This window comes from Sesamum indicum, linkage group LG11 (genome assembly GCF_026168435.1).
Source record: "Sesamum indicum cultivar Baizhima isolate 11 linkage group LG11, ASM2616843v1, whole genome shotgun sequence".
Classification (NCBI taxonomy): Eukaryota; Viridiplantae; Streptophyta; class Magnoliopsida; order Lamiales; family Pedaliaceae; genus Sesamum; species Sesamum indicum.
The window spans coordinates 10,409,083-10,549,185 of NC_142667.1; the positions used below are offsets into that span (position 1 = coordinate 10,409,083).

The 140,103-nt window shown below is 33.8% G+C and overlaps 18 protein-coding genes across 29 annotated transcripts in view; 12 read left to right on the plus strand and 6 right to left on the minus strand.

Annotated features, from left to right (window-relative positions):
- Positions 1-228: 228 nt before the first annotated feature.
- LOC105173585 (Insulinase (Peptidase family M16) protein) lies at positions 229-12,417 on the minus strand. 5 transcript variants are annotated; one of them, XM_011095375.3, is made up of 22 exons: positions 12,109-12,417; positions 9,305-9,551; positions 9,106-9,231; positions 8,822-8,959; positions 8,589-8,723; positions 8,228-8,485; positions 8,027-8,164; positions 7,878-7,947; positions 7,579-7,792; positions 6,568-6,673; positions 5,139-5,372; positions 4,228-4,392; positions 3,998-4,147; positions 3,821-3,912; positions 3,425-3,506; positions 3,244-3,327; positions 3,042-3,158; positions 2,863-2,973; positions 2,582-2,662; positions 1,090-1,284; positions 690-863; positions 229-608 (listed from the first exon to the last, which is right to left on the minus strand). In XM_011095375.3, exons 1-21 carry the CDS (start codon positions 12,321-12,323, stop codon positions 786-788), a joined length of 3,036 nt encoding a protein of 1,011 aa, XP_011093677.1. In that variant the 5' UTR covers positions 12,324-12,417; the 3' UTR covers positions 229-608; positions 690-785. The 5 variants fall into 5 exon arrangements, with proteins under 5 accessions (XP_011093677.1, XP_088731870.1, XP_088731869.1 ...); XM_088875744.1 differs by having other exon boundaries at positions 9,305-9,546; positions 12,114-12,254; XM_088875743.1 differs by having other exon boundaries at positions 12,114-12,253.
- A 1,827-nt stretch (positions 12,418-14,244) lies between these two features.
- Positions 14,245-18,489, plus strand: DHS (deoxyhypusine synthase). The gene is made up of 7 exons (XM_020697807.2): positions 14,245-14,549; positions 14,882-15,049; positions 15,451-15,669; positions 16,475-16,561; positions 17,639-17,747; positions 17,823-18,058; positions 18,223-18,489. The coding sequence occupies exons 1-7, from the start codon at positions 14,256-14,258 to the stop codon at positions 18,310-18,312; spliced, it is 1,203 nt and encodes a 400-aa protein (XP_020553466.1). The 5' UTR covers positions 14,245-14,255; the 3' UTR covers positions 18,313-18,489.
- Positions 18,490-21,112: 2,623 nt separating this feature from the next.
- Positions 21,113-24,137, minus strand: LOC105173587 (uncharacterized). The gene is made up of 3 exons (XM_011095379.3): positions 23,977-24,137; positions 22,256-22,454; positions 21,113-21,589 (listed from the first exon to the last, which is right to left on the minus strand). Exons 2-3 carry the CDS (start codon positions 22,435-22,437, stop codon positions 21,403-21,405), a joined length of 369 nt encoding a protein of 122 aa, XP_011093681.1. The 5' UTR covers positions 22,438-22,454; positions 23,977-24,137; the 3' UTR covers positions 21,113-21,402.
- Positions 24,138-26,654: 2,517 nt separating this feature from the next.
- LOC105173588 (putative phospholipase A2 homolog 1) lies at positions 26,655-29,091 on the minus strand. Its single transcript, XM_011095380.3, has 4 exons — positions 28,885-29,091; positions 28,759-28,798; positions 28,531-28,650; positions 26,655-27,424 (listed from the first exon to the last, which is right to left on the minus strand). Exons 1-4 carry the CDS (start codon positions 28,984-28,986, stop codon positions 27,246-27,248), a joined length of 441 nt encoding a protein of 146 aa, XP_011093682.1. The 5' UTR covers positions 28,987-29,091; the 3' UTR covers positions 26,655-27,245.
- A 1,460-nt stretch (positions 29,092-30,551) lies between these two features.
- On the minus strand, positions 30,552-33,046 carry LOC105173589 (uncharacterized). The gene is made up of 3 exons (XM_011095381.3): positions 32,899-33,046; positions 31,597-31,795; positions 30,552-30,902 (listed from the first exon to the last, which is right to left on the minus strand). The coding sequence occupies exons 2-3, from the start codon at positions 31,776-31,778 to the stop codon at positions 30,716-30,718; spliced, it is 369 nt and encodes a 122-aa protein (XP_011093683.1). The 5' UTR covers positions 31,779-31,795; positions 32,899-33,046; the 3' UTR covers positions 30,552-30,715.
- A 7,505-nt stretch (positions 33,047-40,551) lies between these two features.
- LOC105173819 (1-aminocyclopropane-1-carboxylate synthase 7) lies at positions 40,552-42,566 on the minus strand. The gene is made up of 4 exons (XM_011095699.3): positions 42,206-42,566; positions 41,937-42,071; positions 41,661-41,821; positions 40,552-41,554 (listed from the first exon to the last, which is right to left on the minus strand). The coding sequence occupies exons 1-4, from the start codon at positions 42,383-42,385 to the stop codon at positions 40,699-40,701; spliced, it is 1,332 nt and encodes a 443-aa protein (XP_011094001.1). The 5' UTR covers positions 42,386-42,566; the 3' UTR covers positions 40,552-40,698.
- Positions 42,567-56,934: 14,368 nt separating this feature from the next.
- On the plus strand, positions 56,935-69,897 carry LOC105173590 (Metallopeptidase M24 family protein). Of its 2 annotated transcripts, none has more exons than XM_088875523.1 (16): positions 56,935-57,109; positions 57,206-57,255; positions 60,166-60,226; positions 60,836-60,931; positions 61,024-61,173; positions 61,732-61,863; positions 63,137-63,264; positions 63,482-63,524; positions 65,612-65,695; positions 66,361-66,402; positions 66,963-67,033; positions 68,009-68,062; positions 68,157-68,262; positions 68,340-68,408; positions 68,855-68,998; positions 69,132-69,515. In XM_088875523.1, exons 1-16 carry the CDS (start codon positions 56,972-56,974, stop codon positions 69,207-69,209), a joined length of 1,446 nt encoding a protein of 481 aa, XP_088731649.1. In that variant the 5' UTR covers positions 56,935-56,971; the 3' UTR covers positions 69,210-69,515. The 2 variants fall into 2 exon arrangements, with proteins under 2 accessions (XP_088731649.1, XP_011093685.1); XM_011095383.3 differs by lacking the exon at positions 69,132-69,515 and adding an exon at positions 69,543-69,897 and having other exon boundaries at positions 56,938-57,109.
- Positions 69,898-73,317: 3,420 nt separating this feature from the next.
- On the plus strand, positions 73,318-77,272 carry PRMT11 (arginine methyltransferase 11). The gene is made up of 9 exons (XM_011095384.3): positions 73,318-73,666; positions 74,450-74,460; positions 74,603-74,758; positions 75,433-75,496; positions 75,597-75,739; positions 75,887-75,974; positions 76,081-76,196; positions 76,315-76,465; positions 76,782-77,272. Exons 1-9 carry the CDS (start codon positions 73,453-73,455, stop codon positions 76,985-76,987), a joined length of 1,149 nt encoding a protein of 382 aa, XP_011093686.1. The 5' UTR covers positions 73,318-73,452; the 3' UTR covers positions 76,988-77,272.
- Positions 77,273-79,864: 2,592 nt separating this feature from the next.
- On the plus strand, positions 79,865-81,111 carry LOC105173593 (acidic endochitinase-like). Its single transcript, XM_011095386.3, has one exon. The coding sequence runs from the start codon at positions 80,105-80,107 to the stop codon at positions 80,996-80,998; it is 894 nt and encodes a 297-aa protein (XP_011093688.1). The 5' UTR covers positions 79,865-80,104; the 3' UTR covers positions 80,999-81,111.
- Positions 81,112-86,492: 5,381 nt separating this feature from the next.
- LOC105173594 (uncharacterized) lies at positions 86,493-87,765 on the plus strand. Its single transcript, XM_011095387.3, has one exon. It carries the CDS (start codon positions 86,562-86,564, stop codon positions 87,609-87,611), a length of 1,050 nt encoding a protein of 349 aa, XP_011093689.1. The 5' UTR covers positions 86,493-86,561; the 3' UTR covers positions 87,612-87,765.
- A 5,308-nt stretch (positions 87,766-93,073) lies between these two features.
- Positions 93,074-97,253, plus strand: CUTA (Nitrogen regulatory PII-like, alpha/beta). Its single transcript, XM_011095388.3, has 7 exons — positions 93,074-93,211; positions 93,966-94,175; positions 94,284-94,405; positions 95,069-95,131; positions 96,009-96,040; positions 96,175-96,269; positions 96,881-97,253. Exons 2-7 carry the CDS (start codon positions 94,009-94,011, stop codon positions 96,960-96,962), a joined length of 561 nt encoding a protein of 186 aa, XP_011093690.1. The 5' UTR covers positions 93,074-93,211; positions 93,966-94,008; the 3' UTR covers positions 96,963-97,253.
- A 4,022-nt stretch (positions 97,254-101,275) lies between these two features.
- LOC105173596 (protein NDL1) lies at positions 101,276-105,646 on the plus strand. The gene is made up of 11 exons (XM_011095390.3): positions 101,276-101,641; positions 103,020-103,119; positions 103,298-103,395; positions 103,549-103,637; positions 103,780-103,840; positions 103,923-104,009; positions 104,094-104,171; positions 104,273-104,329; positions 104,457-104,512; positions 104,609-104,744; positions 105,112-105,646. Exons 1-11 carry the CDS (start codon positions 101,579-101,581, stop codon positions 105,331-105,333), a joined length of 1,047 nt encoding a protein of 348 aa, XP_011093692.1. The 5' UTR covers positions 101,276-101,578; the 3' UTR covers positions 105,334-105,646.
- Positions 105,647-109,387: 3,741 nt separating this feature from the next.
- Positions 109,388-113,143, plus strand: LOC105173597 (Pyridoxal phosphate phosphatase-related protein). Of its 2 annotated transcripts, none has more exons than XM_011095391.3 (4): positions 109,388-109,689; positions 110,208-110,329; positions 110,433-110,628; positions 112,554-113,143. In XM_011095391.3, exons 1-4 carry the CDS (start codon positions 109,549-109,551, stop codon positions 112,818-112,820), a joined length of 726 nt encoding a protein of 241 aa, XP_011093693.1. In that variant the 5' UTR covers positions 109,388-109,548; the 3' UTR covers positions 112,821-113,143. The 2 variants fall into 2 exon arrangements, with proteins under 2 accessions (XP_011093693.1, XP_088731292.1); XM_088875166.1 differs by having other exon boundaries at positions 109,395-109,633; positions 110,213-110,329.
- A 1,808-nt stretch (positions 113,144-114,951) lies between these two features.
- LOC105173598 (Mitochondrial substrate carrier family protein) lies at positions 114,952-118,391 on the plus strand. Of its 3 annotated transcripts, none has more exons than XM_011095393.3 (7): positions 114,952-115,327; positions 116,768-116,853; positions 116,956-117,163; positions 117,351-117,477; positions 117,682-117,737; positions 117,837-117,959; positions 118,049-118,391. In XM_011095393.3, the coding sequence occupies exons 1-7, from the start codon at positions 115,166-115,168 to the stop codon at positions 118,211-118,213; spliced, it is 927 nt and encodes a 308-aa protein (XP_011093695.1). In that variant the 5' UTR covers positions 114,952-115,165; the 3' UTR covers positions 118,214-118,391. The 3 variants fall into 3 exon arrangements, with proteins under 3 accessions (XP_011093695.1, XP_011093694.1, XP_011093696.1); XM_011095392.3 differs by having other exon boundaries at positions 114,953-115,327; positions 117,553-117,737; XM_011095394.3 differs by having other exon boundaries at positions 114,953-115,327; positions 117,553-117,737; positions 117,812-117,959; positions 118,049-118,188.
- Positions 118,392-119,659: 1,268 nt separating this feature from the next.
- Positions 119,660-122,490, plus strand: LOC105173599 (protein EFFECTOR OF TRANSCRIPTION 2). Of its 3 annotated transcripts, none has more exons than XR_848756.3 (4): positions 119,660-119,837; positions 120,452-120,823; positions 120,985-122,064; positions 122,286-122,490. XR_848756.3 is itself a non-coding variant. In XM_011095396.3 (3 exons), the coding sequence occupies exons 1-3, from the start codon at positions 119,736-119,738 to the stop codon at positions 121,705-121,707; spliced, it is 1,197 nt and encodes a 398-aa protein (XP_011093698.1). In that variant the 5' UTR covers positions 119,660-119,735; the 3' UTR covers positions 121,708-122,257. The 3 variants fall into 3 exon arrangements, 1 of the variants encoding a protein (XP_011093698.1); XR_848758.3 differs by having other exon boundaries at positions 122,306-122,490; XM_011095396.3 differs by lacking the exon at positions 122,286-122,490 and having other exon boundaries at positions 120,985-122,257.
- Positions 122,491-125,052: 2,562 nt separating this feature from the next.
- Positions 125,053-128,892, plus strand: LOC105173601 (serine acetyltransferase 5). Its single transcript, XM_011095397.2, has 2 exons — positions 125,053-125,527; positions 128,007-128,892. The coding sequence occupies exons 1-2, from the start codon at positions 125,153-125,155 to the stop codon at positions 128,496-128,498; spliced, it is 867 nt and encodes a 288-aa protein (XP_011093699.1). The 5' UTR covers positions 125,053-125,152; the 3' UTR covers positions 128,499-128,892.
- Positions 128,893-129,767: 875 nt separating this feature from the next.
- Positions 129,768-132,603, plus strand: LOC105173602 (plectin-like protein). The gene is made up of 5 exons (XM_011095398.3): positions 129,768-130,206; positions 131,067-131,208; positions 131,291-131,392; positions 132,109-132,182; positions 132,319-132,603. The coding sequence occupies exons 1-5, from the start codon at positions 130,029-130,031 to the stop codon at positions 132,423-132,425; spliced, it is 603 nt and encodes a 200-aa protein (XP_011093700.1). The 5' UTR covers positions 129,768-130,028; the 3' UTR covers positions 132,426-132,603.
- A 1,096-nt stretch (positions 132,604-133,699) lies between these two features.
- Positions 133,700-140,103, minus strand: part of LOC105173603 (pentatricopeptide repeat-containing protein At3g53170) — an 8,875-nt gene continuing 2,471 nt past the window's right edge. The window contains exons 3-7 of one of the 2 annotated variants that reach the window (XM_011095399.3): positions 139,989-140,103; positions 139,498-139,599; positions 139,374-139,399; positions 134,217-134,461; positions 133,700-134,118 (exon numbers count right to left, since the gene is read on the minus strand). The exon at positions 139,989-140,103 is cut by the window's right edge and continues 211 nt beyond it. The gene's annotated coding sequence lies outside the window, so the exon portion shown is untranslated. The remainder of the gene's footprint in view (positions 134,119-134,216; positions 134,462-139,373; positions 139,400-139,497; positions 139,600-139,988) is intronic. The other variant, XM_020698108.2, reaches the window with a different exon arrangement.

A 140,103-nucleotide genomic window follows, 5' to 3' on the forward strand; every position in this document is an offset into this window, starting at 1 on the left:
GGGTTTGGATAGAGTGATTTGAAAGAGAAGAATTTGAACAAGAAGAAGAATCTTCTGATGCTAAACAAAAAAACATAAATAAAAAAAAAAATACATGGCTGTGTAATAATCAGACACCGTACACCTATATTTCATGGTCAGACCAAAAGTGAGAAATTGTAATCTTTAGGGACCAAAATTATGGGAGATGAACATTAGGGACCCAAAACGAAAAAGTGACTACATATAGGAACCAAAAATGTAATTTACCAGGAATGTATACTGTATCTCATTTCAAGAAGTAAAGCCCCAACCCATTAATATGATTTTACCAACAAACAGTGCTATTAACACTTAATCTCGTGCAGTAATTAGCAACACCAAAGAAGAACTCTCCGCCCACCCCCAAATAATTAAGGAAACAATGGGGTTTACCGTTCTTCCTTAGCCAAAATAAACTTTGAAAGAAATTAGCTCCCAGGAAATGTATCACTGAGAAATGTTTAAACTCATCAAATCACATAAAGCAGTTCAGAGTATCCAGGAAAGAATTGTGAATCTATCATGTTGGGCTGCAATGACGCATCGCAGGCTGGGAAAGTGTTTAGGGTGACGTTCGGGTTGTGTACCTGCAACCAGTCACAGAAACTTGAATCAAGAAATGTTTCATAGGAGTTTTGAGGCCACAAGAACGTTGGCAACTCTTTTACCTTTCATGAAAAAGACTAAAAGCAGTACAACCCCAACCAAAACCTTCATCATTTTGGATAATGTAAACCAGCAAACCCATCTGCATATATATGCAACTATGATTTTGCTGCTCTTTGTGAGTATCTCCATAGACTGAACACCAGAACTGTTATGGCACCAATGCCTGCCAAAATCTGCAGCAGGAGAGAAAAAATATGTGCACTTTGGGTATGTGCAATAATATGATATACAGGTAAAGGAAAAGGACATGTATGTGCTTTAAGATCCAGTGTTTGTGAGAATGGAAATGCAGGCAACTGCTACAGCTGAAGTTGGAAAATGAGGATGTCTGCTTGTGCATTTTCTTTGAGTAAGTCTGCTGGAAGAAAACAGCGAAAATATCATTCATATAGCACTGACCTTAGCATCTCTGGAATAAGGAACTGGAATAGAGCTGATGAATGATTTTAGCATCTTGAAACGGGAGGACTGAGGCATTAGAATTACTACAGTGTACTGGTTTTTGCAAGGAAAAGGTATAATCCTCTGTAATGCTGACTGAGCCGTTAATGGTGTCAAGGTACTTCTTACTCTACTGCGTCCCTCATCTTGAATCTGCAAGTCCAACAAGGAATGTGTTACTCAAGGGAAAAAACATCAATTTTTTCTATCAAAATGTCAGCATGTGCTTTCCATGATAGGAAAAGCAAGAGCAGTTAGCATTAACTGTGCAAACTATAGGTTAGTTGCTACCCACTCTGCATGGACGCGTTTTTCTTAGAGGAAGTGATACTGAAAACTCGAGCAATGATTCATTCCCCAATTATGCTTAGAGGGGTGGAAAGCCAGACTCCTGCAAATTTAACAGAATTTGCAGGGGATGGTGTTCACATGCAGCATTGCAGTTATTCATCTTTAATGCTTGTCTTTGGTCATTTAATTGTACTTGTGTTTAAATCTTCTATATTGTTAACAAGCATACTCAATTAATCAACATAAGAAAATAGAAAATAGCTGTAATTATGGGGAGTCATGACACTTATTTTGCTTATGCTAAATCATGATTCCAAGATAAAACCCCATGACTCATACTCATAGCTGCTCTCTCCTCAATTCCCATTAATATTTCCAAATGAAGCTCGGGAACCAATCAACAATCATGTTATCAATATACTAAACTTTAAGGGTGAGTATATAGCCAAAAACAGTATATCAAAAGGACGCATTCAGGGCTCTTATATTGATGCTAAACCATGATTGTTAGACTAAATAACAGCTCCAAATAAAGATACAGTAACATTATGCTAAAATAATTCATGAATCATATCATACCCAATAAAAAAGAGGGATGATAAATTCAGGACACACATCATATTATTCTTTACCAAAACCACAATAACAATGAGATTATAGGTTCAAATATAAATGTCGGAAACAATTAACGGATAACTTCTCAAAAAAAAAATAAAAAATAAAAAATTAATGGATAAAGTGAAATAGTTTAAAACCTTGTTTCAACAATTTTAGCACTACAAGAGCAGCAGCCTATGAAGAGCATTCAAAGCTCAAATTTTTTACAGAAGTTCAAAGGCATATGTTTGTGTACTTCACAGGCCAGTTATAAAAGGAATGAGAAAAGGTCTTGTGCACACCACTGGTAATACTTTCACATCTAAAGAAGTAATTATCAGAATAGCATTGACCTATTAACAACACAGTGAAACAAAGGAAATACTAGTAAGCAACTGTAGAAGCTTCATTCGTAATAACTTATTTAACCTACAAATATCTTTTAAATATCCAAACATGAAAAACGCAATAACCCGGAGAACAACTTACAATGTCTATTAAAATAAATCAGCTTGAAGTAGCAGCATTGAATTAGCGGTAAAAAGTGGAAAATATATTAAACCTGGAAAGAAGCGCCAACATCGTCAGAATAAATCCTCGACTGATAGCTGCGCAGAATCCTCTCCAACCAATAATAGTTCTCCTGAAAGTGCAACAAGAATCAGCACAAGAGCAGCATTTTGTCAACCAGCAAATTCATACTGAGTTATTAAATATGTAGGTCAAATCTCCGAATTATTTTTGGGTGATACAAAAGGGCCCACGTGCTTCTTTGTCATTTTGTATAAAGCAACCAGATGGAATATCATTATTCTCCATTCAGCATATTTGACGAAAGCACACCTGCAATCCATTTTCATGGGCTCTTTGTTCAATTTCAAGGATGGTAGAAACATCATCATCTGAAGGTCCCTCCTCTTGAAGACGCAGGATCTCATCCAAGGCAAGATTGACCTGCAGAATGATTTACAATAAAGATATAAATTCAATTGGAACAAATGAAAGAAACAAAAGAAGCTCACCAGTGTTGATGAAATTTCAGGATCACAAGAAAAGTTAACGCTTATATCTCCACGAATGTTGCCAACTCTTGAGGGTCTGTTACCACCAAGGAACACAGAAACTCCAGCAGAGTAAATCTGGGAAATTATGTAGTTTTCAGAAAACATTAGCTTGGATCTGTAGTGCAAATCAAATAAAGCATAAAGACTTAAGAGTTCGTACCTGCCCATGCTTAAAACGGAGGACTTGTAGGATCTTAGTTTCCAGAAGCTTGCTGATTAATCCAGTCAAGTGAACATCTTCCATCTATAATATAAGTAAAAACATTGTTTTCCATAAGCGAAGCAATGAACTTGTGTTTCCTACTATGTCCAAGAGCACCTATTAGAAGATGTTGTACTACCATATTTTCATTCTTAAGCTCAACGGGAAAGCAAAGCTGGACCGAACACTGGGCTTCTACCATGGGGCTCCGAACAATTTCCCTGCAACCACATTTATTATGTTTTACCATTGATATAAATTTCTCAGAATTTGTCAATGCTCAATTAGAGAACTGTTAAACACACAAAAATAAATATTAATTTAAAGGTTATACATGGATAATATTTAAATATTGTCCCGGCCAAGAGTTCGAACCCTTAATATCAAGCAAAAACAATAATTCCCTACAGTAGGAAACTACTATAGTAGACTACCAAACTACGCTTATTTGTCTTTTGGTTATAGGATTAGTAACACACTTATCAGCATCATTTCTAGCTGCAGGAGCATCCAAAGGAATTGAGAATAGACAAACCTAATCACAGTGGAAGGAAAAGTAAATGGTAATCCTTTGAGTTCATCACGCTTGAAACTCAAAATTGGCTTGGGAGGTCTTGGGATCCCTCCCTGCATAAGAGATTGAAACACATGTAAACAGACAAGTAAGATATATGCATCACCAAAAAGATTTTAGAGGAAAGTGCCCACTTACCAAATATTGCAGTATCAGAGGGCATGCAATTGCAGGGTCAATATTTCCAACAATGACAACAGTAAAAGTTGATGGATCCTTGAAACAATTGTTAAAATATTCACAAGCTCTAAAAGGGTCAACTTTCCGTAGGTCACCAATTTTAATTGGCTGCATGGAAAATTTAACTGTGTTATTTTCTTAAGGTATACACAAAAACAATTTCTAGCCTAAGAAGGTATATTGTTTACCCTGAAAAAGTAGGAATTCCCATAGTTGATCTCTCTCACACGGTTAGCAAATGCAGTATAAGGATCTCTCTCTTGAGCACGAACAGATTCTTCTGCCATTTGCATCACTATTTTCACATCTTCTTCTCCCGGTTCTAGGTTTGTCACAAAAAGTTGATAGACCAACTGGGATGGACAAAGAAGAACCAATACAGAGAGGAAACATCAGCTAGAGAGTACATGCAATGAGTAGTTAATATGCAAGAACCCACCAAAGGAGGGTTGGAAGCACCTACCAGTAATCCTTCCCCTAACATTAAAAAACATAATCTATAAAAGATGCCATTTTATCTTCCTCTCATTGGGCTTAATATCCAACACTGATCATCTTTCAGTGAAGCTTTGACTTACAAGGTTAACCATGGGTAGATAAAGAACTACAACAGACTTGTTTTAGAATAGCTTTATTAATAAAGTTCAAAATAAACAGCATTTACGTAAAATTGGACCCTGCATGATCTTAGTTTGGCTCAGTTATTTATTGAACAGGTTAAAACCTACACCTTTGGCCTTGAAAAAAGAAACTTTTATTGCTATTGAACTGAAAAACAGAAATCCACATTAAATTATCAAGACAGAACCAAATGACTTAATCAAATATATGTTTTAAGTTAATTAAATATGACTAACAGAGATTCAGAAATCAAGCAATCAAGTGAAGTAAGGAGATGAAGCAGACATAATCATCTTATCTCAAAAATTCGGACGGTATGAAACCAGTGGTTGGGCAATAGCCCTTCAGAGAAGTGGGGGGAGCCAAATTAGACTAGTCCTCCCTCGTTGGAAATTTGGATTTAAGGATTACCAATCACTACCATTACTCCTAGAATATGGCAAAGAAAGTTACAAGTATTTCACCAAACCAAACAAACCTGCAAAGCGGTTTCCAAGTCTGACGGCGAGCAATCGCCAGAAAAGCTTCGCATATATGCTCCAAGGCTGGTGCCTACTTCAGCTCTTTTACCAGCAAGCATATCGGAAAGCACTGAAGGTCTATGACCAAATACACCAATTTCACCGGCGATTGTTGGACCCATTGAGCATGAGAAATATTCACATTCTTGGAGTTCAGATAAACCCCCATAGGAGAAACCTGTGAACAGAACCTATTTAAACAAAGTGTTAATATTAAGCCAGATAATATCAACTAATGTCGAATATTTAGCTTTATAACATTAGATGCCCCAGAACAAATTTTCTTTGACAAGTCACATGTAATATCTATGGATAAACCTTGCTTGATTTGAAAAGCGCAATCTATGTTCTTTTTTTCTTCCCAATCAATGCATAACAATTATTCTAAGAGAAGACGAATTTGTGCAGCTTCTTTGCAACGTACTAAAGTATCCTGCCTCACAGTTAGTCATACCTTTCCCAATTCAAGACCAAAAAAATTAATAATATTATTTTATTATTAATAATAATAATATAATAATACCAATAATAATAATAATAATTATAACAACAACAACAATAATAATATTCAACACACTGATCTCTAACGGAGACCTTTATCTTCTTATTCTATGAAGTTGCAAGGTGCCAAACACAAAATACATTTCTTGACTTAACCTCCAATCAGTTCAGGATTAAACCATTCTTTCCACAATAACGAAAAAGAAGAGATGAAGGATCATGGAGGTAGCATACTTTGCATGAATGCACTGTTCTAGACCCTTGACACTTCTACATAGAGATAACTAGAAGTGTCTTTTGCATACTGTTGAATAGGAAAAAGCAGCAAGGTTTAGTACACTTTTCCTCAACCAATAACTATACAAGGTGTTTAGAGCTAGTTATTCGAAGTAATTAGCAGATGATCATAAATTTAAGACCAATCATTTGTGAATATCAACAGAAGAGTGATGCCTTCAAATAAAACATCCAAAACAAACAATGTGGACATAAAATCGCTTCAACACCAAAAAGACGAGTACAGAGAAACTGAGGCATCTCAGTCATCGACTACATAGAAAAAGAGATCATCATAACAGAGATTTTTGGGCTTGGACTGATCAAACTTCAGTTTCTTAAATTGCTGAACCACCAACACAATTTTATAAGGATTCCGTAATTTTTCGTCTTTTATCTCTTGTCTTGGGAGTGAATCACATATCTCAGCAGCAACGTTCAGAGGACATCCATTTCACACCCTAATCAAATCCTTAATGCACCAGCCTGTTGTCTGAGCTTTAAATTAATAGCCAAAACGTCAAAGGTTGAATTGGATCTCCACTACATCCATCAAGTTTCTAAACCATAACCTTTAACTCACAATAATTTTATTTACATTATTATTACCTGGTCATCAAAGAAATCTGTGCATTTATAGCAAACTCGCATGCCATTTGAAAGAATCAACTCTGTTGCACCAATACTGGAGTATTCAAACTGTTGCACCACATGGCTGAAACAAAATAAAATAAATCAAATCTGCAGCATAATTGGTAATATAACTGCCTGATTTGTAGTGGCTAGTATTTATAGGGAACAAAGGAATAAGCCAAATGACACAACTAGTAAAATAAGAAAATAGCTGTAAACTTTTCAATCTAATAAATCATAAATGCAACAAGATTATGAAATTCTCCATTAATTTTGGAATAATATAAGAAAAGTAACCACCTGGAAATCAGCCAGTCTATGTTGAATCACTAGAAGATACAGTACCAGACTGGATCAATAGTACGTTAATATTGCTGTATTAAATTAGACAAGGCTTAAATCCATTATTAAGCAGATGAACCATTGAATGAAAATTTTTTGAAATAAAAAAAATCCTAGGAAATAATATGGATATTGAAGGAGAAAATTCATAATGAACATAAACAACAAAGCTCTTGCACCCCAGCGAAATAAGATTTCAGTGTTCTATATGTGCATAATAGCATATATGTCAGCAAGAATCTACAAGACCAATCTATGCCAGATCCATGTTCTTCAATCTCACTTTATGACAAAACCTCCTTGATACATTAGCACCTTGCTCTTATATACTATTTGAGCCACGAAAAATTCTGTGTATGCTTACTGTGGAGGTGCATGTCTCAAACCTCCCTCAGAAGAGAAAATGGGAAAAGAATATCATATTCACTCGTAATATGCGTCACTTTATCATTGGTTTCGATATCTACTAGTTCTTGGTGCACAAACAATGATTTACTGGCACATAGTCGATTCTACTAATAAATTAAAAGTACAATGCCAAGGGTTTTTCCCTAAACACCAGAAATCACAGAAAGGGGCAGTATCTTCTGGCTAGAAGTACTTCTTGTACTTCAAATGTGCAGGATAAAGGTGATGTAAGCTTACCCTGGATTTGGCTCTACACTAACAATTTCTTCTGGAATGCTTTCATCATCCCAGGGAGAAATGCTTCCTTCTTCTTCAAAAGAATTAACCCTTGAAACAACAGTTCTCAAATCATCCACTGTTGCAGCTGCCTGAGGCTCAATTGTTTTTATAACGCAATTACATGATGTCCGAAAATTTTCTGAATATTTGGATACCTCAGAGGCTGATATATCTACCATTAGTAAGAACAAAGCAATAAGAATTAGGAGTATTTTACTATAATGGAGCCCTAAAGGACAGAATTAGGATATACTCACAGGGTAGAAGAGTTTTATGAAGTTGTGCCTCATATTCAATCCCAACAACAGGTTCATTTCGAAGAAAATGCTGCCAATGAGAAGGATATGCGTGAGATGAAGTTGAACCACTTACTTCAGAAAAGAAAAAAAGATATAGAGAAAGTTACCTGTATATATTCATCTCGTAAATTGGTAGATTGCATTTGGTCTCGCTCTAGATAGGCAGATTCAATCTCTGACATCAAAAGAGCTCGGGAAATGGATATTTCACGTTCCGAAAAGCCATGCATACGAACTCTAGCAACCTGAAAGCATGCATAAGTAAAATGAAGAAATAACAAGAAGGTTAATCTGGATAGAAGACGCACCTCAATCAGCATCGATTCCAGTGCAATGGTAGTCCCTTTTTGCTTACAGGCTGAAGTCATTATATAGGCCTTTGTTGGACGAACAAGAACATCAGCAGCAGCTGAGCATGAAAAGTAAGGAGGGTCCTTCTTTCGAGACAATTTAAAGAACCTTTGGTTTAAAGCATGAAAAAACATGGATTCAGCGAGTAAATGCCTGTAATCCTTCACGGTTTTCAGTTCATCCACTGGAACCTTGCAACTGATCATCACTGCTGACTGTTACAAATAAATTTTGGAAGTAAGTCGTGTATAAATATATGAGCTGATGTAATAAAAATATGTGACTGGAGAAAAGGAAAATGAAGAATTCAGTATCAACCCCAGCTGCTTCAGATTCCACCAAGCTTGAAAAACGTGACTCCGCATGTGATGGGACTGTGAACCGTGGTATGAATGGAGGATCAAGTACTGGAATTTTATCTTCAAAGTGGGTCTTTATCAACTCAACGACACTCTACCATGAAAGAAGAATGGAACAAGGAGAGAGAAAAACCAATTAATCCTGATGCTAGGTGTTTTTCTGTTGAAGGAAAAAAATACACAAGATTTAACCTGTGTATCAGGAAAATCTCCGACAGCAATCAAAGCCATATTCTGCAAATGGTACCACTTCTTATAGAACTGCTTCACAATATTGGGGGAAACAGTACGGATCACCTTTTCGAGTCCAATGGGTAATCGATCTGCATACTGCAACAAGGGAATGAAATTACTTCCTCAACAAAAATTAGTGTGGTGATTCAAATATTATTGGCCTTTATATTTAAAATCCTCAACTCAGCTAAACCAAAAGCAAGGAAAGGTGGGGTGATAACTCGAGTAAAAAGAACCCTTACTTTTGAACCTTCCATCATAAGAACCCAGTGCGCATCCTGCATCCTTCCATTTGCATTTCTGCTTCCTCTATACTCTTCTAATACAGCTCCCCTTTCTTTCTCCAAGTCATCTGCTGATACACGAACCTGTACTACATAGGGTATAAGATTGTTTGAGAGAAGAATACACTTTGAGAGTTGAAAAATAAGCAACGTATACCTCAGAACTGAACTCTGCTAAGACCGAAATGGCTTGAGATAATAGTTCAGGCTTGTCAACAGGAACAAATAATTCGTAAACAGTTTCATCAGCTGACGTAACAGCATTTTGGCAGGCACCAAATTCAGCCCCAATACTTTCAAGAAATTTGACAATATCATGGTTTGTATATTTCTTGGTGGCACTGAAAGCTAGATGCTCGACTATGTGAGCAACTCCACGCTCTTCTTCCTCTTCTAAAACTGAACTGCCATGAATCAAAGGCTAAGATCAGTAAATGCATCGACTATCTAAAGGACTCGGCTTTCAGGAACGTAGATTTAATTTATGTTTTCAGATTGGTAATATAGGTCTAATATAAAGAAAATACACTTACTCAGAAAGCTTTACACATATCAGAATAAATATTTTTCCCGGGCAAGGGCATTAGACTAGCAGTAGCACACTACAGTAAAAGATATTTCCCAGAAAGTTAATCATGATAAAGATCCATCCCTCTACTCTCTTTCTCTTTAACTAAAATGCAGACAGAAACACATTCTCCTACCAATTCGTATTTTCCTTGGTCAAGTATCATAATTATTTCATTCCTACTTCTCAAAAATGTATTTGTATCCATGCCAGGACCCTGGCATTTACACAAGAGTTGAATGTTCAATTGTTGGACTGTTCTGAAAATGATTAATTAAGAATTCCAACCAAGCATGTCTCCAATGACAATCACAAGCAAGTTGAATGAGATTACAGTGAGAATCATGCATATAATACCATGAGACTCAAAAAGTTTGTGTGTAATTCAACGCTAGCCACTAAGTAGTAAGTACATTTCCTTTGGCCTTACGCTTCCACGATCATAGCCATAGAGTTACTCATGACTAGTATACTAGTTAAGGATGACAGGGTAGAGGATGGAACGGAATGGAGTCAATGGACCTTCAAGACCTTGCTTCATTCACAACATTTCAGACTCATTTCAAAATTCTTGTATCATTGTTATAGATTAATGGGTACATACTGAAGTTGTGAGAACTTTCAATCAAATCTTCCAGCAAAATTTCAGACTAAATTTGTCAATCAATGACGAAATGCCTTGGATATATATGTAGTCATAATTGAATATAAATATCATCAAACTAGGAAGAGCATTTTCTGGTACATCACAGAATTGTCAATAAGTTTATTTGTTTTAAACGAGAATTGCTGTATGCATCAGTTAGGCTCAGAGGTCCTTTGATGACCAGAACAGGCATCTTATCTCTGTTTTTTCTGATTATGTTGACACTTATATTACCATCTCAGTAGAGTTGCCAACTTTTCATAGTCTAGAGTACAGCATGGTATGAAAATTGTCGCAGTATGGATTCAAGTGGAAGTAAAAGTTATCAGTTGCCCAGGATAATTGTTCTATAGTGGAAGCTCTTCCAGCTGATGATCAGAGCACTCATGACAGTATTTAAGGCCTCTATTTAACACATACTTCATAATGGAAATGGTGCAGTGAATCTCCTCCCTTATGCTGCTAAACCAAGCAAAGCAAGATCTTAAGAAGTGCAGAATTATTAGGGGGGATCAAAGTATTCTACAAACTGGACAAACATGGAAATCCATATATTGATGTTAGGCTACAGCCCATACTTTATAAGGGTGATTGTCCTTAATCTACTTTATGTTAACATTTTCATCCTCATCTAAGCTGGAGGTCAGAGTATGTCATCTCCAACGTAAATCTTTTGAATTTGGGATCCTTGTGAAACTCCATGCCTATCCACAAGATTTTAACAGTTAAAATAAATAACCTGTATGTATATTACTAGTATATTTTTATTGACTCATAGAATTACTGAATACTGCCCAACTACTTCAGAGAAAAGAGCAAGAATTACCACACATAAGCATTATGGAATTAGGGAGAAGACACAGTAATAACTTAATGTACCGTAATTCCAAGTGTAGCACTAAAGATCAACGAAAAGAATAATGTACCCCATGCACTTGCCCGCTTTAGTATAGAATGTTTAAGTAATTGGGGTCTTAGCTTAAAGGGGATAATGCAACTCAGGAGAATGTAACTGGATGCTGTAATTAGGAATCAATATCCTAAACTTAAGAGCTTTCTTCACAAGGGCAAAGAATACTTATTTCACTGGCATTTCACGATCATACTGGAGCTAAACTCTTGCTGTAACAGGAGTTTATGTTTCTTCTTCTTGGAATTTCCACCTCTTAAACAGACTACCGGAAACTTGTTTGAGCTCAAGTAAGACTTATATAATCTAATAGCTGGCCAAAATTGGGAAGAGCGAGCTTCTTAGCAGTTGGCTGGCATAGAGTTACTAGCTCATTTATATTGAAGGGATTGAAGGCATCATCAGGTCCAGAATCGGAACAGTATATACTAGAGGACAGAGAGATTGGTTATAAACTTTTACACTTAATTACCAATCTTTATGGGCAAATTAACGTAAATTGTATAAAACGGGGCTGTCACATAATATGCTAAAATTCCTTAAGAAAATGAGAACCACCACACGGAACAGAGCAAATGGGTAAAATGCAATCACTGAAAATTGAAAAACTAAAAACCGAACTACTAGAATTCACATCATTGCCCCGAACTCATCCGAACCGCTAATCACCTCCAAATTCCAGTGCAATGCAAAAAGACTAGGATAAACATAAAAAAAAAAAAAACACTCAGCACACCACGATATACAGGAAGGGCGCAACCAAAAAGAAGAAAAGAGAAAATTACCGCAAAATTTACTCCCAAAAGAAAACGCAGAAATTGAGTTGAGGGCACGTACCCAACCTTAACAGCGAGAGCCAGAGCAGCTCTCATTTTGGGCTTGGAATTGGAGCGCACATAGTAAGTGAGACCGTTGGTGAGACGGCCGTAGTCGACGCCGTACGGCGTCTCCGGCAAAACATCGTCGTCATTGACGTTAACGAGCTTGAGCGAGCGGAAGCGCTGCTTGCTCTTGCTCAAGATCTGCGGCGACTCTCCCGGCAACAAATCCATGCCCGATTTTCCAAATTTGTTAGTGTTTCTGTCGAGAGTGAAATTTTGGTGTTCAGTATCAATAAAAGCTTATTTTGGGTAATGCTACCAGCTTTGGTATCTACCGTAATATACCCTCCCATCCATTTTTACATAAATTAAATAATACTTATCAATATATTTATATATATAATTCATATATAAAATAAACCATATTTATGTTATTTTGTATTAATGCATATTTCATGTTATTTTGTTTTATTATTTTTTATCAATTTATTTATTTTATATTCATTTTTTATTCAATCAGACAAAAAATGTAATAAAATTTTAAACTATACATACATATTGAATGTATTTTGATCATTAATATAAATTTTAAATTTTGAGTTTATTATGATAAAAATTATTGTGCTTAATTTTTACCCTCACAAATATATAAATATTATTATTTTTATTTTATTTTGCACACTTGTCGAGTGTGCCCAACTCTCAATCAACTCAACCCAGTTAGCCATTTATAATTATTTGGATCAACACGTCATTTATGGAACTAGCCCAATGCAAAATCTGATAATAGATTAACTGTAATCATCTAAAAAGTGTCTAATTGCTATACGTATCTCTACGTCAAAAAAATCAGACCTAGTTTCACTACTCTCTACAAACTATGACTTGGCAAGAGCATCTTGCACCTATGACTTTAGTCGTGGGTTCGAGTCTTTTGGAGGATAGTTGAAAAACCAGCACTGATCCTCCTTAAAAAAAAAAAGAAAAGAAACTCTACGACTATGTTGCAATTTACTACTATGGTCAAGTATAATAGTCTCGAATCATTTGATGCCTGAAAATAGAAATATAATCATATTTTATATATGTTATTGAACCTAAAAATGCAAAAGCAAAACAACAGTCAATAAAGATTTGGTATAAATGAAAAAAGAAATACAATGATGCTAAATTCAACCATTCAGACAATAAAACAGCAAAAAAAACACACACAAAAGGGACCACATGTTTAACAATTTTAAACCACTAACCATAATATAAAAGCACAAAAGGTTAAAAAGTCTTGCCATATTTCTCGTATTTGGAGTTTGGAGAAGTCCATAAGCTACGGATTTCTCAAAATCATCTTCACTTCACTGCTTCCTTCAACTCTGTCGTAGTTCAATTTATGTGGTGGAAACTCAGAAATGTCGGACGAAAATTTGATTTAGTTAAATTCGGATTTTGATTTGTGGGAGGATTTGAGAGAGAAGAGTTAAGTGTTTTTTTTTTAAAATTCTTTTTGTAACTGCAAATGAACTAATGGGCTGTTAAAAAATATTAAAAAAAATTCAAGGTAGAGATCAGTTGTTCGTGCGCCACAAAATTATAGGATTTAATTTGAAATTATTGACGCTAAGTCCTCGAATTAGCGTTATAAGCATAATCTATATATATTCTCAAGAAAATTTAAGTGGCAAATTCACTTCCAAATTCTTAAATCAAAGTCAATATTGTAGCGGTTTTTTGAGATTATTGGCCTAAATCCTCGAATTAATATTATAGAAATTCAAATAAAGTAAAATGGATATTTACAAGAAGGTTTTATTTATGAATTTGTCAAATACATTTTTGAAGAGAAGAATCAGATAATCAGCTAGAAATTGTATTTATTTTTACATTCAAATATATATTTCTAATTGTGATGAGTCATTCGTGTTTTGATTTTCAAACACAACAAAATTCGCACTCACGACATTTTTGATACTTGAATGATCATTACTCTGCAAAGCTTGGAATATTGCATAGAGTGGCTTCAAAAAAATAATTTTGTGTCTGATAAATTAATAAATATAGTGAATTAGATGAAATCTTTGTTATTATTGAAAAGGTTTCATAATTCTCCCAAATTTTATCACACCATAATTCTGAAGAATTAAATAAGCAAAATAATTGTGAAAAAATATGAAATGCGGAACCGAAAGTATAAGTGCGTTGCGCCAACGCCGCAATTCTAACTCTCACACGCTCTCGACACCGTCTGCCGCTGCCATGGGAGAAGCGATGAAGGACACTCTGCCGGAAAGCGTACGATCGGTGGTGTTCAAGGAATCCGAGAAGTTGGATGGCTCTTGCCCCAAAATCGAGGGATACGATTTTAATAAAGGCGTGAACTATCACGAGCTTTTCAAGTCCATGGCCTTCACTGGATTCCAGGCCTCCAATCTTGGCGATGCCATTCAGCTAGTTAACGAAATGGTTTGTTTTTTTTCTTGTTAGCTGATTTTACGGGGAAGACTTGGGTGTTATCACTTATGAAGTTGAATGTTTCTTAAAAACTTCCAATGTTCGTGGAGGACTTTGATTACTTAAATATTTAATGTGTTTATGGGAGTATGTAACTTATCGAGGTTTTTAAGGTATCTTACATGGTATTGTCATAATACAGAGTAAATTGTCGTTGTTGAGTATTTTTTTGGTTTTTTTTGGTTGTGCATACCAGGGTTCTAGAGTTAATTAGATGAAGATTATCTAGTGTAGGCGCTGGAATATGTTTCACTAGCTTACTACTGTTTTACCTGTGGTTGAAGCTAGATTGGAGGCTCGCAGATGAGACTCCAGCGGAAGATTGCAGTGAAGAAGAGAGAAACCTGGCTTACCGGGAGTCTGTGAGGTGTAAAGTGTTTCTTGGTTTTACTTCTAATCTGATCTCCTCTGGCATTCGAGATATAATCCGTTATCTACTTCAGCATCGCATGGTGAGTGGTGTTTAGAAACCAACTTGTATTTGATTATTGCTGATTTTCAGTAAAATGATTAATTCATGGGATGGCTGTTATTTGAAACTGTATGTGTTACTTCACTGTTTTATACCGACTCTGATGGATTTGAATTGGAGGGTCAGAAGCTGGAATCATGATTATGAAAATAAAAGATAGAACAGCCTTGATGTCTGTGTTATTGGTTGTTGTACTGGGACTTCTATAGATTTTAGTTCCACAAACATTTTAAACTTAATAAAGAAATTATCTAACTTTTTTGGTCTAATGGGTTCATATCATGCAATATTACTTGAATTGGAGACATGGTTCCAACAGTCTGGCTTAAGTGATTTCTCTCACCCAAAACGTTGGAGTCAAATTGTTTGATTTGTCTGCAGGTTGAGGTGGTGGTAACAACTGCTGGTGGTGTGGAGGAGGACCTTGTGAAGTGTCTTGCACCCACTTACAGGGGTGACTTTTCTCTTCCTGGAGCTGATCTTCGTTCGAAAGGTCTGAATCGCATTGGTAACCTGTTGGTCCCCAATGAAAATTACTGTAAGTTTGAGGATTGGATCATCCCAATTTTTGATCAGATGTTGGATGAACAAAATTCACAGGTATTATTTTTTCCACTGTGTATGAAATTTAACTTTGATCTTCTTACACACGAAATGTGGGACTTACGGTGTCCCTCGGTTGTCATAACTTGGATTGTATTATATCTTCATAGATTACAATGAAGAAGATAGTTAAAACTTGATGCAAATAACTGACTGGGCATCTTAAACCTCTACTCTACCATCTTAAGAATTGATTTTTGTTGGCTGACTAAGCTAGCATGCTATAGAATGCAGTTTGTATATGTGCAATTGACCGAGAGAAATCAAGTCCTATGTTTTGGTTATTTCGCTCCTATACATGTATTGTAGACTAGAGAAAGGTGAAAGAATTATTTAGCTTGAATTTGGATGTTATTGCTATTATATGGTAAAGCAGTCTTCCTCTAATGCAAAAGGAGAAACTGAATAAAAAGTACCATGATTTAAGACAGATTACTTTGATTTTTTTATCTCAACAAGCTGAAATAGGGCAATACGAGTAGTGACAAAACCCCACTCTGAAAAATTTTAGGCATTGTAGGAAAAGTAAATCAAAATTGCAAATGATGGTTATATTCCATTTAATTTTGCTTCCAGTTTTTGGGTTTGAGTGTGTGTGTGTGTCCATTGCTACATTTTTCCTCGTATTTCATGTTCTCGTCATGCTGACAAAAATTCCACCATGATTGAAAGTTTAGCTATTTCATTCTAACTCCTTTTGGGCATTGGCTAGGCTTCACTTTGTATTTCACTTCCATGGAAGAAAACCATCTGATGGTGGAGAGCAGTCTAGTTCCATAATTTCCTAGGTTTTATTTTGCAGAATGTACTGTGGACACCATCTAAAGTAATTGCTCGCCTGGGGAAAGAAATCAACAATGAGACTTCGTACTTGTACTGGGCATACAAGGTATGTGTTCTAGCAAGTGTTCTGTCTGGCCAATGTTCCCTGATGTTTTCTAGTTAAGCTTCTTTCAAGCATGTTATACTTATAACCATATGTGCATATGCCTTGCTGAAACCAAAGGGACTGTTTAAGATATTTTTCATTCAACATATTTTGTCAACTAGTTTCATTTATGTTGTTCTTGACTTTTGGTTTTATCTGATTTCCTATGATTAAAGGATTTTCCTTTTTTATGCCATTTCCTTAGGAAACTCTATGTCGGCCTATCTACGAAATTCATTTTCACTTGGAGTGCTTTTCTGTTGCACCTTCGCAATGTATCAGATTTTCAATTTACTTAGTTTGATATAGATTCTTTTGTTGCTTTTTGGTTGATCACATCAACATTTGTCACATATATTAATGGAGGGGTGACAATGGATCTTATTGCAACGAAACTTTTCGTTAGCCCAAGATAAATACTGAAGTTTCGATTATTTACAGAATGGTGGAAGAGAATCAGAAAAATTAGGCTTTAAGAAGTCTTACTCTGAAGAGAGAGATTTTATTGTGTTATTGTATTTATAATTTGGAACATAAATTTTGTTAAAGTTGAACAATGGCAACTTTAGTGCCTTAATACAGAATGTCTTCAATCCATATAAGCCCACTTGAAGCTTCATAAAGCAGCTGATTTGCTCGGTCTCCTATTGTGATATATGTCTTTTTTAATGTTCCTAAATGCTAAAGAGAAGTAAATTCTCAAAGTAGAATATTACTTTCTCAACTTGGTTTCATTTTAAAATGCTTTAAGCCTAAACTAACCAATCTGCATTAACCACACGAAAATAATGCTAAAGAAATGAAATAATAATCTTGTGCCACGAATTTCACCCATAGAAGAGCATTTAGCAAATTAACTCATACGCCTGTAGGTATTATAGGATCTAACTTCGATAAAAGCTTTCTGATTTTGGTTTCTTGGGATATTGAGAATTTTGTTGAATTTTTTAATATAATTAATTCGCAGTGAGTTTGTTGTAGTCTTCACATGCGATGTGTATATGACATCTGAATTGTTGGCCCCCTGCCCCCCTGCAGAACAATATTCCTGTTTTCTGCCCTGGTTTAACGGATGGTTCACTGGGTGACATGTTGTACTTTCACTCGTATAAGAAGGAACCTGGTCTAGTGATTGACATTGTGCAAGGTAGTGTACTTTCTATAACGTCTCATGCCAGCTTATGGTCTCTAGGATGAATGAGATTGCTACCTGTATGAACAGATATTAGAGCGATGAATGGTGAGGCTGTCCATGCTGGTCCTAGGAAGACTGGGATGATAATACTTGGAGGAGGGCTGCCCAAGCATCATATCTGCAATGCGAATATGATGCGTAATGGTGCTGATTTTGCTGTGTTTATTAACACTGCACAAGAGTTTGACGGAAGTGATTCAGGTGCTCGTCCTGATGAGGCTGTGTCCTGGGGCAAAATTCGAGGTTCTGCAAAGACTGTGAAGGTTTGACATCTCAGTTTTATGGTGTCTGGGTTGAAATGATTCATTGGTTCCTTAATTCTTAATTTGCTTCAAACTTCAAAGCATTGTCTTTCACTTAAAAATTTCCAGTTGGGCTGTGTGCTTAGGCTCTAATTCTTGTCGGCTATTTTGTTTTATCGAAACAGGTGCATTGTGATGCAACCATTGCCTTCCCTTTCTTGGTAGCAGAAACATTTGCTGCAAAAAGAAAGCGGTCTGCTGAGACAAGTTCTTGATTAAGAAGATTTTGTCCGCTGCATTTTTGTAGCCTCGTGCCAGCAAGATATATTAAGAGGAATTATTTGTCAGATACGAACTTTCCTTCATTTATACAGGATTTACAGGATATGTACTCTAAAAATATTTGGGCTTGATCGGCCGCGGTAATTCTGAAAATTAACTAGTTCAGTTGACTTGTTGGGTTTGTCCTGCATATGTTTTACGTCTGAAGTGGCTCTTTGTTACTCAATAGAAATAGGATCCAGAATAAATGAAAGAACAAGAAAACTGTAAAGGCCTAAAAGTTCATAACTCTTGGAATACCAGGAGTCCAGTACATTTTCTGGCTAAGGCTTTTGGATTTTTTTCATTCAACGTGATCTTGAAAGGCATGGACCATGTGGGGTGAGAGGTAGTCTCTGCTGCAGTGCATTCAGATCTCTAGGCCTTTGTGGTGTTGTCATCCCTGGAGAAAGATGACGAGTATGCTGGATGGTGACTGATTGTGTTTATAACGTCATTATGTTCCATTAGTTTGCCCACCGTGCAATAGAACTTCTGAGATGAAAAATCATGTTAGAGATTTACGTGGTTGTAAATAGATATAGCTCTGCAATGTGCTAATCGATCCATGAGATTAAAGCAAGAAAGTGTGATCTTATTTGCAGTAGAACACTGTGGTATCTGCAACACATTGGAATCTTTCTTATGAGAGTTACATAAGGTGTAGGAAAGATTTAAAGTTATCATTGCAGAATTGAAAATACATGTTGGTAACTTGAACTTTATAGGAGCTCAATTGAAAAAAAAATCACAAGGTTTGTCTGACAATAGAGAACGAGCACCATTGCAGAAACACATCTGTAATAGTCGCTTTAAAAAATAGCCAAGTAAAAACATAGAGGAATAGCATGTACACTATGTTATGAATTTCAGGAATGATTCATAATCAGGAAGCTTGGATGAACATGACTGTCTCTTTTGTTAAGGTCATCCTTGTTTGAAGAAGTCTTGTATCAGAATCTTGTTCTTCAGACCTAAGTCCTACTTTGGACTCTCATGCATGATACACAGAAGTTGCTTGTGCAGAGCCGAGGTTCCCAGAAATTTGATTTACCAGGCACAGAAGCCACTATTCCTGTGGGCAACTTAAAGTCTTCCCATTTACCTAAGTTCCACTGTTGCGTTTTGTGTTTTTGTTGAGTTTCAGGATTGTAGGAGTCTCTGCGTTTTCCATACATGTCAGCATGAGAATCAAGTACTTCAGACCTAAATTGCATTTCGCAATTAATACGAGCTTGTTCCTGAACTGTAAGGAGAAGCTTTTGGTTTTTTAGGAAATCATTGTTACTTCCAAGCTCATACTTTGTTTTTACTTCATGTACAGAGCAAAAAGTATAAATTTCATGCTTCATTGCCAATCTCATTGGGCTGCATCTTTTTAGGTCCCAAAGCCGGCTGCTCAGCTAAGGCTTCCCGAGACGGAACTTTTTGGAAAATCTCCATCAAACTTCTCATCTTTGTTTGTTTCGCAATCCATTTCTTCATACTTCAATTTGTCATCAGGGAAAGTGACAATTGCTTTCTGTGATTAAATGGAAAAATCTGCAGCAGTTTTAGAGGCGATAATTGCTTGTTCTGCATACTCAGCAGCTGTCTGTTGGCATGTGTGTTGACACAAGAAGTTTGAGATTCTAGGATCCTGCTGTGGAAAGTCAATGACATCAATCCCACCAATGCCTGGGCGAGATTGAACATCTGAAGCTCCAAAGAGGTTCATCATATAGTTTGCTCTTCTTTCAGGAGTTACTTTAGTCCACTCTGATAAAATTCGGCAAATGAATACATCTTTTCGAAGTGTTTCAGGTTGCATTTGGATTTCAAATTCTTAACAATAAGTTCTTTTTGTTTGTTTGGGTAATTTTAAATTCAAAGAATTTCAAATCCTTCGCCTCTTAATTCGAATTGTTCTTTGTAATGGATTTCAAATTATTCTGATATATAGTCATTTGAAATCTTTCCTTCAAATACTTCCCTGATATCCAAATGCATCAATCTGGATGTAGCATGAGAGAATATTATTCCTTCTGTGGCATATAATAGTGCAACACAAAACTGGATATCTCAGGTGCCTAAGGAACTAAACCATACCAGCAAGTCAATTGGACGCACTGAATCTTTCTGTTCAAATGACTCGACTCATTTTGATTTTCAGTTTTCAGGTGCCACTGCATATAACTTCTGAACCCACTGCCATGAGATTGCACAACAGGAGAGAGTTGAGATTTATGCTGCCAAACTTTCTTTGTCAGAACATGGCACCTTCATCCATACCTACTCTTTGTTATAATTGGCAAACACTTTCTTTTGTTAATTTGCATTTGTGCAGTAAGGATTTTATTTCTCATTAACATATGCCTGTTCATACATCATGCATGGGCTGTCAAGATCCCGACTTCATTTCTGGGCATTTAAATAAGAAATACGAAAGAAAGAGGTTCTCTCTGCAGCCAGTGTACAGTATATCCAATAAACAGGAGATATAAACTAAATTAAATGGATAACAGTTACTTGCAACACCAACAAGAATAAGTAATAGACGGCTCAAAGAAATGTATCATATATCATGAAATGCGAACATCAATAACTTTGGAGATTCAATTTTGTAGTGGAATGAAGAAACAATTAGAAAGGTAAGCTGTGTAAAGTGATAGAACTAGTAACGATCACAAATAAGCTATAGTAGAGTAATGGCATCAGGGGTATGATCCATATTCACACAAATCTGTGGAGAACATTATTAGGAGAATAAAGATCTACTGGGTAATCAGGGAGCCAGCATCAAGTCTTTTCTTTGAGCAACATTCCTTGCTGTATCAGTATCATCTTAGAAGAATGAAAATACAATAATGTTTCAAACCACTCAGTCGTAGCGGGAATCCAGATATCGAATATTATAATTTATTGCAGCGTTAAGATTTTAATACTGATTTCTCAGCTTCGAAAACTCTGCAGGAAAACAAAATCTTGCATGAAGGACGCTGATGAGATTCTCCCTGATCATGACTATGTGAATCAATTGGTCCACAACTACTATCCACTTTGTTTCAGGGGTAGTAACCAGTAAATGTGAACCCCCTTCCAACAATCTCACCAGCACAAAACCATGCAAAGCATTCAAGACCAAACAGAGCAGCAATTCCAGCATCCTCAACCTTCAATTCCTGCCTGTGCTTCCACATATTCTTGACATAATCAAGTTCCTTCCAGAACGACTCGGTACGACCAGGAATGCTGCAATGGCATAGTAATGGAAATAATGAAGACTAACGGGACCTTACTGATAAAACAATGCATCTGTTTAATTCAATCTAACAAGTTATGGATAGAAGAACTTATTGATTTGTCAGTAAAGGCAAATCTAGAGACAGAAATCAAATAAACCATCAAAGAAAATTCAGAATTGATTCGGTTACCAGATAACCAGAGACATGAGAAGATCCAACACACACATGTTAAGGTAGCGGGCAATAAAGATATAGCTGATTCAATACTTAGAGCATTAGTCATAAATCCTTCAAACTTCTTCAATAGTGACATGTTCCCAGATGAACAGGAAGCCTAAAAAAATTAGCACACTTCCTTTCCAATTATGCAAACTTTATCAATATGTAACACTTCATGTGAGTTATGTCTCGATTTCCAGGTAGGCACTGATGGCAGCATTTTCTCATTTATGTTGGTACACTTGATGCAGATACCACAGATAAGCATGAGCAGTCATCACATAAGGAGTGATGAACCAGCAAAAAGAATTATTGAATATAACATCTAGCATAATAAAAAAATAAAATTCCCCAATTATGAAAAAAGTCAAGAGAAATTCTTGAAAAAAATAAAATGAAGTTACACAAAATACTCAAGAAAGAAAGGGTTTAAGGAGGTAATTGAAAAAGCAACCTGGCAAGACGAGTGTAAAACAGCTGCTTGGCTAACTCATTACATGTCTCCACAGTTGCTGGCTCTTTAACATATTGCTTATTCTGGTCCAATAACTGCTTGTAGTAGGCAGTTCCATGCTTGGACACAAATTGGGTGGCCTGGCAAGCCTTGGCTTGCAATTGCTGGAGCTTGGATGCCATTAACTCTCAAAGTAATTCTACACATCCAACAAAAAGTAAATGGTAAGAAAAAGATGGCAACCGTGTGTTTCTAACATGAAACAAAAATATACCATTCACCAATTGGCCACAATGCACAAGTATTTGCAACCCGAGGACGTGGAGGGCAAGACAAAGTCCACATTTAGACATTAGTAATAGTACAATGTAGGCCTCGGTTTTATTGTATTAGGCTCTGAAATTATTTCTAAAAACAAGGCCATTTTCATCCTTCCATAGTTACTTCCCATGGATGCCACTTATCAACAATTATTTAAGTCTAATAGTTACTCTGCGATGTTTGCAAAGCACTCTGATCAATATGTTGATTTTTGTGTGGCATGCAAAAAGTTATTCTATAGAGAAACAAATTAGCTAAAAGAAAAAAAATTCTCTTGTTTGGCCATTCAGTATCTGAAGTTTCTAGCTTATCATTCCACACACACTAATTTCCAATTAGAGTTCTTTTACCTAATTTATCAAAATCCTGGAGGAATAACGATTTTATCCAACTTCAAAAACTACAACATCCTTCAAGTATGTTATGATTCAGGGCATAAAAAATACAAGGAAAACCAATACTACTAAATAGAACTCCCAACAAAAGAATAACTGGCTATCCACCATCAGCTTGACAGAAATGCCATCTTAGCACAATAATCAAACTATTCATTCCAACTTAATACAAGTCGATTGAGATACTACATCAACTTAGCTTCATTTAGAAGCCCTAGCACCAAAAACGCAAAATACAAAGCAAGCACCACTACAGCAAGCAGCGCGACTGAATACTTCTAACTCCCCAAGACTTCTTACTTGAGTACATTCGCTATGACCAACTTCTTCCTAAACCATGCAAATGACTCCTAATTAGGTCCAACGTGATAATTCATCCTTCACACAAACAGTTCTCCACGCGCTTATATGCTATTCCCCATAATGATGGTGATTATCTCTTAGTTCAACCCATAACTGATGCGCTGCACTTATTTCGCATGAAACATGAATTTGAAAATTGATTATTAAACAGAATTAAATGCCCTCTTCATATAATACAGCAAATGAAATAAAATGATAAAAAAAATATTGTAAAGCTAATTAGCTTTAGACCATTTTCACCATGAGAACAAGCAGCATTTTTCCCTCACCCAAAAAGAACAAGCTAAAATATTTCCTATCTCACGCTGCCATATCAGGTGGACTTACGAAATAAAGCCGAATACTTTCTTCCTAGATACACATTTCACATTGTTTCTTCCCCCAGTAAGTCCGAGGTCAAAACAGAAAGAAATAACAAGAAGAAATATATCATTAAACACCTAGTTTATAGATCACAATTAAGCATAATTAATTCAGCATCCAGATCAAACTAAAACCTAAAATCAACCAATCAAACAACAGATCTGAGGGAAAACACCAACGCCCATAATCCCAGGAGAAAAGAGTATGAAAAACAAAGAGTCACAGTTGATAAATCGATGCATAATCAAGAAAAGACTGCCTTTGAATCATGAATTTTACCTTTCGCTCGCCAGTCAATAGGAGAGCTCCGGCTCCGATGAAGGGTTTTTCACTTCTTCAGCCGCAAGACTCTTGTTTTCAGAAAGAGAAGAGAAGCGTTGGTTTGGGAAAGTGAGATACAAACTCTATCAGCAATATTTTTTTGCTGTAAATACTGTCAGTAGTATAATATCTATATAAGGCTCAATATTAAAGAAAAATTAAAATAAATATTTTTAATAGATAAAATCGATTAAAATATTTTAAATTTAACATATTTATTTTATAAATATTTTTAATTAATTAGTTATAGTAGTTATTTTTTATTTATATAAAATGAAATTTTAATTTAATTTATTAATCTGATTGATTAATTATTTTATTTTATTTAATTAAAAAAATATAATAAAAAATTTAAATTAAGTACACACTTGATTGGCTACTGTAATTTAAGTTTTTTTATTTACTATACCGCCAAAAGGAAAAAAAGAAAAAGGGTCACTCCTCAAATTTGATTTTAGTGGAAATTACAGTTACCTCTCCTGATATTTGGTGTAACTACAAATATCTATTAATTATTTAAAAAATTATAAGTATTTTTCAAACGAAATAATTATATAATACTTAGATGGTGAGATAAAAATTATTATTTTTTAAACAATAAAATATTTAAAAAAAATATAAAAAGAATCTGAAGATGGGTTAAGCAAATAATTCATTGAGAATTTTAGTCTATAAAAATAAAAAGTATATAAAATTATAATTTATAATTTAAAAGAATACTTTAGATAGTTCACCATAAAAATTAAATTTTAAATGAAAATTAAAGGGAATGAACTCGTGTGTAATTAAACAAAATTTTAGGAAAAGTGGCTTTAATCTACTCTTGATTTTATCCTTTTTTTTATCAATATATTTAGGAAGCATTTACTTTTATAATTGGGATAAGTGGTACTAATAAGTTAAAATAGTGGTCATGATATAATCTAACAAGTTTTATTCATTATTTATCATATTGATTTATTTGTGCGATTGCAAGATTTATAGACCTTATTTACTTATAAGGATTGGGTCAGAATTAATTTATTTTTGGACTCAATCCTTAATAATAGCTCATTTACTCTTCTTTTGGGCTTAGAATTGAGGCTTGAAGCATGTAATTGTTGCTGATAAAACTCATATTACATCGCCGTAAGATAATCATTTCATGGCTATTGAGATGAATTAAATCAGATGGTTCTTCTGAAATTATTTCAATATTGAACCTCTCAATGCTCTCAAACCTTTCTTAAAGGAAAAGTATCACAACTTCACCATCTACGTCTTCTCTTAAAAGTATCACAACTTCACCGCTAAAGGGACGTAATATAAGGTTAATATAGTGCCTTAAGTCGCAAGGACTAGCCTTGCTCTATCGTCTCAGAAAATTTGAAGACGTTGTCATTCCAAAAAAAAATTTCCTATGGAGTCATTCAATTAACTCCTTCTAAACAAGCACACCCCACATGCATTAACGTCTCCACACCAACGTCCATGAAGTAAGACGTTCAATTCAAAAGGACAAGTGTCTTGTGAGTAAGTCTCCACAAGATCAATGATACCTCCATCTTATTGATTATTGATTTGGAAATTTTAAGACCGAGACCTTGGATACAGATTTCATATTTACCATCAAGTGTGTAACCATGTGATGTAGTCATAGATGGTCCAGGAACTTTATTATTTGCAGCAGTAGAGACCCACAGTGGTTTATTTTTGTACAACAGATTCTCAAGAGATTGCTTGGAGATTCTTAAGCTGGAGATTTGGCTTCATTGGCCTTATGCACATTCTTGGCAGCTCGGGTTAATTAACTTGGGTTGTGAGGAGATGGCATAGTCCCTATCCATCGGAGGCCACTTATCGTGCTATGTCGGGTTGATGGTTTATCATATTTGGCAAGAGTGGAAGGAAAGGCGGTTCCAAGGCTGTAGTAGATCACCTAAACGGGTAGCTAGATTGACCATTGGAAAAGTTGATGTAGGATTGTGGGGAAGCCATTACAGGCTTCTCCCTAACCATCTATTACATATAGAAATTTAGTTGATTGTGAGGAATTAATGTTTTATTTCACTATAACTCCCTGAATTGTACGCCATTTTATATTTGATTAAATTTACCTTCTCTCTCCCCCAAAAAAAGAAAAAAAATCATACTCTCATGTAAGTATGAAAACCTTCATTTATAGGCCAATTTACATGTAAAGGCTCCATTTAAAGTCAGGACTCTGAATGAACATAGTTGCATAAATCAAAAATACTCTTATTTAAAAAAAAAATTCAAGCTTTTCTTTAAAGTATTTATTATTTAATACAACTACTTATGATACTCAGAATGAAATATTTTAAAAATTATTATTTTATATAGTAGACTGAGGGCAAATTCAACTATATTGTTCTTTAGTTGATTTAGTTCAAATTACTTCTATATATAACATGTAAATAAGATTTTTAGGTTATCAACGTTATCATATTATCTTTTTCTCAAAATATACTGTAAAGCTACATATTTCTTAGTGGGAGATAGCAAAATATGCACATGTATATCTGCATTGAGAAAAGCTCGGGGTTGAGCTGATAATTATTCCAAAGTGAAGCTAAGTTGAATAATATCTCAAAGAATATAGAAACCACACAGCTGAAGATAATACCACCAGCCAAGAATTTGAATTCATGTTTCATTTCTATTAATTGGCAAAACCCATCAAGGAAAGAAGCTACATTCTTCGCAATTCAATATTCATAATTGCAACTACCCAATCTAGCAACAAAAACCAAAAAATACAATTACCTAAGCAGGCTTGCAGAAGTTCCATGTTGATAGAGTAGAGGTTCACCAATCTGCAACTTCTCGAAGTTGGAAAGCTTATATAAGAAATATTCCTCGTCTACATCTTACAAGAACTTCTACAAGCAACCAACCGCACATGAATTCTCATAAACGACATTCAAATGTCATAGAAAATCACCATTTTTTTGGGATATCAACAGCAAACAACAAAAATCACTTCTGCAACTAACTTCAGCAGCAAATGAAGTGTTAGGTAACAAGTTACCAAGATTCAATTTAAAAGTTTCTTTTTTCATCACCTGAAGAGTTAAACAGGAAACGGAAGCGACAGGACTGGAGCAAATTGACATCTCTCTAAGGCAATCTCCAAATTCCAGAATAGTAACTTCATGTGGGAAAAAGTTTTCAACCAATTCACCAGCTCTTTTTACTTAATGATGCTCCAAAGAATTGAACACCGATTATAATTCACCCCTTGGGCTACCCAATTGACTAAACATAATTGCCATATCCATCCCCTGTACCATTGTAGGCACTGCAGTATCATATGGACAGCTCTTAGAAAACCCTTGCTTCCCTGATTTATGTACTTTCTTTATGCACCTTTTGAACTTCTCATGGCATTTAATGTTGGTCATACCTGAAAATATTCAGATCAAGTCACTAAATACTTAAGCAAAGACATGAGTATATGTCAATAAATAAACCAAGTTATTTCTCTAGGAAGAGGTTTGCTTGGGTGTGATCCAAACAGAAAAGATTGATCCAACATTGGAGAAGATCAATATATAGTACACACAAAAGTATGTTGAACAACTCAAGTTATATTAAAGCTGCAAAGAAATATAAGTAACAATCTCTGGGATTTTTTGCTCCCGTGATCAGTGAAAGACCAATGAAGTAATTGATGGGAAAAAATAAGGTAGAATTTGTCCAAGGATTATATGTGGATGATATAAAAAAGTCTCTTTGGTGTGGTCAAACTTCCTCTAAGGTTCAAAGGAGAAATTTCTGCAGGATATCCAGATTTACATGGCATCAAATGTTTGGATACTGAGAAACATCAGTACTTTGATGGAGAGTGCTATGAGAGAATATTAGGATGGATTGTTAATGGCACAAGTAGGTGTAATAAAAGGAATGACATATATGCGATTCGGCTAAAGTAGTACCCATCAAATTGTGGTCTAAGGCTTGAAAAGTTTTGAAGGAGTCTCGGATGATGTGCAAGTGAGAAATTGCATGTCCACCATGCTTGTAGACTTGTAGTCTTCTCCAATCAACAATAAAAGTATTATTGATTATGTTCATGTTATCCACTCTTCCAAACCTCCTAAACCTCCTCAGGAAATACTATAGATCATTGCTACTTCTTTGGAGCACAGAGAACTGTTACGATGCCCAAGTAATTCTGAGACATTAATCTGTACCACAAACAACATTCATTGCAGAAAATACCAGGAAGCAAGAAACAAATAATTATTTTGCAAACTAGACAACAAAGCTAATTAAAATCTCAAGCAAACAAGAATCTATTCATCCCTAAAGACGAGAACAAAGAAGAGATCAATTAAACAAATTAACACAAAAAAGATTTTTACTTTTAATAGAAGTAATTGCTGTCGGCTTCCTTCAATTGCATCATCATAAGCAAACTCCTACCTTCTAATCACATACTTGACTTTCATTTCAATGGTCCTCAACAAGGGAAAAAATATCGACTAGGTAAAATTAGAGATGAAGTACCATTTTTCTCGACACATTCATCGTGGATCTTGCAACAAGCGTCCAGATCATCACAAGGTTTCTCGCCCGGGCAACCACTCCATCCGACTCCACAGTACTTCCCATACCTAATCCCAATTGCTGAAGCAAACATTTCAGACAAAATCCACAAAAGTAAGAAAGATATTTAATATAATTAAGCACCAAAGTAATCCACCAACGTCAAGCATTCATTCAACAAAAACTTACTATCACAGTTCTCTGCCACACAGGTTTTGCTGCATCGCACCTGTGATCCACAACCAACACAAGATTAATAACAAAAATAAATATTTAAATTTGGAGGAGAGAACGAGAAATCAAAATGAAGAAGACCTGTGAATCATTGGCGGAGTCAGCAATCACAACGAAGAAGAATAAGAATGCGGCGGCGACGCCTCCTGTCCGGTGCCGAACCACGGCGGAACGCTGCAGCATTCTCTCTCTAAGATGATGTACCCTATTTCTACTTGTTTGTATTTCTTCCTCTATTTTGTATGGGGGTTGTCTGTCTCTTGGCTCTGAGTTTCTATTTGCACTCTCTCTGAATCTGGATATAACTGCAGTCTGCAGACATGGGGGGGGGGGGGGGGGGAGGTGAATTACCATAATAACCCTCCTGAAGGTTAGGAATTCTGCAATCCTATTGGTCGGCTGACTTTTCCCCAATCCCTCCCTTGATGCTAACGGTTTGATTTGAATCTAGAAAAGGAATAAAAAATAAAATCCTATAGAGGACAAAATGGGAAATTATTTCTTATTTACAAAATAAGATATTTTAAATATTATAAACTCTTTAGAAAAATTTAATTTTCTAAACTTTTTTATAAGATCTTGTAAATTATAAAAAATTAATATATCATAACAAAAAATATTCTCATTCACACACTCTATCTCTCTCACACATACACACACCCACGCACACTGTCCTCCCTCTTTCTCTCTCTCACACGTACACGCTCTCTCTCTAGAATTTAATTTTTTCTAATATTAAAAAAAGAGAAAATAATTTATTATTTAATAATAAATTATTATAATTAATAAAAATAAGATTTGTATTGATATTCTATTTAATAAAACATATAAATTCGTTATTTTCTTATTATTGTAAAAAAAAATTTATTTGAAATTAAACTTACGTGTACTATTTATAAAAATATTTTAAATAAAATATGTTAAGAAATAACAACTTATTTAATTATAATGGTACCAAGCCAATTTAGGTATTTTACCAATTAAATATCTTATTATGCCAAACACATTAATATCTTATAAGATGTTACAGTCTCACAAACTTTAACATCTTATTTTATCTAAATACTTTAAGAATTTATCTTTAAAATAAGACTCAATATCTTATAAAATGTTTTAAAATAATTTAGGCAAACACCCTCTTAAGTGTTTTGAACTGAATTTTGTGGAGTATCAATGAATTTTAATTTTCTTCATATGTAGTTAACTTGAAATCCTTTTCCTTAACTATTGTTCAAATCCAAATCCTAACATCCAGATGCGGCGTTCAATGTTTTCGATAAATGAAGTGCATCATAATATTGATTCTATTTACCAAATTTTGCAACTTAAATGCAAACATAATGTATTTCAATTTAATATATTGTTTGAAAATAAAAATAAAAGCAGAACATGTCATTTAATGATGCATGTTGATATCTGCATTACATTGTTATATCTTTAATCTAAATAAGTTGTGAGACAATATTAGCTCCTCCCTTGAACCCTACACACAGTAATGGTAATAATCTTGGTGCTAAAAATCAAGAAAACCAGTACGCTAAAACAATAAGCTCTCCTAAGATTAAAAGAGATCGATTAGGGTATGATCGATATTCACAACAACGTGAGAGTCGGACATTATTAGAGGGAGAAACGTCTAACCCGTAATCAGGAAGCCACCAACAAGACTCTTCTTAGAGATACACAGGATGCAGTATCAGTATCATCCATGGAAAATTACTGTACTATGAAGTTTGAAACCACCCCAGTTTAGAGGGAATCCAGATGTAGAAAATGCTAATTATTGTGGCGTTAAAAATGTTAACACTGATTTCTCAGCTTCAAAAACTTTGTAAGAAAACAAAATCTTGCATGTAGGCCGTGATCGTGACTACGTGAATCAATTGGTCCACAATTACTACCCAGTTTGTTTTCAGGGGTAGTAACCAGTAAATGTGAACCCCCTTCCAACAATCTCACCAGCACAAAACCATGCAAAGCATTCAAGACCAAACAGAGCTGCAATTCCAGCATCCTCAACCTTCAATTCCTGCCTGTGCCTCCACATATTCTTGACATAATCAAGTTCCCTCCAGAATGACTCGGTGCGGCCAGGAATGCTACAATGGCAGTAATAGAAATAATGAAGACAAACGGGACCTTACTGATAAAACAATGCATCTGTGTTATTCAATCTAACAAGCTATGGCAAGAAGAACTTATTGATTTGTCAGTTAAGGCAAATATAGATACAGAAATCAAATAAACCATCAAAGAAAATTCATAATTGATTCTGTTACCATGGTAACCAGAGACATGAGAAGATTCAACACACATGTTAAGGTAGCAGGCAATAAAGATATAGCCGATTCAATACTTAGGGCCATTAGTCATAAATGCTTCAATCTTCTTCAATAATCAACAGTGAAATGTTCCAAGATGAACAGGAAACCTCAAAAAATTATCCCACTTCCTTTCCAATTATGCAAAGTTTATCAATATGTAACACTTCACGGTGCACATATGTCTCAATTTCCAGCTATGTGCTGATGGCAACATTTTCTCATTTATATCGGACCTATCGGTGCACAAGCAGATACTGCAGATAAATGAGCAGTCATCACATAAGGAGTAATGAACCAACAAAAAAAATTATTGAATTATGTTCCTGTAATATAAAATCTAACATAAATAAAAATTAAAATTTCCCAATGATGAAAAGAGTCAAAGAGAAATTCTTTTGAAAAAAATAAAATAAAGTTACACAAAATACTCAGGAAAGAAAGGGTTTAACGAGGTAAGTGAAAAAGCAACCTGGCAAGACGAGTGTAAAACAGCTGCTTGGCTAACTCATTACATGTCTCCACGGTTGCTGGCTCTTTAACATATTGCTTATTCTGGTCCAATAACTGCTTGTAGTAGGCAGTTCCATGCTTGGACACAAATTGGGTGGCCTGGCAAGCCTTGGCTTGCAATTGCTGAAGCTTGGATGCCATTAACTATCAAAGTAATTCTACACACCAAAGAAAAAGAAAATGGTAAAAAAAAGGTTGCAACAATGTGTTTCTAACCTGAAACAATAATATACAATTCACAAATAGGCCACAATGTCCAAGTATTTGCAACTCGTGAATGTGGAGGGGAAGACAAAGTCCACATTTATACACTAGTAACACTACAATGTAGGTCTTGGTTTTATTGTGTTAGGCTCTGAAATTATGGTGAACCAATATCCTACCGTTTTATAATAAAGCCATTTTACTCCTATAGTTACTTCCCATGGATGTCAGTTTGGAAATCTGACCACCCATGTAAATTTAAGACTGATCAACAATTATAAAAGTCTAATGGCTCCTGCAATTTGATCAATATGTTGATATTTGTGCGGCCTGCAAAAGTTATTCTATAAAGAATCAAATTAGCTAAAATAAAGATCATTCTCTTGTTTGGCCATTCAATATCTTAAGTTTCCAGCTTATCTTTCCAGAGGCACCAATTCCAAAGTAGAGGTCTTTTACCTAATTTCTCAAAATCCTGGAGGAATAGAGATTGTCCAACTTCAAAAACTACAACATCCATTAAATAAGTTAAGATTCAGAGTACCAAAATACAAAGAAAACTGACACTACTGAATGGAAATCCCAACAAAAGAAGAACTGGCCATCCAGCATCAGCTTTAGACCATTTTCACCATAAGAACAAGCAGCATGTTTTCCTCACCCAAAAAACAAAGCTAAAATATTTCCTATCTCACGCTCCCATTTCAGCTGGACAGCATAAAGCCATCTATTTTCTTCCAACATGCACACTTTACATTATTTCTTCCCCCAGTAAGTCCGAGGTCGAAACAGAAAGAAATAACAAGAAAAAAATACATCACTAAACACCTAGTCTATAGATCAGAATTAAGCATTAGTAATTCAAAAAAAAAAAATTAAGCATTAGTAATTCAGCATTCAGATCAAACCAAAACCTAAAACAACCAATCAAACAACAGATCTGAGCGAAAACGCCCACACCCATAATCCCAGGAAAAAGAGTATAAAAAACAAAGAGTCACAGTTGATAAATCGATGCATAATCAAGAAAAGACTGCGTTTGGATCATGAATTTTACCTTTCGCTCGCCACTCAATAGGGGAGCTCCGGTCCCGATGAAGGGTTTTTCACTTCTCCAGCCGCAAAGCTCTTGTTTTTAGAAAGAGAAGAAGCGTTGGTAGGGAAAGTGAGATAAAAACTCTATCTCAATGCCTTTTTGCTGTAAATTATTTTTAATTAATTGATAAAATGTGAATCGACTATCTTTATTTTAATTATTATTTTACAAATATTTTTTTTTAAAATTAAGTAGCTATATTAATTATTTTTTATTGATGTAAAATTTAAATTAATCAATTTTATTAATATGATCAATTATTTATCTTATGTTTTCTATTTTATTTAATTATATAATAAATAAAAAATTAAATTATGTATTCCTATTGAGTGTGCTTCGTTAAACCGTGTAAATTTAGTATTTTTATTTATTATAGCACAAAAAAAAAAAGAAAGAAAAAGGGTCACTACTCAAATATGCTATTATCCATCTATTCCAAAAAAATCGACTAATGATATCTTAGTCTAGTGATTAAAATTGACAGTCGATGAACTAATTCGAGGTCATAGTATACAATTCTGCCGAACGTGCATGTATTTGTCGCACTTTATCGTAATTAATTTCATAGTTCTTAATTATATTAATGTACTGATCGAATTTATATATTACTCAATTTAATAAAATATTAATATAATAATGTAATTATTACTAACGTAACAAAAAATATATTTAGAAAAATAAAGGTTAAAATATTAAAATTTTATAATTTTTTTCGTATTTATCGTCTAATAAGTTTGACTATGTAGATGTGAAATGGAGGGAAAACATCCAACTCTGCATTCAAAACAACCCGATTGAGTAAACTCTAAAACACGTCTATATTTCAGAGAACATGGCCTTGTTCTCTGACGTGGCCAAGCCGTATTCTTCATGATCCAATCGTGCAAAACCTATCAACAGGACAATTGTGTTCTCCGGGTGAATTGCAATTTATCCCCTTACGATATTGAAAATGAGCACATTACCTCCTTATGAAAAAAATATAGCAATTTACCCCCTATACTTTTTAAAATGAAGCACTTTACGAGGTAAAGTGCTTCATTTTAAAAATCATAGGGGGGTAAATTGTTGTATTTTAAAAAATATAAAGAGGTAAATTGCTATTTGTTTTTTCATAAGGGGGTAATTTGCTCATTTGTGATATCACAAGGAGGTTGCTTGCATTTTTCTCTATTTTCTCCAACATGATTGTGGTTGTGATTTTCATTAATTTTAACCCTAGTTTTAATGATTTGATGAAAATTGCAGCAATTTGCAAAATTCAAGGACTAAAATCATGCCCAAAAAAGTTTAAGAACCAAAATTGTTATAGGGACTAAAAATATAATTTACCCACGTTAAATAAATTTGTTCAATTTTGACAAGGCTTTGGGGATTGTGAATCTTTGGGCTTGGGCTTTTGGCAAGCCCAAGAGTTGGTGAGCATGAGGACAGTAGGATACCAACAAATTGGAAGTCCTCTGATATAATTATAAATATATCTCATTATTTAAAAATTATAAATATCTTTTGATATTTTATAAAATCATGTGATTCTTGAATAGGGATTTTGAATTGTCAATTTTGCTCTTATCATATATTTTTTATAAAAAAAAAATGAACTAGGTGGATGAAAAATTATAAAAAATTTATCCACTTATAAAAAATTATAAATTTTTTAAAATAAATAAAATTATAATTCATAATTCACAAGAATATTTTGATCAAATTCACCAAAAAATGAATGGAAACGTAATGGAGACTAACGAATTAGGTAAACTGTTAGATGACAGTTAAAATCAGAAGGATATTAATAAATTTTTAAGTTAAGATAGAGTATTTATAATTATGTTAAATTCAGAAGAGTGCTTGTGATTTATTTAAAAATTAAGCATAGTTTATTTAGTTATTTGAATGGTCGCTTCGGTCCCTTTTAGTTGGGGTCCAAGCGTTCGCCCAATTTGATTTTAGTAATTGCATAATTAATTATAAAAAAATAAAAAAAATAATACTTGATTTTAGGAAAAAGTGATTATAGCATTTGATTCGTAATTTTATCATAGATTATTCAATCGTAGTCAAATTTCAAAATTAACCTCATATTTAAGACTAATCAAGAATTTAAAAAGTATTTAATGGGTATAATTGATAATCAAATAAAGACTAATAGCAACGGGACAAATTAAAACTAAATTATAACTTCTATCCCGGACGTGATTTTAATGAAATTTATTTTCAGAAGCGATCATTAAAGAAAAATCCAAACAACACACACACAAAAAAAAAAAGAAAATTCGAATTCAAAATGCAGGCTTAATTTGCTCAATCATAGCACCAAAAGGGGCACATAGCCACGGAGCTATATGAATAGCAAGATTTCAGTTTTTCTTTTAAATGGTAATTACATCAATTCAATTAATATATCAATATTACTAAAATAATAAACAAATTACAATAACTCACATAAAGTGCGCATCCGATTTTCTGTTCCGAAACCTATTGTATCTTCAATTTTATTCAATATACACACGTGCGTCATGTCTAAAAGAAAGGACATCATATATTTTGCTCGAAAAAATTTTTATACACGTAATATATATATATATATTAAATAGAATAAAAAAAATACAAAAATAAGACAAACACTCACATAAATTGAAATGGACTCAAAATACATCATCCAAGTCAAAGCCAAAACTTGCAAGCCCCCCATCATCCAGATTAAGTCAAAGGCCAAAACTTGCAAGCCACAATCAAATTTCAGAGTCATAAACATGGTGAGCAAAGGAGAAGTTGTGCATGATTACCTCAATTGCATGAGTGGATCAAAACCTAAGCTGAAAAGGACTGCTAAAAATTAACAAAAATCTGTACACCATCTCTACAAGCCACTAATCAATTTTTATTTGGACAGGGGCAACCTTTGCACCCATGAGAATTTCATACTGCTTCACAAAGTCAGAATCTATTGATTATTATTCTAATCATTGTACACTTATTGATCCAGATCACTTGTAAGGAAACATGAGAGGGAGAAAGATTGTCAGACTCATTGGGTTTCCTTACAAAAATACTTCGATACTAAAGTTAGTTAATTGCGGTGGGGTGAAAAGAGTAAATGCTGGTAAGAAAAGAATGAATGACGTGCCTTCTTCAAAATAGTTGGGAGATATTTATAGCGCCAAATTTCTGTACTTATATAAGTGTACGTGATGTAATCTTGAGTTAAACATGCTCTGGTTTTGGGTTCAGGTTGTCGAAAATGAGTTAAAATTTTATGGATCTTGTTGAAATATTTGAGACCCGACTTCGAACCCACATTTAATATTATTTATAAATATATTTATTTTATTTAAAGTTTAGATTTTTTATGTAATGCATCCAAATATTTTTAGTTTATAATATTCACGAAAAAAAAAAAATTTCTTCCTACTTTGCTTTAAAACTAAACAGAACATCAATTCAAAGCTAATCATAAAGGAGATCACACTGTAGGGAAGTTTTAAAAAAGCAATTATACTCTAACAGTGATATATATATATATATATATATAAGTAAGTTATAATAAAATTTGATTAAATACTTATGTCTTGCTTACATAAAATTTAGATAAGCATACCTGCAACACTTTTCTATATATATAGTTCGAATTATTTAAGCATATCGACCCAAATATATTTTTATTCAGACGACTATCTTGTAATTACGAGGACCATGCTAATAGATAGATGGATTGAATTTTTATTTTAAATCTTGTAACATCTTTTATTTCAATTAATATATACATGTCAAGTTCATAAAATTTATTTTTAAATAAAATAAATGATATATAGTATTTTCTTACATATGATATATATATATATATATATAAAACAAAAGATATAAAAAAATTTAAAATAAAAATCCAATCCATAACAAAAACATGTTTTATATATTAGAATTATGACTAGGCAATGACATGACCATGTCATATATATATATGGAGAAACATTGTCAAAGGGTTTCATGAGCTTTGACTTTGAATTGTTTAAATTAGTGAGGTACGTAGAAGATAGAGACTTTGGTCATAAGATATTATTTGACCCTTGTAGTTGTATTAATTCAAACCAAAATGTCATCCTCAAAATTTGTAACTGTTTAGCTCCTTACAATACCCTGTCTTAGCAGCCTTGCTTTCTAGAGTTTCTGGTCCGAGGTTGCATTGAATTATAGTAGCTTTTTATACCTCTTAAAACCCCTAAAAGGCTTATTATAGAGGGGAAAAAGAGGATATTTGACATACAATAAGTCAATAATAAGTTAATTAGGGATAAATATGAATTTTCATTCATACTTTTTTATTGAACATGCTGGTGTTACACCGATGTGTGTGTAGTATGCAATGTTCTTTTAAATTGCAGTACTTTTTAAAATTTCAAAAGTGATACATCTCAATCATATACACCAGTGTGTAATAATATGAACGTGCAACATCAAAATTTAATAGAAGATCCCCTCAGCATAGACACTGTGCAGTTTTGGCGGGATTGAATATGTATTGTCTTCATGCATGTTGATACCTAAATATGCGCGTTCATTTGACTTGATCTTTTATACTTTTGAAAATAAAAATATGTTTAGAGGGATTGATTTTAGTTTTCATGCACGAAAAGACATGATAAAACAATAATATGGTCGAAAGTATTATTTCTAAAAGCATTTTTGTTTCCTAGTTTAAATTTTATAATGTAGAGAATGCTACTGACGGCTCCACATGCATTTTTATATTTGATGTATAGATCAGTTATATAAATTCATTTATACCAGAATAAAAGTAATTCTTACATACAAGTCACACAATAAATACATATATCCTACCACACTATAGAACTCTGAATACCACTGTAAGAATCTCGTATAATATTTTTTAAACCAACTTCATTATTTATAATTTGACAACTCAATACCATACTTTCACGGACATTTGACTCAAAATTTTCAGTGTGTGCGGAGAATAATTCTCTCGTTGAACCTCTCTTTCAATATACAACCACATCATCAGGCCAAATAAAAAACCAGATGATTGGGTACTATTTGAAATATATAGAAAGTATTATAGGGCAAAGTACAAATTATATATATATATGCATGTGAAAGGGCATTTACATTGAAAATGAGCAAAATCAAATTACGTCTTCAACTTTTCAAAATAGTATAAAATTTCGAAAACACATCCAAACAAGAACTCATTTAAAAATTGCATATGTCAAACTCAATGGAGATATAAAAATAAGATGAGGAAGTTTGACTTTTGCACAACGACAAATGTTGAATCCTACTTAGGTGTAATCTTTTTCAAGAGGATCACAAACATATGAATACTACTAATTTATTGGGTAAAATTATATTTTTAGTTCTATAATAAATTAGGGGATTCAAGATTTTTAGACCTCTATTTTACAGGATTTTTGAAATAGTTCAAAAATAAAAAAAAATTCGACATATTTAATTTTTCTGTTTTATGGGACTTTTAAAACGACCTCAAAGTTGAGAAAACAAATACGTTGAAACTACTCGTTTGTTTAGTTCTCAGTTTTATGGGATTTATAGGACTAAATTTATTGAGTTTTTCTAATTTTGGGGTCATTTTGAAAATCCTGTAAATCATAGAACTAACGAAATGTATCAAGTTTTTAGGACTATATGAAAATTTCATAAAGTAGGGGATAAAAAGTGTTGAACCCCTTAATCTATGGGATAATTTTGTCTATTTTTTTGTAGAAAAAATAATATATTTTAGTCCCACAAATTAGCCCCATTTCACTTTTCGTCCAATTCATTAGAAGATTAGCACTTTTAGTCTTGTAACTTACAAAAATTAGCACTTTTTTTATCCTCATTCATTTTTTTGTCTACAATTTAACAATGCAGCGCATTTGCCTAGCATGTGATCGTTAAGTATTTTTAATTGGAGAGAAATTGGTTTGCTTCACAACTTGGGACCATTTTTGGGAGAAAAAATAAATATTGAAGGAAATCAGGGTAAAAAACATAGCGATTTTTTTTTTTCTCTCACAAAAATTAGATCATCTTTCCCATATTTCTATAAGTTGAAGCCAAGAAGCAACACAAAGAATCATGTCTTGCACAAGTCAATCAAGCAGGCCAAATAAAGCACTCATAATTTATATGATTAAAAATACTATTTCTCCTTTCTTTTATATAATAAATATATATTATAATTAATAAGTGAAAGACTTAATTAGGAAATTAGAGGTGAATTGACCCACATACGCCTCAAATCCACGCCATATTGACATTTACAAATTGTCCAAGGATGTGTTTGGTGGAACAAAACACGGCATTGACGTGCCTCTTATATTATATGTTGCACGCCGCCTGCAATGCTCATCAAACTTCACCCACAAACTATTCACACTACCCCTTTCTTCTAATTTGCACCACGTCAACGGACTGTTGGTCCAGTTGTAAGCGAATTGAATTTTAAAACGTATTCTTGTTAAAAATTTATAATTAAAAATTTTAAAATCGTACTTGTCGGGAAGGGTTTAACTCTTTCGGTACCATCCTGAACATGATTAGTTTCATCTCCAACGTGGGATGAGGACACATGATTAATTTTATCTCAAATTGGGATGGGAACATTTGTGGCGAAAGCTAAAAAACAAAAAATAAAAATTAACTGAATCTTTTTAAAGGTTTAAAATTTTTTACCACAATTTAACTGACCAAATTTTATTCAGAAGGAGAATTAACTGTCCGTAATTCGTTAATTATAACTTACTTGACAGCTTGATTCCAACTTCAGCGTGGGAAAATGGGAGATCCAAAAACTGTGACGAAAACTAATGTGAAATTGGTGTGAAAACACGCTTTTAGAATGTGGTTGACTACCAAGTAGATGCCAACAAATTAATACTTTTATTCACACCCCCCATATCCCCACCCTGTTTCTGTTCATTACAACAACCGAAAACGTTATTCGTAGACAGTCTAATCATGTGTATTTATATATATGTTTGTGTGCGTGTGTGTGAGTTTCAGTGAACCTACGTATTAATATATATATATAGAGAGAGAGAGATATAATTGTATAAATTAATCATGGAGTCAAAAGTTGTATGATGAAGTTTTTAATCAAATTCCATAATGGTTAAGATTGCGGTCCCATAAATAAGTTTAATATCATAAATTTGAATCTCATTTAATATATGAGTATTTGTTTCCTTTTATCTGAGTTTATGGATCACATGTATTGTTGGTCTCACATATATATATATATATACATAACTTAGATCGTTTGGTATTTTTGTCTTTTAATTTTTTAAACTAATATTTTCATCCTAAATTTTTATTCTTTTATGTTTGAGATTTTCATTTCTTTTTTTTTGTTGCCAGAGTTCACTCCAATAACAAGAATGATGAACTTTGGTGGAAAAAAAAGAATTAAAAATCGAGCCTATGTATGGTTTCGATGTTCTCGATTGCATTTGAAATATTGATCAAACTTATATATTATATAATTTATTAAAATATTAATGTAATATGTAATTATATTTTTATTAGAAAAATTTGTTAACTAACTGATCAACTCGGCATTTTCAAGAAAAAGCTTAAATTAACCATCCAATTTATAATAATCTTCAACATCAAAATCATTAATTCTTTGAGAACTGATCAAGACCTACCAAAAATATAAATAAAAAAGAAAAGAGATAAGAAGGGACTAATCAAGAATCATTAACACTAATGTGGATTAATTTAAGCAGTAATTGTAATTAATTAATGGACTCTTCTTCTTTCCATGAAGTGATGTATTCTTGCGAGAGCTACTTCCAGCGTCTGCTCACTCATGTTGGCGAAGCAAACTCTGAACCATCCAGGCTCCGAGCAATGACAAGACGACCCTGGCGATATGTTGAGCTTCACCTCATGCAAAATCAGCTCCCACAAACCCAATTCTTGTTCCCTGTTTGGCTCCTCCAGAAGTGGGCTCAGGTTCATCCAACAGAACAATCCAGCGTTCCCTTCCAAACACTGGATTCCCGCCTTTTTCAGTCCATCCACGATCATTTGATACCGTTGTCTCAGCCGTTGGCGGTTCGTTCTTATGTACATTTCCGTGAACTTCCTGTCGGACAGCATGGAGGCCAAGAGCTGTTGTGTTTGGGACGAGATCAACGTGAAACTAGACATCCTCCTTGCTGTCGTGACGACTTTGTCGTTGTATGAATATATCGTCCCAACCCTAAATCCAGGGAGGCCTAAGTCCTTGGACAGGCTGTAGACAATGTGAACCCGTTCTGAGTCTTTGTAGTTCCGGGCCTCAAGAATCTCGGCAATGCTGACAAATTCCCCGGAGGAGAAAGCTGACCCGGAATAGATTTCGTCGGAGACGAGATGGATGTTCTTGCTTGTCGCGAATTCAAGAACCTGTTCAAGAACGGCCCGTTTGATCGTTGCGCCTAGAGGATTGGATGGATTCGTTATCAGGACTCCTCTAACTCTCATGTTCTTGGATTCGGCTTCTTTATAAGCTGAATCAAGAGCCTGAGGGGTGATCTCGAAATTGTTTGAGCTGTCGCAGTGGACCGGCACGATGTTTACGCCTGTTCTCCATCTCAAGTCTCTATCAAACCTGTGAGATTGTAATCGATCAGGTCCCATTATTGATTGGCAAGAATTGAAAAAAGTGTCGATTCTTGTGGGGTAAAAAGATTTGAAATTTGTTGTCATATACGTACCCTGGATAGTAAGGAGTTGGGATAAGCAAGGCATCGCCTGGATCAGCTAATATGAAAGTCAGGAGTTCATTTGCAGCTGTGGCGCCTGCTGTGATGACAATCCTGTCAGGGCTGAATTTTGCTCTTCCCCCTCTTATTTGCTCCATAAAGCTTGCCATTGCCTGAAATATTTTACGATCATAAGATTAATTAGATATTGTACGTACACCTCGAACACAAGTTTCAAGCAATTGTACCAATATTCACGATGTTCACAAGCTTTTGTAAATTTATTACCTTTCTGAAAGATTGCAGTCCATGATAATCTTGAAACAGTGCGTTCTCTCTAAATCCAGAAGCTGTAGTACTGCTCCCATTGTTGGTCGCCTCCGGATGTTCTTCCAGGTACTTTTCCAGCAAATCGAACGAAACCTGTGCACGAAAATCGTCAACGGTTTACTCTCAAAAGGGTCGATCACCCTGAATTTGGGTTCGCAGAACAATTACAATTATCCATGTAATAAAGCTGATTTATCCACACACATACATGGATGAGTGCAACTTACTTGATTTTCTGCAAGTCCCATTTGAATGACACCAGTGGGATTGGAGAGCTCATCATAAGGGTCTTGATCATAAGCCTTCCAGCCAGCAAAATAGGGTGAGTCTTCACCATGAGTGTCTGAAACTGCAACTCTTGATAAACCAACAGAGGGCTGCTGCTGCTCTATGATCTTGATTGCCATGTATACAACTATATATACAGGAACGAGTACTGCTTTTAGCAAGTATATAAATGTGGTTGGATGTCTTTGTTGTGGGAAAGGGAGAAAAAATTTGGAGAAAAAGGGAAGTAGAATTTGAAATTTTTGAGTGAATGAAGCAAAATGTTGTCAAAGTCACAGCCATTTTATACAGAAAAGGTGGACAGGAAAAGGGGCCCTCAGCTTACATAGATACGATAATAATAAATGTTGAAAGAATCAATGATTGATTGTGCAGAGAAAAGTTGAGATTGAAAAGCTCACAACCTTTTACAAATATATATATGTCCATATTTTAATTTTAGGTGATGACTGGCGACAACTGTTGGCTTTTGTCATCTTTTTTCAAAGCTTTCCTATATATATATATATATGTATATCTCAATCTCCCACGAGATCCACAGCAAATATGGTGGTTGAATGGGGGTGGGGGTGGGGGTTTTACCTTAAAAATTATATCATTTTCTATCTTTTATAATATAATATAAAACTAATAAAATATGACTTTTCGATATGGTTATTTACCATGGTTAAAAGTTAAAAATTGTGAAAAATACTAATTAATTACTGATGTGCAGTGGTTATGTATTAGCTGTTGTTTCAGCAAGCGAGATCAAAACATTAACTACAACTGAAAAATATGATAAATATTGTGGTCATAGGTCAACTTATGTGGAATGTTGATTACTGTGTTCAAAATTTAAGTTTTCATATTGATTTTATTTGACCATGTTAGATAGTATTAATTTGTTATGGTATTTAAGTTGGAGTAATTTATAATATAGAGAATGATTCAAAAAAAGAAAACTATGTTGTTTAATGTTTTGAATATTTCTTTTTTTATTCTTTTGGGGTTACGCATGTTATAGTACAACCTAATGTATATATGTTAAAAGGAATAGAAGACGCTACAACGAGAAAAGAGAATATTAACGGCAAAAATTTAAGAATTGTCACTAATTATATGTATTATTAAGTTAAATGATTTAGAATAATTTTTATAGTTTTGGTAGTAATTTGGTATAATTAGTGACAAACAAAATTGTCCATAGGGGCTATAAATATGTGTAGTGTCAACAAAGTAAAAATTATATTTTTGATCTCAAAAGTTAGGCCCTATTTATTTATAGTTCAAATGATTACATGATTCTTACTTAAGGACAATATCTTATGTATTGTCTCACTTTTAATCCCATCGTTAAATAGTTGACTGAAATTGTCAGGCGAGAATCACGTGGCTGTACGTTAAGCGTGAGTTTTGGAGGAGAAAGTGGCATGTGTTTCTCACAGATTTTGGTTCGACTTACCCTTGACTTTTGGTCCAAATGATTACTAGAATTCTCGCTTTAAAGACAATAACTTCGATTTTTTCTCAATTTTTATCATGTCGTTAAATATTTGATGAAAACGGCCATATGAGTTGGGGTTTGTTGGAGCACTAATTAAAATTACTATTGGTTAAAATATTAATGACTATGGCTAAAAATCATGGTAAATAATTATTATTAATTATGATTAAGTAAAATTGATGAAAAACTAGTTTTTTCACTATAAAAATTATTTGTTACAGCTAAAAGTCATGGTAAAAGTATTTGTCATGGCAAATGTTTTAATCATCTTCACAAAAACCATAGGCAACAACCGTTGTGCGCCCATTTTCAATAACTATTTGTTACAACTATGTATTATTAACCATACAATTAGTTATAGTTAAATATTATATTTCTTGTAATTGAGAGAATTCTGCCATGTGAGGGTACATGAATCCTTTTTGGAGGGATTAGAACTGTAACATTCGAAAATAGATGGAAAATAGCAAAATTATGGCTGGCACCATTTGGGTCCTTCCAAACTCTCGAGAATTGAGTTTCCCAGGTTCAAAATGTGGCTTCAACAAGTGAATCAACTGCTGTAAAATCAAGTATCATCAGTTACCATGGTAAGAAAGAGAATTTGAGAACCTTGTGGCGAGTTCGAGTCCAAAAAGAAGGTTATATGGTTGTGACAATATTGCAAGTGTGTGCGAATTTTTTGTTTGAGAAGACACACCATTTTGCATAAGGGCGAACAAAGTAATACCTAGACTCCTTTGCAGGTTGGACAATATGTAATGATAGTTATCCATCATGAGGACGAAGACTAGAATTTTCCTCCAAAACACCCACTTAATAGCCATATGAATATCACATGTTTGTCTATGTCATTTATGTAATAGCAACACGAAAAGCGATAAAAAAAAGAACTTGACCTATTGTCCTTCAATTGAAAATATTATATCATTAGAACCAAACACGAATAAGAGCAAAGATACGAAATCAGAAGTGAGATTTTCAGTGACAAACACATACCTCTTCTCTCCAAAATGTCCACTTAATGGCCACCTGAGTCCCACATGACCATTTCCATCAATAATTTAACGATCAGACTGAAAGTGGGACAAAATATAAGGTATTATTTTTAAAGTGAGATTCTCGTAATAATTAGCATTAAAAGTGAACAAAACCTAAATTATGAGACCAACAATAAAAATATTCCTAACAACAAATATAATTGTCAAAACATTTTTGCTAAAATTCATTTTCGTGCCTAACACTTAAATCCAACTTCAACATTATTCTTGTGTTCGTAATTAACTTCATATTATATATATATATATATATATCCCCAAACTGATGTAAATTACATGGGCACGTGTTGGTAGCTAATTGGTCCCCATGGACGAGGACATATAATTATATATGACTATAAAAATGATCCTAAGCTAGGACATATATTAATGCATCACAACATCAACATATGCAATAATTGTTCGAGTTATTTGGTCCTAAAAATCTGAAAATGAGTGATCTCCAAATCACCACATATTTGTTATGATTAAAAGAATTGGTATGAATAAACAGTTGAGGAGGAGGAGATCTATGAGTAGTTAAGTTCAAATCATTCAGATTCTCATCTTCCAAACTAAAACAACACAAACTACATGCCCCCACATCAATCACCTTCCTACCCTTTTATTCAAATACTTTACTAACTTTTCAAGAAACATCTTATAAGACGTATATATGTACTTACGATGATCTTATAAAACGGGACAGCCAAACATCATTTAGTTCTAACTTAAGGCTTCATTTCGATGATAAATTTGAATTTGAACAAAAAATTTAAAAAAATAATCTTAAATGATTTCATGTTAAGTTGATCTGAAATTCATCATTTTGCTATGTCAAGTAATATTTAAAGGATTTTAAATAATTTGTAATATAAAATTATACAAAAGAATATAATAAATTACTATTGCCAATGTCAAATCCATAATTGAAATACAACATAAAACATTTCTAAGTATTGTAATTATAATCACACCATCATGAACTTTAATCAATCATTGCTAATCCTAAATACTAATTAGGTTTATATATATATATATATACATACATACATTTGAATGAATCCAAGAATTAATTCTTAAATGATAAGGGATAATTAAGGTATCAAGAACATATATCCATGTGTGAGTAATATGAGATTTTGCCATTAAGAGAATATTGTGCTTTTAATTTTAGGTCAAGTTAAAGTATGTCAATAGTCGGCCAAACAAATTAAATTAAATGAATATTAAGATTACTTTAATAATTTTTGCACACCTTCAAACTTTTAATGCTAAATTTGTCTTAACATGTACTTCAGTGGGAAAAATAGTATTTTTCGTTCTATAATTTAGGATTTATGTATATTTTTAAATCATATAAAGGGTAAAAACTAAAAAGTGTCTATGTAATTAGATTGTGGGTGTTGATGTAATTTATCCAAAAATTTGTAACAAGTTGAGATATGGATAAATCCAAATTACCTATTGAAATATTGGAAAACGGTAAAAGAACCCTGAAAAAAAGAGGGCAAAAAGCCTCCCCAACCTTTTAATAAAGATGCATATTACCCCCTTTTGTTTGGCAGTGTAGTTCACTCGTCCATTTTCGACTGGTTTAGCTATTTTGATTTGTAACTATTCACTTTTACCCTTGATTATTAACTACACATATTTTCATAGAAACTACATAGAATTCATAGAAGAAAACCTCCAGAAAAAGAGAGAAGCGTTGTGCAATATAAAGAAAGAGAAAATGATAATATTTTTCAACTTTTATATTTAGTAATTAAGGTAAAAGTGACTATTTATAAATCAAAATAGCTAAGCCAGTCGCAAAAATAGACGAGTGAACTACACTGCCCAACAAATGAAGTAATATGCTTTTTTATTAAAAGGTTGAGGAGGCTATTCGTCCTTATTCTTTTTTCAGTGGGTTTTTTTGCCCTTGCGCAATATTTTTCGGGTAATTTGAATTTATTCCAATTGAGATATATAGATTTAGACAAGTGGTAATATTAATTAGTACATAATTAAGTAGATGTGGTAAAGTTTAATAATGTTTAGAGGAATCCAAATATTAGACAGTTTCACTTCTAAACAGCTCATGATGTTCCTTATATTCTTTGTAATGAAAGGACAGGATGAGTTCTAATTTTGTTTCTTGTTGTCCTTTTGGGGTGCACTTGAAATCTTTACTTTGTCTGTGTTTATTGCTTGTTGGTCGTAGAGATTCCTGTTGTTAATAATCTAGTACTACTTCATCTTAACTAGGTGTAATTAAACACATCAATAAAAATTAATTAGGTCTAATTTAATTAGAGAAATTAAGCCCATCATCGAGATGTTATGGGTATAATCTTTGATGTAGTTGGTATATATTGATTTTCATATCGAATTTTAAATACCTGAATTTACCCATTAATTCATTTCTTTCCTTCAAAAATAAAAAATAAAAAATTCTGTCAGAATAGTAATTTTAATATTTTTTAATAATATCATAATTATAGTTTTTAATTTTTTTCTCTCTCACTTTGCCGCACGTTTCTTTCTTCTAACAGATTTCTTTCTTTCTCATGCCCTCATGCCACAATTATTAGTATTATTTTACAAATTTCTCTTTGCTTCTCAGCTTATGCCACAATTCTTGTTTGTATACTCGCGAGAATTGCGTGCAATGACAACTGGTAATAATAAAAGGAGAGAGTTTTGACAAATTAAAACGTTGGGCAGTTAATATTCTATTTTGTAGGATTGTCGTCAAATACATAAATAACTATATTTTTATTTAAATTTTAACTTTTTTTAGTCCAACAAATATGAAGTAATTACATCATTCATAATGATGTAGACACGCGTTTCAGATTGATGGTAGACGAGTAGCTTGAGTGGCTTATAAGTCAAAAGGTTACACTTCTTAATAATGTATCTTTTTAAGATAAAATCATGAGACTCATGCAAACCCTAATTGTAAGCTTACCTGAAGTGTAATTAGGTGATACGCTAATGACAATCTAATCACTACACACTTAATTAACACAACTTTAATTGCGTTATCAACGAATCATTATCCTAATTATTTAATTTTTAATTATAATTATCTTGCATAATTAATTCTCGACACTTAATGATTGTTCTTATAATCTACAATTAATTAATGATCATACGTGAAACCTAATTGTAAGCTTATTGACAAAGCGTAATTAGGTGAAATACTAATGAAAAAGTGTTATTGCATGGCTTAATGATGACTCTTAACATGTTGTCGTACGTACGAAGAATCATTAATAAGCATCTTGTGTAATAATTTACACTTAAAAAGTTGTTGGTAGAATCTACGACGATCAAAATCTGAATTTATTTATGTTTGTATGAAGATCAGCTTACATAATCAACAATCGTTGACGATCATGCACTGCGTATCGGTGTCGAATATATATTACATGATCACATTGAAATTAATCAAATTAAACGTGCAAGAAAGGAATATTGTTAATAAAAAAAGAATTTTGAGATATATAATCACACCGTCCTCTCCTGAATTTTGATGCAATTGCACGTAAATTCGTTGTGGTTTAAGAAATATATCTGCCTAGCAAATAGGTTCCTCCATCAGTCAAAATTTATCGAATTTGTTTATATTAGTCTACGGACTCACTACCTATTTATTGCAGGTCAAGATAATCTTTTTTCTGACCAAACTAAGCTATATTCATCTTCATACACTAATGCAGGTGAGAAGGGATCTCGTTACCCTTTGGTCAGAAAAAATTTGTTTAACGTGCAATGAATCAGTAATAAGTCAATCGGGATTAGATACAGTTTTTCATTCAATTTTTTTGTAATATTAGCAAATTTTGGTGAATTTTGACCACTGGATGGATCTATTCGTTATACGAAAACAAATGTCAGGAAAACTAGATATAATTTTGCAGATCATAAAGAGTTTTCATATAATAACACTAAACCTTATAGGGGAGCAGTGTAATTATCCCAAAAAATTAATAAAACTTCCTTATAGTGTGAATAATTGAATTTTCTTGAAATTAATTAATAAAGTTAAGGGAAATTAATTATTTTTTATTCTGATTGGGTGGGACGAATTTTCTGGGAAGATGCAAAGCCAGTGAGCAGTTGCCACGTAGGAGGAAGATTTAAATTGAAATATTACAAGATAAGATCATTCAAAGATATGTAGAGAAAAGTGGTGAATATTTGGTAGATATGGTTAATGATTTTTTGATTTGGTTCTAATATTATTATAATATAAGATTTTAAATAATATTTGATGTTATAAACAAAGTTTTAAGTGAACTACTCATGACGGGTAAAATCATTGTAAAAAAAAATTAAATTATTCTCTGCACAATATATCACCAGTATGGTTAAAAATTTCATGTGAAAACGATTATAGACTTATCATAATCAAATAATATGCAAATTTAAATTTTGAACACGGGTAATCAACATTCGTCAAGGTTTTACCTCTCTTCAAAATATTTATCATAATTTTTAACTGTAGCTTAATCTTTTGGCTACATTTGCAGAAATAACGGCTAATAATTATGTAGAGTCCTGATTAATTAGCATTTATCATAATTATTATCGATAATTTTTCACATTTAATTAACAGACGTAATTATAATGTTTTTTTCTTATAAGTTGGTATTTTGTTATTTCTTACTATTTTTATTTCTCAATTTCTCATAACAAAAGATTTAGTTTTCGGGGATAAAAAAGAGAAAAATAAATTAAAGAATTTTTATTTTAAAGTAATATATAATTACATTGATATTTTTATAAAACAGAGTGATGAATAATTATTATTAACCATGGTTAAACAAAGGCTGATATAAAAGCTTAGTTTATCCACCATAAAACTAGGGTAAAAGACACTTTGGCCCCCGAGCTATTCATGATGTAACAGTTACCCCCCCTAAATTAACAAATGTAATACGTATCCCTTTGGTTGGACAAAATAACCCTCATGCTTTGAATCGTTATATTATTATCAATATATTTTAGTATTTTGCTTATTAAATCATCATCAAATTAGTTATTAATTACTTTTTTCTAATAAAGAATGAATTTAAATTAAAAATAGAGTATAAATTATTTTATATATAGTAGATACACAATAAATATAATATAATCAACAATTCATATATGTTTTTAGAAAGAAATAAAACAAATTGACAAATATACATGCTTAACCAAAAGTTAAATATTTTTTAAAAAAAGAATAAGTATAAATATTTTATCATATTTTTTTCAAAAAATATATTCAAAAAATTAATTACTCAAGAATAATTGAGGGGGTAAAGTGTATTTTACCTTACTTAACAACTTAATTTTATTATCAAATTAATAAAATCTTTTCATGAAAATTTTTTGTGTATTTTTTGTATGCATTCATTACTTAACTTTGAGTCTGTAAAATATAATAAAATTCAAACTATTTCATTCACTAATTATATATTACTTTATTATAATTAAAAGATATTTTTTCTAATTAAAAAAATATTAATTAAACTTAAAATACAAAATTATTAGAAAAATAAATTCTTTGAACTATATATATATAATATAAGGGCGATATTACAAAAAAAATTGAATTATAGGGGGGTAAATGTTACATTTGTTAGTTTAGTAAGGTAAATATTACATAAAAAATAATTCAGGACGATAAAGTGTATTTATCCTGAAAACTATTTTTGCCATAGCAATATTTATACCATAATTTTTTAGCCATGACAAATTAATATTTTAACCACACTAATTAAAACCATGACCAATAACCGTGACGTGACCATAATTAATGACTATTTACTATAATTATTTATTTTTATTTATGATAATTAACCATAATTGAATGTAATATTTGTTCTAGTGTCGAGTCCACGTTTTCTGAGCCCCATTAGTCTTAAAAATACCAACTTTTCAAGACTTGTTTTCTTGTAAACCCGAAAATAAGCATATATATATATATATAGGGAAAAGTATAATTTTAGTTCGTTAAGTATGCCTAATTTTAATTTTAGTTCGATAATTATGTCCATTAACTTATGAAATCGCTTACTTTTAGTCCTCTGGCAGATTTTCGGACAATTTTACCTCTATGATTACATATGGACTAAAATTGCCTTTCAAAAGTTGCATAGGGGTAAAATTATCTGAAAATCCGCCAGAGGACTAAAAGTAAGCGATTTCGTAAGTTACTGGACCTAAATAAAAATGAACTTAATTATCAGATTAAAATTAAAATTAGGTATATTTAGCGGACTAATATAATACTTTTATCATATATATATATATATATGTATATATATAAATATAAAACCTCGAAAATTGAGTTATTTTCATGTCAGAAGCTTCCTGGTTCCTACTACACACGTCGGGAATAAAGAGTTACGCTGGTGACAGTGCATGCAAATTAATTAAATTGCTATTTTCAATATTTATTACTTATAATTAAATAACAAATATAAACCAATAAATTAAAATGCGATTCTAGTGCCTCCACATAAATCGCTTTCTCTATCCACCTTTCCAGGATCTTACGTTCAAACTAAAAAATCACACTCTCTCTCACACACACGGGGAGAGATAACGTTTTCAATGATTGTGTTTCTCCACTTGATCCAATTTGTAAAAAACGGGTTTGCATTATATTATATACACGATTTCTGCGCACAGAAAGTGATGATTCATATATATAAAAATCCAAGAATTGCCTTTCCATCGGTCGATGCTTCAAAATTCAAATCGTACCACTTGATCATTCGATTAAATTGATTAAATATCCATATATATATATATTCAAATTGTGAATTATTGAATAATAATATAAGAGTACTTTTTAATATTATTCATATTTAATTAGCATATTTACTAATTATTTAGTGTTATTTTAGGTATAATCATATGATCATAGTCGCGATCGATGATGTCCCGTATGCTGAATTACTGATTTTTGGCTGTTATTAGTTCTTATATTTATGCAACATGATTCTATGATTAATTAATTGTTTTCAAGTACCAAGAATTAATTAAGAAACATTAATACAGCCATGCTGCACAAATACTCGGTTTTCATATTTATATAAATAAAATGACTTATTTATCCCTATATATAGGGGTAGAGACAGATGGATTTGGAGTAAAATATGCAATAGTACAGGTAGTATGCAAGATCATGCAGCTCTAGCAAATTTATGAAGCCAAAGCTTGCTTTGGAACTCATCAAAACTCATCATTTTTAAATCTAGTTTGGCCTTCCATGCACCAGATGGGAAAAGGGCTACTCCAAAAAATAAATAAAATAATAATAATATTTTTTAAGATTGAGATTTACTCAATGCACGGACGATCTCTCTTCATGTTGTTTACTTTGTTGGATATTGTTTGAGATTAATCAACTTATTGAGATTATATTTTGTGATAAGGAAGTTTATGAGCTAACATATTATGTGATGATCTTATTTTATGTCTTATTGCAAAATAAATAAAGAAAGAGAGAAAAACATGGCAATAGAAAAGAAAAAATGCCATTGGAAAGAGAGAGAGAGAGAAGAAAGACCAAATGCATTCAGAAAAAGAAAACAAAGGAAAATAATCGAGGAAAGCAAGAAAAAAAAGAAAAAGAATATTCTCTTTCTAAAAGAAAGTCATAGCTCAAGTCGTGAGAAATAGGACATGGAATTAGAATATGAGATAAATATTTTGAGAAGTTTGAATTCTTACATCCATTACTTGGTGCTCTAATTTAGTTCCTTGGTCTTTTACCTCATTTGTCCTAATTATTCCTACCCTCAGACTAAAGTCCCATTACAATCAAAATATAAGACCTCTTTATTCAAGTGTGTGCATATTTATAAGTGGTGGAGATTTTGGTGTATAATCAAGCCTATGGTGAAGTATTTTCATAGCAAGCATTTGAGCAAAACACTTAGCCAAAATCACTTCAGAGATTGGGAGATATGAGAGCATAGTCTATTTGTTTTCCGTGCTGTTCTTGATGAAAATGATCTTGTTTGAAACTTATTGAGTTGTCTTTTATCATGTGGTGTATCATTTTTTGAATACTTAACTAAATTTTTCCTTGGGTACTTTCGTCTGCGATCCATGAAGTTTGGAATGAAATTCTTGAACCTTTTTTAATCTTTATTTCTTTGCATCGAGGATGAGCAAAGGTTTAAGTGGGGGGATATTTGATAGGATCGCATTTTGTGCGTATTTCATGTGATATTTTGACCTCTTTTATGACCAAAATATTCCTAATTAAATATTATTTTGCAGCATTGACCTAATTAGGAAAAGATGGAATTAAAAATGATGAAAAGAACCAAGATGGAAATTTGGACAGATTTGAAGAAATAGTTAGGCATGCTCTCACCTAACTTGCATATTTTCGTCTGGAAAAGGAAAGACTCAAACTCGATTTTTCTATAATACTTACTCTTCTTCTTTTATTTGTTCTCTCTTTAGCATGCTAGGCTAGATCTTCTAATTTCGGTTAAGACTTGGTAAATGCTTAATTCCAATGAGTTGTTAAATCTAATTTATGCTTTCTACTTTCATTCATATTGGTATTTATGTTGTTTTTCGTGCTTTTATTACAAATAATCTGATTTAATAATGATATGTACCATTATTCATTGTCAATAATATTTGCCTAGCCAATTGAACTTGCAAATCCATAATTATTTTTTTAGTTCAATAAACTAGTGGTAACATAGCATAATTGATTATGAACACGTTTTCGATTATATTGTGGGGGAATACACAATCTAACTTAAATAAATTCTCATAGGAATTTATTGGTTAAAATTGGGCCTTTGTAGTTCTTAACACTGTTTGTAAATTAAATGTTGAGAACATTCCCAAGGTTGTTTACTGATTAGGGGTTTAGTCAACGGACGTTCCTTGACTATCGACAAGGTAAGAAAAGACGAGGTTGTTGGGTCATGACCATAATCAATTTATCTATCATGAATGATTATTATCCTTGCATATATGATCGATCGTAGAATTAAGTATGACCATGTCGTTAACTGGAATGTCTTTCCCATATTTTCTCTCTAAGTATTTTCTTCTATTTAGTTTTAGATTTAGATATTAAAACAAAATCCCTCCATCTTTTATTTTTATTTTTATTTGAAGGAATTAATTCGACCAAACTCACCGCTTTCACGAGTTTCGATAGAAAAATATTTTTGGTGGATTTGACACCCATCAACAATATGTTATCTCCCAATTTAAAAATAAACAAATAACTAATTATCCCCTATGGTTATCAAACCTAACACAAAAGCATGGAATTTAAATAAAGTTCAATGACAACAACAACAACAAAAAAAAGAATAAAAAAATAGATAAATAAGCCAGTTGTTCAATTAATTCTTCTCCTCAATTCTCGAATTTGTTTCTCTTGTGAATTTAATCGACGTAACAACACAAAAATTGTCATGATTGATCAAACATAAAACCTCCTATCTGATTGTCATGTAGCCATGACATCTTTAGATAGGTCGATTTCCTACCGTTGGACTCGAATTTTTGGCCATTTTGAGATGTTTACATCCTCACTCTCTTCTTGTTGAACATTTATTGCCCAAATATTTCCTCTTTTGTTTGGCAACACTTTCTACTAAAAATATATATTTTTGGCCTTAAAGTAAGGAAAAACCGTGATTTGACACACAAGTCAAACTGTTTTATCGGCTCTAAAAAGCTTAACTAACCGTCATATGTCAATCATGTACATTTTCTATCATATTTTATTGTTTGAGTTACCGTAGGATCAAAAGCTTTAAAATTTTTTGAATTTGATATTTGAGTGGTCATCCCCGTAAAGTTTAGGACCAATTGTGCATACTCCTTATCATACAGGACCAAAAGTGTAATTTTACCTAATAATTGTTACATAAACCTTTCTCTTGGTGGTATAACTATAAATCCATCCTCTAAGTTTCAAAGTTACATATACTTTTCTTAATACTCACTATCATCCTTTAATCCTTTAAACTTGCTATTTTACTCCTAAACATGATCGGTGATTTACGCATCGACCGAAAAAAGGTGTGTATACTTCATTGTGCAAATAAGATTAGTGAGATGCGAATAAAATAGTTAATTCAAGACCATAATTCTAATATTCGACATTCTCTTCTTTCTCTCAAACCCTAATTTTCCTCCCAAGTTTATTAGAAAGACCTAACTTGTCTCGCTGATTCATGAATTGAGACATGATTTGTCTAATTCTTTTCAACCTGATCATTATTCCTTCTTCAAGCTTTCGATTTTCTCAAAAAATTAAGTTGTGCCAGTTATCCCGATAAACTCACTTCCCAATGCTTGAGAAATCTCCAAGTACCCTCTTCAATTGCACTGCGGCAGACCTATTCGACTGAGGACCTTCTGAACAAATAATAATCTAAGATGGCAGTTTCACTCATTTGAAAGTTATGGGTTAACTAATGATTTTGTTTCTAAAATCTATGTTGGTATTGATCTCATTACGTTGATGTTTAAATTACAATCTAAAATTCTTTTTATTTTAATATACAAAAATAATAGTGGTTGTGACTTCTTCTTGTCGTAGAACCTAATGTGTGAGAGGTCTAAGGCGATAATTCCCAAATTGTTGTTAAAGAGTAATGCGAAAGATGTTGAAATTGCAAAATGAAAAGGATGAATGTGCTCAAATCGTTGAATTGTATAGGAAAATCAAAGTTAAAGATGTTATTGTTTCTCTGGCTATCGTGATTGGAATTTACCACCCGATTGGCGCTGCATTCCCAAACAACCCGACTCTCCGACAGCGCCTCATGGTACAATAGGGTTCGGACACAACAGGGCTCTCACCCTCTCTGACGCCCCTTTATAGGGGACTTGGGCCCGAAGAAAGAAAATAGTGATAAAGATGGCCCAATTACTAAATTGGGCAGAAGAGCAATCTACTCTAAACGATCTTAACAATACATCGGTTATTCTGATAGAGATTATAATGGGATGAGAATAAGATTATGATTGCATATTTATTTTCTGTTTAGAATCGAAAACGTTGCATTCGCATTTTAATAAGAGTTGTTTGACAGATTACATGTTTAAATCTTGAGTTTTTATCTCTGCTTCGGAATATTTTTTAATATAAATAATTTTCTTTCGATTTTGGATAATAATGGTTTAACTAACCTTAATGCACTGATTACCGCTAGGGTTAATCCTCTTTTTAGGATTAAATAAAAAATCGTGAAAAATACATACTTTCCCTGGCCACAATTTTTCAATTACCAACAAATTCAGGACTAGAAGTATAAAATTTTTAAAAATAAAAAGTTAACTGTTTTTCACATAAATAATTGTAGGCAAAATTTATTCACTAGGTAATTATAGAAGAAAATATATCAAAATTAAAACAATTATAAGATTAAATATATTTTTCCCACAAAAAAAGGTCAATGTATTATGACTAAAAAGTGTTTAATGTAATTTTGAGATAATTATACTCCTCTCTCCTGAGTTTTGGTGTAATTATACATAACCTCCTATGGTTTGGAAAATTACGTCTAACACCCCTAAAGTTTGTTTCTATCTAACAATTCCGCTAGAAAAAATTCACTGAATTTGTTGATATTACCAAGTTACCCTTGTACGTCTTCACCCCTTAATGCATGTGAAGAGTTATATTTCACCGTTATAAGAGTAGTTTAGTTCGAAAAAATTATTTGATCTACAATAAATCAGTAATAAGTCAATTGAGGGTAAATATTAATTTTCATTCAGTTTTTATGTTAATATCAACAAATATAGTAAATTTTAACTAACAGAGTGATTTATTTATTAGACCGGAGCAAGAGTGGTAAATGTAATTCCCCAAAAAATAGAGGGTCTATGTGTAATTACCCAAAACTTTAGGGATGTGGAGCGAAATCATCCTTTATTTTTCTGTGATATTGCCGACGAATAAATTACACTCTTATGCGAAAAAATAACAATTTAGTCTTTCTATATTTTTTATAATAAAATAATTTACCTTCGTATCGAAAATAAATTATTTTATTTTAAAAATTACAATGAATAAATTATTGTATTTCTAAAAATGTGTTGCTTGCAATTTTTGCTCTTTGGCAAGTAACCACTGCGTGTATATAGAACGCTGTCACTTCACATTTCACTCTGTGTAAAGCCAAAAAACTGAAATGGCTTCTCCATCTTCTCTCTCTCCGCCGCAGGTCCCCATGGAACTACACATGGTGAATAGAAAGAAGCTCTTACATTCATTTCGCGATAATCTATCTCTATCCTCTCGCCCTCTCCATGGCTTTGTCTTCCTCCAGGTACCAGATTTTTTATCTCTCAATTATTGTTTGTCAATCTCCGTTTCTTGATTATTTATGCTGAAATTCATTGAGTTTTGATATTCGATTTTGTAGGGTGGCGAAGAGCAGAATCGGTACTGCACTGATCATACTGAATTGTTTAGGTAGGAACCTCATAAGGTTTTTGTTGGTACTGTATGTTTTACGTTCTCATGAATTAATTGATTTGTTTGTCCATGTCTTTGTATAACCTGAAGTTGCATTTGAAATCTTAATCCATGGATGTTTCTGAAAGTCGTAATTTGTTGTTATTTCAGTATCATCTGGGTTTCATTCGTTAATTGTACTCGAGTAAAAATCATTTTAGTATCTGAATTTTGGCATAAATATCAAATTGGTAGATGATTCTTAAAAATCTCTTATTGATTGTCGAGAAGTGTACCGTTACTGTTAAACTGGTTCTACATCTCAGTTACGTTTAGGTTATATATATATACTTTTTCATAATTAGTTACATTTAAGTTATAGTGATTTGATCTTACTGTTAATTGTGCTGTAAATTACTGACTTATTTTGAGTTTGGTAATGAACTTTCATGGCCCTTTTCATCATGAAAGGGAAAAAAAAAAAAAAAAGTGTTCTGATTGATTCTTGAGTTTGCTATAAATGTCTAACAATTCTCTATCCATAACTTTAATTATGACAAATCCTTTCAAACTCTGAATTAATTTCAAGTATCTATTTTTTTTTATATGATAAAGACTAAGTAAGTTCTACCATTTTAACAATATAAACATAGAATTGAATAATTATAAATAATCCTACAAGAGATCTCATACCAGAATGAAAAATAAAAGTACACCAAGATTAAAAGAATTCTGAGTATAAATATTAACAAGATGAATTTTTAATTCTAGAAGTCAAAATTAAAAAAAATGTATATATAAAGAATGTGATAATCAAAATGCAAAGAAAATTATTCTCTTTGCTCTTTTCTTCGATCTCAATTTTAGAAATTACATTCAATATCTTATATCATCAATTCTTATTCTCAAAACTTCACTGTCTCGAATTTTCTTATTAAACTATGAACATTTTTTGTACTACATATATGATTGTTGATTGTCACCCTATATATGTTATATATGATAACTGTAGGATTTATTTAGTTATGAGTATATAATGAAAAATAAATGTATACTTCGAGTTAATTTAGCTTTAAAAAAGTATATGCATCCTTATAAAAAGAATTCTAGATGGAGAATTGGATTGAGTTGATTTAATATTAAATGTCAAAAACTCACATAAAAATTTGGAGCATTTATAAAAATTCATGTATCAGTTTATGGATCCAAAACTCGGGTATCGAAATGAGTTTTACTCTCTTTTAATCGGGTTCAATAAACTAAAGCTGATTTTTTCTGACATAGGCTTGATGCATAGTTTGAGGCATAAGCCACAAAGGATTTGGTCAACAAACATATGGAAAGTGAATGTGATACCTGTTGTAAGGAGTACTCTATATGTTCTCATTGTTGAATATTTAATTGTATTCTCAAACTTTTCGGGGGACCTTGTTGGAAATTATGAATGACAACATTTGCAACTTTTGATTACAAGAACTAATTCTATGAATGAGCAATGCTTACAATAATGGGCCAAATGCTCCGCTCAATCACTCTAAACACTATCCAGTCATCTTTCACTCCAACCAGGCTCCAAAATCAACCTCATATCCTTCCAAGTGTCTGAAGTAAGAAGGTGCAGAAGTGAATCTCGTGAATAGAATTCCATGAAAGTTACATAATAGTAGAAATTGTACCCTGGAAACTCTGTGCATTATGGTGGAGCAGTAAGTCAATCTGAGATCTTTCGGAGTAACCATCTTAAAATTCATTTTGTAGGGAAGAACCACTTGCATTCACATGTTGTGCATTAGGAATCTTCTCAAGAATAACGTGTTCTGTTTTGGGGCATGAGGATGAGACTTGAGAGCGAATTACCAACTACATCAAGTTGACATTTCAACCGTTTATGTTGTAGTAAAGTGATCAAAACAAGTGGTCATCATATTAAATGACCTTCTAAGGTTGAAAAAACATTAGGTTTGAATCTCACACCTAGCTTAGCACTTAAATAGGTCCATATGAGAATTTCAGCCCATAATTGACATTTTCTCCGCATTGCCAACTTCCTAGAAGCTTATCCGCCTGATGAATATTCGATTAATTGAGAATGATTGAGCGGGGTCGAGTTCTTAAATTCCCAAATTGAGAATTTTCAGGAGAAGTAGGACTTAGAGGTGACAACTGCAGAGATATACTTATTTGGGTTCCTACCTGGAGTCTCAGAACAGTCTCATTCTTTCTGCCTGCTGTTTGGGTTTACAGTTCTTGGTAGTGGAGGCTTAAGTCAGCCATTCGCCATCTCTGTAGAGGATTCCTTTAACCAGCCTTGATCTAGTCAATTGCCCACTTGACCTTTTGGATTAGCTTCAGAAAATGTTTATGTTGGCCTGGTCTGGGGATTATTTAAACCCTAATTTTGAACCACAAACTAAATTCATTTTAACATCTTTGCTCCCCTTTATCAAAACCACAACAAACCATTGAATTCACTTGGTACATAACAATATAAAATGAACCCATCAGTAGAGTTTCAGTTTCTCATTCTTTCAGTCGCTTTACAGCATTCACTATCCAGCCATATTGCCTCTGCTAATTATCATGAATTGACAGTGTTGATTGTTGTAAGAGAAGCTCTTGGAAGGTATCAATTTGCAAATTGTCGGGGCATTGCAAATGTTATCCCTTGACCACACAGATAGTTTTAATGAGATTATTTCTCAGTTACTCCTGTAGATCTCCAAACACATTTATCTCTATTCACATCAACAAAATGAAATGGTAGATGGTCAAGCTAGTAGCATTAATGCAGGAACATGATTTTATCCACAGGTCTCTTTTCTTTTCCTTTTTCTGGATCATCCGTTCTTTTCAATTGAAAAGGTAGTAGGCAATTACTTGCTGAGGTTTTATGACTGAGTTCTAATTGGTAGCTTCATTGATCTCTAGACAGGAGAGTTATTTTGCTTACTTGTTTGGAGTGCGAGAGCCTGGGTTTTATGGCGCAATTGTAAGTATGCTGCATCTTATCTTTTAATTTCTATAATCTATGGAAGAGTGGATGTGAACAAGATTAGTTAAAAGTGTATGGAATTTAGTAATACTCCATAGAAACTAAGTTCAAGATGTCTATTTTGCTGCCCATTCTCTTTCCTCTTTCTCTCTTTGCTTAACTTTAGGATGAGATAAGGCATTTCTTCTAGCTTATTAGTGTTGAGAGTTGCAGATGTTGCTCATCTCATCCAATTCTGAAGTTTTTGCAATCAGCCTAGGAGAGTAGGTATAGTATAATTGAAATCTTTTTTTATTTCTTTCTTCAAAATTCTTTGAAGATGCTGCTTGCGTTATTACGATGCACATGCAATCAATGAAGTTGTCTGCAGTCTGGTTCCTTTTAGTAGTTATGCCAATTAAATACTAAGCGACTTTAGGCTTTTTGGTATATCTAGAGTATGAAATGGTCCTGATGAATGGGGTTTAGTTTTTGCTTATACTAACTTTTAGATTGGAAGATCACTGTATCTCGTAATATGCATTTTATGTAATGACGATACTGATCTATCTATCACATGAAGAAACTTAAATGAAAATCAGCTTGTTGCTGTATTTCTAACTGAAGGATCTAGCAAGTGGGGAATCAATACTTTTTGCTCCGAGGTTACCTGCTGATTATGCAGTTTGGTTGGGAAAAATTAAGTCATTGTCCTACTTTGAGGTGATTACACTCTCTGATCAAATTATTAAAGTTCAAAGGTTGAAGTAATTGGGAATAGTTTAGTCTAAATTGCTTTTGTTATCCTTCTGCAGGAAAGATACATGGTTGACTCTGTACACTATACTGATGAGATTGCAAAAGTTTTGCATCAGCGATACCGAGGACCAGGAAAACCATTGCTTTATCTCCTGCATGGCCTCAATACTGATAGTAACAACTTTTCCAAACCAGCAGACTTTGAGGTTCTAACATCTTTCTCATTTTAGTCATTTTCTGAAGAAGAGTTGACACTGCTACACTATGTACAGAAACACTTGAGTTCAGACATGGATGAGAATCTCGAAGATGTATTGCTTCATGAGATTGTATATGTCATTCCCGACCTATTTCTATTTCTCGCATGCATGTATATGTGTAATGCAGATCAATTTAAATAGAATTAAGTTGACATTAATACACATGCATTGAAAGACATTAAAAAACATACATACAAATTCATGTTCATAAACCTACCCTCATATTCGCACATATATACTGAAAAGGCTTGTATGGTTTGACTGTACACCTTTGCTCTTATGTGCACTAGCATAGACATGGATGTATGTATCAAAGTAACTGATTTCCTAGAAATGTGGAAACTCTTTCCTCATAATGATCGAGTTGTCAGCAATAACTAATAAGCAGAACCAAAATTGGCACTGCATAGGTTGAACGAGGTGAAAGAAATTTTTATAGGATTTTGATGCATGAATACTGCCATCTGGATGGAGATAGCCAACTTTGTGCTTATACCTTCTCAGGGCATTGACAAGTTTACAACAGATCTAAATGCTTTGCATCCCATTTTGACGGAATGCCGCGTCGTAAAGTCAGGGCTAGAGCTTGCTCTCATACAGTATGCCAATGATATAAGCTCTGAAGCTCATGTTGAGGTAACATTCTTGAACTTGTTCCTTATATCCGTTTAAATTTCCGGTCTCAGATATGCATCATATGTTTTCTTATTGTGAGGGTATGGTTGTTATTTCTCTCTTTCTGTCTGTTTTGGACAATTGACCGCATTTGAATCACTCGAATCTGATGTTCTTATTTTAAAAGTTTCTTATTGCTTTCCTTTCCTATATGATAGATGGAGAAAGGTACTCCACCTACTGTAGATGATAATATCAAAAGCTGATCCTTATACATGATATCCCTATAACCTTTTCTGGGTAATCATTTCATCTGTTTCTTGTGCTTACAATAATAAACAGAGCAATAACTTTTTAAAAGATTATCCTGTGTACTGATTCTTTTATGCTGGGAATTCATTTACCTTCTTCGGGCATGATCCTCAAATCTAAAGCTTGACTTTACTGAAATTTGTGAAACTAAATTTGTAGTACGTGATTAAGGCTGAAGCGACAGTCTCATTGTCAATCTGTTATGTATTTTTGGACGTCCGTATTGAACATATCACTACTATTCTGTATTATATATCAGAAACAATAAAGGAAAATGTTTGACATTATATATAAGCTGATACATTATCTTGCATGCTATTTATGTGACTTTTCACTTTATAGGCACTGATCCTACTAACTGATACAAAGGATTTTGGTGTTCCTGCCTGATTTTTTAAACCTTGTACGCATTTTTGCTTGCATATTTACTGGTGTGCTCAAATGATTTTTTTGAAGTTTCAGCATCTGAATATACTGGGACATGACACCTGCTCTCGTCATTTAAAGTTGCAATAGTTATTTCCATCATGTAATTGTTTTGTTCAAAAAATGTCCAATTCTTGTTGGCAAAGTTTCTGACTGAGAGGTTGTTTTTAACACCTATCCTTGACATTAAAATCTTGATTATCCTGAACTGGAAAGAAAAAAAGAACACTTAATCATTATCTCATTATCCACCTGTCTCTAGACTAAAGATATTCACTTGAGGAAAATCTGTTTCTTGAATCCAATTTGATTGGATTTGAATAAATTGGATTTGCTAGACGGTTTCAAGATGGTTTTAAGGTCATGAACGCCTCCATCAGTGTATAAGATCATTTGAGCTTAAATTTAAGGTTTCTCTATCTTGTCATGAATATAGTTTGAGTAATTTGTTGCTTAAATCAATTGGTTTCATGAGAATTGTTCATGTCCTTGTATGCCTGAATGCTTGTATGATGGATGAAGTTGTTTGACTTGCAATTAATGTTCTCTTGAGTAGGTTATGAGGAACACAAAAGTAGGTATGAAAGAGTATCAACTAGAAAGCTTGTTTCTCCATCACACATACATGTATGGTGGTTGTAGACACTGTTCATACACATGTATATGTGCAACTGGTGACAACGGGTATGGTATTTTCCTCTAATTTTCTCTATGATGCTTCTACATTTGTTGCTTAAAACAAGGACACCATGTACACTATTATGGATTTATTGGAATGTCTATAAGGCCTTATACAATGGGCTGCTGGACTACAAACTTGAGTTTGTTGCCTGCATTATTAGCTAATAGTTCAATTTTAGTGCTTGCACTAGTATCTAATTTGTTAAATTTCTTAAAACAGTGCAGTGCTCCACTATGGTCATGCAGCAGCTCCGAATGACAGGGTATGTTAAACCGGCATATCTTTGCCTCTGAAGCATTATGCAAAAGACAACTATTGTGTTTATGTAATGCTGGTGTCATCTTATAAATTCAGTAATTTTGATTCCTCGTGTTAACTTCTTGGCTGGATTTGAAAATGATAAATAATCACCTTAGCATAATGGCTAAATTGACAAATTTAAAAGAAATAGTTGTATGAGGAACGAGGTGTTCTCTGGTTAGGTAACTAATACACGCTTGAAGACATTATCAAGTGAATAACAAAATGGGCGTCCTACAATCATATCATGACAATGACTTTCAGTATACATGTTCGGTAACACTTTCATGTAATACCCTCTGCAACTATACGTCTCTGTTGGCGTAAAGCACAAACCATGTAAATAAATACCCTGCAAGAATTCTTTTTTTACTTTATGCATCTGTGGCTTTTGTTTCACATTCATATTCAGATGTGAATCCAAGAGCAGATTACTTGTGTTTAATCTAATGCTGTCTCCTTAACCTTATTATAACTGGTAATTTCTACTTTTGGCAAAAAAGAAGGTGTGCCTGAATTGTTCAGGTGATTATTATCCTGCTAAATTGATCACTTTCTCATTTCTCCACTTGCTGTCAGTGTATTCTATGTAGAGATGGCAGGCGTTGCCTAGCTCAGATTTCATTCTAGTGCATGATGTGCAATTTGATTTACTACCTTACTGGTCAAGGTGTTCTTTTTATTTATTTATTTTATATATATAATAAAAATATAAAAAGAAGACAATTTTTTCAGTATCAGATGTTACTGGAAAGTTCATTCTACTTAACATAAAATTCCAATAAAATGAAAATTATGTGTTCTTGGGGATCTATGGACATTAATTCTAGTCATTGTCAAAATCTATATGATAGCCCATTTTTTATTCATGTTGAATGGATAGATCTATATTCTACATTAACCTGAAGGCATATTGATAGGTGATTTGCAATCTGTTCGTTTTTATCTCCAGCCAAGCCCTAGGAACAAGTGTATCATGGTTCAAGGGACTGATAGTTGATAGACAATAGCATGAAAAGTTTCTATTGAGATTTTTAGATATATATGTTGAATCAAAAAGGAAGCTGGAACATGAGAGGACCTAATATTCACTGGTGAGTACAGCGCTGTTGTGCATTTCAATATAGAAGCTAATTCTGAAACTTAGGGTTGAACAAATTGATCAAAGATATTTCATGGTAGGGGGTGTGGAAGTTGGAACAATAGCTCTTAGGTCACTGAATCCCTACAAACAGTAAGGTAACAGTGCTCAATTGAAGTGTTGGACATATATAAAAAAGTAAGGAGAGCTTTTTAAAGCAAGCCAATCGCCCTCTCCTTTCTTACTCTGGGTTCTCTTTAACTCATTTAATTGTTATATCATTATTGTGAGGGTTTCAGGAAGGAATACGATACATAAGTTTTTGAAACCGTGAAATAATGGCAATGATAAAGGAAAAAACCTACAGTTGCAGAGGATCCAAAATGAGTTGAAGATGGTAAATAGAAAGCTCTGAATGATCAAGGATTAATAGTAGGGAAAAGCCAAGTTACCACAAGTCCATTGTTCTGTGTTCAGTTGTTTTTCCTTATTTTTCCAGAAGCACAAATAGTAGTCTCTTTTCTAAGGCCACCACTGGTATTGTACTAGAAACGCTGCACCGTGAAGAACAATGCAGAATTGAGATATAACAATTAATAGTCACTTTCATTTTGTCGAGTAAAAATTATGTATCCGTGTTTTTTTCATGAGGTTTTTGCAATGTAAATTCTTTTTTGCTAGTAAGTTTCTCTCTCTATCTCCCTGTTAAATATTGCTGTCCTCATGTACAGGCCAAATTGGAAGTATTCCACTTTATATACTGCTGACAACTTGTTTTCCTTGTCATGCATTACGGTTCTTAATTTACGGAAGTATGACTGAAATTTTTCATTTGGAAACTATAGTCTATTTGAAGGGATTTTCTTTGTAGTTTTGTTTGTTATCGGAGGAAATTCCATAATCTTTAGAATATGAGGATGATGTGTATTTCTAACATCATACTTCGTTGTAATTTGCTTTTCTTTAAGACTTTAGAAGATGGAGATATGGCATTGCTTGACATGGGAGCTGAATACCATTTTTATGGTTCTGATATCACATGTTCCTTCCCGGTAAGCATGTGTGTTTATATAATATCATGGGCATATTTATGTGCTATATTCTTCTTCTTCTTCTTCTTCTTCTTCCAATTTGTGTTCTTGTTTCTCAGGTTTCTGCAAATATGCATAACTCACTCTTGAAAATTTACATACTTTTTTCTCGAAGTAAGATATTAGAAAAGCCACCATAGAGCGAATGTGCATATTATCTCAAATGATAGGAGATTGAAAGATGTATGAGACACATGCCTTAAGATATTAATTTTTTTGTCTCCAGTATAAAATTACCCACAGGATAGTAAGTCATGACTCATAGAAAAGACGAGAACGATGAAGGTATCTGCACAGCAGTCACCAATGAAGAATAGGTGACCTATTTTTCATTGCTGATAAAATTGTATTAAAGGTATCTGCAAAGCAGTCCCCAGCAAAGTGGTGTTAGGAAGAACTCTTGGCTATAGTTTTGCAGCACTATGCATTTAGGATGAAATTTGTGACACATGCTCTTCTTCTAAATGTGAAGGACCCTAGTCATCTTCTGTTCTACAATTATGAATAGTTTCACTTCCTCTGTTCCAAAATAAAAGATCCTGAGAATCTCTAGTTCTCTCATTGTTTATAAGAGTAAGTTTTGTCACTTTTGTGTAATAGTGCTGGCAAATATGATGTGCTTGCAGGTAAATGGAAAGTTTACACATGACCAATCCCTTGTATATAATGTAAGTATTTTTTTATTTTGGACAAAATTTTATATTAATACTACATAGGAAGTTCTTCCATGCAATATGATTGAAGAAGTTTCCTGCTGTCTCCAAAATTTATCATTCAAGCATTTCATCAAGATTGAACAGGCTTTTCGACTATTTATTGCATAGGTGTGGGTACTAATACTATAGCAGTGCAGACCATTTCTGAACTTCACATCATAATTGAATCTAAATCTTTGGAGCAACAAGACGCAGTTTGACATCCACTATTTATATTACATTGAGATGGTGTAGCTTTTGCTGCTTAATGAGGAAGAACAGTATTGCATATCTATGCAGACTTGATCAGGGAATTCATCAATTATATGATTAAATTATAAAATTCTAGGCTTAGAGCGGTGACTAGTGGAGAAGCTCGCAGCATCTATGTTGAAGATGTCTTGTAGGAGAGGACAGGGTGGAAAAAGAAAAATGTCCATTTTCTTCAGGAAAATGAATGGATTGATGCATGCTAATCTGTTTCTTTCTTTCTTTCTTTCCTTTTTTTTTTTTTTTTGTTTTTGCATTTGCAGGCTGTCCTTCGTGCACATAATGCTGTCATATCGACTATGCGACCTGGTGTAAGCTGGGTAAATATGCACAAGTAAGACTCTTAAGTTTACGCTCTGGAATTTAATGGCGATTATCCTAGTGTTAAATGTCTGGTCTTTGGATTTTAGTGAGGAGAAATAGTAAGGAAAATGGTTCATTGCTTCAATGATAGTACTTTATGCTTTATTGTTATTTCATTTCATTTTCAGTTCCGCACCAAAGTCCAAGGTCAAAAGACTCAAAATATAGCATGGGGAAAAATTGCTATTGCTTCTAGTCATACTACTTGGAGGACTATTAGTAAATTCAGACCATTGAATCTGTCAGGTGCCTATAAGTGAACAATTTTACTGATTGAGGTGCAATGGAAATACAATCCCAGCATGGGGCAAAGCCTTTCTTGTTCTGTGGCTCCTCAACCACAGAACAAGAAAGAGGGGAAACACGGTCAAATGCTTGCTTCTTTCTTGATGGTTGCTTGGCCCTGAGTGCTGTTGTTGATTTAACTGTATAGACCATGACTCTAGAGAACTAAGAATATCTCGCAGTGCTCATTTTAGAGAACCCTATAATGCCCAGTTACTTTAACATTCCCTTCCATTCACATTGATCATCAGCCATAAGAACTAGTTCAGCATCCTTTCTACAACCTCAACAACCATTTGCCCTATCCTTAGACGTCACCATGCTGGCCCCTTTTCCCAATATCACCCTCTCTATTTCCCATTTAAAATACCCACTGCTGGCTGCTGCTTTCCACACTCTAGAAAGACATGTACCCCTCTCCATTTCCTTGGGGGGAAACATATGGGAAATGATGTGCACAGCAACTTTTGAAATGATTTTTTTTTCATTTTTCCTGTATTTGGCATGCAAGGATCATTGGATAATTATTCGAGATTATAATCTTTTCTCCAGATTCATTCCATGCACTAACCAAATGAGTCTCATTATTAAATATGAAGTAATACTTCTGGGAAATTTGTTTCTGAGTCTGCTTCAATACCATTTTCCCTGATTTTTCCAGATTGGCTGAAAGAACTATTCTGGAATCACTGAAGGAAGGAAATCTCCTTTTTGGGTATGATGTATCTTTATGCTTTCTTCACTTGCTGTAATGTGTAAGTGGTGTAAAACTAGATTCTGATTCTGTTACGGCACTCTAATTCTTGAAGTGATGTTGATGCTATGGTTCATGAGCGACTAGGTGCCGTTTTTATGCCCCACGGCCTGGGACACCTTCTGGGAATTGATACTCATGATCCTGGGGGTTACCTAAAGGTGGTTGCAATAATCCTAGCACATGTTTGTTTTACTTGCAATTATGATTTTACTTTCAACGTAATGAACTATTCTAGGGAGCGGAAAGACCCAAAGAAGCTGGACTCAAGTCTCTGCGCACGAGTAGAGAACTCTTGGAGGGAATGGTATGTAATAGAAAACTTAAACTCTGTTTGGAGATGAATATGGTGAGCAGATTTACTCTGAAGAAATGATGGTCATTTATCTTATTGACCTGTCAATCCAGCATTCTCTATCCAGTTTTGCCTTTATGTAGCTTAGATGTTTTACTTTCTGTCAGAGCCCTGCTGAATGCATCAATGTATTACAAAAAACCGATACGATCATTTGTTCCTACTATTTTCATTTTTATCTTTCTTTCCTGAATATTATCGAGGAAGAAACTTCAATTAGTCCGGTTCATTTGATTGTGTTATTAATTGTCTCCTGTTAGCATAGGCTGGTGCGACGAATATCATCTCATCTCAAGATTTACATGCAGTGCAACCTTCACCACTGCCTTATTTTCTATGATTATTGTAATAGATTATTTTATAGTATTACAAAGTGCACTAAGATGAATTAACTGCAGGTGATAACGGTGGAACCTGGATGTTACTTCATTGATGCCTTGTTACTTCCTGCATTGGAAACTGCACAAACATCAAAATATTTCAACCATGAGCAGATCCATAGATTTAGAGGTTTTGGTGGGGTTCGAATTGAAAGCGACGTGGTAAAATTGCATTTAGCTCATTTAGTATTTAAATTAGCACTTGCTTCTGAAATTTACTTCATTTGCATGATATTGCGTAATGTATTGAATCACAATGTGAATGCTAATCTACTGTGAACATGCTCATTTTCAGTGTCTTGCTGTCTTTTGGTCGAGGACTATTACACGAAAGAGGCATCCCTTGTGGTTCTTTGGTGTAATGGCATCCTAATCCTAATTCGGATTGAGCCTTAATGAAAAAACGGGGTTTATTGAACATAAATATCATTTACTTGTTTCCTTTGGAAGTCTCTATTGTTAGCTACAGTATGTAATTATATCGTAAATATGACATGGCAATGGTGTCTTGCATTGTTTTAAAACAAATGTTAATTTTAGATTACTTTCCATTGTATCTCGATTCGTAATTGGCAAGTAACACACATTAAGGATGCAGTCCTCAGCCCCACTCCCCCAATATCAAATATGCTCGCTAAACAGATGAATTCTCAGAACTGGCCATATATTATCTTAACTTGTTATTTGTTTCCATGTGTGTTTCCAGTATGTTACTTCGGATGGTTGTGTGAACATGACCAAGTGTCCACGAGAGATCCAAGATATCGAGGCTGTGATGGCCGGTGCTCCTTGGCCAATTAAGAAGACAAGTATTCCTTCTGTGAATGGGAAAGTTTAACCTGTCGGTTGTCCGCATGCAACTCTCTGTCGTCTCTGCCATTATGCAGGAACAAATATCTCTGTGTCTTTCATTTTCTTTCTGCGTTAACAGAGTGACTTGAGTTATAGATGTTTGTTTGTGATCTTAATTTCAGTAAAGCCTTCAATCAGTGAAGCATTCCTGAAGCAGATGGTCTGTAATTCTGTTATATTGGAAAGTAAACCCACGTCTTGCACTGTAACTTTGGGTTGGATACTGTTAGCATACCTTCTGTATACAAGGAAATTAGAATCCTCTCCTGATGAGGGTCGAAGCAGTTGATGAGGGGTGACTAGGAACCTAAATAAAGAGGCCGGAGGTCGATTCAAACCCACATCTCAAAGTATGTATGTTAAATAATAGGGTAAATTACATTGACTACTTCTAAGGTTAGGTTAAATTACACAATTGCACCTTGAGTTTTGCATAATTATAGTTGCACCCCCTGAGGGGCTGTTAGTGACTTAGTGTAATGTTTTTCAAAGGTGTTTGTGCAAGTTATGGCTTTGAATATGGAGTTTAGTTGTAATTATAATTATACAATTAGGAGGTGTAGTGCAAACGGGGTTTTTGTGTACTTTGGCCTAATTTCATAGCCCTTAATAATAAGATAAATCACTAATTTTTATGATTACAAATAATACTAGAAATTACCCTTTTTCTATAATGTCATAATATTTCATACAACGATCAAAACTATTTGATTTTTCTAGAGAATACAGTTCGGATTTTGTACGACAAATTGTAAACTCAGGCCTCGAGGATCCAATTTCCAAATATCAAATATAGAGGTGAGAATCCAATGTCCAGATATTAAATATGGAGGTGGGGAAAAAAATAATTTAAATAATGTAAAAAAAATATCAAAATACCGTTGTTTTAAAAAGTACGTAGAACTTCCATGTAAATATCCCCTATTTAATTTGCTTTGATATAAAAACTTAAATCCAATCCAGAAACCTAAATACTCAAATTTTCTGTCTTATTTAAGCCAGAGCAGAAATCAAATTGTTCAATGAGTTTAGACTTACCAAGAAAAGATCCAAAAACCAGTTTGGGTTTATACATTGTTGTTCTATATGCTCGTTTGCCTTTGTCCACTAGCATATCGCTAAAAGCAATATTTTGAAAATTCAACCGAATAAATTATTGATCACGGGTAGATCGGATTAAAAAAATTGATTGACTTGAATTATATGATTCGATTTACATATATATACACATATGTAGGATATTAATACAATATATATTAATTATTAAGCTAAAAGACAAAATGTATTCAAATAACAAATGTTTAAAAAAATTGATGGGAAAAAATGAAGTTTGACATCTAAATACGTCATACTCTTGCACAAGCTAAAAATTAATTTTTTTCTCTTCAATTCCTTCTCTCTCCAAAAGTCCCCTTTTACAATGAAATTAGAGGATATTTATACTATGCAAGCAATAAATGTTAGAGGGTATAAAATTAATTTTATCCCCTCACATACCACTAATTTGTGGGTACAATTTAATGCAAGGATTTATCTAGTAATAACAAAATAATTTAAGTTGTATGCCCTTGATCTCTAGTTGCAGCTTATGGAAATGATTAGATTTCCTTTTGCACCATCATTATTTAGCTTCTTGTCTCCATCAATATCCCCCACTCCAAAGTACGAGAGGTGATATTTGGAAGTTTAATAACCAAGTTTACTTCAACGTAGACTCTTTTCATTTATTTTCTTATTAGGATTCCTACTGGCATGTTAGTAAATTTTGAATGGCACTGTGATCGTCTTCTGATGGTTGTTCTTTTGAGTCAGTGCTTCTGACTAAAATACTTCGATATGTCTCATAGAGGTAAATCTAATATATAGTGTTCTACCCTTCCTCATCTCCTCTTTTCAATTGTGAATCTTATATCTAAGAACATGATTACTAAAAAACTTGGGGAACAATTAGGTGTCCAACTGGTAGAATGTCTAGTAATCGAGTCGGGGAAGAAAATTCACGGGAGGTTGCCAGGGGAGAGGGGGCCATGGCGCCAAAATACTGGAGCTAGTGGCGCCATGGCAGCCTTGGGTCAAGGCGCATTGCCTCGACCTGGATTGGGTCGAGGCTCTCTTCCTCGATCTGATCCTAGGTGAGGCGCGCCTCAATTAGATTTTGGCGAGGCGCTTCACCTTCTATTATTGTTGTCGTGTCTCCTCTCTCTTTTTTACTTATCTTGTCACGAAAAAATTTTCATGATTCCTCTAATAAGGGGATTATCAATTTGAGGTGATTGAAGCGAGTAGAAATTTGCCATGTCATTCCAATTCGCTAGGTACTTTTGCAGATGCGGGATACCCCCCGCCCCTAGCATATGGGGAAACGTTGCTTAGATAAAGAAAGAGGGGCTATAGTAGTTTTTTTTAATTAACTTAATTATATTAATTAAATATATATATTTTTTAATTAGTTAAGAATAATTTTAGATAATTATTGTATTGAAATTAGTTTAAATATATATTTTAGTTAGTTAAAAATAATTTTAGATAGTGATAATAATTATTATATTTAAATTAATTTATAACTATAATTTTTATAATTGTTGAATACTTATATTCATCTGGATATCTAAATTTGAAAAATAAAATTTAGTATATTAGTTTTTACAATGTAATTCTTTTATATTTTGATACTTAATAGAAATATATTTAAGAATAAAAGAATTTTTATTTTTGAAAGAGAGAAAATGCAAAACAAAAAATAAAAAAAAGTCAATTTGATCGTAGTAATTTTAGATACAATATAGGGGCATTTTAGTTAAAAACAAAAAATATCAAAATACGAAAAAAATCAAGCCCAAACACACTTCAGGCGCGAGCACCCCACCTTCCGTCAATTTTTGACCTAAGGATTTTTCTTTGCTAAATGTATTAAAACACAAGGGTTTTTTTACTCTGTTTCTAAAATATAGGGAGTCTTTTAGCTATTTTAAGAAAATACAGGGGTAAAATGGAGTTTAGCCTTGATTTACCATAATTTTTAAACTGTCATCATTTATAATATAGCAAAAAATTTGACTTTATTGTAATCACATCAAATCAACTAAATTATTACTTTTATTTCACACTCAATCAAACGTTAAAAGAACAAAATATAGATGAAATGTAATAAAATTACAAGCAATTGCAACCATACAACAAATTTAATTTACTTTTCAGTGCATATCTTTTTTTTTCCTAAGAAAAACATTGATAACCTTTCAGTTGTTCCCCTTTTCTTCCCCCTCTTTGGTAAAGAATGATCAGAACTGACTTCAAACTCCCTTTTAACTATTCGAATTCATGACTTTCAACTGTTTATTTCGCTCCGTATTTTATCGTGTTAATTGATCATTTTTTATTTATAAAATATAAAATCGAAAAATTTTTCACACTCAAATGATAAATAATGACACCATCATATTAATTTTTTATAAAATAAAAAATAATATTAATTAATAAAATAATTAATTTATTCAACTTTTTAAATGGTACATTTATTAAAAAAATAGACAGTGAGAAGCCATTCCATATAAGTAGAGAAAATAAAAGGAAAAATAATAAATAATTGGGGAAATGAAGAGGCAGTGACAGTAAGGTAGCAGATATTTACAGGTCAAAAGACAAGGCTGAAGCAGTCAGAATCAGCAATAAGCCCTAGTTCTAGTTCCAGCCGCCTGATTCTCCCTCCCTAAAACCCTAACCCCGAAACATTCTTGATTTTTTGATAATCTTGAGCGAAAACCATGGATACTCAAAACAATGTTGATGTCAAAAACCAGCCTACCAAAATCAGGTTCGAGTATGACGACGATGAGGAAGCGGGGACCCTCGAAGAAGTGGCCACCGAGAGCTCTAATCTCGAGGAAGACACCGCCATGTGCGAGCCGGAGGATTCGTTTGCTGCTGGGGATGATAAGACCAGCGCCGATTATTACTTCGATTCTTACTCACATTTCGGTAATTCATTCCTCTTGCATTCGTTTTTCACCTAAAAAACTGGTACCTTTTGTGATGTTTGGTTGTACTGTGAGGAAAGATATTATGGGGAGTTGTGAGTAGCGTAATATGGGGTTCTGATGATGGATGCGCGCATGTAAATTAGAATGCATATATTATCAGCTGCAGAAAGTTTTTTTCATTTATTTTTCTTTTGTTTTCCTTTTATTTGGTTTGCGGTTTATTTGGGTTGGTGTCGAGGTTGGTTTCAGATGGACACAAGCCTGGTTTTTTGTTTGCTTTATTGGTATTGGTGTTTGCTTCTAGTGATTTGTGTAGAGTCGATTTGCAATAGGGAAGAACAGGTTTTATTTATTTATGCTTTTGTCAGTTTGGTGTATTTTTGTGGAATGAGAAAAAAGGAAAAGAGTCTTTCTTGGACTTCCATTTTGCCTTGGTAAATGAACTTTAAGTTACCCTCTCTGTTTATTTTCATAATGTTTTTCAGTTATCTAATTCTGGCATGCTTCTTTGATTTCTCCATTTCTCTTAATTGTATGTCAACTTGTCCAAGTGATGTTTTCAATGCTTGAATTCTGTTTCGAGTGTGTTTCTTTGTGGTGTTCTTACCCCCTCTCTCTCCAGCACAAGAAACATAAGTTATATGTGATTTGAATTATGGATAAAATTGAGTGAAATGTTTAAAATCAAAAGGTTATCTACTTCTTCCAACTTGGCCTACCCTCGCATTACTTTTTGCTACTCGAAGTAACTCATTATGCTTTCTTTTTCCAATGTTTGCAGGTATCCATGAAGTAAGTGTCAGAATTTGGAAGTAAAGCTGTTAGACTTCTGGTTTTGTTACATTTCCTAGCCTGGAGATTTGGGAAGCATCCTCTTCCCTTTTGAGATGTATATACAAAGCTGCCAATCTGATTATGCGACTTTCTGATGCAGGAAATGTTGAAGGATGTAGTTAGAACTAAGACATACCAAAATGTCATTTATAAGAATTCCTTCCTTTTCAAGGACAAAATAGTCCTTGACGTGGGCGCTGGGACTGGAATCCTCTCACTATTTTGTGCCAAAGTTGGGGCTAAACATGTTTATGCGGTAAAGATTCCCGCTTGCAGTTCCTGATTTTTCTTGTGTGTTATGTCATTATTGTTCCTTTCTTATGCATTCTATGCATATGTGGCTTCAGTCCCATTGTGATAGCTGGTTTATTAATTTATTATCTCAAATCGATGTGAATCTCTGGAGCCTCCTAGCAGGGCAACAAGCGTTTCTGGCTTAGGCTTCCTTGAGTTGATTTGACAAAGAGAGGACATATACTAATATTTACATGAACTTCATTGTAATCTATGCAATTTACGATGATGATGTTTCATATTAACTGCGGATATTATCTTGTCATGTGCAAGTTATTTATGCTTGTGCCGTTCATTGTGTCAATAGCATGTATGTATGGATTCTCTGGCATCTAACTATAGTCTGCCTTGGAGATGAGCTATAATCTCATTGCTTCAACAAACCAAATCTTTGGTTTCTTTAATGTGTTTATTAACATTATATATTTATTTGCCAAAACATTTTATCTGGGTAATTTTGTGGTTATAACTATCAAACATTGCTTATATCGTGATATACAATGTTTGCTCAAAGTGCTGCACGTTACATGTATCTAATTGTGTGTACAAATTAAAAAAGTAGGATTGATCCGTGGGAAATCTGTTTTTGACTTTTGCTTTTCTAAATTTATCTGATTACAATCTCTCGAATTTCAGGTGGAATGCTCCAGCATGGCCGATATGGCTCAGGAGATAGTAAAGCTAAATGGTTATTCAAATGGTAGTGCTGTTTCTGGCCCAAACTCTTTTAAGTTGTGCCATGATTATATCTTACACCTCATTGGTTTTAATGGTTTCCTGCTGTCTTTTTTGAATTTCAGTGATAGCAGTTCTTAAGGGGAAGATTGAAGAAATTGAGCTTCCAGTTGCTCAAGTTGATGTTATTATTTCTGAGTGGATGGGCTATTTTCTGGTCTATGAAAATATGTTAAACACAGTCCTTTACGCTCGTGACAAATGGCTTGTAAGTTTGTTTTCTTACTACTTATACAACCCATTTGGTCAGTAAAATTGTTTTAAGTTGCATGTAAGCTGCAAAGAGACTAGATTTCTGTTCTATCCCCGGTATGCGAAATCGAAGGTTATGTGGTTTATTATTTGCTATTTGCAGGTCCAAGATGGTCTTGTATTGCCGGATAAAGCTTCTCTCTATTTGACGGCAATTGAAGATGCTGATTACAAGGAAGACAAGATTGAATGTAAGCTAAGGACTTCTGACATGGCTTTTATTGAATTAATGAATATGATATTTTTTATGCCCACATAAGAGGTGTGTTGAACTTTTGCATTTCCATGCTGTTACAGTCTGGAATAATGTATACGGATTTGACATGAGCTGCATTAGGAAGCAGTCCATAATGGAACCTCTTGTTGACACTGTAGAGCAAAACCAGATTGTCACAAACTGCCAATTACTCAAGGTTGAGAACTTCCTATTTGTCTCCAACCTTGTTCATTATTGTCAATTGTTAACTTTTTAAGGTTATGTACAAGGAAGAACTTTTGTCCTAAATCATTTGTCTTTCCTAATTTTTACAGACGATGGACATATCTAAAATGACTGCAGGAGATGCTTCCTTCACTGCCCCTTTCAAGCTTGTTGCAGAACGCGATGACTACATCCACGCTCTTGTTGCTTATTTTGATGTTTCTTTTACCAAGTGCCATAAGTTGATGGGCTTCTCTACCGGTACGATATATACTCCTCTGAATATATTTTGTTCCTTTGGGGTTCGTAAGACACATTTTCATGGTCTTGGAATATGCTAACCCCCATCATGATCGCATGAGTAAAAGACCACTAAAGTAATTATAAGTGGTTGTTCCATTAATGTCATATTAACTGAAGGAGTAATCATTTGTTGGTTTAGCAATTGTTTTGCTATTTTTGCTTTTTTTACATTGGGTCCGGAAGATAGATGAAAAGTATGCATCCTTTGTCATGTCAAAAGCATGGGGTTCTGTTGCATTATGACTTCTGATAATGACTATAATTCAATACGCAGGACCCAAGTCACGTGCCACTCACTGGAAACAAACAGTTCTATACCTAGAAGATGTGCTGAGTATATGCCAAGGGGAGGCCGTAATAGGGACACTGACTGTCGCACCCAATAAGAAGAATCCTCGTGATGTGGATATAACGCTAAAGTATTCGCTAAATGGTCGGCATTGCCAGGCCTCAAGAACTCAATATTACAGAATGCGCTGATCATGTTACACCTAATGTTCTGTGGTGTTAAATTTTGCTATGGTGGGAGAAGTTACGGGAATTGTCTGCTTAAGGCTGCTGCGTTTGAACTGTCAAACAGCTTCACTTGTTCTGCTAGCTGCTGCAATTTTGTAGCTGCCGACAGCTTCCCGATAAAGGTAATGAATGTCATGTATCCTAGAACGCAGCTGGGTTCCCAGCATGTTGCCTGACGGTTTGCTGAGATACAATAACTTGCCATTGTAGCTTAGTCAATTATATTTATATTGAAATTATTGTTTGTGAGATTCGGTGGTCTAGTCTTATTTGCTTTTTTAACTAACCTCAATGCTTTATTTGACCGTACCTAACAATAGCCTAAAGACTGGAAATGGTACCGATGTTTACATTATCAAGCATTCATATAGATGAACATTTCTGGTGGAAATTAAATAAAAACTAGAAGAGGAATTTTGATACTAGAGGAAGATTCTGTTGTTGGCATCTCAAATTTCGATTCATGGTTTTGCTATTTGCTTATAGAAGTTACTTATAATATGCCAACTGAGTTGTGAAAATCCAAGAATTCTACGTTACTGTTTTCCATTTGTCCCTGTTATGTTGAGCTTCATACTCTCATGATTCATCCAGCAGGTATGAATATTAGATCTGTCTCAAGCAAATAAAGAGAGTTGGAGCGCAGTGGCTAATCTAGAGGGTGTTTGGGAAAAAATTGAAATAAGTGTTTTTGAACTTTTAGTTTAAGGAAAAGTGTTTGGAATGTTTGATTATTTTGCTTTAGCCTTTTTCAAGCTTAATATTAGCTATTCTAAGCTTATTGGCACTTTAGTAAATATTTCAAATTTGATTTTAGACATTTATATCCTTGTTATATCTATAAAAATCCCAAAATACCTTCACCTCTCAGCTGACTTTTTTTAGTAAAATTATGTTATTTTGGGCCAAATTAGTACATTTCAACACAAGTGTTTAACATTCTAGTTTTTTAGCCGATGAGGCCTAGTTTAATCGAAGCTGAGGCCTTATGATTTTAATTATCTGACATGAATGAATGTTATATGATTGTTATTATTGGTAGATAATTGTAATTGACACAAACACTTCAATTTCCTTTTACTTTATATTCAAACACTGAAGTTATATCATTACTTAATTTACAACTTCTTTTGCAAGTTATTTCCATAGTATAAGTTGAAGCTATTGCAAACATCTTCTATTACATCACTATATATGGATGTAGCATTGCTACCAAACCTTAAAACAATAATACAATTAGTAATATTTATTCAAATAAAGGAATATATTGAAACTAATACCACTAACAAGAGGAAAAGAAGCATCGTCATTTAATCTAAACAAAAAGATATTTGTATAAAAAATTGATATAAAAATGAAAAATACATATTTCTTTTGAGAAATTGCACATTGGGATCTCAATAAGAGTCAATGGAGGCACCTTCTTTCCTGTCATTTCTCTTATAAAAGTAATGATGTCTCTTTGAATTTTTATACAGATTGTTATTTTTTATATGACCATAATTTTTGAGTGAACTAAAATTATAATTAATTAATTTCTGCCAAAAAATATTTATACTTTTTTTATCTAAATGCATTTTGGAATAATTATGCCAATTAAATGTTTGTGAATGCATCTTCAGCATTAATTGCTATAAGTATATGTCACATATTCAGATGTGTGCATATAATTAATTTACTTTTTTAAAAATAATTATTGTTTAAAAGAATATAGTAAATCAGATAAAAAAATATTAGAAAATGTGAAAAAAAAAAGATGAGAGAAGAAAAGGAAACGTGGGAGTTGAGAAGAAATAAAAATAAAATAAAATATCAAAAGAATAAAAATTTGACAGATCATAAAATTCAAGACACCAATAGTTCGATTTCATATAACAAAATATGTGAAGAAATAAATAATTTTTTTTAAAAAAATCATCAATACGCTTTATACAAATATACACGAATTTATTAAGATTAATCATCGCCTACCATTTGGTTGTGCCTGCTGTCTATATTCTTTGAGCCAAGAAATAGAGGAAAAAGAAAATGCTGCCCTCCCCCCCCCCCCCATCCAATAAAATTTGGCCACATAAATTAATGGTAATGATAATAAATTATAGGGCTAATTACAAATCTCATCCTTTGAGGTACTGTGATCAAATTATCCTCATACGTATTCGTATGTTAATACATGTAAGGAGGTATATTTTTACTCTTATAATGAAAATTTAATCGAAAAAATTATTTGACTTACAATATGTCAGTAAGTCAATCGAGGGCAAATCTCAATTTTCATTCAGTTTTTTTGTTTATATCAGCAAATTCAGTGAATTTTAGTTAACGGAGGAACTTATTTGTTTGCGGAGCAACTCTAAAAAATATTAGATGTAATTTTGTACCACATGAAATTTAAGTATTAATTACACCAAACTTTAGAAAGAGGAAGTGTGATTATTCCTAAATTATATTTTCCATATTATTGGTGTGCGCACGCTATGAAACTGAGGCATTTATCATGTTGAACAAAGAAGCACTCGATCCAGGATTATTGATAATTCGGATGCCAAAAAATTGGTTCAGAGATTACTATGGATAATTTTTTAGTTAGAAAAATATTATTTTACTTATAATAAGTTTATAATTGTCAATTAAGCGTAAATAGGAATTTTTATTTAATTTTTTTAATGATTTCAACAGATTTCATGAAATTTTAGAGGTATTACATGTCATTTTAAATTCTACAAAAAAATTTACGAATAATTGTATCAAATATGTAATCATCCATTTTTTTAAAAGCAAAACTGACTGAACTCCACAAAATTGAACAACTTAAGGAAAGATTTTCAAGACATTCCGCAACCAAAAACTTGTATTTTGTCCCACTTTAAAAATCAGAAAACAGGAGTCAGAGCTCAAGAACAATAATCCATCAAGATTTAGCAGTAACGTACGCTACGCACCAATTTCCTGACAAGAACTCTGAATTGTCCACACCCTCCATCTCACCTTCTATATATGGGAAGACGTCCTTCCATGCAGATTGCAAAACAACATTCAACAACACATACAATCAGTTAAGCAAACAATCACTTGTCATCAATGGCAGCTTCGTTTCACCCCAAACTCTCATTTCCCTTATTCATCTCCACATTCTTGTTCTTTTCATTAGCCCAAGCCGGCAAAATATCAATCTACTGGGGACAGAACGGCAACGAAGGCACGCTGGCAGAAACTTGCGCCACTGGGAACTACGACTTTGTGAACTTAGCATTCCTTGCAACATTTGGCAACGGGCAGACTCCGATGATCAATCTTGCTGGCCACTGCGACCCCACCGTCAATGGCTGCACGGGTCTCAGCTCCGACATCAACTCCTGCCAGGCCAAAGGCGTCAAAGTGATGCTCTCGATAGGGGGAGCTGCCGGGAGCTACTATCTTGCGTCCACTCAGGACGCCAGGCAAGTCGCGACGTATTTGTGGGACAATTTCTTGGGTGGGAAATCGTCGTCACGTCCACTAGGCAATGCAGTTCTTGATGGGATCGACTTTGATATCGAGGGTGGAACCGATCAGCATTGGGATGATTTGGCTAGATTTCTTTCTGCTTACAGCAAGAGGGGGAAGAAAGTGTACTTGAGTGCAGCTCCTCAGTGCCCTTTCCCTGATGCCTGGATTGGAGGTGCGCTTGAGACGGGCCTTTTCGACTACGTTTGGGTTCAATTTTACAACAATCCTCCGTGCCAGTACTCGTCTGGAATGACGAATCTTGAACAGGCCTGGAAGCAGTGGGGTTCTATCAAGGCCAGGGAGATTTTCCTGGGGCTGCCGGCTGCTCAGGCTGCTGCTGGAAGTGGCTTTATTCCTGCGCATGTTCTCACTTCAGAAGTGCTCCCGGCGATCAAGGGTTCCAGCAAGTATGGAGGTGTGATGCTGTGGGATAAGTACTATGATGATCAGAGTGGATACAGTGCTGCAATCAAGAACAATGTGTAAAAATCTTCAGTTCCTTGTGTGTATATATGCTGATGGGATGAATGTGTGTTTGTGTTTGTGTTTGTGTGTGTGTGTGATTCTGTTTTTTTTTTTGTTGGATAGACGTGTGTGAATCTCTTATTCCTGCCTTGTAATCAATATCCATGTTATTTTGAGAAAATTTTGTTATATAATACATTTATCGTGTAATTGGTGTACAATTCAGAAAAAATAACCAATCAAAAGCAAGTGCCATACACTTGCTCTGTAATTGGTTCTATTCGATCAAACCTGATCCAAACAAAAATTTCCCTTTAACTTTGTGATTGACGTTACTAGGTTTGCTTCCGTCTTCCACTTGAAAAACAGAAAATTCATACTCAAATCACGTTTGATCAATTCAAACTAATTATATAACAGATGCAATTATTAATATGATTTGTCATTTTTCTTAAATTGTACATTAATCATACAATAAAAAATATTATACTTGACATATAATTGATTCAAATTTAATCAATTTCAATTTGGATTAGAATTTAACTGGTGCATACAAAGACAAGTAGGACGACAATATTATCCTCACATCTTTGAAATATCTCGTAACTTATAGAGGTAGTAATTCAAAGTTAGGCTAAAAAATATAAATATAAGCCTTGGCAAAAAGTTAAACATCGTATTCCTCTTGCATATTTTATCATCTGTATAAAAATTAAGTTATCAAGAAAAAAATTTAATATTTAATTATAGTAAATTATCATAATTAAAAATATTTAATAGTTAATTTTTATAATTAAAAATAAATAGTCGTAGTAAATAGTTATATTGACCATGACCATGATTTTTGTCAGTGTAGCTAAACATTTGTCTTGGCTCATAGCTATAGCAAAAATAGTCCTCATGATGGATAATTTAAGTTTTTTGATAATTAATATTTATTATTTATCATAATTTTAATTCATAACCAATAAAATTATAGTAAATAATAAATTTTCTTCTAGTGCGGACGGATTTTCCATCTAATATTATGACGGGATTATCTTTAGCTATTTGCTTTGCGGCGTGGCGCTTTTTGCGCACGTAAGAATATGTATGAAACTATTTTTTGTTATTTTTTAGAATTATATATCCATAGTGTGGGACGAAAATTGCAAAAGAAAAAAACATAACTTTAATTAAAGTTAACAACCACGTGCCTTTTCTGTCTAAAATTTAATGGCAATGTGCTTTTTGCACATATCATTAAACTATGGGACTATATTGACTATTCTAAGAATTATAGGGTCGATATTTCAAAATGATTTATAATGTGGGATTAAAATTATAATTTTCATCAAATATAAAGCATCTTTAAAAGTACTTACCTCATTGAACCCATGTGAGGATTTGTAGTAACTTGTGGGTCAAATAATTCTAATGATACTAAAAGTTTTACAACCATGAACTTAAAGGGCCAAAATGCAATTTATCATTTTACAGAAGGGCCAAAATGTAGATATAGTTGGAAAATAATGGGGTAAATGAGTGGACATGAGCATGTGTCACTTCATCATCATGCCATAATTAATATAATTAATTAATCTCTTACAAAACGATAAATAAATAAAATATAAATTAAAATGACCGACAATTGCAATTAAGAATTCCCTTCAAAGTCTATGCTTTTATAAATTCCCTGTAACGAACAACTGTTTTGAGTTACTGAAATGTAATTTTTTTTAATAATTAATTATTATGATTAAAAATATATTATTATACATAGAGAATAATAATTAATAAAGCATTAAAACAACTGTTAGTCGTAATTTCAGTAAGTGAAGTTAAACCATTAGTTATAGTCGGAAATCAAAATAAATGTATTGGTTATTGCTAAAAATAATGTTAAATTACAACGACCTCCTTGAGATTTGACATAATTATGGATACATCACTCGTTGTTTGAAAAATTACCAATATCCCATAATGTTAGATGATATTATGTAATCTTTAAATGAATTCTTGAAATTGCCAATTTTGCACTTGTTATATTATTTTTTTCCAAAAAAATTATAAAAAAGCGGACGAAGTTGGAGAGAAGAACTTGAAAATTGGTAAAATCCACTTAGTCCATAATTTTTTTTTTAAATAAAAGTAACTAAAATTGTAATTCATAACTCGGAACAACTTTGAAGTCATTTCACCAGAGAAAAATGATGGGAATAGAGCTGGTTGAGATTTCCCAAACAACGAGTTATCATTCGTAATTATATCGAACTTTAAAAGAGCTGGTTGAAATTTACCCAAGAAATAACAACAAAAAACTTGATCATAACTAAAACCATATCGATGTTAATTAATATTAGTCAAAATTTAAGTATTCACATTTAAATATTTTGATTTATTTAATTGTAGTTGATAGTATTAATTTTAAATCAAATTAATATATATTTTGTAGGGACATAAACTTAAATTGTATATATGTTTAATGTAATTTGACTTGGCGCGTACTTGTCCATTGCATATGTCACATGCCCAAGTACCAATCATTATCCAGAGAGAGAGAGAGAGAGAGGACTATATCACCCTTATACTCTTTAATTACAATAATTTTGTTCTAAAATTTAATATAATTATAAATATTTTTTATTATTTAAAATATTATTTGATGTATTTAAAAAAATTGAAGGACAGTTCCAAGTGATCGACCCAACCCAAACCACGCCGCCAATTAGCGGATTAAGGGTGGGTTGGGTTGGTGTTGAGCTAGTTATAAAAAGGGTAAAATATACTTTGCCCCTCTGAACTATTCATCATGTAATATTAACCCTTTTAAACTAGCAAATGTAACACTTACTCTTTGATTGCATAAAAATGCCCCTCATGCTTTGAATAATTATATTATTTTCAAGATATTTTAGTATTTTGGGCATTAAATCATATCAAATTATTTTTTAATTAATTTTTTTAATAAGTGAAATTTACATTAAGAGTGGAGTATAAATTAATATATATATATATAGAGAGAGAGAGAGGGTAGATATATACATCATAAATATAATATAACCAACTCATATATGCTTCTTAATTGAGATTCACAAATATATATATATATATATGTCTAACCAAAAGTTAAAACATTTTAGAAAAAAATGAATAAATATACTTTATTATATGCTTTTAAAAAATATTAAAAAAATTAAATATATTTTTAAAACAAATATATTAAAAAAATTATATTTAATTATTTATTTTTATCTAAAAGAATAAATAGTTAATAACTTAATTTTATAACCAAATTAATAAAATCTTTTCATGAAATTTTTTTTGTGTATTTATCGTACTCATTAATTAGTTAACTTTAAGTCTATAAAAAATAAAATTTGAATTATTTAATTCACTAATTATATTTTACTTTATTATAAATAAAAGATATTTTTTTCAATTAAGATAATTTTAATTAAACTTAAAATAAAAAATACTAAAAAATGAATTTTTTGAACTAAATATATATATATGTATATATATATGCATATAATATAAGGATAATATTGTGTAAAAATATAATGTGAAGGGTAAGATATATGCATGCCACCACAAGTGACTCATAATTCTTTCGAGTTTGGCAACAAAGTTCCATCTCATTTCAGTTTTGAAATTTCCCGACAGGTTAATCTTGGAAATATTGGCAGCCTTCAGTTACCCCTCACTGCTCTTTTGTCTTGTTTCAAGTTGCTCCTATCTTTCCATTGACAGGTTAACAAGATGCCTCCCCTTTGCAACAAACTAAACACATTTTTTCTTTTTTCTATATAAAGACGATGGATTATTATTAGTTGAAATAAATTAATTACAATGAGTTCAGGAATTTGAGGGGAACTCCCTCGTATGCAAGAAATCCTAGCCGCCAGGGGGTGTCCTCCTTATTAAGGCTGATGTGGTCCAAAGTGATTGTTGACCTCAGGATTAACGAGATGTCACGTGAGAGAATGGGATGCCACATGGGAGAGTGGGTTACCGCGTGTATGGACCTTTTGGACTGAATATTTATCGAGCATTGATCATGGACTGAGTAGGGGGATGTTTTGGGCCACCTCCCTTTACCAGTCTATTCTGGAGGACACTCGCTAAGACGGCCTAACAGGTCCTCTTGGACCTCCTAGGATGTTACGAGCCTCTCGTTTCTTTCTTCCTTTTGGATCGTTTAGACTTCTTTTGGCCAACATATTTTTATGCATATTAACAGTAGAAACAATACACTTACTATTAAGTTAAAACGACATTCCACCCATAAGTGGGGTTCGAACTCATAGCCTTTAATGTTATGGGGCCTCACTTCGCCAACTAAATTAGGACTCATTGGCCAAAGCAAACACATTTTATTTGACCTGAATTTAGTATCACGTTAATCGACTACTTTATTTAAAATTTTAAACTATTAAAAAGAATTATTTAATATTTAATATCTTAATAATTTGTGGCAGTGTTAATGCATTTAAATTATATTTTGCTAGCTTATATCAATTTTCACATTTTGATGTGATCTCACATTACACATTACATTCATATGTATTTTTAGTTCCTTAATGTACATCGATACATTAATATGAGATACGTAACAAATAGGTTAATTAAATTTAGACTCTTTTTAAATTAAAATATAAAATTATATATATTTTTAAATAATTTTAAAATTATACTTACATCGTATTCAAAAATTCACTTTATATATCCGAGCTTCTTTTATTAGGATTTAGATTAAAAATATTGATGTTACTAAAAAAATTGCATAAATTTCTAATTTTCCATTCATTTAACGTTTTCATGTAACAATGTTGTACTTATGAAGGAAAAAATTATAATGATGTTAACTTCACTCGATATATACATATATATATATATATTATTTTTCCTTTTATAAGTAAAAAAATATACGTGAAAATATTAAATAAGGGTCAAAAATTAAAAGTTAATATTTTTTTTTGCTTAAGTCAGCATTTTTCGTCCAAATTCTAAAGAAAAGAGGCAGGTATACACGAACGGGGTATAAGTATAATTTTAAAATTTTTTTAGAAAAAAGTATAATATCATATTTTTTGAGGAGGTTTAAGTGTAATTAACCTTAACAAATATGAATATATACATATATATCAAATTAAATTAGAAAATGATATATAACACTAAAGTGCTCTTAAATACTTCATTAATTTTCAAAACTAACTCAATAGGCTACTACTATTCTATACAATTATTATGCATATTTATGAAGAGATTAATAGTATAGAAAAAATGGAAGATAGAAAAAATTGTTGTTGGAATCAAGTTTGATCGAAACAAATCAAATTAATTATAAAATAAGTATATTATAATTATTTTATAATTGATTATTTTTTATAAAATTAACAACAATCATATAATAAATATATTATATTTATTATAATAATTAATTTAAATTTAACAAATTGGGACTAAAATTTCCCATAGGAGATGATGGAGATGAGATGCCTTCAATCAACTTGCCTTCTCAACCCCCCACCCCACTCCACCCCTCCCTCCTTTACATCTCTTCTTTACTCCCTTTCTTCCATATTTTCTTCCTTCCACAAAAATGGTTTCTCTCCGCGCATTCTTCTCCCACTTCCTCCTCCTCCTCCTCCACTTCGCCTGCTTCATCTTCTCCCCCCACCACCACCATCACCGCCGCCGTCACCATGACTTCAAGAAAAAGGTCGCCACACAAACAGCATCACTCTTTACTTTCATCAAACGCCTCTTCTCCTCCTCTTCCTCCGCCGCTGCTGCAGCCTCCGACCCCACTCCACAACCGGAACACTCGTTAATCCAATCCCCATTTTCCTCCACACGTTCCTTACGCGCAATCCCTCCCACCGCCGTAATTCCCACCACCCCATCACAAGATCAGACTAATCTATCCCAACCCAACCACCCACTGCTCTCGCGCACCGACATCCACCCTTGCGCCGTCTGCGGCGAAATCCTCCGGTCCCCGGCCCTTCTCCACCTTCACCAGTCCGCAAAGCACGCGGTTTCTGAGCTCGTCGACGGCGAAAACATCGTTCGGATCATATTCAAAATGGGCTGGCCCGAGAAGGCCAAGAGCCCCATCATCCATCGGATCCTCAAGATCCACAACAGTCCCAAGTCAATCTCCGTATTCGAGGAGTACAGAGAGCTCGTCAAGTCGAGGGCGGCAGCGGCCAAGATAAAGACACCGAGAAACGAGCGGTGCATCGCCGACGGCAACGAGTTGCTGCGGTTCTACTGCACCACCTTCATATGCGAACTGGAGTCAAGCATATGCAGCCAGCAGTACTGCAGTGTGTGTGGGATTATCAGGAGCGGGTTCTCGCCCAAGATGGACGGGATCTCGACGCTGGGCACCAGCTACGGCGCGCACTCCGCCGTACCCGAGGACATCGAGGAGGAGTTCAAGTTCATGCACGTGAAGCGGGCGTTGCTAGTTTGCCGGGTCGTTGCGGGTCGGGTCGGATGTGACTTGGGTCTGGTGGACAAAGAGGATCCAGGGTTCGATTCGCTGGCCGCGGGTAGGGGGAGCGAAGACGAGGAGGATGAGCTGGTGGTTTTCAATCCGAGGGCTGTGCTTCCTTGCTTTGTGATAGTGTACACAGTGCAGTAGTTTTTGTACGTAGCACGTGTTCCTGCTACATGTGTGGCTCAATTCATGCAACATAGTGCAGTTAATCTCGATTGTTGTCGACAGTGTTTGTGTTTACTTACAGTGTTGTAAAATTATTGACAGTGTATATATGGCATCCTTTATCTGTGCTTTAGGTTGCTGTTCGAATTAAAATATTTATCATAATTTTTAACTCTAATTTATAAAAATAATTGTTAATAGTCATTGCACATTTATAATTAAGTATTACGCATTATGAATTTTTTTATTTTTAATAATAATAATTAATCAGTATTTTTCTTCTAATGTATGCAGGCTAATATTTAAATTATACATTAATTTAATTATAATTTTTAGTTTTATAATCAATCACATGTTAATATGATACTAATACATAACTTGTGAGAGTGTGCTAAAAAATCAGCATAGTAGTATAATTATTGTGTAAAAATTGTAGTTAATAAAAAAAAAAAAAAACTTTTCAATAGTTAGTGTGTAAAATGATAATCCAATGACTACAAATATAATTACTAGTAATCAATTGTGACTACGTATACAAAAATTTGGTCATTAAAATTATATATGCGGGTTGTCTTGATCTGACCCAACCAGTCCAAAAACTTGCAATTCCAACCATTAGTAACAGATATGCGGTATAATAAGAGAGGCCCTCGGGTCATATTATTGGGTGAAAACTATAAATAACTCCTCATTAATGATATGTCGGTACGTTTTTACAGTAAACTTAATTTAGATATTGTCTCTAAATTTTAGACCCATTCGCTAATTTAGACGTCAAAACGTCTTGATTAGAGAGACTTCAACACCTGTGACGTACTTGTAGATAGTTATTTTTCACGTCCCACAAAATAATAGAAGGGATTCTGAAAATTGATGATTTGCAATTGAAAACAAACAAAAACACTTCCCCCCTCATACTTATTTGTTCAGGTTATTATTAGTTGTTTGTGAATGTCCCATGTTGAAGCCCCCACCATTGCACATAATTGTACAACTTGTTTGCTGCTCACCACCCAATTCCAACCATGTGTTTTCTGACCACATCCTTATAACATGCCATCAAAATACAATTTTGGTAAACGGTAATTATATTGACATTTTTTGAAATTTAATACAATTACACGACTACTTTATAATTTTTGTAAAAGTTGCAGGTAGACTATAAGAAAGTGTTATTTGATGGAAGTTTGTTTAAACTTTCGTCATTGAATTATAATAAATGTACTTGTAATTACAATTACAATTTCAAAGTGTTTATTGATAAATAACATTTGCAAAAATTGCCATCCATCTCTACCTCAATTCAAAGCTTTTATAATGGTGGTCGGCGACGGAAAGTCAGTCTTCCATTGGTAATAATTGTACGTCAAGGTGAGGACCCCGGGCAAGCATGTATGTAGTCCCAGTCAATTTCTGTGTATTTATGGTGATTTATTTATTATTTTTAGTTATATTAATGTATTAATTGAATTAATTATTGTTTAATTTATCAAAATTGATATAATTATACATGTAATTACCACTTTAAAAAAAGTTAATGTTAGGAAAAAAGTTCAACTGATAAATAAGTATTATTAATTAGATGTATTCAATGACAAAAAATAATAATTATTGTTCATAATTTGACAATTCTAATGATAAGAACAATTATGCAATTAAAAGTTCTGATGGTGATGGTAGATAATTAATTGGAGGAAAACAAATACTATTTACAATGTTGAGACCATTTGCGATATACATAAAGCAATAATCCAATAATAAGAAATATAATTATCACTGATTAACATGACAAAGGACAGAAGGTTAGCAACAAAAAATTAAGCGAAAATTCCTATAGTTTGATCACTAATTATATACATTAAGTGACAAAATTTTTTACTTTGTTCATATTAAGTGACTAACTGAGGGAATCATTTGTTAGATGGAAACAAATCTCAGGGGTATTAAATGTAATTTTTAAACTATAGAAGGTCTATGTGTAATTATACTAAACCTCAAGGGAGGGGAGTGTAATTGTCCCAAAATATAATTTACCCCAATATACTGTTGGAATGAGTGATCAAAAGTAAATTGGATTGACTGTTTGTCATTCGTCAATTTTTATCGAATAATATTGAATTGATGAATATAGTAATAATTTATCAAGTTGGCTTTGTGTGTTCTGTTGTGCTTACCGCCATTGTTGAACGGGGTTATAATATCACAACAAAATACCAACAGACTGAAAGATTAAACCCGTGGAGTTGGCTTGCGCATAAGTTTGGCAGTTATGAAGCCAACTTTTGAGGATTGGTTTGAAATGTTTCAAGTTGAGAACCTCGAGACAGGACATCACAAGTTCTATAGGGACTTGCACTAAGTACTGCAACCGTGTTTGGTTGACAGGAGACGTAGGTCGTTAGTGCAATTTTAGTGAGTTAGTTGACAGACTGAATTGACTAGCGGGAATTGTCATATGAAAGTCTCTTAAGGTTTAAGTGGAATTTTCAGTACCGAAAGTATGAGATTAGTCATTGGACATAAGGAATCATAGCATCACATGCATACAAAGACTGCATCTTGGATATGGCAAGCGATGACTGCGTCGTGAGGCATGATCATAAACCTTATTCAGTAAAGTCGGAGTATGTAGCGAGGACGATGGATTCCAAAAAAGGATTTGTCCTATGTTAGTATGTGACAGTGAGATCTCATATGCTTTGAAATGGTTTAGACTCTAAAAGTCTTTGACCAACACAATTGATCAATCAGGGATCGATTTCCTAGATTGTATCGGTAGAGTAAACGCATATTGAGTATCAAGCATAGTTACCTAGTTAAGGATGAGAACCGACGCCCAATACCATGCCCTACAATAAAGCCAGGAGATGGTTGACAATAGAACCATACTCGTTTGGAGTAGGAGCTTAGATGTTCACGCTGCTATTCACCTAGTCTCTAGTACCATAGACTGTTACTAGACGACCACTTATGGGAACGAGCCATTTTCAAATATGGGATAGTCGGAATAATTAATTTAATTTAATTAATTATGTTGGTCAGACACACTCAAATCTAGCTGAAGGTGAACCTAAAGAGTCATACCTTACCACTATAATGACATTGAGTTAATTCCAAAAGAGTCAGATTAATTTAATTGGATTAAATTAGTTCTTGAAGGAAATAAATAATTGGATTATTTATTTACACTAATCCATTGGATTGATGGATTTGAAATTTAATTAATTGGATCAACTAGAATTTTAAGTTGGCCATTAAAATTAATTAGATTAAGTTTTATTCAGTTTAGTTCAATTTATAAATTATATTTGTAAATTGAAAGAGAGATACAAGGTTTGGATCCTTTAATTGGGAGCTTATAATTAAACTATATTGATTTAAGTTCATAAGACATTCGCTTAATTTAATTTTAATTAATCAAGCCCGATCTATTAAAATGCAAGCCCCAATGTCTTGGCTAGGCTTTGGCTAAGTTAAGGAGGAGCCCCCTCCTCCTTGGATGTGTGTATAGAGCCAGGTAGGTGCCCTAGGGTGCACCAAACTCTGCCACATGATGGCTTGGTGGTAGTGGTCTGTTGTTGGAGTCTTTCTAGGTCAAGAATCCTTGGTATTATATGATTAGGTCATACTTTCATTTTTTTCTCTGGTACATTCTCCAAGAAACCCTCTCAAAATTTTAGAGATTGAAAGAGAATCAAAGATTCAAACGTTAATCAATAACGTTCTTGATTCTTTGTACTTGTGGTTTTGCTAACATGAAATCGCCACATCCTTTATAGGTGGTGTGTTAGTCTTTGGGGGATCTCCAGATCGAGATCTCACTGTGAATGGATCTGGAGAAAGAATTCAATACTTGTAGTCATGCAAGAAATACAACTAGGGTAAATTCGTTTGTACTTTTATGTATTTTTGTTTTTCTTACGATTGATGGCCTTCTTGTTTTGTAATTTTTTTTTGTTTTTCGCGCTTTCACTGCACTTCTCGGGTTGATCCACTCCCTTCATGTACATTGATTTTTACAGTGTAAACTGCAACTTTTTCCCCTTCAAATTGGTAAGTGCCTAATAGATTTAATTTCAGGGTGCAATATGTAATTAAGCAAATAAATTCAAATAATAAAGTTTTAATAAAATAATTATTTTTTGGGTAAATATTATTTTTGGTCTTTTAAGTTTTCATTTAAAATCACTTTAGTTCCTCATGTTCATTTCTTGACTTTACCATTTCTAAATTTTAATTTTTATCTCAATTTGGTCCTTCTAACCATTTTTCGATGAAAATATGGCCGGAGTTTGACTTTTTGAAGGATAAAATAATCAATTTAAAATTTATTTTATCACTTTAGTCTCTTAAATTTGTAAAATTATCATATTAGTCGGTTTTTTTAGAAAGAAAACTATTTTTTTTCATATATTTTTATATGGTATGATATAATTATCTTGTATGACAAATGAAAACTTTGAACTCTTGTGAACATAATATTAACTATTGCTTAACATAAAATAAAATAGTCTCTTTCTTTTTTATTTTCAAAAGTGACAAAAAATATCAAAATTATAAATAAATTTACAAAACTTATCTAATCCAAAAATATAATGAAAAAATCTAAGTTGGTTCTTAATCTTAGGAGTTAAATATATTTCTAATAAAATTAAATCTTAACAATATTATAAATATTAACAGCTATGATTTCGAAGAAAACATTGGTAAAATATACTTTTAATTAAATTATTTGGTAGATTTCAAATATATATTGCACAAGACCCTTGTAAATTCATTTTAAGAGATTTTTATAAATCTTTTTCTATAAAATGAGACTATATATTAAAAAAAATATGTCATAAAATCAATTTTATGTAATTAAATCTGCCAATGAATTTAGTTAAAAAAACTAACCTACCAACTTTTTTGAAAACCCAAACATTTAATAAATATCGTAAGGTTTAACTTTTTAAAACTTATTTTTAATTCTTGATATAAAAAATTACTGACTTAAGTTTTTTTTATTATATATTTATATTAGATAAGTTTTATAAAATTTCTTCAAAATTTTTATTTTTTTAATTACTAAAAAAAGTGACTGTTTATTTTAAATTAAGCAATATATTATTATTATGTTCAAAAGAGTACAAAGTTTTTATTATTTACATAAGATAATTATAATATATTACCTAAAAAATTAAAAAAAATATTTTTTTAGTGCATAAAGTATTTAATTTGATAATGTTATGAATTTAAGGGAATACTATAATCAATTTTATTGACTATTTTACCTTTCAAAGAGTCAAAATTCGATCATATATTTATCGAAAAATAATCAGAGGGATCAAATTAGATAAAAATTAAAATTTAAGAATGTTAAAATAAAAAAATAAATTTTAGGGACTATACTATTTTTATACGAATTTAAGGGACTGAATATAGAATTTACCCTTATTTTTTTTCTTAATTATTAAATATATATGCACACGAGTGTGCCACTTACTCTGACTACTCCCTTGTCTCTCCCGGTTGTATAGACAGCGAGCAAATCTGAAAACTGCGGCAACCACGACGCGACACTTCTTTTTACTGATTTCGTAAGTTCGAATTTGTTTCTGCTAGTTTTCCACATCAAATTGCGATCGAATTAATTTTTACTTTTTAAAATTTTGATTTATTTTGAGCTAGATTCCTTTGTATGCACTGCAATTTCGAATTTCTGGTAGTATCGAAGAACAGTTATTGTATGCATAGTGATCCCGAAGCTACATCCTCTGCTTAAGATTTTCTTTATGTGAATAATATTTTTTGCATATATCGAATTTGTTAAGAAATACCCCTTGAAGCTAGGGTTAGTATTATGGGTTGATTACCTATGTTAAATAGTTGTTTCATATTTCTGTTTGTGGAAGTGTTATTTTTCAGCTTTTGTCCAAAAGTTAATGATTGTGGGGATATTGGTAACAGGGGTCTGTATCAAGGAATTGAAGCCTTGGTATTAACTAAGGGACAAAAATGCATTTTAAATTTTACCCAAATTTGAGCTAATCCTTATTCAACTCCTATTCCAATTCTAAGACTGAAAAGATGATGTCGAGTGCTTTTGCTGTCTTTTTTACTGTGCAAGAGGAGATTATTTAGCATATTTTGGAAGTTAGACATATTTGATTATGATAAAGGGATATTTTCGAGTTACTAAAATTAATATATAATGTTTACAATTTGACTATTTCTGTATAATGCACTAATCTGATAATTATGGGCCTCTGAGTTTGATCATGGCATAAACTACATAAGATACTAGTTCATTTTCTGAGGGTCTAAATGTGTAGCCCATGCTTCTGGTATCAGGTAATACTATTCCCTATAAAGCCAAAACAAATTGCAAATTCTCATGGCATTAAGACTTTCATCCGTTGTATCCTCCACAGTGGTTCGTCGTCGGATACCTCTGGTGGGTGCCTTTTGTGTGCTTAGTTTGGGTCTCTCAAATCTTTGCTCGATTTCTCTAACCTCCAGAACTGGGTTTATCCAGTCTCTCCCATTTGTTCCTCTCTTAAGGTAGCTTTTACTATGCCTGGAGTAACTAAATTGTTTGTTTCATTCTATACGGATTTGTGTTCAAAGTGAAAATTGACATCTGAAGTCAGCATCTTCCTCAATCTGCAGTTCCAAATTTGGCGCACACGCACAGACACAGAATAGGAAAGTTCATAACATAAGCATGGAAGCGAGCAAGAATACTGTGCCTAGCATTGTTGTCTATGTTACAGTTCCAAACAAAGAAGCAGGTTTGGCTTACACTTTTGTTTAATTTATTAAATACCATTCACAAATAGTGAGGACCATTTCGATTCATCAAAAGTTGGTTGAGTTTGTGTGGTCTGTCACTTTGCAGTGTTTTGGCCGTTTCTGTTGATTAATTTTTAAGTCAAATATCCTTATAAAAATTGTTATGGGTTTTAAATATATGTCTCTTTACTTGCTATTTTTTTCAATCTCAGCTACATCTTTATTATTATTTATTTCATGTGACACATGTATTCCTTTTGTGTTTACGAAGTTAGTATGTCTAGGACATCTCTATTGTTTTGTAGATGGAAACTGTTGTAACGATTGCAAATCTTGAATTTTTATAGCTCAAATCCTGCTATCATCACTCAGGCACACTCTACGCAAATTGTTCACCTTTTCTTAGTCTCTCAATAATCTGCTGTAGTTGCAAGGACAGCTTATTAAGTTCCTCATCAGTTTCATATTTGCCCGTATGCTTCATAGCCAAACAATAATTGTGATCTATAGCTCTCCAAAGTGAATGTCACTGACATCTGGAAATTACCACATGATGCACCTACCATAGATGCTCTATGTTATAATGCTACTTCCAGAAATATTTTAATGTGAAACTTACAGGAATACCCATCTGATTGATTTCTTGTCCTGGTTTTCCATAGGGAAAAAACTGGCAGAGAGCATAGTCAAAGCACGGCTTGCTGCATGTGTTAATCGAGTCCCAGGTTATTTCGTCTGCCCTTGAATGAATATTTAGTAAAGACAAAAGTATTATGGAGGAACATATTTAGTTGCGAAGGCTAGTTCCTTTTCAAGGGTTCAGGCTCTTCAGTGAAAATCTGGTTATAAGGTCATTATGCAGTTGCTTATCGGTGATGGTGATTGGTTATACTTACAAGGTTTAGGTGTGTTCAGATGGATTTGAAATTATCTTTGTGGTTAGGTTTGATAAGCTCCTGGGATTTTGACTTGTTTTAAATGTGAATATTTGGGTAAGTTAAGCTGTTACCTGATAACTTTGAAAGTAATTTAACTCTGGAGTGCTGAATTTGACCTTTGTATCACAGAATTACTTTAGCTGTTTTCAGATGGATTTGAGATTATCATTGTGGTTAGTTTGATCAACTCCCATTTTGTTTACCTGTTTTAATATGATTTTTTTGGCAAGTTAAGCTGTTACTTAATAACCGAGGAAGTAATCTTGAGCTCTTGGGTGCTGGATTTAACTTTTGTCTCACACAATCAGTTGGTTTTGAGTGAAAAGATGGTTCTTGGTGGATTAAAGTTTAGGATATTTAAATGCTTTTTCCAATAATTATAAAAATAAAAAAATAAAAATAAAAGCACTTCTAAGTTTTTCACTAGCATGTTTGGTACAAATTATCTCATTTCAAGATTGAAGTCTAGAAAATCTACAGCAAAGAATTGAGAATGAGTTCATTGTTAACTTTTATCTCCTAGTGAAGTGAAAATGTCATTACCCACTCTGGATGTTCCAAATAGGACTCTGGTTGCTCGTTCCTGTCTTCTGATCTTGACATTGTTAGCACTGTAGCTATGCTTACTCTGGATGCAAAGTAATAATGTTTCTTCTATATGTAGGAGTTGAATCAGTTTATGAGTGGAAGGGAGAGGTAAATATTCCTTCTTTTCCTTTTAATTATTAGGGTTGGTTGGTTGTACTCTGAAAGGGCCATGTTATGACACTTGTCTCCTGGAAGTTTTAAGTTTGGGAATTGTTTATCTGATCTACTTCATCTGTAAACAGATACAAACTGATTCTGAAGAGCTGCTTATCATCAAGACCAGGGAATCTCTACTAGGAGCTTTGACAGAGCATGTGAAAGCAAATCATGAATATGAGTGAGCTCTCTCTCCCTATTTATCAGAAAATGTCTACAAAGTAATATAAAACTCACAACATGTGGTAATTCAAAATGGTATTATGTTGGAGGTTAACACATTATGTTAGTTAAAATTAAATATATCAGATAGTAACAAGTTGCTTTGGTTTTAAGTAGGATATGAAATTGGTGAATGTAGTTGAATTGTACACCAATGCTGCAGAAGTCATAATCTTACTGTACTAAGAATGGTAATGTACTGGGTTACATTTTAAAGGAGGTCGTGTAAAATGTGAATCAGTTAAGCTGGGAGGAAAATATTTGTACAAATGAGTTATGGGGAAAGAATAAAAGAGAAACCAGGATTCTGTTCGAACATGAAAGCAGCAAAGCTACAATCTTAACCAATATAGTACACATATGGATAAGTTGAATTGCCTTTTTATTTTCCTTACACTTTTAGAACCCCGCGGTATCTCAGTGTGTTTAACTATACTGGTTGATTTTCTACATTTGATGATAAGAGCAGTCAGTCTCATTCTTGTAATTCAAAAAGATCTGGAGGCATTCAATAGCAATTTGATTCTTATTATAAGTTATGGGAAATCATGGCCCCCTTGTTTTCTGTAGAGTGCCTGAAGTGATTGCCTTGCCCATTACTGGTGGCAACCTTCCATACTTGGAGTGGATTAAGAACAGCACACGGGACTAAGGCGATCAGATGCAGTATGGGAACAGATTATATCAAATATAAGTCTGCCTGGAAACACTGCCTCTCATTGTAAATTCTGACAGGCTATTTCATCTGTGGATCGTTTCATATCTGCATAATGATATTCTGCTGTGAAAATTTTCTTCGCCTGCCTAAGATGGTAGAGTTAGGAACTGCTTTTATGCATAGCGCGTTATCTCTATGTACTAGATCTGATGTGCATGCTTTGAGTTAAGATGATTCCTGTGCATGTCTTATGCAGTGCATTATAAACTTTGTGTTCACTGTTCAGTATCATGAGTTAGGATCAATTACCTACAGTTTGCTCGATTACAATTATCGTCTCATTGTTTGAGAAATTATCAATATATAATTGTGAAACCTTTAACCGTTGATGTGAAAACATTAATATTACTTTTATGGTATTTCGAACTAGAAAATAACTTCAGGATATGTTTAATATTTAATATTATAAAGGGTGTCAATGTGGATATTGAAAATTTTGTATTCTCCCTTTAATCTTGTTCAAGAAAAGAAAGATAGAGATAAAAGTAAAAATTGAAATGGAGGAGTGACTATTTTGCACTTAATCATATAGGGATTATATGTAATATTCAACATTTAAAGGATGTTAAGTAAATATTGAAAAAATATATATATGTTTTCTCTCTTAACATTTCAAAATTACCAATATTTATGTATTTATATGTATTATTATATATATATATATAAATATATATTTTGTTTGCTTAAATAATATTTGTATATATAGAAATTTATGTACTTTCTTATCCTTAATTATGCCATAAAGACCCAATGGTGTTAATTTCTGATGGATAACCGGACAAAAAAGAAGGTTCCAAATTGACATTTTGTTGATTGATATATAGAAATTAGGAGGGAAAAGCTTATGATCATTTTTTATATTAGGGTAGATGACATTGACACCTCTGATGATATGTTAAAATATATAAATATTTTTTGTTCTTTACAAAATTATCGCTACACTCTTTGAGTGGTGTTAATGTAATATTTTTCAAAAGGTATTTGTGTAAGTTTTGCTTCTAAATAAGAAATTTAATTGTATTTACAATTATAATTTTATAAAAAATAAAAAATATTTATATATATTGGCCTAATTTTAAAGGCTGTGAATGTAATTTATTCTTATTACTAGGAATAAAACTGCCATGTGATGTTATGATTCAGACAATAGCACATCTTACAATTAATGATAATTTGTTCCCATGATTCGGTCCTAAATAACCATATTATTCTAAAACAAAGGAGACTTCACATTATTAATTTTGCCTTATTAATATGTTCATGTATCGAATAATGCAATTATTTATTTTTCAATACTCTGATGCATTGATTAATTCTGAACAGACAGAATAAAATTATCATGAGATTTTGTAGGTCGGAGGAAATTAATAAGAGATCCTCTTAAACAATCACCGTCCAGCATTGTTTTACAGGCTTCCATTATAAATGGAGATAATTACACGCCTCTTTCACGATATTTGGTATAATTATACGTAGATTTTTTATAGCTTGAGAAAATATATCTAGCTTCCATGAGATTTGTTTTTATCTAACAAATCAGTCCCTTAGTAAATTGATATTAACAAAAAAATCGAAAAGAAAATATGTGTTTACCCTCGATTGACTTATTACTGACTTATTGCAGGTCAAGTAAATTTTTTTATTACCAAATTATCTTCATATGTCTTCATGCCTTAGTGCATGTAAGGAGGTATATTTTCACCATTATATGGTTATTTTAGTTCAGAAAAAATTATTTGACCTGCAATACGTCGGTAATAAGTCAATCGATGGTAAATATCAATTTTCATTCAATTTTTTTTGTTTGTTAATATCAACAAATTTAGTAATTTTTTTACCAATGGGGGACTCATTTGTTAGATGGAAACAAATCTCAGGGGTGCTAGATGTAATTTCCAACAGGAGATTTACGTATAAATACACCAAACTTTAGGAGAGAGGAGTGTAACTATCCCTTAAAAAAATATTAATTAATAATATTTTAGTCTAACGATTAAGGTTGAAATTGTTGGTTTTTTAGTCCCATCGAACAACGTGAACATTTGTCTCATTTATATGAGTTTATTACAATTTGTTTCTTATATACTGTTTAGTTACATGACAATACATGTATTATTCAATTACTCAATTTACTAAAATATTGATATACATCATATAATTATGGATTAGTATCTAAAGTGATTTGAGAAAATTATTTATTGGCAACTGATAATTATAAAATTAATTAATGACCCTACATACAGACACAATTAGTGGTGTTTATGTACGACTGCCACTCAGATAATCTTTTCGGATCCTGACTTTATATTTCATGCGACAAAGGAAATTTTAATTGTCATTTTAGGCCTACAACCCATTATTTTACAAAACAATTAGGACAAATAAATTACGTGTCTGGTGAATTTTAGTCATCATTTGTTAAAATGAAAATTCTTCTCTGTTATAATATAAAAAAGCATGGTATAAAAATATTAATGCGATAGAAATATTTTTTTTAATATTGTTCGGAAGTGAGATAAAACTGTTATAACTTCTGGAATAGATCAAATTGAATTTAATTATATTTTGTGGGTACCAAATTTCTAATTAACTTATCTGATTTTTCACTTCAAGAATGTGATTTTCGATTCGACAATTTTGAATATGGAATTTGACAATTAAGAAAAAAAATTCTTGAAAAACCCTCTTCTATTAAAAAAAAAAATCATATAAAAAATCAAATCATTTCACTAAGGCCTCGTTAACTTCGAGAATTGTATTAAATGAATGATAGAATTATAGATCACTAAATGAATGATAATAAAGTGTTGTGTTAATCAATTAGGTATTTATTTATATGTATTACCGAAACAGTATGAATTCTATCAGGTGTTACTTTGATATATCCATATGCTTTTGGTAGGAAAATTATCTTCGAGCCCTTGCTTATAAAATGTAATAGACAACAAATTATTATTATTATTATTTACTCAATTTCGAGGGTATAATGATCATTCGCATTTGGTTGAACCTCTAGACTAATCTTATATCATTTTTCCCAAATTGGTATTATTTATTCAGGTGTAACAGTAATTAGTGAATGATTTTGTTTTATACTGATAATACTGTATTAACGTACACTAATTTTTTTATAGGGTGAATAGCAATTTATCCCCCTGTGATATTGAAAATAAGCACATTACCCTCCTATGAAAAAAATATAGCAATTTACCCCCTTGTACTTTTTAAAATGAAGCAATTTACCTCTCTATATATGGAGGTAAATTGCTTCATTTTAAAAATCATAAGGGGGTAAATTGTCATATTTTAAAAAGTATAGGGAGGTAAATCACTATTTATTTTTTCATAAGGGGGTAATTTACTCATTTGCGATATCACAAGGGGGTTGCTTGCATTTTTTCCTTTTTTTATATACGTTTATACATCAAAATAAATGGAGCCTACGAACCAAAAAAGAAAAAAAAAGAAAAGAAAATAAAAGGAACTCTTTCACTAATACCATAAACAAAATAAAAAAACTCTAAAAACTCGAAACTATTGGAGACGAAATCAGAGTCAATAAAATGTGTCACCCGCAGAAACATTGTTAATGTCTCTCAAATTTCTTGGCTTCCGCAGGATTTTGGGAGAATTTTAGGATTAGGGTTCACCACGTGAGTGCACGCATTCTTCCTCCCCAAGTCAACCACTTAACGACAGATGAGACCCTCGTCTCTTTTGCTGTTAAAAATTGACGAAAGAGGACTAATTTGCAAATTTCTTAACATGTTTGGGTCAAAAAGAAAATGTACAAATTAATAAACATGTACCATAATAAGTTTAACAACTGTTCAGATAAAAATGATTTTTACCCACAAAACAAAAAATTAAATAAATGATCATATGTATTTTATCAATACCGACGGTATGCAGTTTTTCTATAATTATTTACGGGACTAACTATTCAAATTAATCGTTACTGACTTATTTCAGATAAATAACCTATCATTTTTATCTATTTTGTACTCATTTATGATTGCTACTTGTAATATTCATAGCGATGGTTATCCATAACAAACAATTTTCAGAAATTTTGTGGCTGTTGAAATTTGAAACGGAGAGGACAAATTATTAGAGACGGATAGGGAACAGGGATGTTCCGTATCATAAAAGAGTCAAACGCTTGTCAGCCGTTAACTGCGGTTAGATTCTTGACCATAGTCCATTTCAAAAGTATCCGTTAAAATGATGCAAAATGCAAATACCCCCAATTCCATCCATATATTTAGAGAGAGAGAGAGAGAGAGAACCGGTGGGAGAATTTGTTTTACTATAATCTGAATAGAGAAGAAAAAGAATCTCAGGAAAATTTATTGAAACGAAAATTAAATAATTTCTATATATAGAGGGGGAAAGGGGAGACGGAAGAATCGCTTCGTATATAAGCCATCAGGAGCTCAAGACTTGTCACATTTTTTTATATATTACAGACCAGTTAATCGGATGAGTATGTGCGTATAGAGAGAGAGAGAGCAGGTAAATATTGTGTGTGTGTTCAGGAGGCGACGGCCATGGCTGAATTCAGTGGGGATTCCGTTTGCCTCGATGTGGAGACGATTTATCTCGGAGGAAAGGTTGGATTTTTTTCTTTTTCTTTTTGTTTTACTTGTTTAGGTTTTTGCTGAGGTTGTTGCTTGTTGGGTATGTATAATTTCCTTCGTTTGGGTTCGTGTTCCGTAGTTGAATTTTTCTTTCTTTTTTGGTGATTTTGTTAGTTGAAAGGCTGTATGTTGTTTCCCATTCCGAAACATTTTCAAATTCACATGTTCGTGAGTCCAATGCTTAAGAATGAAAAAGTTCGGAAGTCAATTGTTTGAGAATTCGAAAGTTTATTGTTTTGATTGAGTTTAGATGTGCTTCCAGCTTGTGTATTTAGTCTGTCATTTGTCTTGAATGAGTTCTTGATTCTTGGGAAACTTCTTGTTGAACCACTCTAGCTCTTTTAAGTTTGATTGTTTACTTCTCCCTTGCAAATGTGTTTTCCTCCAATTGTGCCCGGGAAAAAAACTTGAGGTCTTAATGTTCTTGTCTACCTTATTCGTGATCATCCATTTCACTTTCTGGTGATTGTCGGAATGGCCTTTTTGTTCGTTTGCTTGAAATACAGTGGAAGAAAATAGATTGAGAGGGCTGTTTTTATCCAATTTTGGTTTTCTGGATTCTTGTGAGAAAAATGAGTAGCAATGCCAAATGGCAACAATAGCTAAGTCCATTTAAACAATAGAACGGTGATGGAAAATGAGATGCGACGTTTCTTTGTCTCTTGCTGGAAATTTCATCCATATTCTTTGAGATATAATAGGCTGAGCAAGTCATGAATCTGTGAACTAGTTTATGTTGTCAAAATTATGCACCATTTTCCCTAATGTTGTTCTTATTAACTTCTGATTCTTTAATGTCATTACCTAAAACAGGTTTATCATCTAGAGTGTCATGTGACACCTGTAACTTTCTTTATTCAAAGTATTCTTTAATACAGCTTGGCTGTTGCTTTGTCTATTCTGCTGCTATGCCAGTGGGTGAGAAGTTGCAATCATTATAATATTATAATATCTGTCACTATGTCATTTGATTCCATACTCCTTTAGATCTGTAAATTGATTTTTTAGCGTTGAATGATTGGAAATGGGGAAACCTTTTTCTGCTTTGACCTTTTCATTAATAATTTGCTGTCAGCATATGGGCTAAAATGGTGGGTGGTTTCACATAGTTAACTGTTTTCTTAAGAATGAAAAAGTTGCTCGTATAAATGCCAGTATACGCCCTTCCTTGAAGTATGATTAAACAAAACAAAAGATTATTTTTGATTAATTAATAGTTTCCTTTTCGGGGAGAAAATATTAATGGTATAATGGCTGTTTGCTTTTCTTACAATAGTGAAATTTTGAATGTTCTGATTATAATTGATTTTGATTTTTCGCTTATTATCTGTTATTAATATTCTTCACTCAGGAGCATATTATAAGAACGGCCAGTGGTTCTGTATCTGTTATTGTTTATGGCGACCGAGATAAGCCAGCTTTGATCACTTATCCTGATTTAGCTTTAAATCGTGAGTGATGAGTTCTCCTTTATGGTTACCTTTTTTTTTTTTTTTAAATACATACATACATACATATATATATGGATGATAATTTTTTTTTCAATTCTCTATGAGCAGTGTGTAATATTATATTCGTTATCTCTCCACAGTCTAAGAATTATTCTGCTCCTGCTCTGTTTCTCTGCAGATATGTCTTGTTTTCAAGGATTGTTCTTTTGTCCAGATGCAGCAGCATTGCTGCTTCACAATTTTTGTATTTACCATATTAGTCCTCCTGGACATGAGGTTTGTAACATTGCACACTCATGGGTGATTTGCGTAGAGATTAGCATCTTAACCGTGTTGATTGTTTCCTAATTCTTGGTGCATATATTAACTGATAACAAATAATGTTACTCACAATAAATCCAAATGGGACTCTGATAAGAGTTCTTGCAGTTGGGAGCAGCTGCAATTTCTGATGATCATCCAGTACCCTCTGTCGATGATTTAGCTGACCAAATTCTTGAGGTGCTCAACAAGTTTAGGTAATCTCACTGTTTCATAGACTTATGTTACACTGCTTGTCGCCTATTTTGTTTTTGGACTTGATTTCCTCTGTTGCCTCTAATTAGTATTATAATGGTCACTGGAAAGATGATCCTGACGGGAAGAACTTAATTTGATCAGGCTTGGTGCAGTTATGTGCATGGGTGCAATGGCCGGTGCTTACATCCTCACCTTGTTTGCTGTATGTTCTCATTTGTATAAATTCTATTTTAATCCTTCTATTTCTAGTGTTTTCATAGGACTAAGAAGGTTTATGTTGCCAGATGAAATATAGGGAGCGGGTTCTTGGTTTGATTCTTGTTTCTCCTTTGTGTAAAGCACCATCTTGGAAAGAATGGCTTTGTAATAAGGTCGAATATCTACACTTTTCTATCAGCATTTTCTGTCAACAGAGTTTCAATGTATAAGATGGACAATATTTATGAAACTTGCAGGTTATGTCCAATTTGCTGTATTATTATGGTATGTGTGGTCTGGTGAAGGAATGCTTGCTATATCGGTATTTTAGCAAGGTATTTTATTGTGTCTTGAATCATTAGTGAGCATCTGCATCAACCCTGCTCTGGAGTTCCTCTTGGGATTTACCGGCTACTGTTTGCTTTTTATTGTTCAGGAAGTTCGTGGCGGTGTCGACATTCCAGAATCAGACATAGTTGAAGCATGCAGAAGAGTTAGTACTTGAAAATGCATCTGGTTTCTGTTATCATTAGCCATTGCCTACTTCTATACATTGTTTCCTCATAGAACAATTTTCAAGAGTTTAACATTTGGTTACTTTAAACTATATGATTTTCCAGCTGCTGGATGAGAGGCAGAGCACAAATGTGTTGCGTTTTCTTGAAGCAATAGAGAGGTAAAAAGGACTGAATAGTTTTTTGCTGGTCAAGTTTTTTCACAATCTTGCCTTCGTTAAGGTTTTATCTTATTTAAGCTTTATGCTGATGAACAGGAGACCTGACATAACTAATGGTCTGAAGACACTCAAGCGTCGAACTCTGATATTTGTTGGAGATAATTCTCCTTTTCATTCAGAGTCCCTCCACATGATTGCTAAACTGGATAAAAAATACAGTGCCTTAGTTGAGGTATGTATATGCAGTAGACATATATTATAGATATAACTTCCTAAAATAAGTGGAGAATAGCTTTTGTGTATGATATCAGAAATGCAGGACATTTTGTTCAGAGAAAGTAACAATGGCCTTTACCAAAAAACGAAGGGAAAAAAGTGAAGGCGCTGATGTAGAAAATTATACTTGCTGCATTTGGCCTCATAGAAATTTGTACTTGCTGATCAGATATAGCCATATTGCATTCTGCAGTATGCTGTTCCTTGAATTGCGAGATTGAGATTTGATCTTTTCATTTATAACTACCTTGGCTTTGTTGCATAATATTATGGGATTATAGATTAATGCTTGGAGATAGTGATGGAAGAATAACATTATACAGGTACAAGATTGTGGATCGATGGTTACAGAGGAGCAGCCACAAGCAATGCTAACATCATTGGAATATTTTCTCATGGGTTACGGTCTGTACCGGCCAAGTTATTTTAGTGGCAGCCCAAGGAGTCCGCTGAGCCCTACATGTATTTCTCCGGAACTCTTCTCTCCAGAAAGCATGGGATTGAAACTGAAACCAATCAAGACTCGCCTCTCGTCACAAAGATAAACACTCCAGTAGATTCATCATCCTCTGTAAATTGGAAGCCCGAAATTAGTTCTTTCATTTGTTTCATTTTTTCTTCGTATCATCATTGTTCGAATGATCAAGCAGTGTAGAAATTGTTGTAGATAGCAGCTGGAAATTCTTTATTGGACATAGGGTGGGAGTTTTTGGGTTATTCATTCATTTGTAGTCAGTCATGACCGTATCGCTTGATCTGTATGATGTGTAAATGTTGAAGGCGACATTTGTGATGATGACGAGATATGAATAAGAGCAGAGCAAGTGAGCTGGTGGCTCTTGTTGCTCAATTAATACAGATGATCATCTGTGTCTGTGTCTGTGTGTGAATGTGAACTGTCAATTTGTTCCTTGTGAAGATAGAGTCATGGCATATGGGCTTGCAAGCACATGGAGCCAAGTTGCATTCATGGCAGGCAAACTGGCAATGCTTAAGTTTCCTTTCTTTAATGTTTGGTCATAAAAAGTTTGGATAGTTGCGAGTCTGATCCTCACTCCAGATCAGGAAATGTTTTCAATTATTATAAATCGTTCATAAAAATACTTATAAATTACTCATCAAGATAGTCTCATGTTCGAAGGGCCAACAAACATTGTTGATGTATAAGTTGATAGGACGTTGTACAACACGTATTCAAAATAAGCATGTAATTGAAAAATTTAAAAGTATTTCACAGTAAAAAAATGTTCTATAAACTAAATGTTGTTGAATATGAACAAACTAATACAAAACTAACTGAAAAATGAAAAAGTAAATTATTATATGAACTTCTATTAGCTCTCCTTTTGTTTGATCTTTGGTACATGGAGAACTTTCATCATGTCATAATGCTTAGTGCATACATCTTTGAAACTTTAGTGTTTCTTGACAATATAAAAAACTCATAAATTATTCTAACAGCTTCTTTATTTTTATTTTTTTTTTGATACCTAATAATATAAACTTAAGTAGCAAGTACTACAAAATAATAAAAGGAGGGATAGTTTGATTATTCTTATAGTCTTTGTCCCCTGTCGTTTGATGAAACATAGCCCCCGTGGGAATCAGAAAAGGTGGTTGTTTAGGATATGCTTTCAACAAATCTGGAAGAAATCTTGGGAGTGTTGACGTTTTAGAGTAAGCTTTTTCTTAAGACATGCTTTCGAATTCCTAAGGGGTAGTTATGATGGACCAGGTGACTTGCCTGGATCCTTGGGCCTCCTTGGCGGTTACATAGCCATCATTCCTTCATGTTGGCCCAGTAGCATACTGCCACTTGTGTATAAGAATGTGTCGGTATCCTAGGGTAAACAAACTAAATTTTGATCTATTAAAAAAAATATAAGCTTTCGCCCAAAAATTAACAACTGAGCCATAATCTTATAAAATATAAGGCACAAACAACAACTACAAAAAGTATGAAAAATTAACTAAAGTCAATTAAAAAATGGTAAAATTTTTAAAAACGCCCTAACAATGATCAAGATGACGAAATTTTGTGAGTAACAGTGGCGCCTCACAACAAATATAGTGAGAAATTAAGTTTTTCTCGATTATATAAAAAGTGATTAACAACTATTGTAAAATTAACTGCGAACTTACCTATTAGTACACATCTATTATTATATGAAAATGATATAACTGATATTAAAAAAAAGAAAGAAATAGAAAATACATCAAATTATTCACACTTTTATAATATACATAAATGTAGGTGAACGCCTACTTGGTATAGGTTGTGTTTCAATAAAAATTGTTTACATATGAATGGAAGATTTAAATTTGGTGACAAAATTGAATTTAGCTATTTAAATAATTTTACATGTGCCGAAAAAAAAATATTGAGTAAGGTAATTGAAAGTCGAGAAGAAAAAATAAAATGCGATCAATAAAATAATTAAAAATAAAGAATGCTAGCAAAAAAATATTAAAAATATCAAAAGAGCATTCTTCAATTATATAAACTAGGAACTTGTAGCACACTTTATGTGTGTGCAAAATTATTTAATACTATTTAAAAGATTTATTAAACTTTTTATTATTTAATAAATTGATATTAAATTTATAAGAAAGTGATGACAAAAAAATATGAATGAAAATAATTATAAAAAGATAGTGGTTGTGAGAAATTAGATAAATAAATAAAAAAATAAGTTAAATATTAAAGAAAAAGAGATACACTAAAAGAGTGCTCTGCTTATTATATAGCCTTCACCTCCTACTTAATAAAAAATTATGAGAAATTATAGGAGAGAGATAGGCAAGAAAAAGAGATGTGGAAATGGAAAATTGAGAAAATAAGAAGTTGAGTAGTGAGAGAATTAAAATAGCAGAAACATAAAACTGAAAACACCATAAACATGTTCTTCAATTATATAAAAACTCACCATCTACCACATTTTTCTTGTGTTCATATAACAATAATCTTTCTAAGTTTTAAAATATAAGGTAAATTACAACTATCTATTTTGAGATTTGACATAATTGCATATATCTTTTTATTGTCTGAAAGTGTACAATTACCTCATTGCTTAATTTTTTTTTAAAAAAATAAAAAACTATTTGTGATGTGCAGAAAAATAGGCTAGCCCAAGCGTCTAAAGAAAAAGAAGAAACGGAAGGCCCATGGTATTCCCGAGAGGCCCCAACACGAGGAGATTCAGGATGTGAGGGGATCATAACGCCCCCAAGAAGTCCAGGTCAGGAGGACGCTAGGTCATGAGGGTCCATAACACCCTCAGGAGGCTTAAGGGGACTTGATAGGCGGCCGTAGGGGACGTCCCCAATAGAATAGATTAGCAAAGGAAGAACCAACATGTTAGAATCAGTGATCAGAAACCAATTAGATTGGCTATTTTGTAATCTATTCAAGCAATTTTTTTTCATTTTGTAATATTGAATTAAATGAATAAGAGTAAGTATTCATTGGCCTTATTTTGTTGTTCTTATTCATGTAATTCTCATACATTACAACAAAGCACACAGATCATTAATCAACCAATAAAGTGGATTGCGTATTTGATGGCAACTATGAAACCAACTTCTGAGGGTTGGATCTGAAATGCTCCAAGTTGAGAGCCCCGAAAATGAGCATTGAGGGTTTCATTGAGACTTGCACTAAGTATTGCATTTATGTGATGGATGTCGTGTTTTATAGACGACAGACATATGACGTTTATGCAATTTTATTGGGTGGTTGACAAAGGTTGTCAAGCCGACTGAACTGACTTACGGGAAGTCGTCGTATGGGAGCCCGTGAAGCTTGGTGGGTATGACTTGAACTCCTTGGCTCCGATAGCATGGGGTTTAGTCTTCATACTTGAAGATCCACACAGTCTCATATGTGAGACGATTGTATTTAGGGTTTGGTAAAGGATGACCATGTTCTAATGTGGTTATTATAAGCCTTGTTCTAGTGCAGTCAGAACGTGTATAAAAATTAATTAATTCTAAAAGAGGATTTATCGCCTATCACGAGTATGTGAGTTCATAGTTGTATGTCCTTAGTTTGATGGTGAGGACATTTAAATCAAAATTTGGAGAAATGATTCAAATATCTAATTTTGAAAACTACTAATATTTAAATCTTTCCCTTTTCTTGTTGCACTCATGTGTATATAAGGCGGTCTTTGTAATAACTTCTATTTTTGTAATAAGAGTAAGTTGTAAATTTAATTATCGTGCAAGTTGATAATATTTAAAAAAAAAGAAATTGAAGTTGAAGTGCTTAGAAAAATAAATTAATATTTTATAATTTTATCAACAATATACAGAAGTTGATAGATGACTGTTTATAATTTTTTACTTAAATCAATTTAAATAATTTAAAAGTAGCAATTATAAATTAAAAACACCATTTTCAACTTATTTTCAATAAAAAACTGACAACCACTTATTTTTAGTGTTGCAAATGGCCCATCGTTTTTTGTTCATAGATAGCCCAATGTTTTATCAGCCCATCAACACAGCATAAAAGCCCAAATAAGGTTGGGCCTCCTATCTAGAGCTTTTTAAACGGCCCAAGTGGAATCTGAAAGTCTCATATCACATGCTTTTCACGTGGCTGGTGGCTCTCAACCGCCCAACAACAGTATTGAAAAGGGGAAAAAGGATCCGGTACCTGTAAGAGAACACGATTGCTTCACGCGCGGTCGTATTGAACTTGTGGCGGGGCGGCGCAACTGGAAGCTCGCCTTTCTGGTCGCCGTGAACCGCTGAAAATGGCCGGAAGTGTCGTGATACTATTCGACTTCGATAGGACGTTGATCGAGGACGACAGCGATAGATGGGTTATAACAAATTTGGGTCTGAACGAATTGTTCCATCAGTTACTACACGCATTACCATGGAACTCTCTCATGGTCTGATTTCAGTGTTGTTAATTATTTTCCTTTTTCTCTCTAGTTAATGAATCTATTTGAACTGTTGTTTGAATATACATGTGTGTCTGTCTGTCGTTAAGTGTTCCAGCTTGCTGCTGAGTTCTGAGTGGTTGGAAACTGGGATTGATTTTATTACTTTGTTTTATTTCTATGTTTTATTTTTTTAATGTGAGCGTGATTGCATTTTGCACACAATTGCTTTAGTACAATTGTTATTTTATTTTAGGGAAAAAATGGATTTATACTTTGCTGATCAAACTTCAAAAGAGCCTGTGTATTTGTGTGTTGAGTCAGTGGCAATCAGCTTGGCATTGTCTTTTGATGCTTAAATTTTGATCCCTAATAATGGAATTTGGGAAAATTATTGATTTTTTTAAGACATGCTATCAAGCACTTGTTGCCCAATTTTTGTTGATTTGAGGTTAATTTATGTCAATTTTGGAGCCATTCTCCACATTTGTCAAGTTGGATTATGTATTAAACCTGTTGTTCTGTAGGATAGGATGTTGGAGGAGCTATACACTCAAGGGAAAACTGTCGATGACATTGTTGAGTGTTTAAAAGGGATTCCTTTGAATCCCCATGTCATTGCAGTTATAAAATCAGCTCATGCTCTTGGGTATTCCTAAGCACGTTTCAGACTTATTTTAACTTTTGTTTTCTTGTACCCTTTCAATGAGTTGTATTTGAATATCTGATGAACATGTTTGTGGTGGCTTCAGCTGTGACTTGAAGGTGGTCAGTGACTCGAATCTGTTTTACATCAAAACTATTTTGGAGCATAATGGAGTGTACAACTGTTTCTCAGAGATCACCACAAATCCTGCTCTTGTTGATGGTGGAAGGCTTAGGATTTTTCCTTACCATGATGCAGCTTCATCTCATGGTTGTGATCTCTGCCCTCCCAACTTATGCAAGGTATGATGATGTGTGGATCATTTTATCAAAGTGTTGTCTGTTGATACAATATTTTCAATTTTCTCATTCAATGACCATTCACAGATTTGTTAAGTTTTATTACCATGCTAGCATGACTATCCAGCTCCGTACTTGCGTTCAGCCTCGTCTATCTTCTGCTCATGCGAGAAAGAAATAACAACCATCTGCTTTAGTATAGGACTAGCTACATGTTATCACATATTTCTTCATCCCAGCTTAAAATGGTATACTCATGATTGAATTGAAAAAATTCTATTTTAACTGCATTCCATGTTTCAACTAAAGCAGAATGTTTCTATTTAGAGAGAATTTAAAAGGTTAAAATGTTTTTTAAGAGCTCGACAATGATACCACTTTCGGAGGTTAAGATAATCCCAAATTAACGCAACAGAACAAATACAAAGATATAACCTCTTATACATCATGCATGACATTTAAACTCTAAATCAAATATATTACAGAAAACATTTCTACATAATTTTTAAAGCTTAAAGAAAAAGAGAGTAAAACCTGAATAGCAAATATTCAACACTGGATAAAATATACCCACCACAAAATTTTCTTTGCAAAATCCTCATTAACTATCAGATTCTAGGCCCCTAAAGATATTCAACTTAAATTTCTTTACTAATCTAATTTTTCTTTTCGAATTCTCAAAATTTCTCTTCTTGAAAATCTAGGAAATTCAAAGAGAACTCTTGAGCTATTCTCCAAGCGAAATACTGAAGAAATATAATATCAGATATAAAAATGCAACAAATTGAATTTTTTCCAACAAGAGCAGCGAAACACACCCCCAACAGGGTAGCTGGCACGGCAAAACAGAAAAAGGTGGGCTCATGTACAAAAGAAATGGTGCCAATGAATGCTTACCGTTCAAAGCGACCATATGGTAGTGGTCTTGTTGGAGAAATCAGTTTTCTAATACTTTTTCTGAACCCAATCTTTTTCATTATTCTTCGTCTCAGAACTTCCCTATGTACAAAGGCCCTCAGTAATGGTTCAAATGCAGTAAGTAGTTCTCTTAAAGTTTTCCTATTCTTAATTGAGAGAATTTGGAGAGCACACTCAAATAGAAATATTTTTATTAGAAAAAGCTTATTCTTAGTTAAATATATTTACAAGCCGCTTTTCAAGAGTTGGAAACGGATTGTAGAGAAGGCTTTGCTGCATGCGTGGTCTACCCATCTTCCAGTACTTGCTGGTTCTTAAGGGGTTTTTTTTTTTTAGCATTTAAGCTCTAGAAAGTTATATGTTTAATTAACTAATATTTTTTATTTACTATTATTTTTCATATATTATGGAAGTTCAAATTTTTAAATGTCATACATGTATAATAACTAGTCCTTATCTTTTTATTCTGTTTGGTCAAGTTTTGGAATTATTTTAAATGTATTCCCCCTGAAGGAATCAGTAGGGTGAAGCATATTTTTATATCACTACCTTTGGCATCTGAATACAATTGAAGCAAGCTCAAAGTTTTGCAACAAACATGGATTTATAGTTGTAACATGTTCATACTGCCACCAAATTAATAGTTTCTAGTCTTCAAATCAACAAAAATTCAATGGAGGTTAGTCCGATAGTCTTTTTGAGGGGGACTGAAATAATTGAAAGAGGCAGATCTTCCCATGTAATATGGCTGCATTGTGCCAGCCCTGTGCTATCTTTATCTAGGTGCTGTAGATATACTTTAGTATTGAAGAGAAAACTAAAACTGGTCTGTTGTTATGTTGTTACCCATTCCAGTAATGTTGTAATGACCTCATACATATATACAACTAGGAGCTTGTCTGGTGCTAACAACTGTTGAACATATTAGTAAGGCGATAAATGTATTGCTTGAATTATCCTTACGTATTCCTTTGTTGACCGTTCTCGACATATGACATTTTTATTTGTAGGGCCGTGTAATCCAGCAGATCCGGAGTTCTATTTCTGAAAATGAGAGCAAAAAGATAATATACGTTGGGGATGGAATGAATGACTTCTGTCCAACTCTGAAGCTTGTGGCAGGAGACTGCGTTATGCCAAGGAAGAACTTTCCTTTATGGGGTCGCATTTGGAAAAATTTCCAACTCGTCAAAGCCATAGTTTATGAGTGGGACGACAGTGAAGATCTCGCCCGGATCCTACTCGAACTTATTAACAGCAAGTCCATTGAAGACTAGATAAGCCTCTCAACCACTCAATCCTAGTCATTAGGTGTAACACAGATGCAAGGCCGGCAGCCACCCATGAATCTCTCTGTTCCTCAGCGTCTCGTCTTGACAAATGGTGCAAAAGAAGAGAGAGTTGCATGTATATTGTTTCTCCAAATCGAAGGCATCAAGATTAAGGGACGAATCAAAATTCAAAGCAAAGTCTTGTAGGTAACTTCTGTTTGCTAAACTGGATTCTCTGTTGAGGGAAACATTGGATACCTCTCGGTGGAAACTTATTGGCTTTCGGCCTAAGAAGCTCTACTACGGTTATAGATAAGGTTTCATGTGCATCATAGTGTATAAGTAACCATTACTAAGAGCGTGTTTGGGCTAAATTTGCTTAAAATATCTTATAAGTTCATACATTAAACTAATAAAGTACTTAGATTAAATAAGTTCATGAAGCTTATAACATATTACTAATAACAATTTTGTAATTAATATTATCAAAATTAAGAACTTGTTCAAATTTCAAAAATGAGTTAGGAACTTTGTATTTTTTCTAAAGAAGTTTATAACTTCCTAACATTTTATTTTAGATCTTATAAGTCCATTTAAATATTTATCAGATGATTTTCAACATCTTATATATTTTCAAATATATTATAAGATGTTTTTGACACTTATAAGCTATCCCACATGCTTAAGAGTGTTTCACAATTCACCACCCAATTAATAGATTATCTCATTGTATTTATTTTAGTCATTTAACTTTTATTTTTTACATTTAATTATTAATTTTTATTATGATAAGTTTATTATTTTCTGGAAGATGGATAAGTTAATTGACCCAATCCTGTTCTAACACCTGAACAAAATAATACCATGAAATTAATAAATACATATAATTTTCTTATTCTTTTAGGAAAATAGAAAACAAGAAATCGAGAAATATAAGCGACTGTGGTCCTAACCAAAAAAATTGCAGTACACCCAATTAGACCATTTCCTTTACTTTGCTTTTCTTTTTTGTCTTCTTCTGTAAATACTAAATTCCACGTGCAATATATCAACGAATAATTGGTCCAATACATTATGTTTTATTAAGGGGAAATAAAGACTTCTGGCCATTCAAAATAAATAAATAAACATATATACATTGACTATTTTACCTTTTTAAAAATCATGCGTTTGCAATCCATTGAAAAGTGACTTGAAAAGGCATTTTTTTTAAAGTGAAATTGGTGAATTATTAATTTTGAGTAAATCAATTACAATCATCAATATCAAATATATAAATTAAACAATTTTTTATAACTATAAAAATAATATATTAATTATTAATATCAAATAATTATATCTAATTAACAACTATTAGTAAAGTAAAATAATATCTTGCACGTTGATAGGTTCGAACCCATAAATTGTGTAGTTGAGATGGTAAAATATAACAAAAAAATAAAAATTAGGTGACAAATTATAAAATTGATATTATTCGAAGGATAAAATATTTTTTTCTCCTTTTTGACAAAAGGGTTAATTACACTTAGACCCTTTGAAAATGCAAAATTGTACTTTTCTCTAAATAAGTTTTGAAATTACACTTACATCCCCTCTAAAAATTCTTGCTTTTCACGCGACGTATTTGTGTTAGGGTTTGGATGAAAAATGTTAACGCTAGTAAAAAGATTTATACATAAATTTTTAATTTTGTGCATTATTTAATATTTTTATGTATATTTTTAAATTTATAAAAGAATAAATATAATATATATATATATATGGAGTGATGTTAACATCATAGCATTTTCCCTTACAAGTACAAAATTATTATATGAGATGTTAAATGAGGGGTAAATTAAAAATGTATGTAATTTTTTAAATTTTTTGTCCAAATCGTAATGAAAAGGGGTCAAGCAGTGAATCTTTAGAGGAGTGTAAGTGTAATTTTAATTTTTTGAGGGAAAAAATATAATTTTGCATTTTCATAGCGATTTAAATGTAATTAATTTTGAATAAATATTAATTTAGTAGACAAAGCATATGATGTAGCATATACTTAACCTTTTTATATGAATTTCCTGTTTTTCATGAACAGGGGAATTAGAATCTAAGAACAATGACTTTAAACTTGTCCAAAACATATAAATACACTTCCTCCCATACCTAACAAGACGGAACGTTTCTTATTCCTCTTTCCTTCTTCTTTTTCCCTTTTCGCTTCTGCTGCTTCTTCAACACTATACACCTGTGTAGAGGGAGGAGAGAGAGTCTCTCTCTCCCTCTCTCTCTGTGTCTATATATACACACAAACATATATGTATAAATCTTGACAAAAGGGAGCAGCAAAAGGGTCTTTTTTTCTTTGGGCAATGGGAGAGAAGAGAGGTGAGAAGGATAGAGGGGTGCTTTTGCTGGATGGGTTAATTGGGGGGATGCCTGTTTTTGTGAAGGAGCTGGTTGCTGGTGGGGTGGCTGGTGGCTTTGCCAAGACTGCTGTTGCACCACTTGAGCGCATCAAGATCTTGTTCCAGGTATTGGCGGACTAGAGCATTTGTAATCTTGATGTATGTTCTGATTTGGGATGATCATCCATGTTAATTTCTTGGTTTTTGAACAAGGTTGTGCCTGAAGACATCAATTTTTTTGTTTGAAGCTGTTTTGCTCTGAGGTTGGAATGGGGTTAAGGGGATGGTATGATCTAATCAGCATGGTAGTCGACGATAATTGTTGTAACTGAAATTGGGATTTAGGTATATCTATCATTGCTAGTTCTCAGAGTATTTGCTGATTGAGTTGATGGAAAATTTGGGAGTTGGAATCAGGATTTTGTAGCATTGTTCAGTCAGTGTGCTGCTGAGAGTTACAGTTAGAATATGTATAGACCTGATAAACTCAGAAGTCATTCCTTGCATAATTGATATGAAGAATATCAGTCATCCAACATCATAAGCGGGTAACGCTCGAACCAGTGGGTTGGTTTGCATTATTGGGAGTTGTTGAGCTTCTATGAATTTTAGTTGGACTGGGCATGTACTCTAAATATTATATATTTTGATAGAACAAGTGGTTGCATTCATAGACACAAAACTTTTTACCCTCTTTGGCTTTTACTGAAAGTAGTTTATCCAAAAAACTGTATTTCAGCAAGGTGTGTATCTTGCATTCTTTCTACTTAGAAGCTACATTCCAGCTTTCCTCTGGATTAAACGGGAGCTGCATAGATAAGCTTGACTTTCGTCGACCAATGCAGCCTCCAAACTGCAATAAGGATTACACTGAATTTCTCAATTATCACATCCATGTCAAAAGTGCGAGATGCAACAGATATATCTGAGCTTTGCAGAGTCATTTACTCTATTCTCGAGCATTATGTGAATCCTTTCTTTCACCTATTAATTATGTGCATAGGTGTTCAAGAAGCTTATTGTTGTAGAAGATGATAATAAGTGAAAAGGTGATTTTTCATAATCTAGCAATATAATGGAAACAAGTTATACATGGATAATTGTTTTCAACAATGTGACATGTACAAACCTATCCATTTTCGATGCCATGAATACCTGTAAACATTGTGTTTGTTCGCCGTCATATATTGGAGGTTTTAGGATTTTGCGGGACTGATGTAACTCTGAACTTTATATAGGGTTCCCCTCTACAAGTAAAAATTCTATGCTCCTCAATAAACAACAAACATGAGGTTTGAACATACTGGAGTTTGAGTTTACTAAATTATATATTGATGACTGTAAACATCTCGCTTTCTTCATGATTAATGAAATCAAGCTGCAAAATGAGCAAGTTGCATATATAGAAGTTTGGCATTCCATTGCTTCTCGTGGGATGGGTTTTCTGGAAATTGATCCTGAGTTTATTGGATGGGTTGCACCCTAGGAATGATGAAAGTGCATGTTCTTTTTAAGATGGTGGTGGGGAATGAAACTAACATCAGTTATTATTCATAAAATTCCCAGACCAGGAGAGCTGAGTTCCATAGTCTTGGCCTGGTGGGATCCTTCTCAAAAATTGCAAAAACAGAAGGAGTGCTTGGTTTTTATAGGTAGAACTCTATGTTAGTTGTTTCTTCTGTAGCTGACTAATTAAGTCTTTTTTCTCATTCAGTCTTTCATTAATCTAACTAAACATATTATATTTATTCTAGAGGCAACGGAGCTAGCGTTGCTCGTATTGTGCCTTATGCGGCATTGCATTATATGGCCTATGAAGAATACCGAAGATGGATCATCTTGGGTTTTCCTGGCATTGGGAGAGGCCCTGTCCTTGATCTTATAGCTGGATCATTTGCTGGAGGCACAGCTGTGCTTTTTACTTATCCACTTGATTTAGTCCGGACAAGATTGGCTTATCAGGCAAGTATCAAGAGACGTAATCGTATCACACTCTCTCTCGCCTCCCCTAACTTACAGGATTCTCAACAGCAGAATTCCGTGTTCTTTATAACTATTCGATAACGAGTGTATCAGCGTAACGATAAACTTTTTATTCCATGTTAGAGTTCCAAAAAATTCAAGCAATGATTCTAATAGGGCAGTGCAGGTTGTTGAATCCTCAAAACTCAGTGTTAAAGGACATGTGCCGACAGAACTAGTGTATAAAGGAATTAGAGATTGCTTCTCCAAGATATACAAAGAGGCCGGAATGAGAGGTCTCTACCGAGGTGTTGGTATGTCGCTGTAGTCCTATATGCTTTCACTGCAAAATTTCAGGCTTTTTTCTAATTCTTGCATCGGTTTTTCAGCTCCATCACTCTACGGAATCTTCCCTTATGCGGGGCTGAAATTTTATTTCTACGAGGAAATGAAAACCCATGTCCCTGAAAATCACAAAAAGGACATCACAGTTAAACTCGTGTGTGGCTCCGTTGCAGGTTTACTGGGTCAGACTTTCACTTACCCTCTTGATGTCGTCAGGCGACAAATGCAGGTAATATAATGCTTGCCATTTCAGAGTCATAAACAGATTCTGACGATGTTCCTGATCAAAATCAATTGTCACAGTGTTTAAAATCCCATGAACTGGCAGGTCCAACGACTCATGACACCAAGCAGCAATGCAACAAGAGGCACACTAGAAACTCTTGCCATGATTTTCCGAACACAAGGCTGGAAGCAATTATTTTCCGGGCTTAGCATAAACTACCTGAAGGTGAACGCGAAATCTCTCTTATGGTCCGTTTACTATAAACTCGTTTCATCCACCAACGACTGAATGTGAAAATCTCTGTGAATCCTCAGGTTGTACCTTCTGTAGCAATCGGATTTACCGTCTATGATGTTATGAAGGCATTTCTGCAGGTTCCATCAAGAGATCAAACTGTGGTGGGAGTTGCCACCGACGGACTGAATAATCCGCCATCATGCATACCTCCTTCATCGTCATTATCTCAAACTCAGCAGTAGTTATTCTTCACCCTTGTGGAATTGCTCCCCATTGTTGTTGAAGGCCATCTCTAATACTGTATTCGTTTAAGATGTAATATAGGCATTTATGGATGTATGATAATAATGTTTAGATATAAGGGTAAATTACATTAATGTCTACAGTTTGATACAATTTCAAATACTTCTCATTGAAAAATTATCGATATTTCTTATATACGACATAATTATGCAAGCCTTGAATGGTAAGCTGGAAATGCCAACTTACCTTCAATAAATCTTAAATTTTTCAAGAAAATATTGAAAAAACAATGTGATGTTTGACGGATATTATTATAAACAATATGTAAAATTTTGGTGGTGGACGGACATTATTATAAAATATAAAAGTTTTAATAGGGTTGAATGCATTTTGGACAATTCAACATAGCATTTAGATAAAATCTTAAAGAAAGCAAATGATATGAATTAATTGTTGTCCGAACGCTATTAGTAAGGGAGATTATCAATTTCTCAAATGATGAGAAAGTATTTGTAATTAGTATCAAATTTTATAAGAGCTCGACGCAACTTATAATCCTATACAAATTGTTGTTACAATCCTATATAAAATTTTAATACTTATTATATATTAGCCCATCCAATTGTTTTAGTTAGCCCTTGTAATGTGATAGACCAAGCAAAAATTTGAAGGCCTTTAATTTATTAAAGTGGATTAGGGGCACAAATAAATCAAGTTAAAAGAATATGAAAAGACACAATTTTGTAGGAAATTTAAATTAAAAGTCTTTGAATGGGGAATTGACAACATAACCACTAACATTTTTTTTTTGGGCACGAAATTGGTGAAAAAATAGATTTAAAAATAAGATGGAAGATCAAAATCTTGCAAAAAAAAAATGTTTGATTATATATATTAAGAGAAGAATAACAAATTTTTTTATATAGACTACATTATTAGATGAATTATATGTGAATAAATATCATGTATCAAAAAATTATGATATGAAAATTTATTTTTATTGGACATGTAAAATTATTATAGTTATTTGTTAAATTAGAATTATTTAAATTTTATAAATATAATTATTATTAGAATATTATTTTAATAATTTTTTGGCCTCCTCAAACTTTCATCCTGGATTTGTCTCTACTAAAATATAAATAAAATTATAATTTTAAGTCTGCACATTTTGATCCGTTCACCGTAATAATTGGATGAAAATCTAATGGGGACTAATGGATATGGCTAATTGTTAGACAATTGTTAAAATAAATGGGTATTGGTAGTTTTTTAAATAATGAGATATTTATAATTATGATAAACTTTAAAAGAATGTGTTGTAATTTATTTTATTTTAACTAATCTACATTTTGTTAAAAAAATTAATTACTTTTAAACCTTAGGCTTTAGTGTAGATTTGTAATATATTTGGATTTTCTTTAAAGAAAAAAAGATCACTAGGATTAAATTAGGACTTATGAGTCTAACAGGAACGGGCCGAAAGCAACGGTCAGCTCACGCGATACGGTGGTGCGCACAATGGGAGTGCCCACCAGCTCCGCCACCTCAACCACCGCCGCGAGGCTGAAGAGAGAGGATTTCAGGCGCACCAAGCACGACTCTGCTTTCTCGCAATGGAAGGTCCAAAAACACACGGAAATTATGGTTTATTGGTGTTTTATTTTGCTGTAGTTTACACTCTTGATTTTTGTAGGTTTGCAAGCTAAGATTACTTCTTACTGCTATGAACACGAACTTAACATTAGGTTTGAGACTTGAGGATAAATGTTACTGGTTTCTGATCTGTACTGATGGTGAATTCATTTGTAGAGTTGGTCTGGAAGTAAATCTTTTTTTTTTCCGAACAAAAAGTTATCATTTCTGGGCCTGTACGATTTTGAATTATCGGCATTTGAGCTAGTCCGCACTCGATTTCCGTACAGATAGTAAATGCTAATATTGTTTGGGTGTAACTTTGAAAAATAACGAGCTCCTCTATGGTTTGATCGAGCATGTTATCGATCTTGTTTGCCTTTGTTGAAAGAAACTATTTGAAACAATTGGTGGAGAATTACTTGTAGTTTGTGTTCATATCAGGGAGTTGTGAATGGGGAAATAGAAGGTTACTTTCGATGGAGCAGAAGTAAAATTTCAAATTGGTAGTTTTATGTTCTTGACAAATAAACTGCATCTTTTTGTTCTGGCATAAAATTTGGTACTGATGCATTGTCCCATCTTATTTTGTTTATCACTAGATTCTAATAGGAGCCCACGATTGGCAAGATCATTCAATGGGAAAAGAAGGAGCGGAAAAGTACAGGACGCAGAACCTCCCAAATTGGATTTCTTGCCCAGGAGTGTATGAGCTTGGGATAGCTACTTCACGCCCACGATCTGGGAGAGAGGCCCGCAAGCTTGAGTCAAGCTCTGTAGTTCCTGTTTATCTTGGACAAGCTGACAATCTTAGGACTAGACTACAGCAGTATGGCCGTGATGGTGCACATTTAGAGAATGGATGTTCGAACAACAAGCTTAGGAACTTTCAAGGTGTTTCTTCCAGTAAGGAGCCTGGATTATTCATAGACGTATTCTCAAGAGGATTGCCAATTGTTTATAGATGTGCTCCTGTAAGTATTACATTGATTAAGTCAACATATTTATGAATCTTAGGCTGATTACACAGAATATCGTCTTATGACATTAAAGATATATATAGTACCAATAATCATGATGGTTTTGATTTTTCTGCGTCATTATTCTAATTTCCTTCCTGGGATTCTTTGTATAGATGAAAAGTAAGAAGGATGCTGAGATAACTGAGAAGCAGCTACTTGACAAATTTGATTACGCGTGGAACAAAGGCAGTAATGGTGGACGCCGTCATGATGATATCTGCAGAAAACTTGACAGTCTTGCAAAATCATCGCAGTTTTCTTATCTAGCAAAGAAGCTTCTTTCTTTCAACCAGAAGAAAGTGGGCATTAAGATCAGAACCTATGAGCCATGTGTGTCAAAGGATGGATCCAATTTAAGCAATATGGATAACAATGTGACTATCTCCAGGATATTTGGAATTAAGAGGTTGCAGCCTACAAAGCTGCAATATGGTTCTGATGATAATTGCAGTGATATTTGTGGAGTTGCCGTGTGTCATGGTTCTGTTTGTACTACACCACCTGTAAAGGGTAGGAAACGATGTGCCATACACAAGGGAATGAGAGTTAATGGCTATATTTCGAAGTTGAATGCAGAAGGAAAAGGGCCTTCTGTTGCTGTAAACGTGGGATCCAGTATAAGACCCAACCGACTCTCTGCTGATCTTCAAGATCCGAGATTAACTCACAGCAGAGAGATTCCTAATAACGAAATATTTGCTCCAATTTGTGGATTTATCTTGGATGATGGCTCTCCTTGTAAAATGAAGCCTCTTCAAAGAAATAAAAGGTGTTTGGAGCATAAAGGAAGAAGGATCCGTGTGTGCCAACCAAAAAAGTTTGTAACAGAAGGATAGAACAACGTCATGCATGCTCAGTCCTCCAATACAAGACTTTGTATAATGATGGAGATCAATACAAATACTTAATCTCAAGCTTTGGCAGGGAGCTGTAATTTAAGCTAGATTAACCATATGTACGTGGAGTCAGTTGAAGGATGGAGAACATTGTACAAGACGAGCTGCTTCCAGAACAAAAGAAGGTTCAACTTTTATAGAGGTGTGAAGTTAAAAGGTCCAACTTTGACATCACTTGCAGCAGAACTGCCTGCCCTGTGTGTTCGCTGATGCTGATTGCAAAACAAACATGTACCAGAAGATGAAAGAAAGCAATAAGCATATAGCGGCACAAAGAATGTTGCACTCGTCCATTAGGTAGTAGCCATAACTCGGTCTGAATATTCTACATCGACCAAAACTCATACTCTTACATTGTCATGCTGAATGAATTGCTACGTTTATCGTCCCTTCCTATCTTTCAATTGTGTACATCAATATTCAATGAACATATGTGTTATTGTATTTAATAAAGGCATACCAAGGTTGTTTTTGTCAAGAAAATAGCAAATGAATGTCTTCTTTTTTATCATTTTCAGATAATCGAACACCGTTACAGGTACATTTCAACCTTATTTGTGGTGGAGCAGTCAAGCTGCTCATGACAAACTTAAGCCCCGGTGCCAACAAAGCTTTACAGATCTGGTAAGAGAATTTGAATATTTGCTTGTACCATTACAATACTCTACATGCACTTCCAAAATTCAGCCAAGTATCATGTACATGAGTTGCTTTTCATATTTACCTAATATCAACTCCATATATAAAGCCTCTTTCTAATAATAAATCAGCAAAATGAAACTTCTATATATATATATATTTAGATATATATATATATATTTAGATATAGATATATATATTTAGATATAGATATATGTTTTTTTTTCTTTCCTACTTCTCTCACTCCATCCCACATATTTTTCTTATATGAATTTGATATGAAATATCAAGTAGTATAAATTGTATCAAGTCAGCATAATATAAATTTCATTACTAAAAGTTAGTGTCATTAATTAATGTTTCTTATGGTTCTCAAAAAAAGTAGGCGGTGTTTGTTTAATTAAATTTAATTTTTTAGGAGTTGTCAATGTCGATGTAATTACCCTTAATTTAATTCTACTATATAAATATCCAACAATTCCAGCAATCACACTTTATAAGTCTACTTGGGCTTATAAGGTTGGATAAATTTTTTTAGTACAACCTAGTTGGTCATTTACATCGCGGTATGGGGGCTCAGGTTTGGAATTAGAGTTGCAAGTAGGGGTGCAAATGAGTCGAGCTCGACAAAATATCTTAGGTTGAGCTCAATTATTTTTTTTTCCTAAATATTTGGATTTAAAAAAAAATATGGACTATTATACCATCTGGAATACATTATTCAAAAATATCTAAATAAGAACTAGGTAGAAAATATTTACAAAAAGAAGCAAAATGATGAAAGAAAATTGACAACCATGAAAACATTCGGTCCAATTATTTAATTATAAGTAACCAAAGTTCCATACAACTACTTAGTATTTAAACTAACATCAACATTTTCACTTCACCTAAATCTTATAACCTCATCAGTCCAATCATTTAGCGAACAAACCCATTCAAGTAATAAAAAAAACTATAACTTTGCAATGACACATAAACATCAGCAATACATGGGTGCCCTCCACATTTATCAAGTTCCAACTCAAATATACAAAGATCTTGAAGTAACTGCAAAATATGAAGCAAAAGAAATACCATCGGTCAGAATAAACTTTGTTGTATCAAAGTTAAAAATATAGATAAAAAAAGATAGTTAAGGATGTACTAATTGATTATTCAAAAAAACGAACTCAAACCAAAGTAACGTAATATGCTTTTTTCTTACAAAAAAATCATATTTCAGAAGCATTCTCAACACTTGGGAGGAATACATGTATTGCTTTCTTGTCATTCTACAATTCTATATGCAAAATTTTATTACAAAAACAACAATAATAATGATATAATATAACTAAAAGACAATCAAAGTCAAATACTACCTTTGTCTTTTTCTTTACTCCAAAGCTCTATCTTCCAAGTATCAACAATCTCAAGACCTCGACGAGGAGGTGGAATGTGAACAAAGTTGAATACATGTTTCTGTAGTTGTCAATTTTCATCTATCCAATGGCCAGTTATCACCATATACTCCATCTTTTGATTTTTTGGTTTCCAGCAATCAGTCGTAAGACTAATTTTGTTCACTTTTTGCAGTAAGTTCTTCAATTTTTTTTTTCTCAGCCTCGTAAACATTGACATAATATGTTCTTGCTGTCGTTCTTGAAACTCCTCTTCTTTCAGGTATTCCCCTTCTACAAAATAAATTAGACCCCTCTTCTTTCACTTCAAAGAAAGACTTTTCATGCATCATTATCCAATTAGCCATTAACTTTTTTATAGTTTTCATGTCAAATTTCTGGTCTTGTAAAGCTATGAAAGAGTCACTACGGTACTTGCATTGAAAATCAAGGAAGAAAAAAAGTTCGTACAATCTTTTTTTAATTTCTCACTCCTTAGGTTGTGGAGACCCCTGTTGAAGATATCTTAATACTGTGAAATAAATCAACAAATATTTAATTAAGGCTATCATTTACCTATTATATTTTTATGAAAAGTTTACAATCTGAAAATATTAATTACTAATTTTAAGCCATTATATATATATATATATATTGATTGTAAATATGAACTTTCCCTCTTTGACAATATATATATATATATAAATGGTATTAGAATGAATTCATAATTAAACATATAACTTTTCATTTCAAAGCAATCAGTAGGAATATTTATTATTATAGAAAAAAAATAAAATTTTAAAAAATTAGAATTGAGTCAAAATTATGTAATTTTGATTTAAGAAAGCCCTTTAAATGTGTATATATATATATATATTAATAAATAGGTTTAATATAATTTACCTCCTTATGATATTGATATTACAAATGAGTAAATTATCTATATGAAAAAAAAATAATAGCAATTTATCACCTGTAAATTTTTAAAAATAAACTCAATATACCTTCTGTTTAAAAAGGTGAATTACTTCATTTTGAAAAATATAAAGGGTAAATTTGTCTATGTTTAAAACAAAATTGCTATTCTTTTTTATAAGAAAGTATTTTACTTATTTGTAATATTACAAGAGCGTTGTTCACATTTTTTTCATTATAAGGGATAAAAAATAAAAATTAAATTTAAAAAAATCATTTAATTAACTATAATATAATAGTGAAATTTCTGACAAAATAAAGATGAGTCTATGATGAAAGAAAATCGGAACATTATCCTAAGTTCCATACCTTTAACAAAGGAAACTAACCCTCATATCCACGCCTCTCTACCTTCCACCAACACCACATTTCTACTGTCGAAACCACAACCAATGCCGGCTGGAGAATTCTGCCACCTTTCACCACCGCCGGGGTCGGCGGAAGAGGAGGAGTGGGTTTGGACCCAGATCAAAGCCGAGGCTCGTCGTGATGCCGAAGCGGAGCCGGCTCTGGCTAGCTACTTGTACTCCACAATCCTCTCCCACTCCTCCTTGGAGCGCTCTCTCTCCTTCCACTTGGGTAACAAGCTCTGCTCCTCCACGCTGCTCTCTACGCTTCTCTATGATCTCTTCCTCAACATATTTTCCAACGACGCCAGCCTCCGCTCCGCCACCGTTGCTGACTTGCGCGCCGCGCGTTTTCGTGATCCCGCCTGCGTTTCCTTCTCCCACTGCCTTCTTAATTATAAAGGATTCCTCGCCTGCCAGGTACCTTTTTTCTTGATTTCGACAGTGCTGAGTCCGGTGTCCCGAACAAGCGCCGGTGGAGTTTAGTAGTTTTGGAGAGTCAACATTGCAATTTAAAGTTTACGTTTTATTCTTTTTGGCCTTATTTGTTCAGAATTTTTTGCATATAGTACTTGTGCTTGTTACGAAAATTAGTTACCAAATTATGGAGTGGGCTGTTAGTTCTCTTGTTTTTCTTTTTAGGCACACTTATGCTCTTGCCTGTTGATGAGAGTGCTTTTTCTAGAAGTACTCACAGGAAATTTTCTTAATTTGAAATTTCTTATACTTAAGATGAGACTTGGTTGGGAAGTTTGACTTGGCACTTCTTAGAGGAGGGGTTCTTGTTTGAGGGATGTATGCTGTTTATGGGGTGGATCTCCTGCCAGTAGTAAAATTGAACTTCATAGTCTTAAGTAGTAAGATTTTGCAATTTCTTTCATATGGTATACTAAGAGTGCAGTGTCTCATGCATGTGCGGTGCAGTGTATTGTTTGATTTTGCAACTTGGTTCATATGATTTGCTGACCATGTGAAATTTAATGGAAGCCTGGAAAAAAGAATTTTAAATCATTGACTAAATCAATTACAAACTTGCAAATAGAATGTTTGGAGTTTATGCTTTCTGTCTTGGACTCTCAAATCGTTCCAAATTGCTAATGGCAGGAGGGAGTGTTTTCATTCCTTTAAGTTTGGCTCCTGTATATTACTCTCCTGAGTTTTATCTTTACGACTTAAAGCTATAATTTTTCAATTCCACCCTCAAGTTTTCTGAGTCACTTATAAACTTGCGTGTCATATGGCATGTAACAACTTTGGATAACATCAATGTTCTCGTGCTGGACAAGACTTGAGTTGTTTGATCTTCCAATTTAAATTTAGGGTTAAAGACAGTTTGTACCCTTGAAATATACCTATAGTTGCATTTGGCTAAATTATGAAAAGTAATAAAAGCTCACCAAACCAAATAATTTGGCGTTGACAACACAAAAATGGGCATCTATTTACCTTCTAAAAGATTTTCATTTACCTCTCCAAAATGTGTGTATCACAAAATTTCCCCATGAACTTTTTTTTAATGATTTTGATCTTTATTAAACTTTTATTTGAAAAATAATATTTAAAAGAATTATCAGATTATGGTAAATTATACAAGTTTCTTTACTAATTATAAAAATTATATATTTGCAATAAGATTTGTTTTATATAAAAGTTTTATTATAATTCAAATTACTTTATAGTGGGTTATTGTAATAAACATGTTCTCAATGCATTTTCATCCTAAAAATTATGGTCAATTTTGTCAGGGGGGATTTTGTTACCTTTTATACTTTAGGGGTGGAATGCAACTATAGAAATACTTTAGGGGTGGAAAGTGTTTGTATCCCTTAATTTTATCTTTCAAATTTATGCCTGTTACCTTCTAGTCATTGAATACGACCTTTATCTTGTCCTTCTGAACACTGCTTGCAAAGTTGAGCATCCCATCATTGCAAAACATTGAAAAGCTATTCACCTGTAAATTTACATGATTCACGTTAATCTTTCCTTATTTATTGGCTCACAGTTATATGTAGAAGCAAATTGATTTATCCACATAATATTGGCATGTGTTGGTGTTTTCGTGAGGACTGGATTCTAGGTATACCATCATCAAGATAATTATCTTTCTCCATCTATTATTGTGCTAGATGAGCATGAAGTCCAATTTCTCTACGTTCTTCGCTCTTGCAAATCTATTCACAGTATCTGTGCATAGCATTTATGAATAACGTCTTGATAAAATTCCAAAAATTCAAGATTGAAGTGTCAAGGGAAAACTCTGGATTTAAATTTGGTGAAGGGAACTTGAAGAACCAGCCTTTTTCAGAAGATGGAATGTATGGATTACAAGTAGTTACTGATACTTTGTGTTAGATAATTCTAATATACGTTAGAACTACAGACATGGATCTTATACGTATTAGAAAGGGTTGTGAGCAGCGAGCTTCATATGATCACCCAAGTATTATTCAGCAGACACTTCTTTATCAAATCAGTTTAATTTCTTCCTAACCGTGTTGAGAATCAAGGTTAATGATTAACTATTGGTGCGAGTATGATGCATGTGTTAAAGAGAATTATGGTATACCTTGACACTACAAAATTGACGTTTTGAGAGACTTATGGCAGCTCAAAGGCAACTGTACAAGTGTGTAGCATCGTGTGCAATTAAACTGCCTTCAGATCAATACCAGTTCATGCTTCTAGCTTTGTTCTCTTCGTAGTGGCATGCTTGTTACTCTTCAAACACATTTTTTCTTGCTCAAACATTATTCCCCTTTTACTTCTACACATGCTTGGTCTCTTGTTTCTCTGCTCAAGTGAGTGTTTGATTCGTTGATTGGTTCCGTTATTTCCATATAAACCTCAAGAAAACTTTCCAAAATCTTATATGAACTCATCATATTTGTACCTTCAGGCTCACCGAGTGGCTCACAAGCTCTGGACTCAATCTCGAAGGCCTTTAGCACTCGCACTTCAATCTCGCATCTCAGATGTTTTTGCTGTTGATATCCATCCAGCTGCCAGAATTGGCAAAGGCATCCTTTTTGATCATGCAACAGGAGTTGTGGTTGGTGAGACTGCTGTGATTGGAAACAATGTGTCCATTCTCCACCATGTAACATTAGGTGGAACTGGCAAGTTTGGCGGCGACCGGCACCCCAAGATTGGTGACGGAGTGTTGATTGGCGCCGGAGCCACAATACTGGGAAACATCAAAATTGGGGAGGGGGCCAAGATCGGTGCAGGGTCAGTGGTCTTGATCGATGTGCCTCCAAGAACAACGGCTGTGGGGAATCCAGCTAGATTGGTGGGTGGGAAAGAGCAACCGACAAAGCATGAGGAAATTCCTGGGGAGTCGATGGACCATACTTCTTTTATAGCTGACTGGTCAGATTATATAATATGACCCCCGACCTGCTATGTTGTTATAGAATGTAGGAGGAGAATATACAACTAGCATGATAGCTTTCTGCGAGGGGCAGTCGGCTCCTGTTCAGGTTCGTAAAACGTATAAATGTGGAGTTGCCGAGTTGCGATGCAAGCCAACTTATATCTCCTCTGAATGTTTATACTTGTATGATACAATATGTTCTCATGTCCACTTCTTGTTTCTCCTGTATCTACTGTTGTTCCATGGGTCATGAGCTACATTACATGAGAAAGGGTCTAGAGATTGTAATACTGCTCCAAGTGGTCTTCATTGTGTTGTTTGATTACATGACCACACAGCTAATGTATTTTGTGGGCAAATGTTTTGCTTTGTTTTTCTAGAAAACAAGGTTTGAGGTATTTTAACTTAACCTTTGTTCATCTCTCACTAACACAATATATAATTAAATATACTGAAAACTCTCTTCAGACATATGTAAACTTTTACACACACACCTATATATTTGTGTATGGAATTCCTCTATGTTATATATTTTTGTATAAGAAATATAAATACTTAATATATATATATATATATATATATATGACCAAGTATATTGAAAAGATGGATATGTAAAGTGATAACAATGAAATAGTTGGGCCGGCAAAGCGAAAATCACCCAAAAAAATAAAAAATAAAAAGCTAATAAAATATAGGCTAAGCTACGCTGTATGATTCGAATTGTGGTGATTTTTATATTTTTACATAAATTATGTTGAGTGACATTTTTACAGTTTTACATAATCTATGTTGAGTGATATTTTGCCAGTCAAAATATACGAGGTTTATACTTTCTCGTATCAGGTTGTTTTTTGGTGGTGAAGAATTGCACTAGAAAGTGATAACATGGGTTGTACATGAAATATTAAATTCAGATTTCATTTAAATACAAAAAAAATCATATTTCAGATTACAAAGTGTAGTTTATCTTAAAATAATTCAAACTTTTTTAAGAATAATCATATTTAAACCTCCTAATTTTCAGTATGATTATACGAATCATTCTCATTTTTTTTATAATCATACATATACTCACAAAAAACATCAACATTGTTGTACTAACATCCCCCTCCCCCATTTTAACTGTACGCTGTGCCAAGAAGAAGAATATATAACTTAACTTGTGCAAAATGCATTTTTGTAATAATTAAGGGTGTGTATTGTAAACCATGTGAATTTATGGGTGCAGAATGTAATAACGCATATTTGAAAGACTAATCTGATAAAACTGAAAGAGTCCACACTTGCGTTAATGTTTCAGCTTCAGGAAGGGGAGCAATTCACTGCACTTTTTGAAATTCTCCTACCTTTCCCTCTCTCGCTCCCAAAATCCCAATCCCCACTTTCGGAACTCAAAATTATGTCTCCAGATCTCAGTAAGTTATAATTTTGTTCGGACCCTCTGGAAATCACAAAGGGTGAAAAACCCTTTAGCCCATTGCTCGAATTTGAACATCTGAGAATTCACTGTGAGGGGATACAATACAAGAAGCCAAAGTGAAAAAAATGGGAGAGACGTCAAGAAAAATGGATATGGAGGAGCTAGTGACTTACGGCAACAATCTGATAGAATTCTTGAAAGAAGATAAGGATGCTGTTGGTCTCAAGCATTTTCTCCGCCAATCAGAAGCCCTTCACTCTCAATGTGTCAAGGATTGCAATGAAGTTCAAAAGTCCATTGAAGGTTTGATTTCCCGTTTTCTAGGGTTATTCTTAATTGATTGTTGAATGTGTTACATGTAAGCTCTGCAAACCATCGATCCGTTTGTTTTCGTGATGACCCAATCATTTTTCTAAGTCGTAGCTTGCAGTGAGGATGTCGGGTGAGTTTCTATTAATCTTCTTATATAATTACTTTAGTTCTTAAACCATCCCATTTCCCAAACAGTAAGCTAAGTTTTGAGATCCAAGTGGGCTAAGCTGTTTATGTTTGCATGCATTGTTGGATCACAAAATCCATCTTGTTAAAACATTGTATACTTGAATAAATGTGCATCACGAGCACAAAGGTGTATAGCTCAGTTTGTCAGGCACCTTATTACAAACGTCTTTTAAAGATTCCTTTTGATTGGTTGGAAGATGCAGAAAGATGAGGAAATTGGTATTGGTGTCTTAACTGGTTTCTCTCTCTCACGGTTCGGGTTAGCACTTTCATTTTTGAATCCGCAGTAGTTTGAGTTACGGATTGACATTAGATATACAAACTCAACTACAATGAAATATCTATTTATAAATAGCTGAAAAATTAACACAGTACTGCATACACCGGATTTCAATGATATCTTTTTGTTATTATTTGGTATATTCTCTTGAAATTCGTTTAGCTACTTGCTTCTTCAAATGCCAATGCACTTTATGTGATGCTGAGATGAGCTTTCTGAGAGTTTCTGTTGTCTTGCCTCCTGGCTTAATAGGATATTATGTTTATATTCATCGTACTTGTGCAATACTTCATCCATGTGGTTTAATCCAGTAACATAGTATATGATATGGAAACAGAATTGGGTCAGTTTACCTAGTACTGATAGTTTATACTTGTCCCAGATTATGAAAAGAAGATTGATTCATGCAAGCAGAAAGCAGCTGCTGCAGAATCTGAGACTGCTTCGGATGCAGAGATAGATACACTGCAGAAAGAGTTGGAAGAGGGACAACAACTCGAAAGGATGTTCAGGGAGGAGCTTAGATAAGTATTTTATTTTAGTTGTATATTTTGTGATTCCTGATTTATTTCCGACAACATCAATTAACAACTTTATAATGAACACAGTAATCATCACTGAAATTGATGACCTAGAGCGTCAAAGGGTCTCCATTGAAGAACAAATGCAAAATGTCAAGAAATTTGAGCAAGATGAAAAGAGAGCTCAGTAAGTCATGTGGAAACTATGGTGCTGCTTTTCTTTCCCATGTATTATGGTATCTATTTCATGATATTAAAACAGTGACATATTAACAGCACAGCACCATACTGAGACATTGTCGCACAGGATGGTACCTCCAGAAATGCAGCATACTGTTATTTCTTTGTTCCTTCTTTCCTGTCACTGTTTCAATAATTAATTGCTTTGTTGGTTGGATTTCTTGTCAAAATTTTCCACATCAGAAAAAATGTGTTATGTGGATAAACTATGTTAAGAAAACTAGACACTAATGAACATGGATAGATGCAGGGTCCCAACTCTTTGTGATGGACTCCTTGGGGCAGTCCCACAACATAGTTTCCAGCTAACTGTATTAGAGATTATTATTATATTACAGAAACAATGCTAGACTTCTGATTGCCTATACATTCTAGTATTTCTTCCGTTTCTTCCATGCTGCAAGTCACAACCTTTGATCAAAATTCATATCCCATGTTAAATGTTTCTGTGAACTTGTATAACTTCGACAGCAACTTGACGAAGGAGTTCCTATCTCCATTTTACATGACAACATTTAACTAATTCATTTTGCTCTGTTTTGTGATTTGACCATCTACTTTATGTTGGGGCTTTCTAATGTATTTCTGCCTTTATCCTGAAGAAAGGAGTCAAGTGGACTTCATTTTTGACCCCCGCTCACGTAATTTTCTTTGGTTTTGTAGGATGAAGCTTTCAATGTATGCTTCCGTCACAAATATAATTCCATACTTGGATGATCCATCCAAAATTTCCGGCCGTATCCTTTTTTCTCTTTAGTAGCTAAATTTTGTGACATTTACTTTTTCTCAATGCTTTCACATCTGGATTTTTACTTTGTCGGTCGTCATAGATTAAGCCATAAATACATTTTTCTTTAACTCTATATATCCTAGATATTGTGGACAGAGACAAGAAAGTGGTCGAAAAGTTTGAGTTTGATCCATCAAAGGTCACTGCCTTTGATAGTTGTAACAACATTTGGAAGATGATAAACTTGTGATGAATCTGCATTAATTATTCTTTGTATTTGGGATCACATGTATGCTCCATTTTGATTTCTTGCTGGGGAATGGACTGTAATGCAACGTTGTGTCTTGATTTTGCTTTGTTCCATTGTCGTATATCTAAATACTCCCGAAGTCCATATATATATATGTTGTATCTTGATGTTTCTGTTTCTTCAGGTGTTCATCATCAGACAAGAGTTTGGCTAAGCTTTTTTGAAACATTTGATAACTATATCTTGTAAGTTGTTTCAGGAGTTTAAAAAATGAGGATGCGTATTTTAGAAATAAGTTCTTAAAATATTTGTACAAAATAATATATTAAAGCTTATAAGATATTTTTTTATTTATTTTCATATATTTATAATACACATAATTATAATTTATAAAAAAAAGTAACAATTATACCCCACCCCCACCCATCTTCTTCCCCCCTCCCCCACCCCTCCCACCTCCAAACCTCCCCCCCCCCCCCTTCCCTTTTCTCCCAGCGCACCTCACCCCTTCCCTTCCCCCGCCGCCCATTTGGACGACGCCGGCCATTGCTGTTTTTTTTTTTTTAATTTATATATAAAATTAACTTTAATTTAATTAAAATAATATTTTATCATATAAATAATTAAGTAATTATTATATAAAAGAATATTTTATTATTAATAGAAACATATAATATTTTAATTAAATAATTATTATAGAAAATAATATTTAATTATTAAATACATATATATATTAAATGCTTTATTCAGGTGGCAAGTGATTTAACAGTTGGGTTAGGAAGCAAAGAATATTGAGTATAACCAAGCACGTAAGAAGGAAACAAGAAAGATGAGCAAACTAATCAAAATACCACGGACAGAAACAACCAGAAACAATTATCAAAACAAGAACCAATAAGGGTGAAAACTTACACAGCATACCAAACTATAAACTTTTTGCCTCGATTCAATGTTAACACCACATGGAGAGGGTTGTGTGATAGGTGGTCAATTACACATCCACAACTTTTCCCCTAGCCCACTCAATCATAGAATTCATGAAATTTTACTTACCATTAGGAAACATTACAGAATGCAAATGCCACGTTTTCTAATAATTACATTAACCAAATATGCAATGCTTATGACATTCTTAAACTTCTTTTCTGCCACAACAAAGAGAAGAAGAAAAATCATGACTCTATTCCTTGGTAATTCATCACCTGCTCAAGAGTGAAATGGGTAGATAATCCATCGTTTACTTCCAAGTCCCAAATAAAATAAGAAAACAAGGGTACAGGAACATCTGCCTGCTCAAAGCAAGAATTTATTCATAGAGAAAATTCAGTTCAATCCAAAAAAGAAAAAAGAAAAATGCGGAGCCCACAAATGTTACAACATTACGTCATCAGAAAAAGACAATCAACTCCCCATTGCCATCACTGAAAAAATAAAAATTCACAGCAACATACAACATGATACAAGTAAAGTGGGAAAAAAAAAGAAATCAATCAGAAAGAACATTTTGGAAAGAAACAAGTATTTGGAAAAGCCTACCCACAAGCTGGAGAAACGGGAGTTTGTGGATTAGGGTTTTGTTTGGTAAATGATGATGGCTTGAATTGTACCAAGGTAAAAGAAGCACTCATATTCCTCTGCCGTTGCATATTGTGCACCACACCAATGAGAATTGAGACCCATGTGCAAGGAAAACCTATTTCATCAAACAAAACAAAGGTACGTCAGGCAATTCTACAAGAAACAAGATCACTACATGAATTTCCAATCTCATACATTGTGCTCAGTGTTCACCTTTTCAAGTCCTACCAGTACAGAGATGCATTTGCTGATTTCTAGTATATATCCTCAACAAGAAATCAAAATCTTTCACCAAGAATCCTGCTCCACAGGTTTAATCATATCGAACTACCGGCCACTCGAATTGCTGACTGAACTTGTATCCTTTGATCTTGGTTCATTCTTGAACTAGCTTCCTGGACGCAATTGAGTATTGAGTAATTGTAGCAAACGACAGCTTATTACTGTTCTGTGACTTCCTTGTGTTAAGTTGTGAAGATAGATTTGAAGAAGAAAAGGATAACCTGATTCAACTTAGAATTCCCAAGTTGAGTTGGAGAAGGATAACCCGATTCAAAGTTGAGTTGGAGAAGGATAACCTCATTCAACTTAGAAATCCCAAGTTGAGTTGGAAAAAGGATAAGTCATGGCTATATATACTACTCTTATTAGCATTGTTTTATAGAGCAAAGTAGAATAGAGTAGAGAGAAAAGAAAGAGTTGAGACGAGGGTGAGTGTTGTTTTTCACGTGTGGTGAAGACTTGCATACAAGTGTGTGTGTGTTGTACTCCTCAATTTTCCTCCTCTTTGAGTGTTTTCTCCTGGCTTGGTATCGCCCCCAGACGTAGGATTTATATCCAAACTGGGTTAACAAATTCGTGTGTCTTTTATCGCCTTCATATTCCACCTGTTATCCATCTTAACCCGATCCATTTCCTAACAACTGGTATCAAGAGCCTGGTTCAAGGAGTTAAGATGGAGGGAAAGTTTCCAGTCGAACGGTTCAATGGTTCCGACTTTGGGTTTTGGCGTATGCAGATGGAGGCCTACCTGTACGGGAAGGACCTGTACGAACCACTTGCAGAGAAGTCCGAGAAGACGAGTGATGAAGAATGGAAGGTGCTCGATCGAAAGGCGATGAGCGCAATAATCCTGTCGCTCTCTCGGAATGTCGCCTATCATGTGAAGGGAGCAAAGAGCACGAAGGAAGTCCTACAGACTCTTGCCGATATGTACGAGAAACTCTCAGCAATGAACAAGGTTATGCTGATGAAAAAACTATTCAGGTTGCAGATGGAGGAGAGGAAGTCGGTGGCCGATCACCTCAATGACTTCAACCAACTCACGACACAGCTGGCGTCTGTGGATATCGTGTTTGACGATGAGGTAAAAGCGTTAATTTTGCTTTCATCTTTACCTGACAGTTGGGATGTGGTTGTTACTTCGGTGAGCACTTCGTCTGGGAAGGAGAAGATGAAGTTCGACAACATCAGGGACATGATGTTGAACGAGGAAACCCGTAGAAAGCAAACGGGTGGATCATCTGGCTCTGCACTACATACAGAGTCCAGAGGGAGACCTGACACACGGGGTAAATACCGTGGAAGGTCAAGGTCAAGGTCCAGGGGGAAGAATAAAGGCAAGAAGGAGATGGTGTGCTGGAACTGCGAGAAGCCCGGACACATGAAAAGCGAATGTCGGGCACCAAAGAAGGAAAAGGAGGGCCGGACAGCGAATGCCGCGACGGAAGAGATCACGGATGCACTCTTGTTGAGCGTGAGCAGTTCTTCCGATGATTGGGTTGTGGATTCAGGGGCCTCATTCCACTCATGCAGCAACAAAGACATCATGGAGCCATACACCTCAGGTGATTTTGGCTTAGTTTATCTTGCAGATAACAAACCCCTCAAGATTGTAGGAAAGGGAGATGTGCGGATCAAATCAATGAATGGGTCATGTTGGACCCTACATGATGTGAGACACATACCAGGACTGAAGAGGAACTTGATCTCAGTCGGACAGCTGGATAGTGATGGATTCCACACGACGTTTGGAGACGCGAAGTGGAAGATCAGTCGGGGAGCAATGACTTTGGCACGAGGACTAAAGTCGGGAACGCTCTACATGGCGGGAGGATCCAGTTCAAACATCCCCTTTACAGGAACTGTATCGCAGGCTAACCTATGGCACAATCGCTTGGGCCACATGAGCGAGAAAGGAATGAACGTGCTGAAGTCGAAAGGACGGTTGCCCGAGTTAAAATCGGTGGAGGTGGGTCATTGTGAACACTGCGTGTTCGGAAAGCAGAAGCGGGTGAGCTTCTTGACCACAGGAAGAACTCCGAGGAAAGAAAAGTTGGAGCTTGTTCACACCGATTTGTGGGGGCCAGCACCAGTGTCATCTCTTGGTGGATCAACGAACTACATGACATTCGTCGATGACTCCACTAGAAAGGTATGGGTGTATTTCTTAAAAAGAAAATCTGATGCCTTTGATACATTCAGGAGATGGAGGGCACTAGTGGAAAATGAGACAGGTCTACAAGTGAAATATCTCAGATCGGATAACGGTGGCGAGTACAGCAGTGAAGGTATCAAAAATTACTGCGCCGACCATGGAATCCGAATGCAGAAAACAATCCCGGGGACACCTCAGCAAAATGGCGTTGCTGAGAGGATGAACAGAACACTGAATGAGCGTGCGAGATGCATGCGATTGAAGAGCGGACTACCAAAGATGTTTTGGGCAGATGCAGTCAACACGGCTGCTTTCTTGATCAATCGAGGGCCTTCTGTCCCGTTGAACAACATGATACCGGAAGAGGTATGGAGTGGTAAGAAAGTGGATCTTTCTTTCTTACGTACGTTTGGTTGTTCAGCCTATATTTTGAACGATGATCGAACTAAGCTGGATGCTAAGTCGATTAAATGTACATTCATTGGGTATGGGACTGACGAATTTGGGTATAGATTCTGGGATGATCAAAACCGGAAAATAATTCGTAGCAGGAATGTTATATTCAATGAGGATGTAATGTACAACGACAGGAAGGTAAGCCCGGACGATGACAAGAAGGAAAGGGAATTTGTTGATCTCGACATTTCAAATTCCGGGATCATGAGACCAGCAGATACGGATTCAGTGGGAGTTCAGACGGACGAAACCGAACAGACGGAGATAGAGCCAGAACCAGTATCGGAGGAACCGATTACTGAAAGCAGCACACCCTTGGCACTGGGTCGAGAACCGAGGCTGAGAAGGGCCCCAGATAGGTACTCCCCCTCTCTTTATTACTTGCTTTTGTCTGATTGTGGAGAACCCGAATGTTACGCAGAGGCAGTCAATGATGTCCACAAGAGCAAGTGGGAGCTTGCGATGAACGACGAGATGAACTCGTTGAAGAAAAACAACACATGGGAATTGTGTCAGCTCCCAAAAGGAAAGAAGGCCCTACAGAACAGATGGGTCTATCGGGTTAAGGAAGAATCAGACGGGAAGAAGCGGTACAAGGCAAGACTCGTAGTAAAGGGATTCCAACAAAGATACGGTATTGACTTTACTGATGTTTTTACACCTGTTGTCAAGTTAACTACTATTCGTCTTGTGTTGAGCATGGTAGCGGCAGAGAACTTGGAGTTACAACAGATGGATGTAAAGACAGCCTTCCTACACGGGGATCTTGAGGAGGAGATATACATGGTACAACCAGAGGGGTATAATGGAGATGATCAGCAGGTGTGTCGCCTGAAGAAAAGCCTGTATGGATTGAAACAGGCTCCGCGGCAGTGGTACAGGAAGTTTGACAACTTCATGCTAGAGATAGGTTTCTCTAGATGCAATGCTGATCATTGCTGCTACGTGAAGAGGTTCGATGAGTTTTTTATCATTCTACTCCTGTATGTTGATGACATGTTGATAGCAGGATCAAATGTCAAGGAGATCAATAGGCTCAAGGATCAGTTATCAAGGAAGTTTGACATGAAAGATCTTGGCGAAGCAAGACAGATATTGGGCATGAAAATCACAAGGGACAAAGGTATTGGTAAATTATGGTTATCTCAATCTGATTATATTGAGAAGGTATTATGCAGATTCAAGATGGAAAATGCAAAACCGGTTGGAACGCCATTGGGAAATCAGTTCAAACTATCCAACAGTGATTCGCCCCAGACTGACTCCGAACGTGCAAAGATGAGAGTCACACCGTATGCCTCAGCAATTGGGAGCCTGATGTATGCTATGATCTGTACTCGACCGGATATAGCACATGCAGTGGGAGTAGTTAGCCGTTTTATGAGCAATCCAGGAGTGATGCACTGGGAAGCTGTGAAATGGATTCTTAGGTACCTGAGGGGTACTAAGGACCGAGCATTGGTGTTTGGTAAGGGCAAGCTTACCTTGTTTGGGTTTGTTGACGCTGATTTTGCAGGGAGTGACTATGACAAAAGGAGGAGCACTACAGGGTACGTGTTCACATATGGCGGTACAGCCGTATCCTGGGTCTCAAAGTTGCAGAAGGTTGTCACACTGTCCACGACGGAAGCTGAGTACGTGGCAGTTACTGAGGCAGCTAAGGAGCTCATTTGGCTGCAACACTTGTTGGGTGAATTAGGGAAACCTCAGGCAGATGTGATTCTTCATAGCGATAGCCAGAGTGCGATCCATCTGGCAAAGAATCCCGCGTTCCATTCGCGGACAAAGCACATCGAGATCAAGTACCATTTCATCCGACAACTTCTGGAGAAGAAGGCACTGCAGCTGGAGAAGATCCAAGGAGAAAAGAATCCTGCGGACATGCTGACCAAGGCGGTTGCGATGGCGAAGTTGAAGCTGTGTACGGCTTCGACTGGCCTTGATGACTAGAGTGGACAAACCCGGCGGTACCAAGAAAGAAGTGGAGAAAAGCTAATCAATCTTCAAGTGGGAGATTGTTAAGTTGTGAAGATAGATTTGAAGAAGAAAAGGATAACCTGATTCAACTTAGAATTCCCAAGTTGAGTTGGAGAAGGATAACCCGATTCAAAGTTGAGTTGGAGAAGGATAACCTCATTCAACTTAGAAATCCCAAGTTGAGTTGGAAAAAGGATAAGTCATGGCTATATATACTACTCTTATTAGCATTGTTTTATAGAGCAAAGTAGAATAGAGTAGAGAGAAAAGAAAGAGTTGAGACGAGGGTGAGTGTTGTTTTTCACGTGTGGTGAAGACTTGCATACAAGTGTGTGTGTGTTGTACTCCTCAATTTTCCTCCTCTTTGAGTGTTTTCTCCTGGCTTGGTATCGCCCCCAGACGTAGGATTTATATCCAAACTGGGTTAACAAATTCGTGTGTCTTTTATCGCCTTCATATTCCACCTGTTATCCATCTTAACCCGATCCATTTCCTAACACCTTGCACATCATCCTGGCATTTATGACTGCATGAATCAATTCCATTGACATCAAAAGCACGCTCAAGCAAGAGCACTAGGAACATGCTTCAAACAGTTTGCTTTAGTATATTTATCATACATACCAATTTTTCAAGATCAATGACATATATAGTATCAGCTACATTCAGGCCCATGTAAGCCTTTTGGCAGAAAATACCTCGATAAGAATAGACCACAACTTTCACCTGCACGAACACAAGCATGTTATTCCAGGTGCATGAGAGTTGTTTTATCCCACAACTCTGTTTTAGATAGTGAAAGTTCTATTTCAGGGGTGGGGGGTGGGGGGAGGTGGGGAGGGGGTGGGTTCGTTAGACCTTCCCTTGATAGCAAACAAAGGAATATTAGCATGCATTCAAAGGGGACAAAGAACTTAACTTTGGGTTATATTGACACAGGCAGTTGCTTTTTCAGTGGACATCTTGACGATAAAGCAGAAAAGCAAACAGTTTCAATTATTTATTTGATTGGATCTAAAATTGCTAGCCTAAACTGCCATTTCCAATAAGTAGATTTGTTTTATCTTTGATGAGGTCTAGCTGAATAGCAGTCAAATAAACAGAAAGAAACCCACCAGCTACAACTGAATCATGAATAGCAGGAGACCACAGTGCACAAGAAGAACGGCTGCACACATCAGCAACCAGGCATTTGGAGCTATGCCGTCTTATTGTGAGCTCATAGTAGAG

What these genes read in the sequence shown, in the direction of transcription:
- LOC105173587 (XM_011095379.3), bottom strand. Translation starts at nt 22,437, where the DNA reads ATGGCATCCAAGCTCCAGCAATTGCAAGCCAAGGCTTGCCAGGCCACC. An exon ending in TTTTACACTCGTCTTGCCAG is followed by an intron (nt 21,590 to 22,255) that starts GTTGCTTTTTCA and finishes ATGCCATTGCAG; the next exon opens with CATTCCTGGTCGTACCGAGT.
- LOC105173585 (XM_011095375.3), bottom strand. Translation starts at nt 12,323, where the DNA reads ATGGATTTGTTGCCGGGAGAGTCGCCGCAGATCTTGAGCAAGAGCAAG. An exon ending in TCATAAAACTCTTCTACCCT is followed by an intron (nt 7,793 to 7,877) that starts GTGAGTATATCC and finishes TACTAATGGTAG; the next exon opens with ATATATCAGCCTCTGAGGTA. An exon ending in CTCTGATACTGCAATATTTG is followed by an intron (nt 3,913 to 3,997) that starts GTAAGTGGGCAC and finishes TCTCTTATGCAG; the next exon opens with GGAGGGATCCCAAGACCTCC.
- LOC105173588 (XM_011095380.3), bottom strand. Translation starts at nt 28,986, where the DNA reads ATGCTGCAGCGTTCCGCCGTGGTTCGGCACCGGACAGGAGGCGTCGCC. An exon ending in ACTCCGCCAATGATTCACAG is followed by an intron (nt 28,799 to 28,884) that starts GTCTTCTTCATT and finishes TGTGGATCACAG; the next exon opens with GTGCGATGCAGCAAAACCTG. An exon ending in TGAATGTGTCGAGAAAAATG is followed by an intron (nt 27,425 to 28,530) that starts GTACTTCATCTC and finishes GAATATTTTCAG; the next exon opens with GTATGACCAACATTAAATGC.
- PRMT11 (XM_011095384.3), top strand. Translation starts at nt 73,453, where the DNA reads ATGGATACTCAAAACAATGTTGATGTCAAAAACCAGCCTACCAAAATC. An exon ending in GGGCTAAACATGTTTATGCG is followed by an intron (nt 74,759 to 75,432) that starts GTAAAGATTCCC and finishes CTCGAATTTCAG; the next exon opens with GTGGAATGCTCCAGCATGGC. An exon ending in GTTGATGGGCTTCTCTACCG is followed by an intron (nt 76,466 to 76,781) that starts GTACGATATATA and finishes TTCAATACGCAG; the next exon opens with GACCCAAGTCACGTGCCACT.
- LOC105173597 (XM_011095391.3), top strand. Translation starts at nt 109,549, where the DNA reads ATGGCCGGAAGTGTCGTGATACTATTCGACTTCGATAGGACGTTGATC. An exon ending in TACCATGGAACTCTCTCATG is followed by an intron (nt 109,690 to 110,207) that starts GTCTGATTTCAG and finishes GTTGTTCTGTAG; the next exon opens with GATAGGATGTTGGAGGAGCT. An exon ending in GCCCTCCCAACTTATGCAAG is followed by an intron (nt 110,629 to 112,553) that starts GTATGATGATGT and finishes TTTTATTTGTAG; the next exon opens with GGCCGTGTAATCCAGCAGAT.
- LOC105173599 (XM_011095396.3), top strand. Translation starts at nt 119,736, where the DNA reads ATGGGAGTGCCCACCAGCTCCGCCACCTCAACCACCGCCGCGAGGCTG. An exon ending in CTGCTTTCTCGCAATGGAAG is followed by an intron (nt 119,838 to 120,451) that starts GTCCAAAAACAC and finishes GTTTATCACTAG; the next exon opens with ATTCTAATAGGAGCCCACGA. An exon ending in TTGTTTATAGATGTGCTCCT is followed by an intron (nt 120,824 to 120,984) that starts GTAAGTATTACA and finishes TTCTTTGTATAG; the next exon opens with ATGAAAAGTAAGAAGGATGC.
- LOC105173598 (XM_011095392.3), top strand. Translation starts at nt 115,166, where the DNA reads ATGGGAGAGAAGAGAGGTGAGAAGGATAGAGGGGTGCTTTTGCTGGAT. An exon ending in GGACAAGATTGGCTTATCAG is followed by an intron (nt 117,164 to 117,350) that starts GCAAGTATCAAG and finishes AGGGCAGTGCAG; the next exon opens with GTTGTTGAATCCTCAAAACT. An exon ending in TTAGCATAAACTACCTGAAG is followed by an intron (nt 117,960 to 118,048) that starts GTGAACGCGAAA and finishes GTGAATCCTCAG; the next exon opens with GTTGTACCTTCTGTAGCAAT.
- LOC105173596 (XM_011095390.3), top strand. Translation starts at nt 101,579, where the DNA reads ATGGCTGAATTCAGTGGGGATTCCGTTTGCCTCGATGTGGAGACGATT. An exon ending in TTAGTCCTCCTGGACATGAG is followed by an intron (nt 103,396 to 103,548) that starts GTTTGTAACATT and finishes GAGTTCTTGCAG; the next exon opens with TTGGGAGCAGCTGCAATTTC. An exon ending in TTTCTTGAAGCAATAGAGAG is followed by an intron (nt 104,513 to 104,608) that starts GTAAAAAGGACT and finishes GCTGATGAACAG; the next exon opens with GAGACCTGACATAACTAATG.
- CUTA (XM_011095388.3), top strand. Translation starts at nt 94,009, where the DNA reads ATGGCATTAAGACTTTCATCCGTTGTATCCTCCACAGTGGTTCGTCGT. An exon ending in CCATTTGTTCCTCTCTTAAG is followed by an intron (nt 94,176 to 94,283) that starts GTAGCTTTTACT and finishes CTCAATCTGCAG; the next exon opens with TTCCAAATTTGGCGCACACG. An exon ending in AGTTCCAAACAAAGAAGCAG is followed by an intron (nt 94,406 to 95,068) that starts GTTTGGCTTACA and finishes GGTTTTCCATAG; the next exon opens with GGAAAAAACTGGCAGAGAGC.
- LOC105173594 (XM_011095387.3), top strand. Translation starts at nt 86,562, where the DNA reads ATGGTTTCTCTCCGCGCATTCTTCTCCCACTTCCTCCTCCTCCTCCTC.
- LOC105173601 (XM_011095397.2), top strand. Translation starts at nt 125,153, where the DNA reads ATGCCGGCTGGAGAATTCTGCCACCTTTCACCACCGCCGGGGTCGGCG. An exon ending in AAGGATTCCTCGCCTGCCAG is followed by an intron (nt 125,528 to 128,006) that starts GTACCTTTTTTC and finishes TTGTACCTTCAG; the next exon opens with GCTCACCGAGTGGCTCACAA.
- LOC105173593 (XM_011095386.3), top strand. Translation starts at nt 80,105, where the DNA reads ATGGCAGCTTCGTTTCACCCCAAACTCTCATTTCCCTTATTCATCTCC.
- LOC105173589 (XM_011095381.3), bottom strand. Translation starts at nt 31,778, where the DNA reads ATGGCATCCAAGCTTCAGCAATTGCAAGCCAAGGCTTGCCAGGCCACC. An exon ending in TTTTACACTCGTCTTGCCAG is followed by an intron (nt 30,903 to 31,596) that starts GTTGCTTTTTCA and finishes CTGCCATTGTAG; the next exon opens with CATTCCTGGCCGCACCGAGT.
- DHS (XM_020697807.2), top strand. Translation starts at nt 14,256, where the DNA reads ATGAAATGCGGAACCGAAAGTATAAGTGCGTTGCGCCAACGCCGCAAT. An exon ending in ATCTACTTCAGCATCGCATG is followed by an intron (nt 15,050 to 15,450) that starts GTGAGTGGTGTT and finishes ATTTGTCTGCAG; the next exon opens with GTTGAGGTGGTGGTAACAAC. An exon ending in ACTTGTACTGGGCATACAAG is followed by an intron (nt 16,562 to 17,638) that starts GTATGTGTTCTA and finishes GCCCCCCTGCAG; the next exon opens with AACAATATTCCTGTTTTCTG.
- LOC105173602 (XM_011095398.3), top strand. Translation starts at nt 130,029, where the DNA reads ATGGGAGAGACGTCAAGAAAAATGGATATGGAGGAGCTAGTGACTTAC. An exon ending in AGTTCAAAAGTCCATTGAAG is followed by an intron (nt 130,207 to 131,066) that starts GTTTGATTTCCC and finishes TACTTGTCCCAG; the next exon opens with ATTATGAAAAGAAGATTGAT. An exon ending in TCCATCCAAAATTTCCGGCC is followed by an intron (nt 132,183 to 132,318) that starts GTATCCTTTTTT and finishes TATATATCCTAG; the next exon opens with ATATTGTGGACAGAGACAAG.
- LOC105173819 (XM_011095699.3), bottom strand. Translation starts at nt 42,385, where the DNA reads ATGGCAATCAAGATCATAGAGCAGCAGCAGCCCTCTGTTGGTTTATCA. An exon ending in TGGGACTTGCAGAAAATCAA is followed by an intron (nt 42,072 to 42,205) that starts GTAAGTTGCACT and finishes TTTCGTGCACAG; the next exon opens with GTTTCGTTCGATTTGCTGGA. An exon ending in CCAACTCCTTACTATCCAGG is followed by an intron (nt 41,555 to 41,660) that starts GTACGTATATGA and finishes ACAATCTCACAG; the next exon opens with GTTTGATAGAGACTTGAGAT.
- LOC105173590 (XM_011095383.3), top strand. Translation starts at nt 56,972, where the DNA reads ATGGCTTCTCCATCTTCTCTCTCTCCGCCGCAGGTCCCCATGGAACTA. An exon ending in AGTCATTGTCCTACTTTGAG is followed by an intron (nt 60,932 to 61,023) that starts GTGATTACACTC and finishes ATCCTTCTGCAG; the next exon opens with GAAAGATACATGGTTGACTC. An exon ending in CAGCAGCTCCGAATGACAGG is followed by an intron (nt 63,525 to 65,611) that starts GTATGTTAAACC and finishes CTTTTCTTTAAG; the next exon opens with ACTTTAGAAGATGGAGATAT.